This window comes from Aquarana catesbeiana, linkage group LG06 (genome assembly GCF_042186555.1).
Source record: "Aquarana catesbeiana isolate 2022-GZ linkage group LG06, ASM4218655v1, whole genome shotgun sequence".
Lineage (NCBI taxonomy): Eukaryota > Metazoa > Chordata > Amphibia > Anura > Ranidae > Aquarana > Aquarana catesbeiana.
The window spans coordinates 317,051,194-317,175,495 of NC_133329.1; the positions used below are offsets into that span (position 1 = coordinate 317,051,194).

At 41.2% G+C, this 124,302-nt stretch overlaps 1 protein-coding gene and 1 pseudogene across 1 annotated transcript; both read right to left on the bottom strand.

Moving 5' to 3' along the window:
* Positions 1–8,961: 8,961 nt before the first annotated feature.
* COL6A1 (collagen type VI alpha 1 chain) lies at positions 8,962–85,349 on the bottom strand. The gene is made up of 35 exons (XM_073633713.1): positions 85,062–85,349; positions 76,350–76,479; positions 66,147–66,347; positions 65,841–66,000; positions 65,633–65,755; positions 64,873–64,893; positions 64,755–64,775; positions 64,624–64,668; positions 64,488–64,541; positions 63,490–63,534; positions 63,375–63,401; positions 63,152–63,178; positions 60,857–60,901; positions 60,303–60,356; positions 58,894–58,956; positions 58,308–58,370; positions 54,173–54,226; positions 54,050–54,085; positions 49,574–49,636; positions 49,141–49,203; positions 31,787–31,849; positions 25,161–25,223; positions 23,169–23,219; positions 22,793–22,828; positions 22,637–22,699; positions 21,588–21,653; positions 20,700–20,735; positions 20,301–20,337; positions 18,677–18,685; positions 17,703–17,836; positions 17,312–17,421; positions 13,580–13,763; positions 13,326–13,500; positions 13,167–13,196; positions 8,962–11,813 (listed from the first exon to the last, which is right to left on the bottom strand). The coding sequence occupies exons 1-35, from the start codon at positions 85,231–85,233 to the stop codon at positions 11,203–11,205; spliced, it is 3,135 nt and encodes a 1,044-aa protein (XP_073489814.1). The 5' UTR covers positions 85,234–85,349; the 3' UTR covers positions 8,962–11,202.
* LOC141146918 (protein cornichon homolog 1 pseudogene) lies at positions 69,349–69,783 on the bottom strand (annotated as a pseudogene).
* Positions 85,350–124,302: the final 38,953 nt, after the last annotated feature.

Here is a 124,302-nt window from a genome sequence, read left to right on the forward strand (position 1 = left end):
GGGATGGTCACACAGGACGCATCCCTGCGCCTCATGCAAGAGGCCACCCGTTTTTTAAGGAGCCCCCCCGAAGCGGAAGAATCCTATGGCTGCTACTTAGCCAGCAGGCTTCTTCAGATGGATTGGGAGCAGCGCCTCATTTGTGAGCGCCTATTTGGGGAAACAATCCATAAGGGGCTGCAGGGCACGCTAACACAAAACACCCAACTACATGAGGCAGCCCCCCCTCCTCCTCCTCCTCCTCCTCCTCCTCCTGCCACAACTGAAACAACAGCCTCAAAAGAAGGCTACAGGGAAGGCTGCAGGGCAGCGTGGAGGAAAGGCTGCAGGGAAGAGAAGAAAGTGATGACCTGGGTTCAGTCTGGTCTGACAGAAGACGCAGGCTGTTGCAGGACCACAGTCTGGGGACATCTAGATCATCTGCTGGTGCTGTTGATCTCTGGGATTCTTGGACCAGATTGTGCTCCCTCTTATATGGACTCCGCAAGATCCCAATTTTCTGGTACACCTACTTTTTCCAGCGTTGACTTCCTCTTTATTTTATTTTGACCATGAATAAATGGATCTTTTTTGAGTTGAGCAAAAGACTTTATGTGTTTTCTTTGAAATCATTGATTTTACACACAATGTTAAATTAACAAGGGACAACAATCTCATTGAGTTTGGAAAAAACACACCAAAAATACATTACTAATGTTAATAATGTTCAAGTGGTAAGTCTTGAAAATAAAAAAATTTACATAACCAAAAACGGTGCTTTGGGTTAACTTTGTCTAAAAAATAAAAAATAATCACTATAAAAAAAAACAGAATAATGGGTTCTTTGTGGTAACTTTACAAACCTAAAAAAAAAAAAAAAAAAAAGGGGAAAAAGTATTATTAGTATGGAAACATTGTTTTTAAAATGCATACTATATCATTCATGAGATCAAAGAGAAAAAGAATCCAGAAATCAGTTTGGGAGAACTCTGATTATGAACAGCAAAACACCTTCGTTCTTTAGAGCCTTCGTAAAGAAGAAATAAAATGCGCTGCATTCAACGATCACAGATTTTGCAGCGTGATGAATGTGCTACCTACAATACGAACACTAGTTTTACTAGACCGAGTGCTTCCGTTTAGTTTTTGCTTATGAGCATGCGTCGTTTTTTTGTCCGTCGGACTAGCATACAGACGAGCGGACTTCGGGGTCCGTCGTAGTTACGACGTAAAGATTTGAAGCATGCTTCAAATCTAAAGTCCGTCGGATTTGAGGCTAAAAAAGTCCGTTGAAAGTCCGGAGAAGCCCACACACGATCGGATTACCAGCCAGCTTTAGTCCGTCAGCGTCCGTTGGACTTTTGTAGACGAAAAGTCCGACCGTGTGTACGCGGCATTACAGTCACCTGGCAAAAGGCAGCAAATACAAACTGACATTACAGCCATGGCCAAAAGTTTTGACAATGACACAAATATACAATTTTCACAAAGTCTGCTGCCTCAGTTTATATGATGGCAATTTGCATAAACTCCAGAATGTTATGAAGAGTGATCAGATGAATTGCAATTAGTTGCAAAGTCCCTCTTTGCCATGAAAATGAACTTAATCCCATAAAAAAACAATTCCACTGCACTTGTGAAGAAGGCTTCAGGGTGCCCAAGAAAGTCCAGCAAGTGCCAGGGCTGTCTCCTACAGTTGATTCAGCTGCGGGATTGGGGCACCACCAGTGCAGAGCTTGCTCAGGAATGGTAGCAGGCATGCACAGTGAGGCGAAGACTTTTGGAGGATGGCCTGGTGCCAAGAAGGGCAGCATAAAAGCTACTTCTCTCCAGGAAAAACATCAGGGACAGACTGATATTCTGCAAAAGGTACAGGGATTGAACTGCTGAGGACTGGGGCTAAGACATTTTCTCTGATGAATCCTCTTTCCCATTGTTTGTGGCATCCAGAAAAAACCTTGTCCAGAGAAAAAAAAGGTGAGCGCTACCATCAGTCCGGTGTCATGCCAACAGTAAAGCATCCTGAGACCATTCATGTGTGGGATTGCTTCTCAGCCAAGAAGTGGGCTCACTCACAATTTTGCCTAAGAACACAGCCATGACTAAAGAATGGTACAAAAACATCCTCCGAGAGCAACTTCTCTCAACCATCCAAGAAAAGTTTGGTGATGAACAATGCCATTTCTAGCATGATGGAGCACCTTGCCATAAGGTAAAAGTGATAACTAAGTGGCTTGGGGAACAAAACATCATAATTTTGGGTCCATGGCCAGGAAACTCTGCAGACCTTAATCCTATTGAGAACTTATGGTCACTCCTCAAGAGGCGGGTGAACAAAAAACCCCCCACAAATTCGGACAAACTCAAAGCAATGATTATGCAAGAATGGACTGCCAGCAGTCAGGATGTGTACAGAAGTTGATTAACAGCATGCCAGGGCGAATTGCAGAGGTCTTGAAAAAGAAGGGTCAACACTGCAAATATTGACTGTTTGCATAAACTTAATGTAATTGTCAATAAAAGCCTTTGACGCTTATGAAATTCTTGTAATTGTACTTCAGTATACTATAGTAACATCTGGCAAAAATATCCAAAAACACTGAAGCAGCAAACTTTGTGAAAATTATTTGTGTCATTCTCAAAACTTATGGCCACAGCTGTACACACATTTTGCATTCATTACGAGCCTTTTGCAGGATAAATGTAATATTCCCCAATATTCAATCCTAAGCAAAAAAGTCTTAAGAAAATTCAACCAGAGGAGGCAACAATATGGATGAGACCTCTGCACTGTGTACATAAGTTATGGAGGCTTCTGTGCTCACTACCAACAGTGTCATGAATCAGCCACTGCAGAGAATGAACTGCCATACAGAATTGATATAACGTTACAGTGACCGAACTCAGTTGTTTGACAAGTTTACCAGACTTTTTTTCTATTAGTTGATTGTTCCAAGCTTCTGGTCAGGTGTTATTAAGGCTTTTTTCTCTTACGATCAAATGTTGGGAAATTGATTCTATGAAAGCCAACAAATAGTAACTGACATTTTACATATATTTTAAACATTACAGGAATTATTTGTGACCTTTGAGTGATTGCTGAGACATTCACACAGCTTTTTTTATACCTATACCCCAGAGTGTGTTGTACAATGGTATAGGAGATTCAAGAGATATTTTTAGAGTGCTTCCAGGGACAGTTACATGCTATTGTCCAATGTTGAAATTATCCGCTTTTATATTGTTTTTGCACACTTTTTTGTTTGCAGCACAACAACTTCATTTGCTGTGTAGCTGCTGTACTCTCTTGTTTATTTATTTATTTTTTTCCGTGCTTTTTTATTTCATGTTTGCATGTGTTTTAAATAGGTTAAAAAAATAAAAGAAGGGGTGTGAGAGTGTCACTCTCAGCCACTCTCTGCACAGAGATTTTCCACTTTCCCGAACTGCAATCTAAGTGCCAGTCAGCTGAGAGGGACCATCACTTGGGTACTTAACTAACTTGCTTGAACTCACTTAGCAGTTTACAGACACAAAAATGGATGCCAGCACGTTTTATCAGTAGTTAGGGCTCTTTCACACTGACGATCCGTATGTCCATTTTTCATCCTTCCATTTTCGGATGAAAAACGGACATACATGTATTCCTATGGAGCGTCGGATGTCAGCGGTGACATGTCCGCTGACATCCGACCCGCTCCAATCTGAAAAGTGTAACGGAGGAAAACCCTACTTTTCCATCCGTTTTCGGATTGGATCGGGTGACGACGGACTCTACGGTCCGTCATCATCCGATCCCCCATAGGGGAGAGCGGCGCTCTGACAGGTCCGTCGCTGCACAGTGTGCAGCGATGGACCTGTCATCTTTCTGCTCAGCGGGGATTGGCGGAGCGATCCCCGCTGAGCAAGCGGGTGTTCACGGGGCGGATCATCACCGATCTGCCCCATGTGAAAGAGCCCTTAATGATATCTGCTGTAACAATTCTGACCTTGGGAAATATCTGTGATACACAATAAAATTTAGTAGCGTTCTTTAAAGAGATGAAACTTTTTAAGTTCTGGTTTAGAGCATTTAAAGATAAAGTTTAGATATTGTTTAATGAAGCAAAAAGTGCAAGACAAATATTTACAGGGAAAAAAGATATTCCAAAAATAGACAATATCCACAGAAATTAATTGAACAAAATATAAAAGGTATTTAATAAGGTTTTGCCTCGGGTGTGGTTCCAACAGAGTCTAGTGCAAGGTAGCAAAAGGCTGGTTATGGCAGAGTCCCTGGCCCTCTGAGATGACTCAGCATTTGTGCATAGTTTCAATGGAAAATTGAGAGTCCTAGCAGTTGACTGCAGCATCTTTTTGTAGAGAGGGCATCACTGAGTCAGTTCCACCCAACCAAGGAGCTTAGGGTGTGAGATAGGAGCGCTGAAGTATTAATATTTTCAACAGGCCCTTCTTTTAGGCCAAATTTCTAAATTCATCCATATTTTCATATGAATATATGTTACAGTCTGGTAACCAATTTTTGCACACAACAAAATTTCCATTTGATAGAGACTAAACATTTTTTGGATTTGGATGACAATTTTCCTTATGAGATGGAATGTGTCTAATACACTTCATGTGTCATGCAGGGACATTTGATCTTAAAAAAGGTGGTAATTCTCTTATAAATTCAGGTGAACGCTTGATGTTCATATCAGGATTCATGAATTATGTCTAAATATTAGTTCTGCCTGTGCCACAAACACCATACTAAAATTTTTATTCACCTAAAGCATGCTAAACTACATTGTATTTGCAAGCCCCAGTAGGACTGTAGTTTGTTTACAACATACTTAATTGAAGGTCTCTGCTTATTAGTGCTCTGCCTTCTAAATATCCTGCTAGTGACAACCAATTAGTTATTTAGGATAGGCTCATTGAGAGTTGTGTAAATTCTGACTAAGCAGGATTTATGGTCCTGCTGGTAGATTTATTTATTTAACTTAATGGTGTTCTTCACAGGCTGTGCAGGCGCATGCCGTTCTGTAATCTATTTTGTCTATAGCTGTGTTCTGTCAAGGGAAAAATCATATTTCTTTAAAAAAAATCCATCCCTGACTGGGGTACAAACAACAGATTTACATCTAAGGCCGGGTTCATATATGTGCAGCCTGGGGTCCATTCACGTTCACTGGTTCAGGTATGATTCAGGTTTGAATTTTTGCCTGAATTCGCACCTGAACCAGACCCAAAAATGCACAGGACCCTTTTGGAATTTGCACTGTGGCCGCCCCGGACATGTGTGAACCGACTCTATTGAGAGACGATCACACTCGCATTTCGAGCGAATTGGATGCGGTGAAAATTGCATCCAATTCACACATATGTGAACCCGGCCTAAATGATTTATGGAAGGCTGGTGAATTTTAGAAAAAAAAATGAGGATGACACCACGTGGGGGAGGAAACTCTTTGGCGTGTTTTTTTCTGCAAATAAATAACACTCCAATGTTAATTTTTAGATTTAAAAATGGTTGTTGAGGGACCTGTTTAAATTGGGGCCTAGTACAAATAATTTTATTTTGCGCACAATATTTTGGGGGCTTGTTGTTGTTAATAAATGTTGAATTCTAGATTTTAATATGGCTGTGTCAAACCCTGTTCAAAATGGGGCCTAGTAAAAGTGATTGAACACTGTGTATGTACTATGCATGAGGCAGAGGTAATGCATACACAGCTCTTTGGGGCCAAGTAGGCTCTGCATGGGCAAATAAAAAAATGTGCCTAAACCATCTAATTCACTCTTTTAAGTGAGAAATGGACCCCTAGAGCTACCAGGTGTCCAGTATGGACTACAATATGATGTACCTTGTACAAATAAACCTGCCTGGACTCTACCTTTGAAAATACGGCCTACAAAAAATGCTTATAAAGTGTGCAATGCAATGTTGATGTGTAGATTTTAAGGCCTCATTCACACAGGCATACTATAGCATACACCCTTGTGAGGGCTATGTTTGCCCACACGGGGATAAACAGATGTTCTGTGTACCCACACTCACACAGCTGTCAAACTATGAGCAGCAGTTGTGTCTGTGCAGCTGCTGGATCCCAATTGAAATGAATCGGACTGCCTGCATTGGGATGCAGAGAATATTTGTACATCTCCTTGTGGGCATACACTATAGTGCGCCTATTTGAACGAGGCTTTACATGGCTAGTGAGGATCCTGGTGCTAACAACACTGGCTGGGAGGGACACTAAGGCTTCATGTACACTGCTGCTAGTAAACGGACGTTTAGGAGCAGTTGGGCATTTTTTTCAACTGCCCCTGAACTCTCCTCTATGTTATCTTATCAGTACATGTACACAGGGTCGTTTATAGTCATTTCTAGGCAGTTGTGTTTAGAGTAGTGATCAGAAAGAGGGAATGGATAGTTGGAAAGGTTGCACAGAATGCATAGGTGGGAGAAAACAAGGTCAGGGGTATGGCCTTCAGAGTGAGTAGAAGCATGTATCCATTGCTTCAGGTCAAAGAAGGAGATTAGACTGAGAAGTTCTGAAGTGGCAGGCATGTTAGTGTTCATAGGGATGTTGAAGTCACCGAGAATGACTGTGGGGATCTCAGAAGAGAGAAAGTAGGGTAGCATGAGTTTTGGTTGTTAGGGTGCCGGCAGGTGCTGGCTCCTAACAACCAATGCAAAACTGGATGCATTGTCTGTTCACATCCATTTAGGTCTGCTTTTTATTTTCTTCATCTTCTTTCCTCTCTTTCCTTTTTTTCCGTTTCTTTCTTTCGTAACACTATAATTTATATTTCTGGAGATGCAACTGGTACAAAATATACAAGTATTGTTTAAAAGTGATGCAACCCAATGAATAACTCTATGATGCTTAGTTTTTGTGTTATTTTTTTCTTTTGAAATAAGAAATACAAATTTAATAAACCAGGTCTGCTTCTGTTTTTTTAATGGAGCAAAAAAAGAGACTTGTTCAACAAAAATAACCTGAACAGACGTGGATGATTATCTGTTCACATCTGTTTGCCCAAAGGAATGCCTCGCTGGCCATTTTTCATCTGTCAATGGATGGATGAAAAGCAGACAGATGGAATGTCCATGTAAAAAGGACCTTAGCAGTACAGGAGAAGAGCCTATGTAACTGTACAAGACTGAATTTCAGCTTTAAGGTTACCATAAATGAAAAGTCCTTTTTTTACCAGGACAGAGTAAAAAGTTTCCAGTGGAATTAAAAGAGATTGTGACACACAAGCACAGGAGTAGCAAGACTCAATAGTGAAAATTTTTAGTGTTGAGTAAGCCTGCACAGTGAACATCTTAGTGGATTAGGGACAGATAAGTGTGTAGCTTGTCGGGGATCCTGGGGAGGACATTGGAACCCACTAAAGTTAAGAACACCTTCCCTTTACTCTACAGGACTTACGTCAAAATGTATCAGCAATGTTGAAAAAAAGGCATTCGTGTATTTTAATGGATTTTGGACAATGGATATATTAGGCTTACTGGGTAGGCAAAAGGAACTATGCCTTCCCTCCCTATATTCTATATATTCTCAATTATTTTTAGTGTAGCATTTCTTCCATAGTAAGGTTGCCCATTAAAGATACAATTTCCCTACTACCAGGCAAAGGCTCATGACAATGGCAATGCCAGGAGTTAAGCCTACTGAATGAGACATGAGAGGCTAAAATTCAGCACAATTATACCAATATATTCCACAATTCAAGTTCAGCATTATAGTAGTAATAATGGGCAAAACTTAAAAGGATATTAAATCCATTTTTTTTGCTTTTCAAGATACCGAGGGCTTCACTTTTATTGTCTTCTACTATTTCAGAAATGTATGGCTTTCTATCCCCTCCTTTCATGCTCTCCCTGGACTTCAGGCCCCCGATTGCCTTTGTAAGGAGGCTCCTTGGCATGCAGGGTCCTACAATGACCCACTGGAGTCACACTTTCATGCGTGCCCCCACGAATAGGCCTACAGCCCTTTGTGAAGATGCTGCATGTGCAAACACACACAGGCAGCCAGAGAAGACAGCAAACAAAAAGTACGTTTCTCCTACTCCACAAACAGAAGACACACTTCTCTTCATTCTACAAGGGAAAGGATTTACAGTGGCTCCTTAGGCTGTCCTTTTGGACTGCCTATGCATGCCTGACAGCATCCTCATATCAGCTAATTGGGCACACATGAGCAGGAGCACTGATAGCACATGTAGTTCCAAATACAAATATATCACATGACTATGATTTACAGTTTGCCCTCTTCAACCGAAATGTGGGAGAGCAGCACACACGAAACTGATGGATGAGACCGTAAGACTCATATTTTTTTTTTTAGTAGGAATACTGTATTGTACTGTTAGGATGTGTAACTAAAAAAGGAAAGGCCTTAGTACTGCTTTAACAATATACGTGGAGGTATTAATAGGTAAAGAAAGAGGGGTTAAAGTTATCTTTTTAAAATCCCTAAAACCTCCATATAGGTGGGGTTGTCTGCTCTTACCCATTGCTTTGCAGAATATCATTTGTCTGCAAAACTACAGTTGCTTTCTAAAAAAAATTTCGAAAATGGCATTCATAATTATCGATTCTGGTGAAACATAAATGAATCTAATGACCAGAATATGGAGTAAGCTTTGCTAGTTTCACAAAACTTGAAGAATAAAATACTCAAGCCTCACAAATGTTTGTTATAGGACACAATGCTCTCCATGATCTGAGTAAAAGCTTTCTGCATTTTGCCTTAAAGTTTATATTACCAGAGAATTAATTTGTTTAATGACTATTTTTTTAGCAGGATCTACATTATTCCCATTCAGTACTCTATATTGCTAACATATGAGTGTCTGGAGAATCAAAATGAAGATAAAAGGGAATAAGAGGGACCGAAGTAATAAAATCAAGATGGTGTTCAAGCTGCTATTTTAATGAAATCCATGCATATCTGAAATACACACATAAAGAACACAGACTCGTAGGTGGTAAAACCCTTTATTCAGAGACCAGAGTGAGCATTGATTGAAAAAGAGAGGGGCCTTACAACCGTACTGCACAGGAAGTATTGCTGTCACTCCTGTACCAGCTCTGACAGCATTACTGGGTTTCCTGTACACAGAGACAAACTAGGTCATAAGACTCCACACGTGCTTCCTTTCCCTGAATATAGCACCAATAAGAAAACACTAATTAACCCTTGCACTTCCAGCATGCTGTATCAGGCTTGGCAGTCTTTGTGCACACATTTTCAATGGAAGTGCAGAAAAGTGTTTTTTAAGACTGCATCATCTAAATTGTAAATTACACAATTCTCTCAAAGTAAAAAGTAAAAAAAACACAATGGCCCCTGTCAGCGGGCTCTTTTTGTTTCCCCGGAGTCTGATGGAAACTAAGGGGGCGATTTACTAAAACTGGTGTACACAGAAGCTGGTACATCTATGCATAGTAACCATCAGCTTTTACTTTCAGCTTGTTCAATTAGGCATTGACAATAAAACCCAGAAGCTGATTAGTTACCATGCTCTGTTGCAACAGATTCTGTGTGCACCAGTTTTAGTAAATTCCCACCTGAAAGATTAAACTTGTCGTTTATATCTGCATTAGCATTACTTTTTTTCCTGCAGATTCACTTTTTTTTTAGGGTTTAGTTTCTCATAATTCTTGAGTATTAACTTTAGGTCTTCATGAAATAGCTAAACAACTTCTATATTTGGGCAACCTATATTTGGCAAGTGGTGTACCAAGAAGCTCTAGATAAAATGCTAAAGACATTTCATTGTAAGGAGATTTGTAGAAAGGTTTTATTTCTGTAATACTTGAAACTTGAGGAACATTCAACCTGCACAAATTCTCCTTTTATGGAACTATTCCAAATCTGAATATAAAGAGAATATTTACATTTTATTTCTTTTCTCAATTTCATTTCTGATTGATGTTGACTACTATATCTTAATATTTTGTATATAAAGTGCTTCCCAATCTGCCAACTCTTTTCTTCTTATGTGTACCTTCTTAGCACCCTATTGAATTTGCTAATAATCCCCTCACCTACCTAGTCAAACTACAGTGCAGGTTGCCATTTTGTGGACTGAACCAAAATTTTTGAAAGCTGTGATGTGACTGACAAAAGAAAAACAAAGGGATTCATTTACTAAAGGCAAATAGACTGTGCACTTTGAAAGTGTTGTTGCCCCAGAGCTTAGTAAACAGGGGGAAGCTTTGGTGACTTCCATCATCCTATAACGTGCAAGCAAAAATGCATTTTTTAAAAAATTTTCCTTGGATTTCCGTGATTGGGTAGCTTTATCTCATTTACTAAGCTCTGAAGCCTCTGCACTTGAAAAGTGCATAGTCTATATACCATTGGTAAATCAACCCCATACTGTGCAATACCTAGAAATGTTCACTAATTTATTGTAAATTGATGCACATGATAAGTGCACTTTAGTCATACACAACTGTACATACAGTTGCAGATCATAAAATATAAGGTAGCAGTGGTTCTATCTATGTAAGTAGTATATAAACTAGTAATGTTCAAATGTCCTAATGTATTCTTGGGACTGGTCTTAAATGTTTTTTGCAGGATCTAAAGAGAGCAAATGTTTCATATTTCTTATATTTTATTTGATAGACAATGACCCCAGAGTGCCTTTTTAAAGAGTATGTTTCCATCATTTTGATCTAAAGCATATAGGCATATAGAATGTGTAGGCTATCCCTGGATGATTCATTTTAGAATAAAACTTGTGGGGAAATTTACGAGGGCAAAACTCAAGTGCTGGTAAACTTTTCAATAAACTTGATGCTGTGTGTGTATCTGAATTTACAGTATAAATACATGTAACATCATTTATACATACAATTTATTGGCACCTCTCATACCCTTTAAAAGCTGAGTTTGCCAATGGGCAGAATAAACCTGCAGGAACCAATATTCAAATGACACTGTTCTTCAAACATCTAGGGACCCTGAGATATTCAAGACCAGAAGGATAAAAGGTATTAAAAATATAGACATTTCTTATGCAAGGCTGAGTTGAATGTACAAGTTAGGTCATTTTAAAATCCAGTAAAAGGTATGAGAGGGGCTTTGATGGACTAGACAAAATAACAATCTGCAGGGTAAGTCATACCCCTTCATTATATTCTGAGACCACAGTGCATGTGGCTGAGATACAACTCTTGCCTGTTTTGTTAAATACGGGGGTGCTGTTAGTTTACTGGCGTTTGAGAGACACTCGACGGCTCACGGTCTTGAACAAAACACCTCTGAGTAGAGAAGGATAATCAGGAACACGGAATAGGCTCCTCTCATTTATGGCAATCTTGGAATCAGGAGGAGCACCCGTTAGCAGTATTCTTAGATTGTCCTCGTGAGGTCGGTTTCCTATTGCCAGAACTGAAACCTCAAGGCCAGCTGCCCGGGCATCTCTTACAGCCTGTAGAAGTGTTCCTTCTGCTTGTGTGTTTCCATCGGAGAAGACCAACACCTTCTTAGTTGACCCTGGTTCACCAACTTCACGATAAAGTTCTGTGACTGAACGCAATGCTGCTCCCACATCTGTGCCTCCATTTATAAACTTCATACTGTCTATTCCAATCACTGCTTCTGTATAGTTGGAAACAAATTGCAGCTCAACACTCTGATCAGTACGGCCACTATACTGTACCACAGATAGTCTCACAGAGTCAAATGCGGGACTTTTAGCCTCTAGGAAACGCTGTGCCAGTCGCTTCACAAAGCTTTTGCTTATTTCAAAGTTTCGGCTGCCAACACTTGCAGAGCTGTCCACAAGTAGAGTGATGTCAGCAGGAACATCAAATGATACTGAAGAGAAAAAAATGACAGCATGTCATTCATGTGTATAATTTCATCTATTAGTATATTTACAAAAATAAGAAAAGGCTAACTTCTTTTTGGTAGCTGACAATAAAACATATTCCCTGCTAACCACTACCAGTTTTTGAAGACCCAGTTTTCCTGTTTCTTTACTCAGCTGAAGCAGAATTTTTGCCTAACTGCCATCAATTAATGTTAACTAAAAGCCTCAGGAATTCTAATGTTTTATTTGTTCATATTTCCCTAGTTTCAACATTGTACAAACTCTGGTAATAGAGGACCTACAAATAGCAGAAATGCACTGGCTTTAAATGGATACTAAAATCAATAGACTATTTCTGGACCATTTATTAGTCTGGCGTGCCTCTGAATACATTTCCTACAGAAGCCAAAACATGGTCTACACTCATGGAAGAGCTGCCTACTGAATAACTTCTAAAATTAGCCCATACACCGTTTTGGGATATTTGATCCACTTAGGGTAATGTAGCGGCTCACTGATCAACTTCCTTACCTAAGCTTCCATATGTCCTTAATGGTTTTGCTCACTTGTAATAGATATCCCGAGTTTGTATGGGCAATAGGGGTAGAGAAGTATACATATTCAATTAGTCCCAATACCTTTTTGGGCACCCAGTTAGTTACCAGTTATACTCATTTCTAGATTGTAAGCTCTAACGAGCAGGGCCCTCTGATCCCTCCTGTATTGATTTGTATTGTAAGTGTACTGTCTGCCTTCATGTTGTAATGCGCTGCACAAACTGTTGGCGCTATATAAATCCTGTATAATAATAATAATAATAATAATTTGTGGGCAATTTCCTGCTGCCAGATTTTTCATCTATTTTTACATTATGAAGTCTACAGCAGGAGGAGTAAAATACCTCTGCTTTGCAACTTAAAAACTACAGTGTAGTGTAGATGGGGGCAATGCTGATAATTAAGTAGAGGAATTGGAAAATGGGATTTAGAAGACATCCACCTATATACTGTAATTTGGATGAGCTTAGCCTTTAACAAAGATCAGAACATTATTACGGAATTATTCATAGTAATATAGCATGCAAATTTAGTTGTTATGTTTCTTTTTTTTTTTTTTTGTGAAAAGCCCTTTCTAGCACATGTATGTCTCTTATTTTTATGCTGCTGCAAAAAATAGTTTCCAAAAACTATCTGATACCCTGTCTCTGAGACAGGAAGTGATATATTGATTTAACATAGGTATGATAAAGAGGTCCAAACAAAAAGCGGCTTAATTATTTGCAATTATCTGTAAGTGAACAGTATGTATTTACACGCTAAAACATCATGCATAATAGATGGAACAAGCACTATACTTACTGGCACAAGTGTAATCAGGGCACTTCTTATCTGCATGGAAAAAAAATAACTTACATCAGAAGAAGTAAATTTAAAGGGCAAAACAATATATGTATAACTAAAAGTACACTTAGCAACACACATCTTACTAAAATACATTTCTTAGAAAAAGAGTGTTACCTTTACAAATATGAGCAGTCAAATTCTGCAGGAAGCCATCATCAAGCAGTTCCGTATAGCTGGCCTTCTGTAGAGACAGTCCTTGGCTATATGATGCTCCTCCACATGCAATCTCACCCAGCTGATCAGGGTTTGCAGCAGACTGGAAGATATCCCCAACTCCCAAAGACACAACCTACCCAAGAGACAAGAAATGTGAGCTTTAATGTATTATTGTATGGTCAGAAGTGTAATGACCACAGATATCTACTCACCGGAGCAACCTCGCACAATGTGTTCAGTGGTGTCTTGTCCCTCAGGATATCAGAGTGGCCATCTGTCAAAACAAGTGCTACTCTCTTGTCTGATGCAAACTTCTTTAGTAGGTTATCTTTCGTGAAAGCAAGTGCCTCTCCAGTCCAGGTGCCACCGGCTATCCAGCCCAAATTCTTAATAGCCCTGCAAATAGAGATGATACAAAATGTTTGCAATATGAAATATCATTCCTGCTTCCTAGCTGAATAAATGCATGAAAATATTTGGCTTACATTAGAACTGGAATAAAAAAAAATCAGCATTAAAGTGTTTGCTACCCCAACATTTCATATTCATTATATGTGTCTGAAGTACCATGCATGTAAAAAGTATCCTGTTCTCTTTGCATTCCTTCCTTTATGTGAAATACCTGGTGATCCTGCCAGTACCCCTGGTTTACTATTTAAACCTCACAATGCTGGGCATGGAAGCACATCCATTCCAGTGTGGTCAATTTTCTGGCTGTGCTGCATTCCATTGGTCAGACTTGTGCTGACACTCCCCCGTGCATTCTTTTACTGGAAGGATTAGTATGCTGCTGTTTCTCTGCCTCTTGTTGACACACCCCCCATGCAGCCTTCACCCGCACCTTTCTATATGCAGCTGCATACAGAGGTTATATGATATCTTATAAACAAGAAAAGGGTACTTATAATTCTTTTTAAATATAAACACAAATGTTTTGTCTTTCATTTCTATTTTGAACTGAATGGGTTGTTTTACAAGGTAAGGGTTCACATATACTGTATTTAGGTAGAAATGTTCACAAGGATATGCCTGTCATTATCCAGTTTGTAGCCCTGCTACCCTAATGTGCTGTTCTCTCCACATTAATAACATCTTTGCTATTGCTTACTTTGCCAAGGTAATGTTTTTTGCACACATGCTATGTTCTCTGCATTTCTGCATGTGGCATTAGAAACCGGTGGTGGCGTGTTTTTTTTTCTCTTTGGGGGGGACGGCAAACAATCCACCACACGGTCGGTAGGGTCATGGACGGCCGGATCACGGGCCCATCCCCCTTGTCGGTGAGTCGATTACCCCATCTCGCGGACAGCATGGTGGCCGTGGTGGCAGCTTGTCTCCGGGCTGCCGGCTGCTTGCTTGCTGCTCAGTTCCCTTATGTGCGTCTTTTGCCTCCTCGGTGTACCATGCGTCTCCTGCCAGCGAATCAGATCGGCTCTTTTTTTGGCCAATCAGGTCATAGGTCTCATGACCCACTTCCTGATTGGCCGGGAGGAGATTCAGTGTTACAATAGTGATTATTCATTAGTTATTGTAACACAACTGGGTGGGCTCAGAGCGCAGTGCTCTGCGCCACGGGACCACCCTTTTTTTGAAGCCTATTAGAGCTTCTGTCTCTAATGACATGCTTAAAAAAAACACCCCCCATTGGAATCCATATTCCGGCGTCCCTGTATGTAGATCAGGGGGCAGGATGCATGCATGGGGGGGCGGCGCCCGTGTGCCCCTAGTGGATGAACCGCCACTTATAGAAAAGTGACAGCAGAAAAAGGCTGAGTAATCCATTGAGTGTGCCCATTTTTTTTTATTTTTATGCTATCTATGTTTGCATTGCCTACACATAACATAGAGATTTCACTAAAGGTCAGCCCTGTGCCCCTAGTCATCTGACTCTATTAAGTTCTCAGGCGAGGACCCTGGACAAGACTGAACATCTGGCATCTGGTTTCAACTATAGACCTACTCTATGAAGGTTCATTGATTAAAAACTTAAAATAAAAATGCATGCAAACATAGATAGTATCAGCGCAAAATGCAATTTTGCAATTTCAAATTTTTTTTCACTCTCACTGACTTAATGGAATGGTGAGGGGTCAAGGTAAGTATGTGCAATTGGTAGAGATGGTATTAAAGTCATCTTGTTGCTTTATTCTGAATGAGGAAAGCACAAGTTCATTTTAGGGAATACAATTATAATTATATTCATTATATAAATTATTTTTTATTATAGTGACTAGTACAACTTTGAATGTGGAGTTTTATATAGCTCCACAGCTAGCAGATGGACTTGTCATTTTTGAGCTTTGAATTTGGTTTTTATTTTGATGTGCATATTTTTTTTTTAGTGTTAGAAAACCTCCCTATCGTTTTCAGCCAAGGAAGCTGCCATCTTTGCCTTTGTTTAATCTATAACTGCCATGATGCTGCACATGTGATCAGTTATGACACTGGCCATTGGATGGTCTGACAGTTTTGTTTAGAGCCCAACCAATGGGAGTGTTACATTTCCAGAACGTGCCAAAAATTAACTACTTGCTTACTGGGCACTTAAACCCCCCCTCCTGTCCAGACCAATTTTCAACTTTCAGCACGTCTCATTTTGAATGACAATTGCACTGTCATACAACACTGTACCCAAATGAAATTTTTATCATTTTTTTCCCACAAATAGATCTTTCTTTTGGTGGTATTTGATTACCTCTGCGGTTTTTATTCTTAGTTAAAAAAATTTAAAAAGACCAAATTTTTAAAAAATATATATATTTTTTTATATTTTGTTATAAAATTTTGCAAACAGGTAATTTTTCTCCTTCATTGATGTACACTGATGAGGCTGCACCGATGGGCACCGATAGGCTGCACTGATGGGCACTGATGGGCTGTACTGATGGGCACCAATGGGCTGCACTGATGGGCACCAATGGGCTGCACTGATGGGCACCGATAAGGCGGCACTGGTGGGCACTGATAGGTGGCACTGGTGGGCACTGATAGGCGACACCGGTGTGCACTGAGAGGTGACACTGAGAGGTGGCACTGAAGGGCATTGATAGGTGGCACTGGTGGACACTGAGAAGTGGCACTAATAGGTGGCACTGATAGGTGGCAGTGATGGGCACTGATAGATGGCAGTGATGGGCACTGATGAGTGGCAGTGATGGGGACTGATGGGTGGCAATAATGGGCGCTGATCGGCACTGGTAGGTTACATTGATATACAGCACTGCTAGGTGGCACTGATGAGGCACTGATTGGCACCACTGGTGGGCATTGATAGGTGGCACTTGTGGGCATTGATAGGTGGCACTCATGGGCATTGATAACTGGCACTGGTGGGCACTGTGGGCTAGACATGTGCACACTGAAATATTTCGTTTCGGAATTTCGTTTTAATCCGAAAAATAAATTTATTTAGTTACTCCCGAAATTCGTTTTTATTTATTTCGTTTTTTGTTAAAAACTGCATTCGTCCGAAAATCCAATTTAATTAAGGTCGAATCTGTCATTGAAGGCTTATGGTGTCTGTCGAATGTTCAAAAAAGATTCGATGGAGCAGCTAAAAAAAAAAGCAATTACCGAGCTTTTGTTTACACACGTGATCAGCTGTCATTGGCTGATAGCTGATCACGTGGTAAGGGGGCGGGATCAGCCCCTTACTCGGATCTGTGATCACCCAAGTCTCAGTGACTCGGTGATCACAGTGCACGCCGCGCGCACCCTGCAGGGGGCGCGTGGGGAGCATGCAAAGGGGAGGCCGTCATGTGACGGCCTCCCGGAAATTCAGGTCCGCGCTGTAGCCGTCATTCGACTATAGCGCGGACGCCAAGTGGTTAAACTGTTTTATGGATGGGTTTACTTCCGCTTTAAATACTCTTTTGAATATATTGTATGTATGTATGTATGTATATTTGTTCCAAGTTGATTGAATGTGAAAAAATGTCACTTACTCTTTCAGCTGCCCAATAGTCTGGATATTGGCATCTCCCATGGCTACAGATTCCTGGGTGTCTCCATGGCTGTACTGCACCACTCCAACTCGGGATTCTCCAGAGTCAAACTGCAGTCAAAGTCAAACAATATGATAACTCTCTACTAAACTGTGAATATAACTTTACTAAACTAAAATCTATCAACCATACATTACTGTACGTTGTCATATTTAGTAAAGATAATTATAATAAAATGCAATTTAGTAATAGTGATTTTTATTTTGTAAAACTTGTTGCATGCAAATATTATAAGTGTATATTGATGGTATAGGACAAAAAAATGAAAAGACACGTGTAACTTTATGACTTATAAAATATCATCTGAAGTAATATTTGTAATTATTCTCACCTTGACATGTTCGTCCCTGCTCAAACGATCAATAACTTTTATTATAAATTCTTTTGATAGCTGGAAATTGGTGTTACCAATACTTTCAGAACTGTCAACTACGAAAAGTACATCAATAGGACCACATACGCAGTCTATAAAAAAATGAAACATGGCACCATGAATAGTGTTCTGTTGCAGTTAAAAGTCTGTAAAGAGCTATAGAGGGAGATTTACTAAAACTGGCACACACGGAATTTGGTACAGCTGTGTATAGTAACCAATCAGTTTCTAGGTTTTCTTGTTAAAGCTTAATTGAACAAGATGATAGTAGAAGCAAATTGGTTACTATGCACAGCTGCACCAGATTCTGTGTGCACCAGCTTTAGTAAATCTTCCCCATTGTATTTCATGCATCTGCTGCAAGATCAGACAGCAAACAGATAAGCTTTATGTCAGTAAACTATGGTATTCTGAAGAATGAAATCCAATACAACATTATTTATTCTGCATAAATGTAGAAGAAACTTTCATGGGAGAGCTAATTGCTTTGTAATCTAAAATCTAACATGCTGAGTTGACTGGTCAGTGCAGAAGGGGCCCCCTTTGATCTTTAGTTTATTTGAGATAAGGGCTTAGATGTCATATATAGATGACAGCTACACCACTTGAGTAAAGAAGCTAAGGGCTAAAAACATTAACAACTACCCTATTACGGGAAAGAATAACTTATCAATAAAATAACTTATCAAAGAAAACTTATCAATGAGGATAGGTAGTCATAGTTCTGGATACAATCAGGACACCCATCATATGAGAATATATATAAGAAAAGGCAAATTGTATGGATACATAACATTGGCAGTGGTCATGCCTCAACAATCAGGAAATTTATTAGGCCCACCGATAAGGGAGGGATAACAAAAAACATGCATCAGTGCAAGCCAACGAGGAAAAGATAAATGCAGGATTAGAAGAAAACAGCACATACTTACCACAGCAAGCTGAAAAATGAAAACAGACAGTTAAAAGACAATCAAAAACATCATGTCATAAACAAAGCCAACATCAAAGATAGGTTGAGAATGAACAGGGCTGACATCAGACATACAGAGTGCAAACATTACAAAAGAACTCTCTGAAGTGCTGAAGGACAGTTTTTACAGAGCATATAAAACTTCCGAGCCAGAGCAGACACAAGCAGAAAGGTCATCCAATTACAAATAATCCACTATCAGACCTTTCAATCAAATATATCTAATAAGCTCAGAATACACTCCTCAACCAAATACTGTTAAATGTATCCTCTAATTTTTGCTAGACTAACCTTTTTAACTTTCTTCAAAAATGTAATTTACACATATAAATACAGGAGTGGATATCATGTCAATTATCCTTCATATCAAATCTTTAATACTTTTATGAACATTTATTGTTTAACAGCTGGGAATCTGGACATATCATCCAAGATAGAAAGTGGTGTATTTAAAACTAGTTATACAACGTGAATACTCTGCATTATTTTTCTTCCTGCTATCATTGGGAGTCATTTATAAAGCACATTGAGCTTTTTGTTCTCTGTTTTGCAGATCTTACGAGTTCTTAACTTATATAGACACCTACATCTGATTAAAGCTAGCTTGTGCTTTGCCCACACAGGGCATTCAACAGGTTTGCTATAATACACCCCTGCCTGGCAGCACCTATATATCTTTTGGTATGGAGGAGCATTTGTCCCATTCCTTTTCCTGCAATGTGGCAATACTGGTACTTCATGATTGGCCCAATGCTATCACATGGCATGGGCATGGCGAGGCTGCTCCCCTAACTTCAAGGATTAAAAGTTTCCTTATGTCTGGGGGACATGAAAAAATGGTTTGGCTTATTCGATCCTCTGCTACGATCCTCTGCAACTGTGGCAGATGGCGCTCTCTTATGCTCCAGCAGTGGACTGTTCCTCAGTGTTCTCATGTTCAGTGCAGAGGACCTACGACCACAGAAACATGGGGGGTAGAGGCTATGGATGCTGATCTTGTAGCATGAGGGAGCTTGCAGGGGCCGAAGATTGAGTAAGTAAAAGTGCTTTTCCCAGTACCCTAGATGTAAACCATCCACAGGGCGTAGTCATGGAATACATGGATACATGTCTAGAGCGGTAGCTATGCATGGTCACATTAAAGCAAACGCAGTTTTTCCTGCATGGGCATAGCACAGGTTCATTTTAAATTCCCTAGGCTCTACTCTATATTAGGCAAGACAATGATGAAGTATCTATGTTGTTATGCTACTAAGCTGCCAATGTGTCTCTATGCCTGCACCTACTTTCCTCATTTTCCTTGCTACACCTCACAATAATGAAATAATTCTAAACAGTACACTGGCTGTTCCTCTCAGTCTTTTACTATCTGGCATATAGTCTAGCATTTGCCTAGTTCCCATTCACTGGAATATACCCATGGAGTGGAATGACTGACACATTGCTGGTACATGTGCTGATCCTAGTTTTATTGCTTGGATAGGATCTCATGTTTTAGCAACATACTGCACTAATGTAGATGATTTTATTTGCTTGGAACCTCCCTAGAATGAACTTTTAAAGATAATTGGGTTAGTACTTACAGCACATCTTCATGATAATGTCCAGAATTTCACACTCCTGTGAATACACATGAACAAGATTGGTCGACTTTCTAAGTAAATGTGTAAACCAGACCTTAAACGGTAAAACTCTCTAGTAATGGACATCATCCAAGCTCCTCTTTTAGACAAAGAATGAGTCACTTGGAATAAATGTTTCATATTGCCTTGTATTTCTGTGTGGAATCTCATAGTGCCAGTGACTGGCAGACAGGACATCAATATATGAAAAAAGTTGGGTTGCTATGCCTAGTAGTTTAGGGTCTGGCAGTCTCCAATAACTTGTTATCACAACCCCACATTAATGGCTACATCACTGCAATAAAGGGGGCAGAATATTGTTACCAGGCAAAATGCCAGCAATAATAAAACATGACTCACATCTGGGCCTGGTGGGCCTGGAGGTCCTGGAGGTCCCTAGAAGGAAAGATGTTCAAAGAGAAAATGTAGTCAACAAAATTGGAGCACAAACTGTTTCAGCCACAGAGTGCTTAATGATATTACATTGTAAGAGGCAGTAAAACTGCCAGTAATCTCTCATAGGAGAACAGTTAAGGCTATTAGCGCTGCTTTCTGGCATCTGTATACTGAACATTACCATGTTTAGAAGTGCTACAGATGCTCTATTAGAGGGTTGCAAGCAGCAGCTGAACCTGACATCAGGCAGTCTGAATCCATACTTTGTATAAGAATACTGTGTATACTTGATAAATATTGACAGGATACAGTTTTTTTTTATTTTATTAAAAGTCTACAATTGATTGTTTAAGATTATTATATGACAGGCTGCATGATGTTCTTTAAAAATGATATCACTAGAAAACACTAATTCTACATATTCACAAAAGCATGGATACATACAATAAAATGTAAAACATATGATGCCTTACATCAATGCCTAAATGTCAGCAGGTAAATGCTGCTTTCAAGTGCTTCCAGCTTGCATTTAAAATTATTTTGAGATGCTACTGAGATCATTCAGAGAACAATGACAGGTGCACTTGACCTGCCATTGACCTCCTTATTAGCTGCATCAACCTGCATCAAGGTACCTTTGCATTCCAGTTGACTTCTATGGGGAGAGAAGCGGTTCTATCCAAACAAAAAGCCATCAACCCAAACCCTTACAGAGATACAAACTGTATGTGTACTCATCTCAACAGTATTAATGGAAGCAAAAGAGTATTTTGCTCCTAAATTGAATATTATAATAATGAGAGCATGCATTTTTTTTACTTTTATACCTGCTATTTGTGTTATTATACTCACCGATGGTCCTTCTGGTCCTCTGTAACCCTTTGCTCCATTGGGCCCATCAGGACCTTTATCTGGACTCTAAAATATGACACACAGAACAAAAAATATGTATTCAAATGTAATAATTATTGACTTTCAAATATTTTTAAGGAATATATAATAAACATGATGCCTAATATACTGTATGCTTTGCGTAGCTCCCTTGGCTCTTATTCATTATGCTTATTTTTGTGCAGCTTTTTACCTGTTTATTATTCTCCAAGAACAATGTGCAGTGTAGTGGGCAATATAGAGAGAATATAAAGCTCTATAGTTGTTGAAGAACTGAACTCTAATAAAGCATCATGATATCTAATTAAAAAAAAAGGGGGCATGTCTAAGGTAAGGCTTAAAAAAACACACTTTAACAAAAACTATTTGTTTTTTTTATTGATGACAAGCAGTTTTGAACCTCAGTTACTGAACTGCTAGAGTATGAAGGTAAACTTCAAACAGCGTTCAGCAGTCGTTTATTTTCCAAATATCTCATGAATCTGAGATACTTGGTTTTCCATTATTGAGCTGTTGGTGCAAAGGTCTTTCATGGCACCTGTTACTTAAACCAAGTAGTTACAAAGCACCAAAATGCAATTCTATCTTGATGGCTGAACTAGAAGAGTTCCAGCATATCAGATCCCTGGAAAATAAGCTATCTTGTAGATGAGAAATGATTAAAAAGGTTAATAGCTGCAAATTCAGTTTATCAGTCTTATCTTAGGCTGGCCATACAGTATACAATTGTATTGTACACTCTCTGTACAACCACCTTTAGAGACCAAAACTATGTAATATGAGGACAAATCTAAATAATTGAAATAGTATCAAACAAGGCAGGTCCTTGCAAAACAGGAGATTGTACAATCAAATTGTATAGGGTAGGGTCAGCTTTTTTGTTCAGACATTGCTTTCTTTGGAATGACAAAGCCTATTCATAATAAAAATATAGGATTATTGACAGAAATGGTAGAATTTGAGATTTGAAGACAACTCTAGATGTTTCCATAATAAACCATCACACTCACATCATCACCAGGATCTCCAGGCTCTCCTTCATCTCCTTTTGGTCCAGGATATCCCTTTGTTCCCTACAGAAAATTAAATAAATAGCAATTTGCATCTGGTTCAGTATTAAATGTTTTGTGAATAGTTTGTTTCCTTGCTTAAGATTATTGACTTACATTAGTTCCTCGATCACCTCTACCTCCGGGGTACCCCTGAAGTGGACAAAAGTGTCAAATATATATCATACTGAATACATCTTAAAGTTTTTTCTTGCCCAACCCACAGCCCTGTGTGTACTACAACCTGGTCTGTTAGTCAGTAAGTCAAAATCCAAAGTATATACCTGCTATATCATTTTTTGGGCCTGTATCTCATCACTCTCACTCACTTTATAATTTTGGTAAACTCAAAGTTATGGGTAACGTCAATTATTATCCATCAAATATAAAGTAGTAGCTATAATGAAGATTTTGTTGTAAGATCCTTACTTTGATGTAAATCCTTAACTATTGTCTCTGGTAATGTTTACCTTGTCGGGTTCTAAAAACTTACTTGGAATCCTTGGAATCCATCAGTACCATTTCCTGGAGGGCCATCATCTCCCTAATAATAGAATTGTGATGTTAGACAATGATGTACATTTACAATAACATTTTCAACACTTTATATATCATAATGATCACCTTAAAATCCCTGAAACTTAGAAAAAGAACGTATGCTCCAAGTTAATAAATTGATAACACCTAGAGATAAACAAGCCTAAAGTTGGTACATTCATTGAATCTCTCCCCCGAAAACAGGGCAAAAAAGGGTTTGTAGTGTTAAATGGTTTTCTTTTTTTTGGGAAATAATGCTGGCTAGGCCTGAGAGGTAAGAAAAAATAAATTAACTGGACCAGTTCAGGACATTGGTTCAGTCTGCATACCAACTATCCATGGGATAATAGATATCAAGCATGATGTAGATGAGTTAAGGGGTGACCATCATCTCCAACAACTATAAAGAACTTGCACTTTTCCATTGGACTTTACAAAGTGGGTTATGACAAAATGGAGCAGCAAGTCAGGAATCTAGTGCAAAAATAAGATACCTAACAAATAAGCAGAGAGCAGCAAGTCAGGTTTCAAAACCAAATTAAGTTAAGCCTTCTTATAAAAACAAAAAACAGATTTGCTAATCATTGTGATAGGGCAGCACCTGTTACAAAGTTAAAAGTCATCCCTCTACAAGGGCATAGCTATAAATTATAGGATTCCATACAATATTTTGTTTGGACTTCTTATTCCTCTCAGTGATATTTACTTTAGTACCCAGCACTCTGCTTTGGTGACCAACAGGCTATGCTACACTTCTAATACATTTACATTGGTGGTCAGTAGTGTCCTTCTACCCTTCCCTAATAGCCCTTATCATGATGCTGGTCAGTGGTAGTCTTTTTCCACTGATAAAAGACCACTTTGTATGTTGCTGGTCATTTTTATACCATGGCATTCTGATAAAAACATCTTTAAATGACATACGTGGTAATGGATCCCCCCATGCATACCGCTGTTTTGGTATGTTTCACACAAAGACACATTTTTTTAATGAGCCAGGAGAGGCCGCTATAAAAGATAGTCTACGGAATCACATGTGTAGCCCTGTAGTCCAAAAAGAAGACAGGCCAAGGTTGCAGGGTACAAGTGAGTATGCCTATAGGAAGGCCTATGGTGAGGGCGAGGATAGGTTACTTTAGTGCTAACATAAAGAATAAGTGCCTTTTCCTATAAAGCGGAGTATATTTATTATTACAACAGATGCACAATTTCAACATTTAGTTTGTATTTCTATAGTGTTTTTCTCCTAGGGACTCAAAGCACTTAGCAGGTTAGGTAGTCTTTTTAGGCACACTGACTTTAGCCACATAACATGCCATAATGTATTTGGAGTGTGGGAAGAAATCCACACAAGCACAGGAATAATATGCATATTTCTTGTAGACAGTGTCCTGGTCAAGATTCGAACCTAAGATCTGAGGTGCTAACCACTAGCTAAAGAACGTATGGGTCAGCTGGTAGCTTTTTGGTGACATCTGGGAAGGTGACTGTGTCATGCAGTCAACATTCTGAGACAAATTATTTTGAGAAATGATCCTAATGAAAGTTTGTGAAAATAGTGGGAATGCTTTTCTTTTTCCAGTATGGCTGATGCTGCTGTGCTTGCAGCACGAATGCCAGGCTCAATTGGTCTTAAGAAACAAACAGCTAGTGCATATGTAATGTCTTCAAAAGACCATTAAGGGAATTTATAAAGAGTGTCTAAGACACTTCATGGATTTTAAAAAGTTGGGTCTTTCCCACCAAACCTGCACTCACTACTCATCTACTTTGTCTATTTATGTGTGCAATTGCAGCAGTATATAAGAGCACACTGAACTGTCCCTATCTAATTGTAGACAGGATTCCATGCTATATATGTACATTGTAACCATGATAACAAGCACTAAACACTGCTGCATTCCAAGATTTTCAACATTTATCATTCTTCTCTATATAACGCACTTACCCTCTCGCCTGCTAGTCCTTGCTCTCCGGGTAGTCCTTTAGCTCCTCTTAGTCCTTTCGTTCCCTAAGCAATAAAATAATAAGGCCAAAAATAAGAAGAAATGAAAGAAAAAAAAAGGATTTATTGCTAATGGGAAACAGAGGAGACACAGGAAACAGCTGCAGATGATTCCTGTTTAATACACATGCTGGAGTCCAGCGGGAATCAAAAGCAGCTCATCAAGTTTCACTTTGGACATTTGTCCCTTGAAATATGGCATCAATCAGAGTACACTGTACTAAGGCACAACATGTGACACAGCATGGAACCCATCATGAAAGATGGCATGGAGAATGAATTTCTTGCTTCAAAATCAGGTGGTAATTTTCTAAAGTATAGTACATGAAGCACATTTCGTATAACATTCTCTTTGTATGTTACATGTAAACTTTGTTCAGGATGCAACATTGTCAACTACCACCTTTTTATGGCTATGTAAAGAAAACAGGGACATTCTGAATTTAAAGATCCAGTGGAATAGTTGCAGTGAGATAAAACTGAACTATCAGCAATGTTCATCTTCCAACACTTGAAATCTGAAATGTGTTTAAAACAACTCCTGCACGTGACCATAGTCATATCATGCTGAAATATGACAAACCCACACTCACTTCTAACCACCGCCCTACCCTCTTATAGGCTCATAAAAGGGGCAGTCTCTCAGTTTTGGAGGGCTGTCCTTCTTTAGCTTAAACTGAATTTTCTCATGTCATACCTCACTCCATACCTCCAATCTTTACATGTCATGGTGTCAGTCAGCATTTATTCTGTCCCATATTATGATGTCCTGCATTGTTCACAGTGTCTTGCATTTACACTGTCCCATGTAATTGTGTCAATGTGCATTTACTCTGTACATGTCATAGGGATTGATTTACCAAATCGACTCTGCACTTTGCAGGTAGAATTTGCTCTAGAGCTTAGTAAATGAGGTGAGAATCACTTTGCAAAGAATACCCAATCACATGTTAGGAAAATAAAAATACAGCATTTTTGCTTGCACATGATTGCCTGCATGCCATATGTCATGGTGTCCCATGTCATTCATTCATTTAGTCATCCTGCATTTATTCTGTACATGTCATGGGGTCAGGCATGTATTCTTCCCCATGCCATAGTGTCCTGCATTTATTTTGTACCATGTCATTGTGTCCTCCTGCATTTAGTCTTTCCCATCCAATGTCATGGTGTCCTACTATATATATTCTGTCCCATGTTATAGTATTCAGCATTTGTTCTGGACCATTTTCTGTCCTTTGTTCTAGTCTAGGTCACTGTGTCCTCCTGCATTTACTCTGTCCCATGTCATGGTGTCCTCGTGCATTTATTCTGTCCCATCCAATGTCATGGTGTCCTACTATATTTATTCTGTTCCATGTCAAGGTGTCCTGTATTTATTCCGTACCATGTCATAGTATCCTGCATTTATTCTGTACCATGTCATTGTGTCCTTCTGCATTTATTCTGTCCCATATCATTGTATCCTCCTGCATTTATTCTGCCCCATCCCATGTCATGGTGTCCTGCTATATTTATTCCGTCCCATGTCATGGTGTCCTGCATTTATTCTGTCAAATGCCATTGTGTTCTCCTCCAGTTGTTCTGTTTTGTGTCATGCTGTCATCTTGAATGTATTCCCTCCAATGGCATGCTGTGTATTAGTCCATGTTATATCATGTTGTGCATTTATTCTGTATCGTGACTTACTACTACTACTACACTAATTCTCCATCATGTCATGCTGTCCTCCAGAATTTGTTCTCTCTGGTGTAATTATATCTTTATTTGTTATGATGTAAATCTTTATTTTTCTACACCATATAAAGCTGTGATACAGCAATTATTTTTCCAGTATTGTCTTGCTGCATTTATATTTTCCCAGGACAACTTGTCATCCTGCTTTTATACAGCTTTTATCTTGTATCTCAGTGGATGGCTGCATTAAATACTTTTAGGTTTCTACAATTTCAGGCTACTATCCCATTTACATCTGCCTAATGTTATGCTGTCCTCCTGAGTTCATTTCTCTCCTGTAAAGCTAAATAAATGTCAAACAACTCCATGATATATAGCTTGGATGCAATGTGGGTCTCCTACTAGACTATGTCCCCCTGCAGCTCCCACACAACTACTTTTTTGATGGCAGGAGGGCAGAACGTATGTAAAGAATGTACTAACAGCACTGCTTTCAATTTAGAAGAATTTATAGATGTTGGTGCAATACTCATTCAAACATAGAAAGAGACAAGGGGCTGAGTTTGTAAATTCAATTGCCATAATATGTAAAATGATTTTTTTCCCATTGAGGAAATATAAATATCAGAAGGACACAGTTCCCGTTTGTTAGGATGATTGCAAATTGGGAAACACCAAAGCAAGCAGTGAACTTTAAAGGAAATTTTACAATTGTGCACATAAGATTAAATTACAGTTACCAATAAAATAAAGTAACACTTTTATATAGTTAAGCTGGCCATACACAGAGTTAATTTATGCAGGGTCCTTATGAAACAGATGAAATTTAGTCAATGGGCAGTCCTGTTAGCCGCCTCCCAACCAACATCCCTCAAATAAAAATTCAAAGGAGGTTGGCTGTAAAAATTGCAATAGCAATATTCATCCATCCGTGCTGTGTAGCATGGATGGAGGAATCTGTTTTTTTCCACTCAGCCTACAGGTTTAGCCAACTTTAGTTATAGGTAAACTAATCTAATCTAATCTGATTTCTATTCTATTTCTAACTGGCTGCCTTGTGTGAAAGGAGGCTGGCTGGCTGTAAAAATAAAGGAGTCTGGCTGTAAAAATACAATAGCCGCAGAAGGATATTCAACCATCCGTGCTGTGCAGTGTGGATGGAGAAATCTGTTTGATTTTTTCGATTCAGCCTGCAGGTTTAGCCAACTTTAGTTATAGGTAAGCTAATCTAATCTGATTTCTAATTGGTTGCCTTGTGTTACAGCATACTGCTCTTCAGGTGGCCCAAAATATGAAAATGTATGTTTATAGAAATGTATTTAATCCCAGAGCCTATGTCACCTAAAACTTTAGATGTGAATATGTGAATTTTTTTTCTCATTTTCACTCAATATTTAACTTCAAATCTAAACATGCTTAATAAAAACATCTTTCCTTGCAAATTGTTAGAAGATAACATCACACACTGTACAATTGTATTTTTAGCAGTATGGCAAATGCAACAGCACACAGCTGTCCCTGTTTGTGGGAAAATCCTACTTTTGGAACCAAATGCCTTCTGTCTCTCTTTCCTCTTCAGTTGTCCCTATTTTTTGCAAAATCTTTTTATTAAGTTTTATATTGTCACACAAAAAGTACCCACACAGGGGCCAAACATTGCCCACGCAGGGGCATATCCTCTGATGCGGCTATAGACCGCACCAGGGCACATTGTTCAACATAAACAAACTTACTTAACTATACCCCAATGGGGGGAGAGGTTTAATTCAGGAAGATCCATGCTCTGCATTGAACTGACAGGATATTTGAATGAGAGATTTTGGGTCAATTTTCTAACATATTATAACCATAATGTTAATTTAGGAATTGGTTACTGTATCAGTTGCCGTGGTATTATCATCTAACCAACAGGTCCATACCTTTTCAAATTTTGGGGGACAACCCCTGCCCGAGTAGGTGGCTTTATAGAGGGGCAGACTGGCATTCACTAGGCTCTTCCAAAATCTAACAGAGGGGGGAGATGACTGTTTCCAGGTCATCGTGATGGCCTATAGTACTAGTATAGTAGTATAGTAACAGAGATATTAGTATTTTCCTAGCTCTGAGTATTGGCATTTGGTCCACTAGTCCCAGTAGGCAATGTTTAGGATCATAAGGGATACTAATCTTAGTGATCCTAAAGATCACTTGGAGTACTTCTTTCCAATACTGTACAATTGCTGTGCAAACCCAGAAAATGTGAAAGAAGTCCTCCGGCTGGTAGGAGCAGCGTCAGCACGCCGGAGAATACGCCGGCGACATCTGGTGCAGCCTGTGGGGCGTGTAATGAACTCTGTGTACTATTTTGTATTGGACCAGTTTGTCTCTGGCTGAGACCAGAGGGGAGAATGGAAAATTCCAAATCTCCCTCCAGTCATCTTCATCCATTTCCGGTATGTCCCCCACCCATTTCCTGCGGAGGGAGGACAGCTCAGGAACGGCAGCGACCAGCAGGGACCCATAGATCTGAGACGTGGGTTTCTCGAGATCCTTCACCCGAAGGGTGGATTCGAGTTCTGAATATTCCAATACAATCGGTTGGCCTAAGAACTGACACCTATAGGCATGAGCGACTTGAAGATACCGAAAGTGGGCCTTTGCAGGTACATTAAATTTGGTACGCAATACGTGAAAGGGAATGAGCTCCCCATTGGTGATTACATGTTCAAGGGTCAATATTTTATATTTGGCCCAGGCCTGTGGATCCGGGATAGTATTAAACTCTGATAGGTTAGGGTTCAGCCACAGGGGGGTGTGAGTAGACCAGGAGTTCGGCTGGGGTGCCCTCAGCACCTCTCCCACCCTCCACGCCTGCACAGTGGTGCGCATAGAAGGGGTGAGGGAGTGAGGTGTTTTTGGTCCCCTGAATAGTAGCCCCTTCAAGGCCTCCAGAGACCCCACTATAGCCGCCTCCAGCACTGTCGCAGAATTGGTCAGGTCCGGCTGCAACCACCAATGGGCGGTCACAAGCTGAGTGGCCAAGAAATACTTGTGACAATCAGGTAGAGCCAAGCCCCCACTGTCCACAAGCCTGGTCAGAGCGGTATATCTAAATCTAGGTGGCTTTGATCCCCAAGTGAAGGAGAGGAAGAGTTGCTTAAGAGAATTAAAGAAGGTTTTGGTCAACCATTGTGGGGAATTTCTAAAAATGTACGTAAGTTTGGGGAGGACTTTCATTTTAAGAAGGTTGATACGCCTAATGAGGGAAAGAGGAAGTTTGCTCCATGCCTTCAGTTTGGATCTAATAACCGCCAGGTCAGGGTCAAGATTGAGCCGGGCAAAGTCCCCGCTCTCCCTTGAGATGATGATACCTAAATAGGTAAATTTATCCACCCACTGGAGCGGGGTTGAGGAGGATGAGGAGGACCTGGCCCCCTCATCCACCAGAAAGAGCTGAGACTTGTAGTTGTCCCTATTTTTGGTCTAATGTGTAGAGATCTATACAAAAATATACTATTTAACTACAAAAGTTTACATTATATTAAAGCCCACCCTATGCTAGCAGCACGCTGGTGGAGAGCCAGACCTCTGATCGACACCAGGAGCAGTAATCCATTGGTCTGACATGTACCCCTGCACATTGCTCCACTCATTGGTAATCATGCTCCGTGTGCATCATTGTTGATTGGAGCAGTGTGTGGGGGTATGCATTGGACCGCTGGAAAGCCACACCATTGTGCTCTTGGCTTTACTAAAGGGTGCAGAAATAGTGAAGAACATCCAACATGTTTTCTATAGCTTTAAGTTTAACACGATAAAATACATTTTTTAACAAAACACCCACGGTATGCAAACAAACCTTATGAGTTCTTTAACAGGTAAGGCCATAAGCTTGACAATGTTTAGACAGCGTAAGGGTGCTTTCACATGGGAGTTCAGTTGTTTAGTTCAGTTCAGTCACGTTTTTTTTGTAAAAAAACAGATCAAAAATGGATATGGATGTCAATTTTTACATCCATTTTCATTACTGCTAAAATCTGTTTTTTTTCCTTTAAAAAAAACTTGAACTGAAAAAAAAAATGACTGAACTGAACTAAAAAACTTATCGCCTCTGTTTTGGGGTTAAAAACGTATGTAAGCAGATGTCATTCGCTAACATCCATTTTTCATCCGTTCCATTTTATAATGTTTTCTTCCGTCTCAAAAAACGGAACTTAACGGAGGCGGATGTCAATGGATGATAATCCGCTAACGTCCGCTAGCCCAAAGACATACATGTATGTCCATTTTTCATCCGCCAATGGATGGAGGAAAAACGGACGTACGGAAAGCCCGTGTGAAGGACCCTAATCCATTTGAAACAGAATCAGATGGTAAGACTGTAGGTAGGCTGTAGGTAGCTTGCTAGCAACATACCACCTTACCTTAGGTAATGTCCTGCAATGGCTCTCATATGCATCCCTTGCCCATACCCCATGATGTTGATACCCCATGATTGATGATAAATACAGAGCTGCATTAATTACTTTTTGTGTGTTTATTTGGTTTTTAATTGTATGGCCATGACATTTTGATTAAATAAAATTCTCTTCTGGAATCCCAGTATGGTAACTTTTTTTTTTAAATTTGAGCCCTTGGAATAAAATGTTTAAGAACTCTTGGTTTAAATGAGAAATATTTGGCATTAACTCTTTGTGGTCATTGTAATTGGGGGTATGAAAGGGAAGGGTTATGGCAGCTTACGTCATTTGTGGTAAAAGATGTCTCTCTTTCTCAACTCTGAAACTTGGGTGGTATGGAACGTTGAGCAGTTCAGCATTGACATGCCAATGTACCTGTTCTATGTGTGTATTATATATTAAAATAATTGAGTCTGGTGCATTTTTAAAATTGCAGCTCTTCTAATTACCTACCTCAGGGCCACTGGGTCCTTCATCTCCTCTGTAGCCTTTGGCTCCTTGTGGCCCTGGTTCCCCCTAAAAAAAAAAAGAGTAAAGCATTAGGTTGCATCCAAGGCAATATCAAGCAACATAAGAAACATAAAACTAAGAGAGTTAAAAAAAGACCCTGAGAACTGGGTCTCCCAGGAAAACCACAAGTTTTACTGATAAGGTTGAAAAAGAAAACATTCTACTGATTCACTTAGGTTATCTTCAGTTCAACAGAACTATAACTCAGTGTTGGCTAAGAGGAGTGTAGTGAGCAAGAGGTGAGAGGAAAATGTCATCAGAAAAATTCATAGTAGGGATTTGAAGAGAAGTATGAGAGCGAAAAAAATGTACCGAATTAAAATGCCTATATAACAAAACAGTACTTTTTTTTCCCCTTTTGCTCTAGACATTGTGAACAAGCAAAGGGTGGTGGGAAAGAATTCATTCTTAATTGCACACAGAATTTTTTTGGCCCAGTCCTAAAACAAATACACATTCTTTATTTAATGAAACAATGCATAGTGTGATGACTGTTTTAAGTGCAGTAACGCATAGCAATAAGAAATCAGGCCCCATCAATGCTTACTTGGAGTTTTTAATGGGTTTACTTACAATTTGTTTGGTAATAAACCGAACTGAAATTACCTTAAATATATATTTTAATTTTCTGCATGTATATCTGAAACTACCTTAAAATATAAATTAAGTTTTGGATAGCGTGGGAAATAGTTAAAATCCATGAGCAAGTAGATTAAAAGCGCTGGAATCCTTTTTGTCTTTATTTTATATTATAGTCATCCAAAAGTATCGTGGTACATTACACATACAGAATTAGAATATGGGGCTGGCAGCTGGTACATAGTACAACTGGTATATAGTACCCCATACCCATTCAGCCCCTTGCCCGCAGACCCCCACAACCACAGCCCAGGGTTGTGGGGAAGAGGTCCTTGGAAGAGCCCCCCTACCCCAAAGCACCTCCCCATATTGAGGGTATGTGGCCTGGTATAGTTCAGGGGGGGGGGGGCGCCCGCTCGTCTCCCACCTTTCCTGATGTGCCGGGCTGCATGGTCGGAAAAAGGTATGGTATGGATTTTAGGGGGGACCCCACGCCGTTTTTTTGTTAAATTTTGGCATGGGGTTCTCCTTAAAATCCATACCAGACCCAAAGGGCATAGTATGGATTGGGGGGGACCCCATGCTGCTTTTGTATGACTTTTCTATTGCCAGCATTCTTTTGTTTACATTTCAGCTTTCAGCGGGGAAGCTGACTCTTCGAGTGTTAAGGACGCAGCCCACTGCTTAACAACCAGTAATTCTTCACACAGAATTTGAATCAGTCAATCATTCTTTAACCGATCCAAATTCGAATCATTCCGAAAAATTGGCATTCGTTGGAAAATGAAACAAATTTTAATGAAATTCTTCAATATTTCATTCGGAGATTTGGAAACACCCGAATCTCCGAATAACTAAAAAGTTGTCCGGATTTGTATTCAGACCGAAACGAATTGCACATGTCTACTGGAATATCCATCTATCCATCTTGTCCCGCAAAGTAGTTTATTTACTAAGGGAAAATACACTGTTCACTTTGCAAGTGAAGTTGCACTCTCCAAGGAAATTTTCCCCATAGCTTAGTAAATGTGGTAAAACATCATTTTGCAAAATATACCCAATCATGTGCAAGGAAAATTTTAACAAAACCCTATTTTTGATAGCACGTGATTGAATGTTGGAAGTCAGTAGAGCTTCACCTAATTCACGAAGTTTTTCACATTTCCTTGCAAAGTGTAACAGCCTATTTTCCAGTAGTAAATCAACTCAAAATGTTTGATTTCCCATCCTGAAAACAATGCTTACCAGGACAAATAGAGTAGATGAATCTCCCCAGCAACGATCCAGTAATAAATATACAAAAGAGGTTCTAGCCCTTTCCTGCCCTATCCAAGATTATAAAAACAATTTTACTTTAGATACTCTTTCAATTTTTTTCTTTAAAAACTCCCATAATCAGGGCAGCCATTGTACCTCTCTTTGCTGTTGGTCTAGGGGGGTGGGGAGTAGTATATTATGTTGACTGTCTGCACCATTTTGGAAGTCACTGGTTGGTAGTTATAGCAGTGGTAGAAACTGGACTTTTTTTTCTTTAAGACCCCTTTCACACTGGAGCATTTTTCAGGCATTTTTCAGGCGCTTTAGCGTTAAAAAAAGCGCCTGTAAAGCGCCTGAAAGAAGTCTCATCTGCAATCCCAATGTGAAAGCCCGAGCCCTTTCAAACTGCCAGCGCCCGAAAAACACTGGTAAAGCGCCGCTTAAGACCCTTTTCACATTGGGGCGTTTTTCAGGTGTTTTTCGGGCGCTGGCAGTGTGAAAGGGCTCGGGCCATCGGCGCACCCAGCCCGGTGGCAAAAACACGAAATCGCGGCAAAGAAGCTTCTTGCAGGACTTTTTTTGACGCCCTGCCAGCGCAGCGCCCCAATGTGAAAGCACTCGGGCTTTCACATTAGGATTGCAGATGAGGCTTCTTTCAGGCGCTTTAGGCCTCATGCACACGGGACGCTGTTAAACGCACAGCGTTTGGCAGTTGGACACTTTTTTCAACTGCCCCTGAACTCATTTAATGGTATCCTATGTGTCCATGTACACAGTCTCGTTTTTTGGTGTTTTTAGGCAGTTGTGTTTAACCTCGTTTTTCCAGAAGCAAAAAAAATGGGTTCAGACGCAAACGTTTTCCACGTTTCAGACGCCAAACGCGTTTGCGTTTATAAGTGTTCTTAAAGGAACCCTATTTTTTGGACCAGAAAACACAGAAATATGATGGTAAACTGCTGTAGAGAATGACATTTTGCCGCAAAGTCGGGTCACAAAATGTCAAGCACTTTTCTGCAGCAGAGAATGACATTTTGCGACCCAACTTTGGGGCCCCATATCTCGATGGGGCCACTTGGTGCTAGGAACCCCAAATATGGTGTGCAAACAGTGGAAGTAGCACTACAACATATCCAAATTTAGGGTTCCTAGCACCAAGTAGCCCCAAGATATGGGGCCCCAAAGTTGGGTCGCAAAAATGTCATTCTCTGCTCTGCAGACACTTCTAGGTGCAAAACGCTAAACGCGGCATGCAAACGCGGCAAAACGAATGTTTCTAAACGCCAGTTTCAGCTTTTAAAAACATGTGTTCAGCAGAGTTTGCACCTGCATCTCGTGTGCATGAAGCCTTACAGGTGCTTTTTTTAACGCTAAAGCGCCTGAAAAACGCCCCAGTGTGAAAGGGGTCTCAGTGTGAAAGCACTCGGGCTTTCACATTGGGATTGCAGATGAGGCTTCTTTCAGGCGCTTTCCAGGTGCTTTTTTTAACGCTAAAGTGTCTGAATAATGCCTGAAAAACGCCCCAGTGTGAAAGGGGTCTAAAGAATAACAATATATTTCATTACATTGGTGCCAACTGATCTCTTATTCCACCTCCTATATATACTCCCACTATTGACAGGCATGACCTATGATGGCTGGGGTAGATATTCTCTCCTTATCTCTGAGCTGCCTCAGCGATCTGCATAGGCACACCCATTTCTCCATGCCATTTGAGTCTATGGAGAAACAAGCACATATGCACACTGTAGCACACCACCTCATTGAGGTGAACTGCAGAATCCATAGATTCGGTATAGCCTGCAACAGGATAAGAAGGTCAGTAGAGGGGATTGTATATGTGATGTGCAAGGTGAGAAGCAAGCCAACTGGCCAAAAATCTAAATAATATATCGCTATCCTGTCAAGCAAATAGCTTATAGCAGCTGGTAATACAACATATTTTACATTATATTTGCTCTCCAAAAAAAGTATGTGCTTCAGCTCTACTAAACTGGCCATTGTAAATTGAAATTGGCATAGGTACGTTCTTGTTTAAGGGGACAAAGAACAATACGTATCAAGTCATATCAATTGTAATTGTTATTGCTTGCACTGGTTAATTGAATAGACTAGAAAAGGAAATAATAATTACCCAGCAGTTCAAGATGGAACAGAATATATCACTGCTAAACCAGAAACTACTAAAAGTTGTTGTATATGAAGCATAAAAGCATTCAGTTTACTTTCAGTTTTAATTAAAGTAGAACTACAGGCAAAACTTTTTTTTTCTTTTTGGATAGCGTATGGGAGGGTTATTAGCCCTGTCCATTTCTTGTCCCATAGCTAAAAAGTGACAGGAAATCCCAGAAAACTAGGGGAATCCATTGGGGCCTCCCAGATCACCAGAGCTAGTGTCCCCATTGGAAGATTTTGCCTCAAATACTATTCTGGGGACAACCCAAAATTTGTGATTTTCTTTTACTTTCACTTTCAAAGATAATGGTAAACAGGACAAATAGAGAGGATGAATCTCTCTAACAAGGGCACAGGCAGCAATACAAATATATCCACTCTATCCAAAACTAAAAACAATTTTGCTTTTAGTTACACTTTCTAATATAAGGTGTGTTTTATAAAAAGAAAAAAGTTTGCAATCCAGGCAGTAGATTTAGGTGAGTCAATACCAGGATTTGATGAGAGCACTGCAAATATTGAACCATTGATGAACCTCCTGTGAGCAGGCATATTTAAGTGCTAATCCTTGATATCATCTTTCTCTAATTCCCTGAAAAAGGAGAACCTAGAGAGGAAAAGGATGGAAGCCAGAGGCTCTGTTGTAGCACCAATGTGAGAGAGCAGAGTGATGGTGAATTATCATTGATTGTGCTGCTCCTTCATGGTCCAATCAGCAGGATGGGGGTCTGTTCTTGGCAGCTGGTGTTTTGGATCTGGCTATGCTGTCTGGCATGGGGGTCTGGATCACAGGATTGGCTGTACGGAATTACAAATATTTTTTTCAGATAAAACTGCACCTATATAAGTATTTTAACTCTGTATTCAGTTGTTTGCCTGTTTTTGAGCTTCTTTCTACCACTGTCTACCTTGGAAAATAAACACAGGTCCACAATCTGTGATACTTGTGCCTACAGAAACATAGTTGACTGCAGTAATTTGAGACTTCTATGCAAAGATATCAGCAACAAAAATCTGCTAGAAAATCATCAGTGTTGGATGCTGAGATTTCTGGCCCCCACCCACACCTATATAATAAAGTGTCACCTATATTAAAGCTAAAACCCGCTATCATTGTTTACTAAACAGTAGCTTGATGCCAATTTTGGGAATTTATTTGTACTTCCATGAAAAACACATTGATAACGTGGGGGCCAGAGGTGGTAAACGTCAGAGACTGCTGTAAACACACGTAATACAGATTGTCATTCTGTGATTAATTGTAAGGGCGTGGTGACAGTGTAAAGTAAGATTAGCAAGGAAAATATTAAGTCTCAATGTTGTCCAGCATATCCTATTAAGCCCACTAGGCACAAATGATGGGGAAATTCATGTAGCGCCATTGCACTCAGAAACACTTTGTGTTACTTTAATACCTGGATTGATACGTTCTTGATGTGCCTGCTTTGCATTCATAAGATGTCCCCCTCAGCGATTTACTCTCTTATCCCATCAGAGAAATTTCTGTGCCAAAATGTTTTAACCAAACAATTCTTTAAAGAAATGGATAGGTTGATGGAAACTAGATTTAAGGAAAGTTTGGCTGTTTAAAGTGGCAACCAGATTTCATGTTGCATTTCCAATATATGCTAGGGCAGTGATGGCGAACCTTGGCACCCCAGATGTTTTGGAACTACATATCCCATGATGCTCATGAACTCTGCAATGTGGTTCAGCATCATTGGAAATGTAGTTCCAAAACATCTGGGGTGCCAAGGTTCGCCATCACTGTGCTAGGGAATGAAAGCTAAAATTTGATTGGTTGATATAGAATTTCTTTATCACCCTTTTTCATACAGGCATGTTCAGAAACCAGTCCCATAAGTTATTCCTGTTAAAATGTATCCATAGCCACAATGTTTTAATGTTGTTTTTAATAGAGTTGTTGTTCGGTTCTTTAGTCATGTCTGACTCTTCGTGACCTCATGGACCATAGAGTGCCAGGCTTTTCTGTCCTCCACTACCTCCTAGGCCTTGCTTATTTTCATGTCAATTTTTTTGATGATGCTATCTATCCATCTTGTTTTCTGTCGTCCTCTTTTCCTTTTTCCTTCCATGTTTCCCAGCATCAGGGTCTTTTCCAATGAGTCTTCTCTTTGCATTAGGTGGCCAAAGTATTCGAGTTTCAGCTTCAGGATCTGTCCTTCCAGTGAATATTCAGGGTTGATTCCCTTCAGGATTGACTGGTTTGATCCTCTTGCCATTCAAGGAACTTTCAAGAGTCTTCTCCAACACCATAGTTGAAAAGCACCAATTCGTCGGCGTTCAGCCTTCCTTAAAGCAGAGTTCCACCCAAAAGTGGAACTTCCGCTCATTGTACTCCCCCCCTCCAGTACCACATTTGGTACCTTTCCGGGGGGGGCAGCATACCTGTCTTTCACAGGTATGCTTTCCCCACTTCCAGGAGCCTCAGCCACGGGTATTGGCATCATGGCTGGGGCTCCCTCCTCCTCCCTCCACCTCCCTCCTCCCCCTGTAACCGGCCCAGTAGGACAGAGGAGCGGAGCTACGAGCATGCGTAGTAGGGTTCCCAGCGTGAAGCTGAAAGGCTACACTGCCGGGTTCCCTTACTCGCAATGGAGGCAGCATGCACCCGACAGCTGATGGAAACATCAGCTGTGGTCCTGACATCACTGGACTCCAGGATAGGTAAGGGTCCAATTATTAAATGTCAGCAGTATGTGCAGCTGCTTGCTTTAAATTTTTGCAGCGGTGGGCGCACCTCCGCTTTAAGGTCCAACTTTCACAGCCATAGGTTACTACTGGGAATACCATAGCTTTGACTATATGGCATTTTGTCGGCAGGGTGATGCTCTGCTTTTTATAATGTTGTCTAGGTTTGCAATTGCTTTCCTCCCAAGAAGCAAGGGTCTCTCATCTTCATGGCTACAGTCATCGTCTGCCATTATTTTGGAGCCTAGGAAGATAAAATCTGTCACTGTTTGCATTCCTTCTCCTTCTATTTGCCAAGGAGTGATGGAACCTGTTGCCATTATCTTAGTTTTCTTAATGTTCAATTTCAGGCCAGCTTTTGCGCTCTCCTCTTTCACCTTCATTAAGAGACTCTTTAGTTCTTTTTCACTTTCTGCCATTAGTGTAGTATCATCTGCATATCTCAGGTTGTTCATATTTCTCCCTGCGATCCGTTTTCCAGTTTGTGATTCATCGATCCTGCATTTCGCATGATGTACGCTGCATATAAGTAGGGTGACAATATACATCCTTTTGATAGAGTTGGGAAGAGATAAAAACCCATGTTTATTTTTTGTTGTCTGTGTCCCATTGGGTAGATTTCCCTTTGCATCCTGTCTCCAAAGTGGAGGAAATTCCCCTCTAATGCCCCGTACACACGGTCGGACTTTGTTCGGACATTCCGACAACAAAATCCTAGGATTTTTTCCGACGGATGTTGGCTCAAGCTTGTCTTGCATACACACGGTCACACCAAGTTGTCGGAAAATCCGATCGTTCTATACGCGGTGACGTAAAACACGTACGTCGGGACTATAAACGGGGCAGTGGCCAATAGCTTTCATCTCTTTATTTATTCTGAGCATGCGTGGCACTTTGTCCGTCGGATTTGTGTACACACGATCGGAATTTCCGACAACGGATTTTGTTGTCGGAAAATTTTATCTCCTGCTCTCCAACTTTGTGTGTCGGAAAATCCGATGGAAAATGTCCGATGGAGCCTACACACGGTCGGAATTTCCGACAACACGCTCCGATCGGACATTTTCCATCGGAAAATCCGACCGTGTGTACGGGGCATTAGACAGGTGTCACCAGAATAAGTGTTCCTTCTTGAATATTTCACCTCAACTCCTGTTCCTGTGACAGCTTAAAAATGTTGGATTTCTCATCCCTTTCTGTAATGGGGACATTGACCACCGGGGCAAAAAGAGAAGGTGAATATTCCCAGTAGACATTTGCAATCCGTTTAGTTACGAATCGGAATTCGGACAAAATTTTCATTGTTTGGAAATTCGGATGTATTCGAATTTCTGAATCACAATAGTACTGAATTTCAAGGAATCCAAAATAAATTATAAAAAAAAGAATTACTCAAATTTGAAAATGAATTCAAAGTCTAATTTGAAAAATGAATTTGAATTTGAAAACAAATTAGAATTTGAAAATGAATTTCAATTCGAAATGGAAACAAATTGCAATAGATACAGTAGTTAGGCTGCTTCATAAAAAAGGATAGAATAGATCAGAATAAAACAGAAGATAATAGACTAAAAAAAATAAAAGAATAGAACAGAATGGAATAGAATAGAAAAGAACAGAGTAGAATATAAAAGGATAGAATAGAAAATAATAGAAAACAATAGAATATAATAGAAAAACATAGAACAGAATAAAATAGAAAGGATTTACCGTATTTATCGGCATATAACACGCACTTTTTTCCCCTGAAAATCAGGGGAAAATCGTGGGTGCGTGTTACAGGCCAATCCCCCCCCAATTGTGTGTGATCGGAGCGATCGCGGCGATTGCTGCAATCGCGGGCCGACATACACAGTAGTGTGTAAATTCAAATACGCTGCCGAGACTGCAGGGACTCGGCGGAGCCGAGATACACATACCCGAGAGTCCTCGGCTTTTCTCGGCGCCGCTTACAGTCCCGCCCATAGGGCGGGACTGGGCGGGACTGTAAGCGGCGCCGAGAAAAGCCGAGGACTCTCGGGTATGTGTATCTCGGCTCCGCCGAGTCACTGCGGTCTCGGCGCCATATTTAAATTTACACATACGCTGTGTATGTCGGCAGGGAACAAGGCTGAACGGGAGCAAGGCTGAACGGGAGCAAGGCTGAACGGGGGCAAGGCTGAACGGGGGCAAGGCTGAACGGGGGCAAGGCTGAACGGGGCAAGGCTGCACGGGGGCAAGGCTGCACGGGGGCAAGGCTGCACTGACAAGGCGGCACTGACAAGGCTGCACTGACATGGCTTCACTGACATGGCTGCACTGACAAGGCTGCACTGACATGGCTGCACTGACATGGCTGCACTGGGGCAAAGCTGCACTGACAAGGCTGCACTGACAATTCTGCACTGGGGCAAAGCTGCACTGACAAGGCTGCAATGGACACTGGGGCAAGGCTGCACTGACACTGACAAGGCTGCAGATGGACACCGATAACGCTGCTTTGATGGGCATTTAAATGTAAGTTTTTCTTCCTTAAACTTTACTCCTAGAAGTTATTTTCCTTAAAATTCCCTCCTTAACTTGGGGTGCGTGTTATACGCCAGTGCGTTTTATACGCCGATAAATACGGTACATACAGCTTAATTTTGTAATCCAGCCATTTCATTTGAACTTTCATATCAATTTCAAATCAACTCTCTAGGACCCCTGCAAACTTCACAGGTTTAGAATATATATATATATATATATATATATATATATATATATATATATATATATATATATATATATTTTTTTTTTTTTTTTTTACAAAGTATACATTTCTATTACAGTAGAGCAAAAGATTGCCTGAGTAGAATAACAGATTTTCTTAGTATTTATATAGGTCATTAATGTATCACCATGACATGTGAATTCTGGAGTCATTTAGCATGATATTTTCTATTTTCCACTGAAAATAACAAACATATAGTAAAAAAACGTATTATAGGATTTTCTGTTGTGACAGCGCTAGGAGTTAGAAGAGGTAAATGGCACATAGGGGTTGATCTACTAAAACTGGAGCATGCAAAATCTGGTGCAGCTGTGCATGGTAGCCAATCAGCTTCTAACTTCAGCTTGTTCAATTTAGCTTTAGAAAACAAAGCCTGGGAGCTAATTGGTTTCTATGCAGAGCTGCACCAGATTTTGCACTCTCCAGCTTTAGTAAATCAACTCCAAATGGTTCTCACGGATGCTGTTGAGGGGCTCCAGAATGTCTGTTTTGAGCACTTTTCAGTTTTCTCTGGGTTTTATAACACCCAGATTGGGGTCTGGTATAAGGAAGCTTTGTAGAGTTTTGGGAGGGAAGAAGCCTACAGAGGACTGGTCATAGTTCAGGGCTCCACCAAAGAGACAGGAGTTCCCCTGCCCAGGCCAGGGCATGGGCCAATGCAGCAAAGATTGCAAGAGTGAGCCCAATGAGAGCAGAAGGAAGCTGCGAGAGGTACAGAGGTGTACATGAGCACAGCAGTGCTTTGTAACGATTGGTAGGAGCAACCAAAGTTCTAAGCTTGAGGAGCTGTGAAGGAAAGCCAGAAGGCTAAAGGACATTTTTCTTTTGTGTTCTGAAGTGATGGTGGAAACCCTTGCAAGGGCGACTGTTTTGTGGAACTTTTGCTTTTTTTTTTCAAATAAAGTGGGCCAACAAGCTCTAAAACAGGACTACCTTGCTGGACTGAACTCATTGGAAAGCAGTACTCTTCAGCCAAAACCAATAGAACATCACACTGTGTACCCAGTGCAAACTCTTCTTGCTGCTACCTTTTAAACACACCATTAGAGCCCAGCCAGAGGCAGGAAAGGTGCCCAACTTGGGTTCAACAGTCGGGCGCAGGGAAGAGAAGGCACCAAGGGTCACATAAAACGTATGTCAAGGGCGCTCAGAATATCAGGACCAGGCAGATAGTGTCTTTATTGGATGGATGAAGTGGCCTTCAAACACTTATGGCTGCACTCAAAGAGGGAAGCAATCTCTAATAGAAAACAAATAAAAGAAAAAAGGCGCCTCTAAGTGCAGAATTAAAACTTTTAATAGCTCCACGCTGACTCAGATGACGTGATTGCTTCACCAGTGTTCCCAGAGCCTGGGGTGTTCACCTGCTGGTTATCCTGGGACCTTCTGCTCCCTGGAAAGCTGTGATAAACTGGGACCTCCTGATGCCGGATCACCTGCTTCATACATCCATGTTATGCCTCTTCTTATCCTTGATTCTGTAAGTGTGTTTAATCTTGTTTGGGGATATTAAAAGTTTTAATTCTGCACTTAGAGGCACCTTTTTTTCTTTTATTTGTTTTACCAAGGGTCACATGCCTCTGCCTCTGATTACACCAGTGGGGTGGCTCTCTTAGGGTAGTCTGCACAGCTTGAGTGTCAGTTATACAGCTGTGCCTGCTTGGTGTATTAGGAGTGTTGACACTGGTTTTGGCGTGAATGGATCTCACATTTAAAAATTCCCATCCTGCTTGGCTTTTCAAGAACCAAAATGTGGTGGCCCTAGGACTGGTAGGCAGCATTTTTCTTTTTTCTTTTTTACCTACTGTGTGAATATTCAAACATAATAAGCCTTGGGGGCACATTTTGGCATCTTCACCTTAAATACCAGTTTACCTTGACCTGTCACTGCACAATTTAATGTTTTTTATTGATTAATGTCTAGATATATGTAGGCTATAACTGTTGATCTACTTTTGAAAAACCTAGTTGCCCAGCTGTATCTGTAATATACAAGTCACTGACCTTTAACTGGTATACAGCAAAGATGGTCTGTATAAAGTCAAAACTCATAGTTTGTAGGCTTGTCCTGTGTCAGTGACTCAGAAATTGAAAGTCAGTACAGCAGCTAGAAAGCTGGCCATTTTAGAAAGAAAGGTATCAATAAAGGATATATATTTCATATATTTAAAGGAGTTGTAAAGGCACAAGTTTTTTTACCTTCATGCATTCTATGCATGAAGGCAAAAACCCTTCAATGTGCAGCAGTCCACCCCCCTCTAATACTTACCTAAGCCCCCTCTAGATCCAGTGATGTCCACAAGTGCCTTGCCTCACCAGGGACTCGCACTCCTAATTGGCTTTTGGCAACAGCGGGAGCCATTGGCTCCCTCTCCTGTCAATCACAGCCAGTGAGTGAAACAGGAGATGGAGGGGGCAGGTCCAAGCCGTGGCTCCATGTGTGAATGGGTCGGGAGCACCTGTGCTTGGGTGTCCTTACAGCAAGCTGCTTACTGTGGGGGTACCTGGCAGTAGGGAGGAGCCAGTAGCGCTGGCGTTGGACCCGAGAAAAGTAGGATCCGGGCTGCTCTGTGCAAAACCACTGTAAGTATAACATGTTTGTTATTTTAAAAAAGCAAAAAGCAAAGCTTTAATATTGCTTTAAGTACAGGCTTTACCTTTCTGACAACCACTTTAGTCAAACTGATTGAATCTGCATCCAAGAACAGCTTGCAGAAGAGATGGCAAAAAAAAAAAAAAAAAAGCAAAACGTTTTTAGCATTAACCCCTTGCCGACCGGCTCATGCCAATATACGTCGGCAGAAGGGCATATACAGGCATATTAACGTACCTGTACGTTGCCCTTTAAGACGCTGCATTGTGGGCCCGCGCTATGAGCTCCGTGAGTGTGATCCCGGGTCCCACGGACTCGATGTCCGCGGGGTTACCTGCGATCGTCTCACAGAGAGGAAGATTGGGGAAATGCTAATGTAAACAAGCATTTCCCCATTCTGCCTAGTGACACTGACGCTGATCACTGCTTCCTGTGATCGAGAGCGGTGATCAGTGTCATGTCACATGTAGCCCAGCCCCCCCACAGTTAGAATCACTCCCTAGGACACACTTAACCCCTGCAGCGCCCCCTAGTGGTCAACCCCTTCACTGCCAGTAATATTTACACAGTAAATGGTGCATTTTTAATTGCACTGATCGCTGTATAAATGTGAATGGTCCCAAAATAGCGCCAAAAGTGTCTGATCTGTCCGCTATAATGTCGCAGTCACAATAAAAATCGCAGATCGCCGCCATTACTAGTAAAAAAATAAAAATTAATAAAAATGCCATAAAACTATCCCCTATTTTGTAGACACTATAACTTTTGCGCAAACCAATCAATAAACGCTTATTGCGATTTTTTTTACCAAAAATATGTAGAAGAATACGTATCGGCCTAAACTGATGAAAAAAATGTTTTTTTATATATTTTATGGGGGATATTTATTATAACAAAAAATAAAAAATATTGGGTTTTTTTCAAAAATGTCGCTCTTTTTTTGTTTATCCCCTTCCCCCCGACCGTACGCAGATATGCGTACTCGGCTTTCCGGGGTTATACCGGGATGATGCCTGCAGCCGCAGGCATCATCCTGGTACTGTTGTTTCGAGCGGGCGATGGGCTATCCGTATATAACAACCGATGCGGCTAAAAGCCACTCGGCTGTTATACCGGAGGAGCGGGAGGGGACATCCCCCCCTCCCGCCGCCTCCCGCCGCTCTTACCGGGCCTCCCGTGCGATCGGGAGGCCCGGTGTCCAATTGGGTGCCTCCGGCGGCTGTGGGCGGGCTGGAACGAAACTGTCGACAGCTGTCGGCTGTCCAGCCTTCTCAATGTAAATGACGTCACTTCCCGTTTACTCGGCTGCCAGTGGCGCCAAATTTAAAAAAATACACAGTATTCAGAATCACCGTTTTCAGCGATCTGAATACTTTGAAGTGTAAAGGAGGGATCGGGGGTCTTTTAGACCCCCGATCCCTCCATAAAGAGTACCTGTCACCACCTATTACTGTCACAAGGGATGTTTACATTCCTTGTGACAGCAATAAAAGTAAAAAAAAAAATTTTTTTTTAAACACAATTTATAAGTATAAAAATAAATAAAATAAATAAAAAAAAAAAATTTTTTTTTTTTTAAATCGCCCCCGTCCCTGCGAGCTCGCGCAGCAAAGAAAACGCATACGGAAGTCGCACACGCATATGTAAACGGTGTTCAAATCACACATGTGAGGTATTGCCGCGATCATCAGAGCGAGAGCAGTAATTCTAGCCCTAGACCTCCTCTGTAACTGTAACCTGGTAACCGTAAAAAAAATTTAAAGCGTCGCCTATGGAAATTCATAGCTACCATAGTTTGTCGCCATTCCACGAGTGCGTGCAATTATAAAGCGTGACATGTTTGGTATCTATTTACTCGGCATAACATCATCTTTCACATTATACAAAAAAATTGGGGTAACTTTACTGTTTGGATTTTTTAAAATTCATGGAAGTGTCCCTTTTCCAAAAATTTGCGTTTAAAACACCGCTGCACAAATACCGTGTGATATAAAATGTTGCAACAATCTCCATTTTATTCTCTAGATTCTCTGCTAAAAATATATATATATATATAATATTTGGGGGTTCTAAGTAATTTTCTAGCAAAAAATATGGATTTTAACTTGTAAACACCAAATTTCAAAAATAGGCTTAGTCATGAAAGGGTTATAGTGCAAAAAATAATAACTGCAGAGGTGATCAAATACCATAAAAAGAAAGCTCTATTCATGGGCAAAAAAGGACGTCAATTTTGTTTGGGAGCCACGTTGCACGACCGCGCAATTGTCAGTTAAAGCGACGCAGTGCCGAATTGCAAAAAACGCTCTGGTCTTTGGGCAACCAAATGGTCCGGGGCTGAAGTGGTTAACCGCCAGGCAAACAGGGAAGTGTAGCTCTGAAATATAGCATGTATATTGGGTCAGGAACCCATTCAGCCTGCTGATTAGACAGGGGCAGAAGAACCCTTATCAGGTCATCTTGGACCTTCTGCTCTTCTTCACTCTTCTTGTCAGCACATCAGATTGCACAGCAGCGGAACCTAGTTGGCTACTGGTGATGGCCCCTACTTCTTCTAGTATATGCCTAATATATAGGACAAGCAACAAAGGTTTGCTTTCCCTTTACTCCTACATTGCTAATTTCAGCCTCCTGGAGGAAAGAAAGATATCAGTACTTTTGGACATAAGGTATGGTGACTCTGCTCCCTTTCTTCCATAATGCGGCAATCCATGTCTAAGTGGCAATTTGCCAGGGTCCAGCATAGCCAAGTGGGGGAGTCTTAAATCCTGTGTATGCTCTGAGCAGAACAACTTGGGGCTATTCTTCTACCTTCTGGCAAGCAGCCAGGAATCAGTGACATGGCAATGTTTCCACACACAAGCCACTGTGCAGCCACCTACCTAAATAATTTGCAGGCTGGGCATTATTTGATTTTTGAACCTGTAGTGACAGGTTCACTTTAAGATGTGCACCTGCCCTCTAGTCTCTACATTTCTCCATAAATGGACAAAATATTTCAAAGACTCATTTCCTTAAAATAACTCTATCTTTGCTATATAAAAGCAACCCAACACAAAAAAAAATCAAAAACACGCCAAATTGGTCTTTATGCCTCCTAACATGGTACCAATTTATTATCTGCAGCTTCAGAGTCATGTATAAACAGTATATAACTGCATTTCCAGTTGGACAGACTCTGAGATTTTCTGTTATTGCAATGATATACACAGATTCCCATTGTTATTATAATGGAGGAACGCCAACATCTGTCCTGCAGCCACGTCTGACTTATTTTCTGGTTAATTTCTCTTACATCTTTGCTACTGCATCTTCTTATTTGAAGTTCTGAGAAGACAGCTGCCAGTGTTTATATAAAATAATGTTCAGATTGAAAAGTATTCATCAGGAGGAAATAAGGTCAAAGTGAAAGAATTTCTGAAGTAGACTAAAAGGAATAACAATGAGATAAAACCTAAAAAAGAAGTATGTACTTTTTTATCAGAAGGAGAAATCCAGACACACTGGTTAATGAATGACTTATGATTGTTTCTGATAAATTAGCATATTTGTAAAATCAATGCCCAACATCTACACTCTAGTTTAATAAAAAAAACTATATATTGTTTAAGAGTTGTTGCATACAATTCACCATTTGGGTCTGAGTGGGAAGGTTCAGTATTTAGTGGTTATCTTATCATTATCTGAATTTTACCTTGCTGGACTACTCTGCCAAGATGCACAATTTTCCATCATCCATTTATCCTGTGCCTGGAGACTCTTATATTAAATCTAACTACAGGCAGTCCCTGAGTTACATATGACTCATACTTTCAAACGGAGGGAGGAAATCTACCCCTAGGAAGGGAAATTAACTTCTGTATGAGATATCATAAGAAAAAAGTGTTTCCACTGAAGCTTTATCACCAATTCTTGTTTCCATGACAACCCAAAATTTTCAAAATCCAATTGTTACAGGGACAGAAAGTGAGGTGAAATCTTCTGAACAGGGGCACAGACAGCAAAACAAAAATGTAGCTGTTCCAACTTACATACAAATTCAATTTAAGAACAAACCTAGAAAACCTATCTTGTTTGTAAACCAGGAACTACCTGTACATGGGTCAAACTCACATGACTGCCTCTCTTGTGCCATTTTCCTATTGCAGCCATTTATATCATGTTTCGTTATGGACAGATCATACTTTATACTTGGCGGACAGATCATATTTGGTGGACAACACAGGGATGGAATATGATATATACGACTTATTTTAAAATCCAAATTGTTTTCAATAGGGTGAGGGTGTTCTGTATGACACCAACTGAAAAAAAAAAACAGAAACTGAGCGGAATATTCCAAAATAGGAGCCAGGACAGGAAATTCCAGTGTAGGTAAAGCGCAAGAGTTTAATAGGCCCCCTTGTTATTGTTTATTAACTGAATAAGACCTGCCTTTCAATTGTTACCATTTTGAATTTTGGGCCTTTATTTTAACTAATAGGTGACCTTTTAAATGTCCTTTAGATCTGCTGTTTTACTTAATTCTGTGATTATCAGTGGACTTTATGTCTATAATCTGTGGTAAGCTCATGAAGTGTGGTACTTGCTGTTGTTGTTAGAATTTGTAACAAAATGACGACCTATACATTTTGTTTTGGGATGGCAGTATTCTAAAGGATAGATTTGTGGTTCCCTTACATTGAACATATTGGTGTATATAATCTGTTATAGATGACTAGTACTAGTGGTTTGGGATATAGCGGTAGTGATGAATGATATGGTATGGCTATGTCCATTGTCCATAAATGAGGAATAAATCATTTTTCTGGGTTATGGTGGAAGATGTTAATACTTTCTGTTTTAGGAAGGCAATGCTATGCTTTTTTCACTATATGGTTAGAGTCCTAAGGTTCTTGTTTGAATATCCTTCTATCAACCCCATATGAATGTATCTAGGATAGGAGAGATAGTTATAAGCACATGTGCCATCACCTAGGTCCTTTTTTCTTAAAACATAATTCCCAGCACTTTTGCCAATCCTTAAGCTGTAGGGTGCTCCTGCTGTGCTGTATTATATGAGGAAGTGATGGTGATAAAGAAATGGAAGCACTAACATTATGCCTGGGCCCACCTAGAAGACTGGGCTGAGGATCATTACATAACATTAATTTAGCACAGTACTGATTGTTATCTTGGTTCACAATAAAACAAAAAGAAGCCCAAGTATTGTCACAAAGATTTGCCTCTTACTGGATCTCCAATGGGACCAACAGGCCCATCTCGTCCTTGATCTCCTGCCTGTCCAGGATCACCCTTTAGAAGAAGAAAAAAAAAATTGTGAGAAATCAAAATACTCTCAATACACTAATAAATACCTGCAATATTCATATTAGAAATTATTCATGAGCGTATAGAGTTTTTTATTTTATTTTATGAATAATGATAGAATAAATAGCATAAATTATGTAAATGACACTTTCCAAAGGAAATAACTTCTGGTGCAATGTAGACTTCATACATCTGTTTAGAAGGGCCTCGAGCTGTGTCCCCAACCACTGACCATTACGCTACCATTTATCATGAAAGATATATGTGGGCTAACATTACTGACCACTCTGAGAATGCTTGTGTTGCTTAGTACTGTTAGGAAATTACAAGTTTTAATAATTCACATGATAAATACCTTGTCTCCTCTAAGTCCTCGGACTCCAGACACCCCTGGTGGACCCCGCTCTCCTGCACCTCCCTGTGGAAAGTTAGAGATTAGATTTAAGTAACAAATCAGATACATTGGCACTTGCACAGAGGAGGTATACAGGTAGTTGTCATACTTTACAATTTCTGTTGTTATGCTCCCACACCTATCCCAACCTATCTTGACCTGTACACTTAACAAAAAATGTATCTATCTGATACTATAGGGAAAGTGTGTTCAGGTAAAGTCCTTGGGATTATTATGTATGTATTTTATTATGTTTGTCAACATTGGCCTTCAATGATGATTGATTTAATGATTGATTTAAAGTATATGTGAACCCTTACCTTGTGAAACAACACATTCAGTTTAAAATAGAAATGAAAGGCAAAACATGTGTGTACATATATTTTTAGAAAAAAACATTATGTAGCACCCTACTAGTTAGGCTACTAGGTAAATTTAGTTTTTTTGCTCCTTCTGTAATTAAGGGAACAGAGATTGTTTGGCCTGGTCTGTTCAGGGTTTAACAGGCTTGCAGTTTCATTGCTTCCCTTTGCCTTTAGAAGAAGTTTCTAGAGCTTAGGGAGGGAGAATTCAAATAACCAACATGAATATTTATCGGGGCCTAGCCAATCCCTGGTGAGGTGTACCCAGACAGTGGCCGTGAAAGCTGTTAAATAGTCTGAAGCCCTGGACAGATTGTCTTTCCCCAGGAAGGAGAGTTCCTAGCCTTAGAGGGGGCTATTGCCCCTCTGAGGCAAGCCTTAAATTGTGTTGCTGTTCTCTGAGGTCTCAGGCCCGGTGACCAGGAAGGGACCTTGAACTGGCTGCAGGACTTCACCAAAGGGATCTAGTCTTGAGAAAGATTTTTTTCACTCACTGGGAAGTTTCCGAAGGAAGCTGGAAGAGAGTAACTGTCCTGGAGATTTGTAAATAAAGACCCTGATCTGATTCCTGGTGACTGTGTGATTTTGGCATATGAGCAATAGACATTGCTCTGACTGAGACAGCTTAGGGTCTCAAATACTGACCCATTTCCCTGCCCTTTGCAGGATTCTGAACTGTGAGCTATGTGAAGAGTGCTTTCCTGAACTGTGCAGTGTTTCTGAAGTTGAGCTAGTTACCTACAGCTGTGCAGTTGTGCAGGGTAACCAGGTGCCAAGGAGAAATGCCTCATGGTTCCCATCTGTAAGGATTTAAGACTGTTCGGATGATTTGGACTGTTTGGATAAATTGGACCAGTGCACAAACAAGGTCCATAAAGACACGGATGAGCGAGTTTGGGGTGGAGGAACTTTACTGGCCTGCACAGAGTCCTGACTTAAACCCGATAGAACGCATTTGGGATGAATAAGAGCATAGACTGCGAGCCAGGCCTTCTCGTCCAACATCAGTGCTTGACCTCACAAATTTGCTTCTGGAAGAATGGTCAAACATTCCCATAGACACACTCCTAAACCTTGTGGACAGCTTTCCCAGAAGAGTTGAAGCTGTTATAGCTACAAAGGGTGGGCCAACTCAATATTGAACCCTACGAACTAGGACTGGGATGCCATTAAAGTTCATGTGTGTATAAAGGTAGGTGTTCCAATACTTTTGGTAATATAGTGTATATGTGAGGGAAAGAACCTTCTGTTGCAAGGAATCTGGCCCCCTGTTTTAAAGGAGATCCCAAACCTTGCTTTGTCCAAATGCAAGCAAAAAAAAAATCCTGCTCACTGCTTTACAGAAGGTTTACAGTACAAACAGAAACACAGTGTAAACAGATATCAGGATGAAAAGTCTTGATGCATTTTTCACATAAACTGCGTATTTGTAATGGATCCTATGATTAAGCACTTTGAGTGTGAAATGTGTCTGTTTGCATTGTGCAGCTGTAAACCTTTAGCCAAGCAGTGAGCAGCATGCACACAGTTTTTGATTTTCATTGCACATTCCATTAGGCTGAGCAAACTCTATAGAGACACTAAATCCCCTTAGTAATACAGTACTGGTAGGACCACCAGCAACTTGGTTAATATTTTTTCAGCAGACAAAAGGAAAACAGTGCATATTTTAGTTTCTTCCAAGATAATTCACAGTAAATTGTTGGCTTATATGAGGGGTGTTCAAGTCAAACCGGAACTTTTAATTTTACATGTATAAAAAGGGATGCTAGCGTGGCAGTACTACATGCAGTGGTAAGTGGGAAGTATGTCCTATTACTGATATGTGGCACACATATCGCGGGCCAGTCCAGAGACCGTTAATCAAAATGGCAGACAGCAGTGTTAGTGCGTGCATGGAACAGAGTGCAATGATGAAGTTCCTTGTGAATGAAGGCGAAAAAACCTGCGGATATCTACAGAAGACTTCAAGCACAGTACAGTGATGAGACACTCGGTTACATAGTTACATAGTTAGTAAGGTTGAATAAAGACACCAGTCCATCCAGTTCAACCTGAGTGACTGTGGGTCTACAACCCTGACCCTTGTCCCTAACCCTGAACATCGCACACTCACATCAATCCCTACCCACAATCCAAGGTCCCCATTCATATACTAGGGCCAATTTTGGACAGAAGCCAATTAACCTACCAGCATGTCTTTGGAGTAGTGGTTGCAGTAGGACACTTGAATGGAGTAAACATTTCAAAGATGGCCGTACATCCATCAGTGACAATCCAGGCCGTGGTGGTTCCCAACCCACAGAGCTATTACCTTATCCCCCTTACAGCTCGGACCTCGCTCCGAGTGGTTTCCACCTGTTTGGACCCTTAAAAGAGTTCCCTAAAAAAGTTCCTTGGAGGTCAGCATTTCAGCACTGATGTCGAAGTTAAGCAGGCTGTCCTAGGATGGTTCAGGCGTACTGACAAATCTTTCTATGCCAAAGCTTTCCACGCATTAGTTAAATTCGGAATAAGTGTATAAATGTAGCAGGGGAGTATGTAGAAAAATAAATGTAGTTTCCACTCCTTGAAATTTGTTCTTTTATATAAATTCAAAAGTCCCAGTTTGACTTGAACGCCCCTCGTACAAAAGAAGCAAAAATATGTTCTGTCTGTTGGTGCCGATGAAACTGATAAACCTGCGTAACTGTTTTTTCACAACTTCCAGTCTCATTTACTATGGCTACAGCTATAATAATTTTATTTGAATTTTGTCTGTAACCCAAACTGATGAGATGGATTAGGAGGAAGAGCTCAGGAACTATTGACCACTCTGGTTCTTCTATCAATGGGTGATCTTTCATATTTCATATTTATGATAACTCAAGTGGTAATGACTGGATGGATGACCATTCCTTCTCCTTTGCCTATATATATTACACACAGCTATGGATATGTTGTCTGATGATAAAGAGAAAAACTACAAGACCGGGGATCCCCACACTCCGCTACTGCTCCTTGAACATGTCCTAGTCTGGCAGCCTTAGGGCAAGACACTAGAACACAATTACAGGCTCTCGAACTGCCTATTTTATGCAGCCATGGCCTCTTATGTTCATTTTATTAAATTAACTATAATTAATTATAATGTATCCTGCTAACAAACCCAAGGTGAACAAAATAAATCAATGCATGTATGGTTTAAGCACAATGTGCACCAACAAACTAGCCAAATCTGCATCCCTGCTATGCTCTAATAATAAGTCTGTGTCTTATAACAGAATTCCTCCCAAATTATTTAGCAACAGGGCCTGCACGGTAAAGTGAGGGAATTCGTAGGATATCTCCCAAATGTTGAATTTGCATGGGACCAGAGGCAAAACTGCTACTCAAACTGACAAGCGTTCATAACTCTGTGCACTGGCCCTATCCAGGTTGAATATAATCAGTTAACTGATATCCAGTGCTAATTTTTCATCATTGCAATCATGGCTAGTAACAATTCAGCTCATATCAAAGGAGTACCCCTTACATAATTAACTGTATTACTAGGCATTTCCTTGTACTAATAATAGCAAACAATGTGGAATAGCCAACTTGTCAGATGTACTGTATGTACTGTATTTAGTTTGAACTATGGCAAAGATATCCCGATTATGCTTATCCAATTTGCACAATAGTTGCTCAATGCGCATATTAATAACTATAATTTGAAATGTGATCTCCAAATTAAATGAACTCAAGACACTAATCTTAAGGTAACCCTGCTCTCTGTTGGAGCCACAGAAAAATCATTCCCTATTTAAACAAGGTATCGACACAAAATAGTAAACAATTGATCTGTTGCTAGAACTAGTACCAGAGATTATGGGCAGAAACACTTTACCATATGTCCAGTTTTGCTAAGTTTTGGAGGTCAAAGCTGGCTCAACAATCACATAAAGACTGGATGTTTTAGTATAGTTACCAGATAACCACAAATGTAAACCTAGAATGGTTGCTTGCTAACATACTACTCTTGAAGTGAATGTATTGATTTATATAAATCAGATCTCTGAATCAGAAACCAAAAAGTATATTTGATGCACCTTACCCTTTCGCCTGCAGGTCCATCTTGTCCAGCATCACCCTTAAAAAGACCAAATACATGTTTATTGGTTGTGGAGATACTGGTAATTCTGTTTCCACTCAGTCTTATTTAGTTTCAGACACTCACATCATCACCCGACTCTCCTTTTTCTCCTGGTGGGCCATTTGGTCCAGGATCTCCCTGTAATAATAATAAAAAAAGATGAATGTACTTTATTCAAACTAAAAGGTGAAATTTTGTATCTAGGACTTTTTTCAGCTATTACATTATAGAATTCTTATGACCTAATAATATTGAAGAATTCTTTCAAATTATTTTGAATTTCCAGCAGGACCTGACTCCTATTATGATTTAATTATACTTGAATTTGTATAACTATAAAACATTTATCATCTTGATTCTCATGGTATCTCCATTGGTAGTTATTTGTTTACTTTTGCTGATTACTCATTTATCGTAATAAACCATTTTAATGTTAGATATGGGTTTCCCACTGAAAGTTAAAGTCACTAAACCCACATCATAAAAAACTATCAATCAATGCCGTATTACATTTTTTCATACTCAGTCACTATGAGATTCGTCTTCTGTATTCTGCAAAAAAACTGGTTGATACTGCTGCTCCCTATCTCCACCTTGTGTCCATGTCTCCAATTCAGCTACTGGCGACTCTGCACATGCTCATTTTTCAGTGAGTTTTTATGCTGAGCATTTCCTCCCTAACATATTTGAGCAGCCCATGTGACTATAGAGTCACGCATGTGAGTGTATACACAGTGGTAAATGACAGCCCACTCCCTCCCTCCTCCTCCATGGCCACTAACCAGCAAACACAATAGGGTGGGATAGTACATGTAGATTAATGGTGGCTTCACCTCCCTCTTACTCTAAGACACAGGCTGGAGGGGCATGACACAGCCTGTGACTGGCAAAAATCCACTCACACCATGTTATTTACACAAAATAAAAAAGATTGGATTTCAAATATATATTTTTATAACAATTTAAAACAGTTTATTGATATAATTTATTTATTTTTACTCTGTATTCCAAAAGCTGTTTTTTTGTTTTTTTTTTTTTATTTTGAACATGTGACCAGCAGCAGAGGACTAGAAACTCCCCCTGCTTATGGATCCCTGCAGACAGGCTGGGAAAGAGCTGGGTCATGCGACAGCTGTAAATTAATTAGGAAAAAGGTACTTAGATTTTTTTTTTTTTTTCAAATGAAATAATTACAGTGTCATCATCCACATACAAAAATTTAAGGGACAATGGGGTTGATTTACTAAAGACAAATCCACTCTGCACTACAAGTGCACTTGAAAGGGCACTTGGAAGTGCAGTCGCTGTAGATCTGAGGGGAAGATCTGAAATGAGGGGAAGCTCTGCTGATGTTATCATCCAATCATATACAAGCAAAAATGATGCTTTTTATTTTCCCTGCATTTCCCCCTTTAGATCTGCAGCGACTACACTTCTAAGTGCACTTGCAGTGCACATGTAATGCAAAGTAGATTTGCCTTTAGTAAATAAACCCCAATGCATATCAAATTGTGTGTGTTTAGTATCACTTTAATGGTTTTTCACTAATGATTACAGCTTTATTATTAGTAATTGATTTGTCATTGGTCATTATACCGTCATGATAGTCATGAGTCTATCAATAGGATTCATGGATTAACATAATTAATATTGTTAGTCATTGACTCATCATTGGTAAGTAAGGGTTTGTCCTTAATAATACTTGAACATGGACTTCTCATTGGTGATTACAGATTTGCCGGTGATTAGTAATCATGCATTTATCTATGGTAAATAGGAATTTATTATTAGCAGGAAAATTTGTGTTATTTGTGGGCAGTGGGCTAAATTTGTCATGTGCTTACAGTCATCTTTAGCAGGCATGAGTTTACCAAAAGTGTTGCTTGTTTTTTTCAAGCCTTTATGATTAGTAATCATAAATTTTTCATCGGCGGTCACAGATTTTTCATTAGTATAGCTTGATATACAGTATATGGAATATGTAATCCATATGATTTATAATTACTAGTGATAAATGTACCATTTTAATTGGATTTATTTTAAAACCAAAACTCTAGCACAGAGTCTGTTGTACTTTCCAAAACCCAATCTAAGGTTTATATTGGGGGAACAAAATTCAGCTATGTCTTTACTCTGATGTTTATCACAATACAACAGAAATATGCTCGTAATAGAGAATAATTATAAAAACTTGAGAATTGTATTCTGGAGGATTGCCATATGGTGATCAGAGATGGGTAACCTTCAATGGAGTTCGCTGTTCAGGGAGGAACTTTTAGCCTGTTTGCGAGTTCTGCTGCGAACCGAACAGGGGAAAAGTTCTGCCCTAAACAGTGAAATCCATTGAAGTCTATGGGAGCCGAACACGAGAAATCGTGCCCATTTTGAAGGCTTATATGTAAGTAGTTGGCCATAAAAGGGGTATGGGGGTCCGGGTACTGCCCTGAGGGACATGTATCAATGCAAAAAATATTTCTAAAAACGCAAATTTTTTCAGGAGCAGTGATTTTAATGATGTTTAAAGTGCAACAATAAAAATGAAAAATTCCTTTAAATATAGTGCCTGGGGGGGTCCCCTTAGTCTGCCTATAAAGTGGCACATCTGTAGCATGTATAGAACATGCTGCAGCAAAAATGAAAAAAAAAAAGTCAAATCACAGGTGGCACTTTGCAATGTCACCAACCCAGCATGTAGCGGTTGGTGATGTCCTGGGGGGGCAGTGCCACCAGGTAATTTTGCCAGGCAGCCCTGCCCTTACCTATATGAGAACCATTAAATGGCAAGCCAGCCATTTGGTGGTTTACCTTCATGGCGGGAGGAGTGATATATATTTTTTGGGGGGGGTTTGTGGTGCGGTGGCAACATGATTGAGGATGGATTTACATCGAGGGACACTGTATTTTATTTTATTTTTTTAATTAAGGAATTGTCAAAAACTATCTCTGTGTTTATATTACTTTTTAAAACATTTTACTATGTACCCCATACTCATTCTCATGGGGGCCAGGATCTGGGGGCCCCCTTGTTAAAGGGGGCTTCAAGATTACAATAAGTCTCCTGGCTGCAGACCCCCACAACCACAGCCCAAGGTTTTGGGGAAGAGACCCTTGTCCCCATTAACATGGGGACAAGGTGCTTTGGGGTGGGGGGCAGAGCCCCCCACCCTAAAGCACCCACCCCCCGTGTTGAGGGCATGTGGCCTGGTATGGTTCAGGAGAGTGGCCGTTCACTCATCCCCCCTTACCTGGCCTGCCGGCTGCATACTTGGATAAGGGTCTGGTATGGAATTTGGAGGAGACCCTATGCCGTCTTTTTTTAAAATCATTTTGGAGGGGGGGTTCCGCTTAAAATCCATACCAGACCAGAAGGGTCTGGTATGGATTGGGAGGGGACCCCACGCCATTTGTTTTTACTAATTTTACAAGAAAATGTTTTCTTTTTATATTCAGCTGTCAGCTGATGACTCATCTGTTGTTAAGGACGCCATGGCCGGCTTCCTGGCCCCACTCCTTAACAACCAGCTTTTACTGGGCCCTGAATGGCAAAGCTTTGCCCAATCAGGGTGCAGAATGCACTGTGCAGTGCATTGCAGTGCATTAAGTCGGGTGAACACCCTGCAAATTCAGGTGTTCCCCGAATTTGGCAAGCAGCCAATGTTCGTCCCGAACTCATGCTCGGCCCCAACCATTCGCCCAACACTAGTGATGGTTAGTTTAAAAACGCCATGGCCGGCTTCCTGGCCCCACTCCTTAACAGCCAGCTTTTACTGGGCCCTGAATGGCAAAGCTTTGCCCAATCAGGGTGCAGAATGCACTGTGCAGTGCATTGCAGTGCATTAAGTCGGGTGAACACCCTGCAAATTCAGGTGTTCCCCGAATGGGGCAAGCAGCCAATGTTCATCCCGAACTCATACTCGGCCCCAACCATTCGCCCAACACTAGTGATGGTTAGTTTACTCAGTAATTTTCAGGAAAGAAGGTAAGATGGTCAAATCTCATCCACTCTTTTTCTTACAGCTTGTTTTTTGGGAAGCTAGATGAGCAGAGTATCTGGTTTTCAAGGTATATGTTAGATGAAGAACACACCTCAAGTAGCCAGTTCCTCTGTTAGCACACTTTCAAAACTATGCATCACTTTGTCTAATCTCTGACTTGTTAAATCTTTAGGGATCCCGTGACACATGCACAAGCACCTTAAAATCATATGATGAAGTCATACCTTTTCACCTATATTTCCCGTGCTACCAGGTTTTCCTGCACCACCAGATAATCCAGGCTCTCCCTGTAAAGAATATATATATTAGCCAACAATGTATGAGTATTTGTTCCATGTGACCTATTGCTTTTCCATGCATCCAAGTATTACTTAATGTGAGTACTTCATACAACTACAATCTTTTTTTTTTATATTTTTGACTGACTCTACATATAAGTTGCTCAGTATTTAGCTAGATTAATTTATTATATATATACACATGATATACTTATAAATGTGCCGCAGCAATCACTCAACAAGTAGAGAAGGAAGGACAAGGATTAGAGACCTGGCATTTGTACCTTCAAGACCAAGTCTGCAGTGGCAGCTCACATTTTTTGTATCTTGAGAGGTTCCTTTAAAGCACTTGATTTTGACATACAGTCAGATTTTGCATCTCAATTTTGTAAGGATGTGATAAAACAATCAAAGTAAATTTCTAATCAATTTCTACAGGCAATAATATGTGTTTATCTGTGTATTATGTCCTGGCTTCTCCTTGTACAGTTATTGTGTTTTTTCTCTATCCCCCTAATTGATCAACACTTACTTTTCCTCCTTTTGCTCCATATGATCCAGGATCTCCTTTTGGACCAGGGGGTCCAGACTCCCCCTGAAAAATAAAACAGATACATAATTAATGATAGGAGCATTATTTCAGAATGGATCTGAAATTATAAATTGTTTACCAAAGCTTAGTTACAAATTCAAACGTTTTTTGTCCCAAGAATATGTTGTTATGGCAACTGATTCAAATGTTACAAATACAACAAAAGTAATCCTGGGATCTGGGAAACTTACTTCATAATATGGTTACCTGATTCAAGGTGAAACTTGACAATTCTAAGTGCAGCAAGGTTTTGCCCTGCTTTTTGACTTCTGTGTAGCCTTGTGTCTTTTCCAAGTGCTTAGGTGTTTGTTTTTTTGTGTTTTGGAAGAGAGAGAAAGCAAACATATTTTTTCCACCAACACACATTGTGCTGGGCTTTCATGCAGGTACGGCCATATTACCATGTACACCTTAGCCTGTGCCTAGACTACTCAAGTAAGAGGGTGCAGCACTAAAATACAACATTTCCCCTTTTCTTTGTCTGTGACTTCTGGACAATTATGGATACTATAAAAAGAAGAATTAATGAATGTGGGGGGGATCGGGATGCACTGCACTCTCTATAGATCGAGTGACTTCCAGCCACCCCTGCTTTTGTTGATGGCTGTATATAAAGCCTCTGATTGCAAATGGCATCTTAAGACTTTGATTTTTACATTAAAGGGCAAGTAACATGATTGGTGAACAACCAATTGAAAACTGTATAAAATGATCTATTAATAATAACGTGCCTAGAGCAGTAGGAAGGCTAAAGGAAACTTGTTCTGAGACAAATGCAGAGGCTGTTTTTGCTGTCCTTCTTCTGAAAATGCTAGTTGCCTAGTTTTCTCTGGCTTCTGTACTTTGTGAGACACCTACCCAAAATAGGCTTGCAAATAAGAAAAGTCAAAGTGAAGGTAGACCTCCTAAACTGCATACTTGCTTTAGGTTAGTGGCTCAGAAAGTTGGATCAGCATGAAACTCAAGGAACCAATATTTTCCGAAGCGTAGGAAAGCATTGGCAATCTACATTATTCTACACTACAGGTTTACTTTAAATGCAGTACTTATTCAAAAGTTGCTGCCAAGAAAAAATACAAAGGCGTGCACTGGCTTCTAAGGCTGTATAATCTTGCACCTACACTTACAACCACACAAAACCTACAATCTATGTACCAACTCCAGATGGTGGAACAAAAACCTCACCATTTGCATAGTTGGTATCTTCAAGTGCTTGCATTATAGTTTAATCAGTTGCCATAGATAAATTGAATTTACAGCTGGAGACTTTCTCAGCTTCAGAAATTATGAAGATACATTTGCTTCAAATATATTAAATAGACAAATCACAGCTTCATTTTAACATTTACCTCAAAACCCGGTGATCCTTTGCAGCCCGGAAAACCAGGTTCTCCATCTTCTCCCTATAAAAAACACATCAAATGAAATATAAGTCAACGTACCAAAAGTAAGTACTCAGTCTATGCTGATATGCATTTACCCATTTACATCTCAATATCGCAAGTACTAATTGTTACTAAATTTTTAGACAGAAAGCTGCCAAATTACCATTTTTTTCTTTGTGCAGCTGTTGCAGATTTTATTTTTGGAGAAGTGATTAAAATATATTGCAATTTTAAAGTGCTAAAGATTCATCAAATTTATTTTGCTCCTAAATGGAAAAATTTAGAGCAATATATTATCAATGCTAGCAGATATAGCTATGAGAACACGTGGAAAGATAAGTAACATTTGCAATAACTAACTACTAATAATGCTAAGGAAAATGTGTTTATTACAAAAGATACTGTGTTTTCTATATATGTAACTGTATGGATAGCATCTATATCACTTTTCAGTTATGCAACCATCCTTCAAATGTTATAAAAAACCCTAATGGTCTAAACATATGATTGATACCGACCTTCTGTCCATCAATGCCATCAATTCCTCTTTTGCCTTTATCACCCTGTAAGATTAGAAGAAACCAATATTAGAATAATACAAATTTACAGGTGGAAATTCACAAACTGAGAGTGAATAAAATGACATAGAGGTGCAGACATTCAACTGTTAAAGAATTAACAAGCAAACAAAAGTTAGATGAATTAATTAAAAAGAACATTTAGGTACAAAAATGGTAAAATGTCAGACTAAAATTCAGCATTCAAAGAGCACTCACATTGTGTAACAGGCATACTGCTTTGAAAGAAAAGATAGAAAAGGTAGACAGTTTTCTTTCAGTAATTGAAATTTTAGGGTGTTTTAGAAATATAACTAAGGCCTACACCAAAACCATGTTCTTCCATATTGTTTGGTTGTCAACAGACCAACTCAACTGACATTGAACTTGAGAACATCAGTGTGACAACAGACTGTTCTGAGTGGGTCCTCAAATATGAGTCAGATTCAACCTCTTACTAGCTATAGTAAACCCGTGTTGACAATAAAGCTTACATTTCAAGACAAAGGAAAGCATGAAAAGATGTCAGGGCATATGTTATATTTTACATATGGCCCCAAAGTGCCAGTGCAAATACTGCCTTTCTGTAAGACAAGTTCCACCTCTTACATGGCATGTCAATAGCTTGCCAAGTACCAATTGTGCCTTGTGGAATACAAACTTAACTATGCTTTAACTTTTAGAAAGTTGGTATTTAGGGACTCACATACATGTATTTAAAATATATATTTAGCTATTTTCCTGGTGTTCAGCTTTAAGGTGATTAGGATTCACCAGAGAGGTTGGTGAATATTATAAATACTATTAGACTTCAGCCTCAAAAAGTAACTCATAGTAGTGATTTTTTGTTGTTTCAGCTTGCAGTGAAAGGTTGCTTTTTGGAATTTTATCATGGGTCTTGTTAGGTGGCCATTGTAATGGATTGCTGTGATTGTTCATATAAGAGAAACAAAAGTGTTAACTGAATAGAAATAAATACAGGCACATAGTTAGTTAAAACATATATAGAATATAGTATTAAATAAAAATTATCATCAGAGGGTAAGCATCCTTGTAGAATCCCCAGGGGACCATATGTCTGTAGCACTTAATCCTGTTAAGACCCATGTGGGACTTTAAAATTCAATGACTTTTGTATATTTGTGCTGTGCTGTAGCTCTGCCTCAGGCTAAACCTCAATTTATGGGTGTTCCTATTGTGGATCTATGGCACAGCCCCTCTCTAAACTAACTGATCTTTTACTATTATGAATTAACAATCAGTGCTGTGAGGCTGTTTGATAGAACTGCTGGTTGATAGTAAACATACACAGCACCGCAGATACATCACACAATCATGACAGCCCTGTTTCCTTACAATAAGCTCTGGTGAGCTGTTCAATACAACTGCTGGTGCAGTGTATGTTTACCATCATCTAGTAGATCTATCACACAGCCCCACAGTGCTGACTGATGGTTTACTATTGTGAATGAACAGTGAGAGCTGTTTGGGCTGTGTTAACAATGGCCTGTATTATGTATGCTTACTAGCAGTAGCCAGATACTATATCAAACACTGACCACTCATTCTAAAGAAAAAGGATCAGTCATTGGTGCAGGGCTGTGTGATAAATCTGCCAGGTGGCAGTTACTATCCACTTCGTTGACAGATATCTCACACAGCCCTGCACCGTTGACTGATCTTTTACTTTAGTGAATGAACAGTCAGTGCTTGTGTCAGTATCTGTAACGGAACCAAGGACCTCTGCGGTGTCTGGCTGTAGCTTTTCTTCCTTATACAGTATCTTGTTTCCGATGAACCTTGAACTGTTTGATTCTCACACAAACTTCCTGATTTAAGTCATGTCTCTGCACTTCCTGTTTGCCAGATTATTGTGCCCCTCCAGCTGATATTATGCTCCTTGCATATCTGCTGCTATCCTTAAAGTGGATGTAAACCTGATTCATGAAATTTAACCTAAGCACATATATCTGTAGTGTTTTCTTATCTCTCTCCAAAGTACTATGCCCCGTGTCTTTCTGCTGTTTCGTTGCTCGGTTATCAACATGATAACTTCTGACAAGTTCTCCAACAACCAAGATAAAACCAGCCTGAAATTTGTGTCGTGGGAGGTTGCTATAAATAGATTTGAGAGAGCTTGTTTATCACAGCACAGCTCTGCACATTCCTTCCTTCCTTTGTCTATGTGGAGTAGGGGTGGGGGGAGAAATTTAAGGCAAAATACCATTTAAATAGTGTGTTGATGAAAATGCTTACCTTTGCTCCTTTTGCTCCTCTTGCACCCTAATGAGACAGATCAAAAAGAAAAAAAAAAGCTTAAATATAAAGATATCAGTACATAACTTTGTTGGACTGTTCTATCGCATGGTAAGTTTATAAGAGTCTTCTGTGAAAGCATACATAAACTGTGTACATATTAGCGATACTATTTCAGGATCATTATCTATTTTTTATGTTCATATGGGGGTATCCACATTACCTTTTCTCCTTTGACACCCAAGTCACCCTATAGGAAAAGAAAATAAAGTTTAAAGTTGTGATCAACGTGAAAAAAATGGGTAAAATATTATAGACAACTAGAATGGCACACTTACCTTCATTCCCTGATAACCTACAGGACCAATGTCTCCAGTACGACCCTATAGAACGAAAATTATATATAATTAGAAAATCACAGAAATATTTAAACAAAAAATAAAAATGAAGTATGTAAAAACTGTTGACTAATAATAATATATGTTTTGTATATCTTGTATGTTTCATGTATTTAATTCTTTGACTTACGTTGACAGAAAAGATTCACAAAAGAAAAAAAGAGACACAGTTGGGTTCCTAGCAATGTCTTGTCAGGTTACTGAGTTTCATCGCTACTACAGAACTAACTGCAGGAAGTATTTATGTTTTTTTAAGCTTGTGCAAAAATATAAGAACTTAACTTGCCACTCTACTGTTGTTCTAAAAGTTCTGCTATGTCAAAAGGCTTCCAGCCAATCAGATTCCGGAGTATGTGTTTGGCTGTCTGGTGGTATCATTAATGGTATCAATTGAACATATGCAGATTTTTTTTTTCCTTCTGCAGTGAATATTCTGAAACAAGTGTTATGTTTGAGGTTCTTTAATATAATATGGTTTAAGTAATAAAATAGTACAAAAACAAAAAGACACAGTCACCTATAGCTCTCAATAAAATGTCTGCTTTCTTCATCATGAGATATTACACTTTACATCTTGCCTTATTAAATATAGAGCAGTGCTCTGTACACTTCATACATCACAACAGTATGAAAGCCCGCCTTACTGGACATAAATATCATTTTAGGGTCGTCCTTATATTATATCGTTTTGGTAAATGTAAGGGAGATTTACAGAAATAGAATAATCCAATTGTAATGATACAGTGGATGGCCATCTTTAGAGTAACTAAATGTAAGCGCTTCATAAGAGAGTGGTGGAGTCAGGGATGTCAATAGCAAAACTGGTGCAGCAAGGTTGTACCCTGGTGGCACCAACTTCATGCAAACTGAGTTCTTAATATGTGTGAAAATAAATACCTAACTAGTGTGCTTATGTTACAAACCAATATTCTACTTACAGGGTCACCAGGGGGTCCACGATCACCAGGAAGTCCTGTTTTTCCAGTCTCTCCCTACAAGGATAATAGAACATTAGCATTGCCGGTCTGTATTTTTCTCCAAAACTGCGAACCTTATATCATAAGGATCCCTTACCTCATAGCCTGCTGGACCAGGTGGCCCAGGTTCCCCACGACGAGGCTGCAAGAAGACAACAAAATATTAATCACTAAGAGTTAAAGTTGTATAAGGGACATACATTCCATAAAGTTAAATAATTTACTTACCTGACACTCATAAGAGCAGCACTGCAATGTACAAAGATGAAAGAAAAAGAAAGAATCAATAACGGTAGAATCCAGTGTTTGGTGTATTTAAATAATTTGAAATCTTAGCAGTACTTACCCCATGTTCACCATTAGCTTTCTAAAGGAAAAAAAGAAAAGAAAATGTAATTAATATGGACAATTTGATACAACACAGTTCTATTGTAATGTCATTCGACATTAATATATACGATATAAAAGCAAAAATGTTAAACCTCATTATAGACTATATCTATAAACTAGGCTACACTACTATAAGATGCAACTGTGGAATCTGCTACAATCACTCTTTGATTACTAGCTGTATGTTCACTTTGCATTCTTTACATAATAATAATACTGTCAGTTCAGTTGATTGAAAGCATGGTTATGACCATATACGTCAGTGCTATGCAGCAAGCACTTTACTGGACTACTGTATCTAGAACTATGTTTTACCATTCCCCATGCATTTTTTACCATTCTCTGTGCATCTTTTGCAGAGTCATCCACAAGCTTAAGTTGGGAGCTTAGAACCCCCAAAAAAAGTGCAAGGGAGGGGGGGAGGCAGCTACAGTCCAGATATTTCTGCAGTAAACCAGGTGGTTTACTGCAAACTGGTCAGAGCTGTGCAATTGCCTATAACTTCATAAGGGAGGATGCACTTGTAGGCATGTGGTGTCTGATAGGGACATGTCAGTACAGTTAATGCAAATTAGTCACTTCTCTGTAGTTATTTTAGTCAAATTGAAGGGTTGCAGGGGAGGAAATCTGCTACATTGCTTAGAGTCCCATTCTGCCTCTAACTATGTCAAATTCTTGCATTTTGTGCTGTGAAATGTGATTAACTAGTTACTTACAATAGTGTCAATAATAGTATCAATTGTGTTATCGATCTCATCACTGGACAGACCAATGGCACTGGTGGCTGTGAAGTTTCTACGGTAATTTGGATCCGAAGCAATAACACTGAGACGTGGTTCCTGAAAAATAAAACAAAGATTGTTACCCTTACTTATTTTGAAGACTGATATTATGCAATCTTTAAAAATGCCAATTAGATGCTACCAGGTGATTTGGTGAAATGGCAACAGAGAAGACTTTGATGCCCAAGTGTCTTGCTTCATTTGCTGCATCTTCTAGACCTCCACATGGCTCTTTATACCCTTCCAATGGATGACCATCTGTTACCACAATCAGATACTTGTTCTCTCTCTGGTGGGATCCTCTGTAAAAGGAAATACATGTTACATGTCCATATATTAAAGCCAAACCTCTCCATGCTTATCATATTATCATATTAGGTTTAGAAAAAACAAGACTAATAAACAAAGCACACTGAGCATTTAGTCTAACAGAACTAAATATACCAACCCAATTAAGATCTCTTCAATGCCTCTTTTGATGGCGCAGTCAGTATGGGTTCCTTTACCAATGTACTCAACTTGATCCACTCTGTTTTTCAGCTCATCACGGTCCTTGGGCAGACTGGTTAGACCCTTAATTAGAATGATGTCATCACTGTAGTGGAGAGCTCCAGCATTCCATACAAGGTGACGGTCACAGCGATAATACCTACAATAACAGAAATGTTATGAGATCTTAAAACTTGCAAACTACCACCCTAAATAAATTTTATGAATGTGAAGTAGTATATTGCTCATGCTCTTTACTGAAGCAAGGACAATGGGATGGCTAAAATGATACATGTCTTTCTTAACACTGGATTTGTATGTATATACTGTATACTTATAATGGTGTAATTACAGAGTTATAACTTTTGATTAAACACAGGCAACTTAAAGTATGTAGTCAGTCTATGATGAACAATGGTCAGTTTAAGGAGGTAAGTAATTTTACATTGGTGACAACAAAGTTGTGGAATTTAAATCATTTTAAAAAGTAATATAGAGCGCTAGGGGTTTCTGACTCCATGCAGCTTTCTGTACTTGTGTCAGAGATTTAAACAAAAGGTGCTAAATACCCTAATTTTTCACTATTTTTGAACACTTTGATCTTGTTACATATATGACAGAAACTATAATGGAAAAAATTAGAAGCTCTGAAGCCCTAGAACATAGAATAAAGCATATGCTCACAAATTCTTGGGTCATTATAGATACACAAGAAATGCATTTTGTGTTAAATTGTTCCCAGTATTTATTGATATGACACATATTTAAAAACAGTTTGATTGGCATTCATTAGATATTTTCCTTTGATTCTGATTTGGATAATGATATGTATTTTTGAGCAGGGTACCTTAAACTCACAGTAACACAGCAATTTTTAAATAATTTTTGTTTATAGTTAAAAACGCTATCTTGTCTTGCCATACCTTAAAAATAAATTCTAGATATGGAAAGTAAAAACTCACTATAACTCGCCTGGTGACTGTCAGATATAATAACAGATATGGCAGATAACTTCGAATTTTATCTATAAGCAATAAAAGTACGTAAATATGCTTTCATCAAATCCTAAGGCCTAATTTTTTGTTGTGACAGACCCAAATAGGACAGGGGCTTTTGGAGGGGACTGCAGGGTGACCTCTTGCCTACTGACTATGGGCTCTGGGTTTTAGGGGAGCACTACTCTTTAGGAGGTGTGTTCCTGGGGGACCCTTTGAGTGGTCTTGCTTCAGATTCAAGTCCATGTCTCCCCAAAACACACAGACTTTTGGAGGACATATTTGGGGCCTCTATGCCCAAACCAGCAATGACTGCTTTAGACAGTGATACCCAGAGCAGGTGTTAATATGATCAGCTCAAACCAACCTGATACTGGGGTCTCAAGACTATACTCTATTTATTAAGGTGTTAAGTGTCTTTCTGTAATTACGTCTCTTCCAGTGTGTGCCTCCTAGGTGTGCATTCTCATTGTTAATTGAGTCATTTATTGTTTCTGTCTGTCTCATCATCTCTTGGAGATGTGATTAATATCGTGACCACTTTACCTTGTTATCAAACCATTGTGGGATGTCATGTGTTTATGCTTATGATAATGTGTAATGTACTTTGTATCCAGGGTTGTGGCCTTGGTGCCGAATGGTCTAGGTGGGCAAGGAGTCACCTAGGTGGCTAGTTGTTTAATTACCTTAATGATTATGTGTATGTTGGCTGTTCCTTAGCTATGTTAATTATTTTGCTGTTACAGTTTGTATTGTTAGAGTAAAATAAACAGGCCCTACCTGAAGTTGTGTGGTATATAAATTCTGCGTGTTCCAGTTTGCATCTAATCTATTGTTGGCTAGTTTTGGATGCTCAGCTATAATACCTGGTTCCTGGGTCCAGACTGGAGGAAGCTATATCTTGATGGAAGCACCCAAGCTGGGTGCTGGACGGTTCCATCACAATTTTTAACTTTAAAGACTGGATTTCCACAAAGGAAACCTTTGCTCAACTCTAGTTTCCTAAAAAAAACTTTATTGATGAAGGTCACAAACAGTCAGTTTAAGCTTCTTCTTCATCCAGTTCTTCACCTGTTTCCTTCATGTACTTGTTGCAAGATAGTGGTAGTGCCGGGGTGGGTGGGTGTGCTAAAGCACTAACAAAATGTATTCAAACATGCCTAGAGCACCCCAGGTGCTCCGATCAGACCTTGGTCAGTGCAAACCTTCACATAACACAGCAGCTCAACACTCACTGCTGTAACTTGTTAGCAGGGCCAGCAGAGGAAGTCTTTCACTACTCACTTCCAGCAGAGGCAAGTCTTTCACTACTCACTTTCTCTGCTTAGATTTGTATTAGATCATGTCATCTGTTAGAACCCAGCCGAGAAAGCGAGTAATTGAAGACCTTAAAATAAATAGTTTAGTCTGGTTGATTGCAGTGCCTCATCCATGCATATACCAACAAAACCATAATTTTCTTGGTTGGGGTTTTTCAGGCACAGAATACAACAATGTCAGACCTTTTTTTGTATTAAAAAATATAAATAACATTTATTACATCCTTGTTAAAATCATGATATAAAAAAACAACATTGACTAGTTAATGACATTCACAGGAAGATCACCATGCTATAACATATTGGCAATTGTAGTTCCCCAAAATAGTCATTAAAATATAGGCATGATGATTTTAACAAGGATGTAATAAACATTGTTTATATTTGTTACTACAAAAAAAAAAGTTCTAAAATTGTTGTACTCTGTGCCTAAAAATCCCAACCAAGAAAAATTAGGTTTTGTTATGCTGCTGGGCTGTCAGTTACTGGCAGTCTGCATCAAGTACCACACTTAATCGGTGTGCCTGCTCTGGAACAGAGGTGAGCAGCGAGGGTAGATGAGCAAAAAAGGGGTGTGCAAATGTAAGCGGGGGTAAAAAAGTTAATTTGCAGGAAAAGACAACTTTCCAAAGAATGATAAATATACATAAATTTCTCAGTCTTCATAAAACAAAAAAAATTCACATCTTCACAAAGCTGGATCTGTTAGAACCTGGGAAGTGGTGTATTTCCCCACTTGAAGTCTTCCAGGGACTCGTTGGCCATTGTAGTGGGATCTTGTCAGATCAATTGCTTATAATATTTATAATTTGCATGCAAATAGCTGGAGCCAGCGTCTTCAGCATCCTTATGAGCTCACCAAGATGTAAATCATGCCATAAAGATAGTAGGAAAACAAGAGCAGGTAAAAAGCTAGTCTACACCATTCTTCCTTCTGACAGTATGCCAGAATATCTGCATTCATTATAGTGGTGGGATCATATAGGCCGGGTCCACTCATCTCCAGTCTGCTCATATACCTCCAGATATGGTACGCCAGCAGTGGCATGTTTAAACTGAGAGTGAGCCATTCTGTGGCACATAAACACAAGACACAAAAGAACACATGGATGAGATACTCTAGAAGCACAAGCGGATTGAGTGTGTTACACTGGTCTATAGGATTCTTGTAGTCTGTTTACAATTTATCAAATGCGATTATATGCCAGGTGGCAAAGAAGATGAGGGCGGCGGTGAGGAGCAGAGCCAGCATATAAAAGAAAGCTGCGAATGTGAATGGCATGTTCAGTTCGGGGAGCGAGGAGGAGGCGGATGGCGCGGGTGCTATTGGGAAAAATCATTCACCGGCCGCCGCTGGACCTCAGGAGATGTCAGGAATCCCCCATTATATTGATGGGCAGTGTAAATACCATTGCTATATTGGTGGTCAAGGTAAAGGTCCCATTACATTGATGGTCAGTGTGAATGTTTCTGTAAAATTGGTGGTCAGTGTAGAGTCATCTATTACATTAGTGGTCAGTGTAGGATCCACCTTACATTTATGGTCAGTGTAGAATCGCCCTTATATTGGTGGTCTGTGTAGAATTTTCCTTACATTTGTGGTTAATGTACTATCTCCTCAACAGTGATTTTCCATGTAGAATCACACTTAAATTTGCGGTCAGTTTATAATCACCCATCAATCAGGGGTCGTTGCAAATCCCTTTTGGTGGTCACTGGTCAGTGATCAATTGTCCTGACATTGGTGGTCAGTGTAGAAATCCCCCTTTACATTGGTGGTCAGTGTGAAATTGACCACCAATGTAACAGAGAGGATATGCAGATTTTTTAGTTTGTAAAAAATAACTGATTAAATCATGTTCATCAGGGCAATCTTCCTCCCACTGACCACCAGAGCAAGAATCAAACAACTCAGTAGTATAAGGATCTGAAATATTTTACTTGAACCCAAATTGGAAAAAGTTATTTCACAAAAGGGAGGAATAAATACAATGAGCTGGGATAACAGCACCAACTCAGCAAACAGATTCCTCTCGGTGACACAACAATGGTTAAACGATGGATAATGTTATACACACAAGTGTACACTATATTCAGAACCAAAGTCACCTCCTAGTGGATATTTCAGTTAACTACATAAGTGGCCACATTGCAATAGATGTAATCTAGACAGCCTATGCTATTCTAAGAGAGCTTGTTAACTGTAATCCATTTGGTTGTAGATGTAACAATAGGTTCAAGGTGGTGAAGGCCTAAAGCATCTGAGCACAGTGTTCCAGCAATGCAGTAAAGTTTTTTTGGGTAGAGATGTGTGTGCATGGTGTTCTGTACTGGTGATAGTGAATAGATAAAGATTGAGCAGCTTGCTGTCTCCCCAACGACCCAAAATGATCCGAGGTCTTCTAGACAGGAACACAGATGGCAACACTCTGGCAACGGATCCTCTGTCTCAGCCTTCTGTAGTGACTTTCCCCACATGTTTGCACTGATGGTTAGGCACTGTAAGTGATGCTAGTAACAGGATGTCCGACAGCGGGTAACAGAATTAGGCCTCTTAAGCCTCATGGTGGGAGTAACATTTCGCGTGGTAGGCCGCGACCTCTCTCTCTCTGTCATACCGAGAGGTCCGTCTTGCGTCAGGCCCAGGAGGAAGAGAGCATGTGCGGACTTCTTAGCTCCTTTTATGATCCCTCCCAGCAACCTTCAGGCCACTGCAAGGGTCCCTGGGATTTGTAGTCTTAGGATACATGGATGCATAGTAGCAGATTCAAAGAGGACTATACGCCTTATAACTCATTCCATTGGCACACAGATATGAGGTCACTGGCTGCACGTATAATCACGGGGACAAACAATGTTTAGAACACTGAAAGGTATGAAGCTTTCTGGTAACAGTCCATAGTGCTACATCTATCTGTGAGACTCTCATTTATGGCACAATAATTAAAGGGTATTATGTGGATATAAAGACTGTGGACTGTATACAGTTTATCCTTCAATTAGGCTCAGACTCTTCTTTAAGCCAGGGCCAATATTTAATGCAATGTAGCCATGGTCCTTCATTGCTGCGGGGTGCAAAACGCACTGCATCCTTTTTCTTTATTCTCCACCTGTCTCTCTTTCCCAAGTTCTGATGTGTTCAAAACACCTAATTACACATTTAGCTGCTCTCATTTTTACTGTTTGATTTTCTAACTGTACTTGTTGTGGGTATTGTTAACATCTACATATTGTTTAGATCAGGGGTCTCCAAACTTTCTAAACAAAGGGCAAGTGTATTGTCCTTCATATTTTAGGGGGCAAGACTGTGGCCAATAGGAATAGAAAAAAAAATTACATAGCGCCTGTGGTGAGTAGTAGGATTTGAGCCCCATCATTGGTTTTACTGGGAAAAATAGTGCACCTTCATTAGTATCAGTGGGAAGAATAGTGCCCCATCATCGATGCCAATAGGAGGAATAGTGCCCCATCATAAGTGTCAGTTGGAGGACTAGTGCCCCATTATTGGTATCAAAGGGAGGAATAGTTCCCCATCATTGGTGTCATTGGGAGAAATGATACCCCATTGTTGGTGCCAGTGAAAGGAATAGTGCCCCACCATTGAATAGAGGGAGTAGGAAGAATTATGCCCTACTGTTGGCGTCAGTGGAATAAATGGTGCCTCATCATTGGTGTCAGTAGGAGAAATAGTTACTCGTAGCAGTGGGAGTAATGGTGCCCCAAGGGCCAGATAAAGGCAAGCGAAGGGCTAAAGTTTGAATACCACTGGTTTGAACTAATAAAATATTGTTTGAGTTTTTAATATAGGCTTCTGTCATATTTCATGCTGTCAGTAACAAAAATTTGTTCTGTGCTCTGTCTGTACATTTTTTCAGTAAAAAAAAAATATGGAGGAGGTTGGCAGCCTTTACATTGAGGATTATAGAATTTAAATTGTAAGATGACATCAGGTGATTAAAATTCTGCTTTAAAGTCATAGGGGCAAAGCTCTTTTGGCCCTACTTCTCCTGTAGATCACAGGAGCGCACTTCATTTTGCATTCTTGTGACCCGTATTTAACTTAGTAGTCACTCAGCCAATCCAGACTCTGGAGAGATCCTGACTTTAATGATGGGATCCTCCCAGTCAACTGACCAGCAGCTGAATCAGCTTCTCAGCACACTGCTAAGAGCCTGAGCCAGCCACTCCTACCCCCTCCACAGCCCAGTGCTCCATTGAGTAGTCACCAGCTCTCTGCTCACTGAAGACTGAGAACTGAGCCATCAGCGGTCTTTGATTGTTCTGTTCTTAGGGTAGAGGTGGCAGGGGACAGATACAGCATCGGATCAATGCTGCATCCACCCAAGGCTGCTGTTAGACATCACAGGACCCCATACAGCCTACCCGACAGGGTCCCCCATTCCCGGCCAAAAGTAACAGAGGACATAGATTTATCAGTCTCTTTATTTGCAGCCTCAGCAGCACAGATTTATGAATAGGAAACACGCTGAAGCTTCCTGCTCATTCACAAACTGAAGCATAGTAAACACGGTTTACTATGCTTCAGCGATGAATGGACACATGAGTGATTGGAACCAATCGCTCTGTGTTCTTTCAGGAAAGGAAGGGGCCAGTAAATGACATATTTACTGGCCCCTTCCTTCGCTCTCTATCCTGAAACATCTCCCTTTGTTCCATGCAGTAACTGCCGGCGGGAGATGAGAGAAGAGAAGCTGGAAGTGCTGCGGGGAAAAGGGGAGAGCAGGGGACACAGAGAGCAGATGTAAGGGGCGCATGTGCTAAGACCACTCCCTCTGCAGTGTAGCCGGAGGGAGAAAGAGGAAGAGAAGCTGGCAGCGCTGCAGGGGGAGGCAGAAGAGGATCAGTGGTGCAATAAAACAGTACCGCTGGCCCTCTTGCTCTGCAGGTGCCTGGGCCCCCATTTTGAACTGATGGTGCCCAGGCCCAGCACAGGTGGACTGGCTGTACTGCCTTATCAGCGGCCCTGCATCCACCTAGGTGAGTACGAACAGTATGTTTGCATTTTCAAAACCCACCCTCCTCTTTTAATCTTTAGAATATGTACTAATCATTTTCTGACTAAGCGATTCTTTATATGGCGTGTCTGCTGTAACATAACTTAAGTTTGAGGATTCGGGACTTTGCTCCTCCTCTTATAGCACCAGCACAGCACCTGCAAAAAAAATGCCTGGAGCTGCCCATTTCGCAAAAGCATTCAACGTCCCCATGGTAAACCACTGTTTGTCTTACATATTCATGCAGGTTGAAGTGCTGCCAAGCCATATTGTAGTCTTATGGCCCGAAGTCACACGTTGGGCAAGATACTGTCATGTATTAAGCAAACTGCACACTAAGTATCCCACTGCCTTGTGGCCTTGGTGAGTGATAAAAGCCAGAACTTGGGCAAAATCATACATTGTCCCTGCCTAGTTTGTTTTATTAACTTTTGGTGCAGAGATTCTTAAAAAATACATATTCAAGGTCTTGTAATTGTAATATTGAGCTTGGTAACTCAAGGTATACTCTGGGTATAACTTCATGCAGATTTTTATGTAGATTACTGTTTTCGATTATAGTATTATTTGTCTTATGGTTTTGGCCCGGAAATATTGCATTTTCAAGTGATTCTTCTTGTTTTTCAAAAACATTATATCAAAGAAAAGGGTCAAGAACATGTGTATCCCTTTTGCTGCTAAAAATATTCTCCTTGCTTTTCAAAAACAGTAGAGTTTTTAATATCCAAATGTATCTGCACCATTTTCATTGAAATGAACTTCTCCCTTAAAGTGCTCAGTTGTCTCTAGGACCAATGAAAAGCCACTAACTTCAATATGCAACACAGCAAGGAGGAAACCCTTAACCAGTGGTAGCTGATGAAGGTTAGCTAGGCTGTTTAAATAACTGAAAAGGTTTGTCAGTACAGACAAATAAAACCAGAATGCCCACTCATCTTTATATTATAGAATATGCTGATATCAAAGAGAAAGTATAACACATTTTCTGCAACATTTAATTTAATCCACTGCAATTCATCAGTCCTTGCATGTGGTACCTAAATTAATTCACTTTGTTGAGCATTTTTTTTTTCATTTATTTGACAGGTAATCCTTCCAGTAAAAGACTTCGTGTCGTAGGGTGACAATGCTCACCTACTATACTGTATCTATGAAGAGAAGTGTTGTTAATCCTACTGCTGAGATCTGATCTGGATTACAGACCATCCCCACTCCATATTGCCATAACATTTGGGGTGTGATGTTCTGTACTTCAGAAGGTAAACTGGGCAGGACTAAAAACATTGCCTGGGATTTCAATGCAGCAAAGGAATTGGGGTTTATTTACTAAAACTGGAGCGTGCACAATCTGGTGCAGCTGTGCATGGTAGCCAATCAGCTTCCAGGTCTTTTTGTCAAAGTTTAACTGAACAAGCCAAAGTTAGAAGCTGATTGGCTAACATGTACAGCTGCACCAGATTTTGTGCTCTGCAGCTTTATGGCCCGTACACACGATCCGAATATCGTACAAAAACTGTCGTCCGAGGAAGAATTGTGCGATTTTCGGATTGTGTGTACACTACTTTTGAGAGCCGATCATGACAGTTCACCTGATATTATTCGATCGGACAAGCGGGAACATTTTCCTCGTACGACACCAGATCGTACGATTTTCATTTTGTCAGTATAGTTGTCGTCCGAAAATACAATACAAATACATTACAACACATGACATAACTTTCGATTTTTTTTCTGTTGTACAACAATTTTTGTGACTTTAATTACCTATTCAATTTCTACTTGCGACTTTTAAGCGAAAAAAGTTGTACGATCTGTCGTACGACATTCGGATCGTGTGTACGGGCCATTAGTGGATCAACCTTATAGTTTAGCACTGTAAAGAAGGAAGCAGAGTCTGCATACCTAACATGCAAAAATGGCTTTTCCCTTGAAGATATACAATTACACACTGTACACAAAAACAACACTTTCAAAATGCTCATGTACATTGATAACATTATATATATCAAGCTGATCTTTTTACATGTACAGCTAAAAAAAAATATTTAAAAGACTGAACTTTCCATTTATTGCTAAGAGAGGAGGAAGGCCAAGGTCAGTGTCTAAAGCGGACTAGGAAGCAGCTGAGGTTCGAACCATGTATGGGCAGGCTGAATGTACCGAGTTGATTGATTGATCGACTTGGGTACAACCAACCTGCCAGACCTTACATGCGAGTATCGCTAGCGGCTGGTACAGTATAATACAATGACTCGGCAGGACGGATTCCCTTGTCAACACTGTCTGTGTTGATGGGGGAATCAAGCCAATTTCAAAAGAAATTTGCACCGTGTATGGCCTGCTTATCTCTTTGCAGTGTTCCTGTTGGGAACCTGTATGATGGTGGGATGTACCACAAAAAAGAAGTGAAATCAAGGGGGTTCATTTTTTTAATGTAAAGGAAAAGTAAAAGCCCCTACATTTTAAAGATAAAACCGAGCATCTTTCAAATTGAAGTAGTAGCCATGAGGATGATGATGACATTGACAATGTCTGGCCTCTTTTTAGCTTTGCTGTAAAGCCAAACCTGATTTTTAATTGCTGTGTTGAAGGGGACCTGTCATAACCAAACACTCAGCAGTGTCAGCGGTGGAAACAGCTAATCCCTGACTTATCTACAGCATAGTATTCCCAGGCTAGTGAAGCTGCCCTAGAATTATTATATTATGTGTCTTTTGCTTCATGACTGATTCTATTAGATTTCCTTGTGAATAAAACAACTCACTAATAACATTTGGGGGTACAGGATATGTAGTCACAGAGATGTATACCAATTCAGACTTGACGTCTTTACCTTGTTGTGAGTTTATCTATGAATCTTTTGGTAAAATCCTTGACTTGGGTTACGAGAGTCTTGAATGGTTTCACACGGAGAGCAACACTTTCAGATGTATCCAAAACAAAGAAGATATCCACTGGACAGTCTAAAAAAGAAAAATGTACCCATGTTATATGCTTATGGCAATGTATGAATCTTACCATGAGCCTTCAAAGAGGATAGCTATGGCTGTATCTACCATTAGACTCTCATAGGCCATATTTCCATGTATTGTTTTCCTCACATGGCCACCTCTGGACATTTCTGGCTTGAATAAGCAAAATAACTATAGGGGGGGAGTGTTTGTATATTGGGAAGACTCACTATAGTTAAAAACAATTCATTAACTCACAGTGTGCTATAGAAACCTTCTCCATATTATGTTATACTTAGGAAGAGCAAGGAATCAGTCAAGAATACCCTGAAAGGGGGCAAGAGTTGAACACAATTGGATGTTGGGTGGGTACTGATTGGTGAAGTAAAGACTGTAATGTTTCCTGCTGCACTTGAGTAAAGAAAAGCAAGGAAAAGGAAGACTAGGAAGACTTGGACTTGACTGTTCTTATTCACTTTGTCTGTGGCCTATACCTGGTGGAGCTAGTATGCATTTGGGGGGAGGGGCTGGAACATGTGGGGAATAATTTCCTATACTTAAGACCCCACAGGTGTTTAACATAACTGTTTGTGTCATTGCTTCTTATAGTGTGGGTCCATGCTAGACTGATGGAGGCCTGATGCCTGCTAGCAGTGTCTGAAGCAACGTACCATATTCTTGCATACAGTTGACATCTCCTATGGGGTTAATATTAGGGGTGCAACGGATCGTCATCAGTGGCGTCTCCAGCTTTCATATTTAGGGGGGGCACATGGGGGGACAGGGACAAAAATAGGGGGGCAATATAAAATGCAAATATATATATATATATATATATATATATATATATATATATATATTATCTATCCTGGGGCCCTTTACCCCTTTACTACGATCCCACAACGGCCCTTTCACATGTTCTGCAGTGAGCTCCCTTCCTACTGGGGCCCCCCCAGGGTGACAGAGAACAAGATAGTGACAGAGAACAAGAACAAGATACCAAGAAAATATAAGGGTCCAAAGCAGTGGGAGAACTATCAGGGTTGCAAAGGTTGTCTTGCCACCGGGCCCTGGTGTTCTGCCACTGTGGGGTTCCCCAGCCTCCTCTTGCTGTCCTGCCCCTGCTATTGACAGCGCTGGTCTGGCATTTCTTGGAATTTACAGGCTCGTTCTCCTGTCCTAAGGACGGAGAAATCAGTCTGTTTTTTCAGTAACTGAGAGTCCTGGTGGAGTCCTTCCTGCAACTCGCTCTTCTCCCTGCCAATGAGGATGCAGGGGAAGGAGCAGATCGGGCGGCCGTGGTTGTGTGAGCGCTTGCATTATGCAGTGTCAGCGAGCAGAGGGAGGGGGGAGGAATCACCCGCAGGAGCTGACTGGGGACGCTCTCCCTCTCAATAGAGACTGTGTTACCCCAGAGGTGGCCCGAGTAAGATGCGGCACATCCGATATGAATACAAACAAAAAGAAATTGCCTTTTTGTAAAAAAATAAAAATAAAAAAAAATTAAAAAAAAAAAATTTTTTTTTTTTTTTTTTGGGGGGGGCACATGGTGGGGCCCAGCATAATGTTGGGGGGGTCAGGGCCCCCTCTGGCCCCCCCTAGGGTCGCCATTGATCGTCATCGATCCGTGATCCGATCCGCGGAGGTTGATCCGATCCGCGGAGGTTGATCCGTACGGGACACCCGCGATCCGCGGAGCGCTCTGTGGCCTCGGCCATAGGAAAGGCCACAGCTTCGGCCTAGCTCCAGAGCGGCGGCCATCTTGGTACACCCGGCGGCCGTTTAGCACGTGATCGCTCTGTCAAATGACGGAGCGATCACTTGTAACAAACTGGCGTCATGTCATGATGCCGGTTCCTCTCTCCCCTCTGTGTACTGATCTGTACAGTGGAGGGGAAAGATCGGATGGCAGCAGCGCCAATACTCTGCAATGCCCTGCCAATACTCTGCCAATACCCTGCCAATACCCTGCCAATAGGGAGATTGTAGATATTACAGTGGGGGAGATTTTTTTTTTGTTGATCCGAAAATGATCTGAACCGTGACTCCTGATCCGAGGAACGATCCGAACCTTGAGTTTTTTGATCTGTTGCACCCCTAGTTAATATATATGATACTTTCATAAAAAGTCCAGTTTCAGCCAAAACTTTAGTATAGTTTTTAACAGAGTGAGCAACGGTTAGAGACTCTTTCTTTCAGATTTTTACTAACGTTTGTTTCCCCCTTGCAAAGGTTTACCCTTGCTTCCTGTCTGGACAAGAAGTGATAAAAATCTTTTCAGTGGGGACACAGACTGCAACAAATAAAATTTGGTACAAAAGGGAAGATCAAGAACTACTTTCAGATTAATACTACTTGATAAGAATTCAAAGTGTGACATTTTTCACATAGCCACATTGGTCCAGCTTGGGCCAATGTAACTATGCACATACCAAACCTGTGGGATCATTCTAGATGCTGGAAATTACTGCAGTAGACCCTGATACTCCAGTAATCTTCATTAGCTTCCTAGTCCCATGCTGAGCAGCTGCCCTGCTGTATTATGAACACTGCCCCACCTCTCCACCTTATCCAAGCAGAGAAAGCTTTACATTCATTGAGAAAATGCTAAGCATTCTCTGAATGGTGCCCATGTCAAATGGCTGGCCTCCTGTGTTCATAATGCAGTGGGGCAGCCACTCAGCACAGAACCTGGAAGCCAGTGAAGATCACTGGAGTAGGAATGCCTACTTCAGTGATTTGCAGTTTCTAGAGGGATCCCACAGGTATGGTATATGCATAGTTACATTGGTCCAAGCTGGACAAATTAAACTATGTAAAAAATGCCATACCTGGAATTGTTTAATAAAAACACTGATTTTTTTCTCCAACAGTGTTCATCCAATACATTTTTTCAGATTCCCTTCATCTTAATAATTGACATATACCTGCAGCATTATACTCTTATTCCCTTTTATTGGGGCACAGATTACAATAACATATTTTTTTTACTGTAACAGGGAGTAGTTAGAACAGGAAGTGATGTGAAATCTCCCCAATGGGTTACAGACAACAATACAAACTTAACAGACATTTTGGAAGTTGGTCTTTAATGTATTTACATTACAGTATTACAAGATAGGTACTGTCTGGTTGGGTACCAAGCTCTACATAATGGAAACCAGGGTTTGCATATGTTGTACATTGATGGCCAGAAAGCCTGAAACAGCTGTATGCAGTTTGAATTAAATGGCTCTATAATATAAGACTATATTTGCACTATAACCAGCAGTTCTGTGTGTGCATCTGGATTACGGGGCATAAAGGAATAATTTACAGTCCAGAAGTGAGGAATATTCCTAACATGTTTAGGACATGTTTAGCACAGAAAAGTTCTAAGAAGACTTTTTTGTGCTAAACATGTATTTGCACAGGCACATACTAGGCCTGAATTTATGGAATGGTTGCATAGATCCTGATTTAAAATTGCAAAAAATAAGGAAGATAATAAAGGGCTTGTGTGACCATAACATATATTTTTTGTGCAACAAAACAACATCAAATACTGTACTTCTTTATATGAGGTATAATGGGAGTGGTGTACCTAAAAACATATGCAACTATTAAGAAAGGCGTTATAAATGTGTCATGTGTATTTGGGAAGTAGGGTGGGGCACAAGTGAAATCTGGCCCTGTTTTCTCCATAAGTCTTATATCTTTAGTGACAAATATCACATTTTATACTGATACTTAATTTTCTTAATGGCTTTACAATACATTTAGCCCATTTCCTTGCCAATATTGGCAGATATATTGTTACATATATATATTTACATCTGCATTGAATTACATAAGTAGAATTATAGAAACTCTACTGAGATTTACAATTTGCAAAGAGGCTATAAAGGGAACCAGTTTTAAGAAAAATTAGAAATTGAAATCTGAAATTGCTTGTTATTTGACCAGGGTCGTATGCTGCCTGAGGAGGCCTCCCCACAACGGACTATGATGGCCACTTCAAGCAGTTACGCTGAGCCTGGACTGTTAATACTAGTTCCCGTATCACTGAAGACCCTCAGCCACTGTGTCTGCCTGTGTGAAAAGCTTAGACCTGAAGATGGATTGCCAGTATGGTGATTGCTGCTTCACTGCTGCCCCCAAATGTGCCTCTATGAGTGCCACCTAAGGCAGCTGCATCAATTGGTCTCATTGGTGGCACAGACCTGAACAGTACCTGGCAGATATCTTGATCCTCTGGTTTCAATACTTTTTGGGACAGTGACATGGAACTTGCATGTAGTGAGGTCAGAACAAACTCAGAGCTTCTCTCTTTATTTTAATAAGGACATTTTGACATGGTTGAGGTTGAAACTAGAGTGAGCCAGAAGAGATTGCTTCCCACCGACCAGGACAGCAGGAGATCAGTCATTGGCCATAGAACGGCTGGGCAAAGCCCACCCATGGAGTGGGGGAAAGACAGCTGAGAGCCACCTGGAACTATGGGGAATGTAGTCCCTAGAATACAAGTATTGGATGGGACAACAAGTCCAAGGATGATGGGGTGTGGCAGAAAGAGGAAAAAGAAAGAGAAGCCCAGGGCTTAGGGCAGCCTCATGTGTGAAGTGAGAGGTGATGAGGGAAGAGGGGTGCTTGTTGGCAGGTGCAGTCTACTTTCTCCACTGCAGAAAAAAGCAGCATTGCAGAGGGAGAGGAAATCAAGAGGAACATGGTTCTTCCATGGTTTTCTAGGTCACTGGGAGAGCTATCCGATTGGATGCTGGTACCCCAGGTGACTATGGTGGCCATCTTGGGTCAGGCAGAGTCTATTTAAGACCCTTGCTCCCAGACTTGGCATACATTTCACGTGTAGGAAGTGTAGGGATGGTCACCCGTCTGTCAAGTACAGTAATTAGCAGCAGGGAGAGATTCCAGATGAGTAGGGAATGAGCAGGGACACGTCATCTTTCCTGGAAGCCTCCCTGTTGAGGTACAGACCGGCCAGGCCACATTCTGCCCCTTAAGACAGATGCTGTTGATGTACCTGAGACCTACATTCTGTGAGTGCGCCCGGTTGGGTTGACTTCCTGCCAGGTATTTGTGCTTTATTGAGCATTAAATTCAATACAGTTCTGTTACTTAAGCTGGACTCTGAGTGTTTACTACAGTTGGAGATGCTGCCTGTCATAAGAGCTTGCCACAGTGTCAGGGAGAGAAATGGAGAACAGAGAAATCCAGTAGTCCAGAAGAAAGGGACATCACAAAGATCAACACTACAGTCCCTGGAGTAGCCACTGTTGTTCCAGATACCAGAGAGCGGAAGGAGGGTTAGTAACAAAATGCTTAGTGCATAGTGGCAGGAGACCGCTGGCCTCAACTTCCTTACGCACCTCCTGAAGGACACGGTCACCCTAACCTGAGACACAGTTTGGGAACTTGAGTGCTGCAATGCAGAACTCTGGGCCCTAACACTGGCCAGTGTGAGGGGTTTGGAAAGACTCAAGACATTTTAGCTTCCAGTACTGCCTCTTTAGTTAGGATCACCTAGACTTGGGGTTCAGGTGCAGAGACACTTGGTACTTTCATTGTTTGTGGTGTTATACAAATTTGTTCATTTTTGTTTCTGTGGCTGTTCTGTTATTGTTGGCTTGTTGGTAGCATTTCCCATAAAAAACCTCCTTCTTCATCCTTGGCGTGTCAGAGGGTGTGGCATTGCCGGAAGGATTGTTTTCATCCAGGATCAGGGGACCCATACATCAGTGGCTCATTTGGGGGTAAATGCTACACAAAGATACTGTTTCATTTATAGAATCTGTAATGCAACCTTCATGAATGGAGGAGCTAGACAGAAAGGACAGGAATAGTCAGGCACTCTTGATAGCTCCCTCAGATCTATTAACCCCTGCTGCACCAGAAGATTAGAAAAAGAAGTATGGGTTTATAAAAAACAAACAAAACATCCATGCTCACTTCTATGCTGCAGCATCGGTGTGATGCTGCAGCTGTTCCATGCTCTAAGAGCAAGAACTGAGTGATCACATGACCGCTGATCGCTCAGTTCTAGGTCTGTTCTAAGTAGAGAGCAACTTTGGATGGTAAAGCATTTTTTTTCTGCCAGTAAATACCTTATAGAGCCCACTTCCTGTTTCTTGTCTAGAAAAAAGCCTAGGTTTATGACATCATGCACAGCTCTCGCTCTCGTGAGAGTTTGCCAGGAAGGGGGGTGGGTGAGTCCTAAGAGAGCCAATGAGAGCTGAAGAGCTGGAAGTGTGCCTCTGTGTGTCTGTGTAAATCCAGGAAGTGAACAGGCAGCAGCTTCACCTGCCCACAGTTAAAATGGATGCAGCCAGACTCAGTGGAGGGAGATTTCTGCAGCATATTTGGCAAGTACAGAATCACAGTAGTTATAAAATAATATGAAAAGTGGTTGGAGGGAAGATTCAGAATGGCAAAGATGTTTTCATTACAAATTATGTGAGCAGACTGCAGTTCCTCTTTAACTAAATTGGATAAAAGTGAGGTTGAGGACCTGAATGTGCTCTTTGGCAGGAGTAAATGAAACCCTGGGGCTGAAGAGAATGATAAGTCCACTCACAGAATGAATCCTTATTCTGGCCAATGCTGATTTAAACAAGTCTAGTGCCTAAAAAAAAAACAATTTTGCCCCAGAGATGGGCATTTAATTATAATAACCCATCCAGATATCAGGTTTTAGCAGTGCACTGTAGTCATTGCAAATTAATAATATTTAGGAATTATTGTTTTTGGGTATTGGACTTTAATAAATGAATGGCTTTTGTATCAAATAAACAGTGAAGTTAAAAGCTAAACATTATTAAACTAAACACAATGATATACAATACATATTTTCCCTGTACTTCAAGTTATATACTCTAAGTGACCCTTTATTGCTGTGTGTGTATCAACTGGGTGAATGTCTCTTACTTCCTGTCTCAAGTGACACCCTGTGTGACAGGGAATGACAGGGTGTCACTGCAATTGGACAAGAGGAGAAATCTTTCCAATGGAACAGCAATATAAACTTTCTATTTTTATCCAAAACAAGAAGTTGATCCAAGAAAACACAAAATATGGAAAGCAAGCCCAAACTGTGACATTGCGAGACACTGGAATTTGAAGCATTGCATATAACAGTGCAAAACTCATTGCCTTCTTCAATAGGATAAAGGGTAACATACAACTTACAGCAATCCACAGCAAAAACAGAAGTAAGCTATCTATCGATCAACTGTCCTTAGTTATAATAAATCGGATTGGCCTTCTAATATTAACTGATAACCTGATGGGAATAGAAATGTGGCCCTGCAGATCCTACGGAATTGCAAGTCTCAGTATACCCAGCCTGATAGAACTTCTCAGAAAGTGGAGGCCCACTGGCGGCTGAGATTATATGAATTTTTTTTTAATTAGATTTGAATATTTTCTGGTGGTTACAAATCATATTATGAATATTTATTGTGTATTTAAATGCGGATGTAACCATACATCATGCATCCAACTGATAAGACAAAACACCTATTAAACATATGAGTACAATAAAAAAACAGGCTGATGTCTTCAAATGCTTCCTTTTGCAACAATAAAAACATCCAGTTAAATGCTACATTATTATTGATTACAGTTTATACAGTTCATTGTCGAAACATAGACAAGTTACTGGATTGCTGATGTTAACAATGAGATAGAATAGTACATTTTGTCAAATCAATATAAATATCAGGAATAGCAGAATTTTTGACTGTTGCAAAATACCAACCTCTAATTACAAAAATTACTACAAAAATTAATTTTTTATTGATATATAAATATAACTATATAAAAATAATATAATATAATATAATATAATATAATATAATAATATATGAACTTTTATTTTAGTGTGTGCTTTATTGTGATAGTAATATTTATCATTGCATATATTTATATCATTTTTTTTTAAATAATGAGTTATATATATAGCTCCACCTACTTACCGGAAAACCTTTGAACACCACTTGTATGGCTCCTCCCACTGTCCTGGCAAAGCCCATTTTCCCATTGCCCCTCCCACTATCACCTTTCTAGTCTGAATTGTAATCCGTCATATTACGGAGGTAGGTGTATTGCATGATATAACCTATCAATAAAATGTCAGACTGCTCTGTGCTTGTCATTTCTGGGTATAAAGTTACATTATTGCTCTCAACAAAGGTTTGATTGCCGTCAAATTCTGCTATAAAGTTTGTTTTTTTTTTGTTTTTTTTTAAGCAATAAAAGTAAACCTAAAAAATATAAAAGTTATTTAAGCCAGATAACCAATTTTCAAATGTGAGATCAGGCTAGAAATGTAACCTTGCTTAGTGGGTACTGGTAAATAATTGGTTAGTGGCTAAAGGCTACATCTGCTGTAGAACTACAAGGTACAGCATGCACTGAAGCCTGGGACCTGTAGAAAGGCAAAGATGAACTAAAAACTCCTTGCACGCCTGTACTGGCAGTAAGAAAGTAAGGCAGGATCATTAGGTGATCACAGCCTGGAGATACAATCTGTTCTATGAAAAAAGTTACTTTCAGATGAAGCTGTTAAAGTGACAGCATTGTCCTTTCCCTGTTATTACCTTGGTAAGATGAAGTCTTCTCAGGCTCGGGGAAGATGATCTCGGTATCAGATCCAGTGCCGGGTTCTGGGACTTTGATGGGCCCTTGCCCCTGCTGTTGCGCTGTGCCACCCCCTAGAAGAAGAAAGAGGTGCAGCAGGGTGAGCGGGAGGTCTCCCCGCGCCATCTTCATAGTTCTCCCCTGTATCCCAAGCAGGAGGGGAGGCAAGGTTTCAGTGAGTGCCTAAGAAGCGAATGCTGAGCTAGAAGGGAGAGAGAACTCACAGACAAGTTCCAGGGAGGGGGGAGTGCTGCTGATTCTGATGAAGGGGAGTGCTGGGATGAAAAGGGTGGAGTGACATAAATGGAGGGGATGATATTAGTGGAAAGGAGGGCTTTCCTAGGAAGTTGTGTTCCTATGTCCCTGGTTCTGACAAAGAAGTTTTAAGGCCAAAATTTAAGGAGAGGAAAAAGAACTCTAGAACTATACTTGAAGTGACGCTGACGATGCATTCCTCATACATCGTGTGGGTTGGTTACTAAAGGCAAATCCACTGTGCAAACTACTGCAAAGTGGACTTGAAATTGCACTGCAAGTACACTTGGAAGTGCAGTCGCTGTAGATCTGAGGGGGACATGCAAGGAAAATAAAAAACAGCATTTTAGCTTGCACATGATTGGATGATAAAATGAGCAGAGCTTCCCCTCATTTCAGATCTACCCCTCAGATTTACAGCGACTGCCTTTCCAAGTGTAGTTTCAGTGCAATTTCAAGTGCACTTTGCACTTGTAGTGCAAAGTGGATTTGCCTTTTGTAAATAACCCCCAATGTGTCCTGCAAAAAGGGGAATTTATCACAACTGGAGCAGCTGTGCATAGGAACCAATCAGCTTGTAACTTCAGCTTGTTCTGTCATAACGGTATGAAATCCAAAAAAACAAAAATGTAATCTATTGCAGCTTGTGGCCACATTAGTTTTCTATATATTTTTTTTTTCCTTTGTATTTTCAGCTGGTGATCCGGCCAGTAAGTTTGTTATTTTTCAACTTTCTTTAACAGACCAATTTGTCCAGAGAAGGTTGAGACAAATTGTTCAACCCTGACAGGTGTGCATACAATGGTCAGTTTTTATTAATTCATGTACAATCTTTATCCCCAAAGGAAAAACAACCGCTGCTGTAACTGCTTAACAAGTGTTAACTGGAGTTTGGCTTTAATTTATTAGTCAAGTCCATCTAAATCTGCTAGTGTACCTAACACTGTCCTCTCCCCACACTGACAGTACTGACAGCGCTGCTCTCCAAAGGTGTCTCATTGCTCCTCCATCCAGAGTGGAGACACCCTAAAACAGGAAATATGCTACTGGCAGGATCACCAGGTGAAAATAAAGGAAAATAGCCTAAAAAAGGAAACAAATGCAGACACCGCATTCAAGGATTGGCAAGCTGCAATATAACACATCTCTGTTTTTTGGGTTTGATACACCCTTCCATGTTTTGAAAAAGAAAGCAAGAAGCTGATTGGTTGCCATTCACAAGTGCTCCAGACTCAAATTTGATACATTTCCCTCTGAATGATTATCTGCTGATGTCTGAATTGAGCCTACCAAAATTATAATAACAATATTAAAAATATATTGTAATACCCAGAGAGTGAAACATAAGTGCTTATCCAGAGCATTTATAACACATGTGCATTCACAATACAAATGATTGTCAACACTAGACTGCAGTCTTTGCCTTAAGGGCCATTCCTGTGCTGGAAGAACACCAGCCACACGCAGAAAACAATCGTTTTTTTATCTGTCCTATTCACGCTACAACGCACCCCAGAGCTGTGCCGTAGTGATCTGCGATGAAATGGCATTCTGCATTTTATTGCAGCACACTGGACAAGATCGCACATCACTGTACAACAGCGCAATGCACCACGTTGCTGTACAGTGACATGAATGACGTGTCACTTTTGTGCACATCAAATAAAAACGCACTAAAATGCACATCACACCACCCCCTACCACGGGCTCACTGCAGCCAGAACGGACAACTGCCACACGCTAAACTGCTGTGGAGTTTGGTAGATATTTGTTTAAAAAGCACAATTTAAAAAGTATTTGAATGTATTTATAACTGAATATGTCGTTATACCAGCCACAGTAAAAGAATTAGTAATTCCCAGCTCAGCGTTACTCTCAGCCAATCAGGGCTTTGTTTCATTGCACAGCTTAAAGCCGGAGCTCCACCCATTTAAAAATCAGCAGCTACAAAAAGTGTAGCTGCTGTCTTTTAATAATTGGACCAGGGGCGGACTGATAACTCATGGGGCCCCCAGGCAATCAGAGATTTTGGGGCCACACAGTATACAATCACACAGTATACACATACATGTACACACAGTATACAATCACACAGTATACACATACATGTACACACAGTATACACAGACAGATGTAAAAAAAACACAGATTTATACATACTGTCCCTGGTTTTCTGAGGCTGGCAACCCTGATGGGGCCCCCTAGTGGCCCAGGGCCCTCGGGCAGTGCCCGAGTGGCTCAATGGTCAGTCCGCCCCTGAATCGGACACTCACCTGTCCCACGGTCCAGCAATGCGGGCGAACAAAGCCCTGCTCCTCTTCTCCTCCTCTCCGCGGCACCGGCATTCTAACTGAGGGTGCCCGGCTGTGGCTTCACAACCGGGCGCACACTGCGCGTGCGCGAGCCACGCTGCTCACTGTGAATGGCCGGGCAATCAAAAACAGATTGGTTAAACCCACAAGTGCTAAATGCCTAAATGTCAGCTTTATTATACTGCTTCTCCTTCAATGTCTAATGAGCTGGTGGGGAAATGGTGACTGTAGGAAGAAGAATGTCCGCAGCCATTTTTTTCCTATAGTCCCCCATCAGGTGGTTGAGTGCGGTTACCTTTACACTTTAAAGATGTTTACTATAAAGTCTTGTTCACATGGAGCGTATTTAAAGCGTATGCCCGTGTTCAGGTATTTCATACATACTCGTGCAGGCAGGCCCATTGATGTGAGTTGGGATAAAGCAGCTGCATGGACACAGTCGCTGCTCCCAATCTGACATCCATGCGGGTGCACGGCCCTAAAAGCAGACAGTATGCGTTCAGGGCCAGATTGTAAGCGGCATCTGTGTCCATGTAGCCAGGGCATCACATCGACATCAATGGGAATGCCTGCACAGGGATGCATGGAACACCTGTGCATCCCCCTGCACATAAGCATGGCCTCCATGAATGTACACTTTAGTATACCCCATGGGAACCAGGTCTAAGACTAGGGTTGCCACTTTTTCTTCAAGACAAACCCGAACACTTTAGTGGCACACAGTACATTTTTTTTGTTTTAGCATACACTATAAGATTGTAACAAACCTGGGATACCTTTGGGCACTCCAAAAGAATAGCGCACATAGCATCTTCTCACCCTCCCGTCAGGCTCTGTTCCAAGCCACATTCCTAGCTGAATAATGTGTCCGGGTTTCAGGTGGACTGAAACCCGGACACATGATTCAAAACCCAGACTGTCTGGGTGAATCCTGGACAGGTGGCAACCCTATCTAAGACATGCATAGTTGAGATCCAGACATTGTATATTTTATTGATGCCTAGAGTGACACTTTATTGTTTGTGTGTAACTGATTTAAAAATAAATGTCAGATCTCTTCTATAAATGATTTAAATTAGAGATCTAGACACAACCTGTGCACTTTTCTACAGGTTTTTTATCATGTGTGGCAGCTGATATGAGCATCTACCAGCCATAAAAAACAGGTGAGTGACAAAATACATTCTTCCATTAATAAAATACCCAGCAGAAACATGTTCTGCTACTCCTACGTTGGCAGACGAAGATTTGGAACATCATGATGGCAAATCAGATAAGACTGATTTTTGTTCCACAGCTACTAGAAACCAGAGATTAGCAGATCACTCCCCAAACTCAAAAAGTGTATTCTCTGCTAAATCACAGAAACATCAAGACCAGCTACAATTGACAAAATGGCCCACCTGTAGCAGAAGAATCACTACATATTCTATGGAGAAAAGAGAATGTTTGCTGATCTGACATTGATAAAGTCCAAAAAAGGTGCTGCACTCTGTTAAAGTGTTACTAAATCCACAACAGTAAAATCAGTCAGTCTGTATATGCAATAAAGAATGCTTGTTATACTCACTGTGGAACCTAAGGGGTTAATCATCCGCATTGTTCTCTTCTGTGATCCTCCCCTTCTTCCACTGTCCCCAATCCATCTCCTGATAAGACAGCACTTTTGGAGTCACTCTGCACATGCTCAGTTTGATGTGTATTGCTAGAGAGGTTTTCTTTTCTTGGGCGGGTGCATTTAACTGGCAAAGAACCAATCAGCACTGTCTAGACAGAGGATCAGGGGTCCTGAGGCCTCATAGGACAGTCAGAGTAGAATGAAAACTCCTCCTACACGCTTTAACCAGACACTGATAGACGTCATAAGACTACTATATACTGCTGATGAGAAAAAAGTATTTAACAGTTTATATTTATGAAAACTATTGCATTTCCATGCTCTGTGTAGTGTGGAGCACCAGATATAGTGATTGCAGGGTCCTGGGTTTAGAAACACTTTTAATGATGAATAGAAGTTTATTTCCAAAGGCAACAGTACATACGTTTGTACAGTAACAATGGTTTTGAGTGTCCATGCCCTTCCTCAAGTTCAAGGTGAAAAAGAATGGGGACACCCAAAACCATTGTTCCTGTACATGCTCATGTACCATTGCCTATAGAAATAAACTTCTATTCAGCATTTGATGTAGTGCAGTACTTTCTTTGACTTTGTAAGATTAGTGGCACCTGCTAGTGGATTGCACCCCACTGTCTACAACTTTAAAACCCCAACCACAAACATTCAAATACACTGATCATATTGTAAATGTGGTACATGCCATATGGCTTATGTTAACATGTTGTACATAGTAAAGAGCCTCATAACTGGATGTCAGCTTTCAGTTAGCAAGTCAGAATGATGAAATAGAGGTTTCTATTGGTTGCTATCATATGGACTGCTGAACTTTTCTCTAAGGGTTTGACACATTATTTTAGCAATTCTCTCCTTTATACTAGCTCAATTAAAATGTATCAACTGACAACGCAACTATTTTCTTCAAGGGTAATACTCTTCATTCTCTGCCATCCTATGAAAATTAAAGGGAATCTACAATACCTTCAGATGTGTGTTTTGATGCTAAAGTAACATTAAAGGTTCATTAAAAAAATAGAAAAAAATAAACATGTTATACTTACCTGCTCTGTGCAATGGCTTCTCCTCCTCAGGCAGTGCCCCCAATAGCAAGCCGCTTGCTCTGGGGGCACTGGTGCATGCTCACTCCCCACTCTATGCGTCCATAAGACATACAGAGCTGCTGCTCAGCCCCACCCACCGCTTTCTCCTTATTGGCTCACTGGGTCTGGTTGATAGTAGCTGGAGCCAATGGCTCCTGCTGCTGTATCAGCCAATGAGGAATGAGAGACTCAGGAGAAGCTCAACTCTCGTGCACAATACTGGATCGAGAAGGAGCTCAGGTGAGTATTAGGGGGGCTGGGGGGGCCTCTGCACACAGAAGGTTTTTTTACCTTTATGCATAGAATGCAATAGATAAAAAAAAACCTTGAGCCTTTAAAACCACTTTAAGTGGCTCAAATAATTAATACCACTTAAAGGTATTTGTTGCTTCTCATTGGCTTTTCCCTCCAGAAAGATGGCACCATCTTTGTTCAGGTATTATCTAAGGTCAGCATCTACTTCCTGCATTTAAATGCTATCTCAGAAATGACCCAATCATATTAAAGTGAAATTAAACCCTGCTATATTTTTTAAAGAAATAGGCCACATGAGCTTTTTGCCATATTGTGTAAGTGTGCACCACATGATAGCACATCATGGCAGACTTACCTCTCAAGAAGCAATGGGGGTTACTTATTAAAGGCAATCCACTTTGCACTACAAGTGCACTTGGAAGTGCAGTCGCTGTAGATCTGAGGGGAAGATCTGAAATGAGGGGAAGCTCTGCTGATTTTATCATCCAATCATGTACAAGCTAAAATGCTGTTTTTTCTATTTTCCTTGCATGTCCCCCTCGGATCTACAGCGACTGCACTTCCAGGTGCACTTGTAGTGCAAAGTGGATTTGCCTTTAGTAAATAACCCCCAATGTCCTCCAGTCAGTGCTCTTTTTGGTCAAGGGGGCTTCTGTTCTCTCCCAGGTTCCTTCTGGGTTTGCTTTGTCCAGTCGCTTGACTGGCCTGGCTGCAATGACGTCACTCCTGCAGCACAGCGGTTTTTACATTTTTTAGTTCAATCCACTTTTAGGCTAGGTTCAAATCTGTGTGGGTTAGGAACCTGTGCATAATTGTACATGCTTCCAACCCGCAGGCAAAATGTGCTGCTCTTTAGCAAATGCGCAACTGGCAGATGTCACAATTATTGGCATGCATCGAATGGGGCTCGTTTTCGAGTGTGCAAAACCGAATGGTGTCACAGCACCATGTGGTTCCGTGTTGCCACTTTTTTAAAAGGGTCATTGACTTTTTCCCCGTGTTTCCCGCAGGTACAGCAGCCTATTCAAATGAATGGACTGCTGTGCTTGTGCAAAAGCAGCACACAGAACCTGCACAAGTGTAAAACCTAGACTAATTCTGGTGCTTATGCAGTTTTTGACTGTGTTCACAAACATCTGACACAGATTAGCCCTAGCTACAGCCCCCTCCTTGTGATTTGCTATAAAGTTACAACGTTACAATCTGATCAATGGGGTAACAAAGACTGAGAAAAAGCTTCATTTTGCCTGCAGCACACTAATGATATCATCCTGGGCTACAGAAACCAAGTGACTAAAGCTCAAGGAAGACTATAATGATAAAATATTTTTTAAAGCATGCCTACTTATTCTGTATGGTATGCTTTATTTATAATATTGCATAACTACTGCTTTCTGCAATGGACACATGTATTCAGATGTATTTGGATGGCCATCACAATACATCTATAAAACTTTGTATGTATATAAATAATGAATCTATCATATTGGATTTCAGTTATATATGTATAGGTTTTTTTATGATGTGGTTCCACTTCCTAGGGTCACTGATATGTGTGGTTGAGCAGTTCCCTGCATTTATATAGGAGATTATGTTTTATTGAGATATTTCATGTAACAATAACCAAGTTAATAAATTCTGGGTGTCACTTGATGTAGAACATTCTAATTCTTTATCTGTAAATATCCAATAACACATAACACAAAAAAGCCCAAAAGTGCTGAAAACTGGTACAACATCTCAGATGGTAGCATCGTGGCTGGAAAAGTGTTCTTCATGCAAATAATTGATTTACTAAAGGCAAATAAGCAGTTTACTTTGAAAGGAAATTTTCCCTTAGCTTGGTGAATGTGGCAAAAATTCACTTTGTACAAAATACCCAACTACGTGCAAGAAGGGGAAAAAAAAGGTATTTTTGCTTGCATATAGTTTGATGATGAAAGTCAGCAGAGCTTCATCTCATTCATTAATCTAAGGGAAAATTCCCTTGCAAAGAGAACAGCCTATTTGCCTCAAGTAAATCAACCACATTGCCTGTCTTGGCAATCACATTAAGCTTTTATTTCCTTTATCTACTCTTTGCTATCGTATCTTCATAGTTTAGCGTTTTAATCTAATATTGTTTTTATAACTTTTGCTGCGAAACACTTTCCATAAATTAAATAAATGACTAGCTTATGTTGGTATGTTTAGAAAGCCATGCATGATCTATCCTTTTATCCCCAGAAATGTTGTTCTTACACTCTCATTTCCAGTGATTATTTGTAGATGAACCGATCAATCTGTCCTGGAAAGTACAGTGGCGCTAAATATTTTCTCACATTATAGTAGTATTTTAGCTATACAGCTATACATACTGTACAGTATATGATTATTTTACCTGTGCAGTGCCTAAGTCACTGGTGTTATCCAATCATGAGTGACAAATTATTATTATATTATTATTATACAGGATTTATATAGCGCCAACAGTTTGCGCAGCGCTTTATAACATGAGTACAGACAGTACACTTACAATACAAATCAATACAGGAGGGATCAGAGGGCCCTGCTCTTTAGAGCTTATAATCTAGAACGGAGGGTCAAGTGGAAACAAAAGGTAATAACTGGGGGGGATGAGCTGATGGAAAAAATGAAAATACATTTGTTGTTAGGTGTGGGTAGGGTAGGCTTCTCTGAAGAGAAGGGTTTTCAGGGATTGTCTAAAAGCTAATAAAGTAGGAGATAAGCGGACAGATTGGGGTAGGGCATTCCATAGGATTGGAGAGACTTTGGAAAAGTCCTGGAGGCGAGCATGGGAGGAGGTGACGAGGGAGCTAGAGAGCAGGAGGTCTTGAGAAGAACGAAGAGAACGAGTAGGTTGGTATTTAGAGACTAAGCTAGTGATGTAGCTGGGGGCAAAATTGTGGATGGCTTTGTACGTAGTTGTTAGAATTTTTCATTTAATTCTTTGGCCGAGCTGAAGCCAGTGGAGGGCAAATATCCATACATCTCTGCAAACTATAAACCGTGGAGTAAGAATTCACTAAGGTGCTGGTAGGCCCTATGCAAAGAACCAATATTACTTACCAATAATACCAATCCTATATAGCTATCCACAGGGGTGTAAGTATTGCCAGAAAAGACTATGCAACCAATATAAGGTGTAAAACGTACAGAAGAAGAATACACAGGGATTTTATGCAGGTCGCAATAGCAATTGTCAAACATTTGTGAATGCAATGGGGTTGATTTAGTAAAGGGGTAAAGCATATTCACTTTGCAAAGGAATTTTCACTTAGCTTAGTGAATGTAGTGGAGAACTTAAAAAAAATGGTTATATGCTTACACATGATTGGATGATCACAAACTAAGGAAAAATTCCCTTGCAAAGTAATAATTCACTCTGCCAAGTGAGCAGCCCATGAGTCCCCTGGCTTCATTCACGCCAGTCTGCAGCATTTTCTTGTACAGTTTTATGTACCGGCAGCGAGTGGTGGTGTTGTGCAGTTTTAGTGTATCACACTGTTTGCATTTTTTTTTGTTTAACTTTATTGAAGTGTCACAGAATGACACTTCATTAAAGTTTATGTGCTGCAGCTGAGCTGCCGTGTGTTAACAAGCCGCAACACACAGTGGAGCCAGGTGCGCTGCAGAAAAATACAGCATTTCTGCAAATTTCTGCACATCACCCACACATCACCACTTCACTGTGGAGTGAACAAGGCACATAGAAAACAACAACCCAGCGGTGACCTGCACTGTTCTTGTGCAGGAAATGCAGATTGCTGCATATGGTGTGAAAGAACCTTTAATAAATGTAAATATAGTTTGTGATCTTCTATAAAACTGTTGTGCAATTAGTACTCCGTATCACTAGACTATTTGCCTTTGAGAATGAAATTAGACAGCCGGGGGGGGGGGGGCTTCAAGGTTTTGCTATGGGACTCCATAGCCAGGGCTGCCGTTAGAAATCACAGAACCTCGTACAGGCTACTTGACAAAACGAGGGGGCCCTGGCTCTTGGCACTGGTGTCTCCAAGAAGTAAAAGAAACTGGAAGAAGATGTAATCTAACTGTGTAGGAGTTAGCCTTTAAATTTCCTACATTTGCATTACAATGCATTATTTATCTGGCTAGGGACAACCATCAAAGTTAACTAATCTATAAGAACAAATCAGAACTGATCTTTTATTGTTCTAACTGAGCTTAGGCTGACATCTAACTGGTTATCTTTGAGTTACTGCACATCACTGCTATTTTTTTACGAATCTCTGCCATGGTTTGTAAAAGACATTAAACTACCATAAGTACAAACTATATATATTCATTGCAGTGAATACTTCTACACTTTGCCTCAGAATTCTAATGACATAACCATTGCTCACACCTTTATGATATGTGACCACGCCCCATGTCTACTCCTTCTGCAGATGGTCATAAAACTAAGAGTGCATGCACACTCTCTACACGGGATGTGTTTTTCTTTTGCTTGTGCCTCTGATCAGGAGTTTGCACACATATGCAGATATCTAGCCTACATTCATTAAATGACATATTATCCCAGGGGAGACCTTGTCCTTGGTACAGATGGAATACATGAACAGCAATCTTCTGCACCTCACATTTTTACTTTGAAGAATCAACTGCTGCAATCACTCCAGGAAAGAGCATCTGACACTGGTAGTGTCTGCAGTCAATCCCTCTCCATATATGGCTGTTCTGCCACATCTGGGAATGATCAGAGACACATGCTTTAAACAGCCAAGCACATCTGTGCCAAATCTTAGCACATTTAACTAACAGACAACTGAGACAGAAGAACCACACTGCCACCTGGAGTACTTTTGTAGTGCTGCAGCCAGAAAGAAGAAGTCGAAGCATTGCACACATTTCTATAGGGAAAAAATGAAGTATATAATGTCAGAATTGACTTCCTCCACCCACACTGTACAATGTGCTCCCCTCCCTAACTGTAAGGCCCCATCTCCCACTTCTCTGTTGTTTAATTTTGGCTCTGCATTTCCTACACACCCATTCCCCATGGATAGTCCTACAGCTGCCCCCATTCCCATTCACTGTTACAGTACAGAAGCTAACAGTACATTACAAATTTGTAAACACATATAGGGCACACATATGTTAGATTATGATATATCATATACATAAGTCACATTCAAACACATCGAGCAATCATCTTTAGAAATTTTAGTACTGGATGCGTACTGTACAGTAACAGTACTTAATACACACTAACCCTCAGCGGTTTGTTGGTGGTGCTGAAGGGGTGTATGTTCCATTCTTGCTGCAACTGTACACATCTGCTTACAATATTTCTTTAATAACTGAGGCCTTGGGACACATTTGGCCAGCGTTCACAAAAAAGAAAAAGGGGGCAAATATGGTCTTATGAATACATATGGGGAGTAGGATGGGAGAGGAGGATGAACAAGAGGAAGAGCGCTAGTACTGAAAACTCAGGCAAAGGATTTGTTTGTGAAGTCATGGTCGGAAGGGGATACTGGGGTTTAGCATCTGTTTCCCAGCAGACTGGACCATTTCACATCTGTCTGGATAAAAAAAAAACATTAGATCTATGACACTGGTGGTTTGGAACAAAAATGATTGGCTAGCCTGCAAACAAAGCATGAATGAGCATTAATCGCTAGGCAATGAAGTCTGCTTAAGTTTAATTATAGTGAAGATGCAATGCATTATGTTTGTGTTTGATTAGAGAGAATAATATCCCAAGGATGAGGGACTAGGAAACTTTCTTTGGCTGTTCCAGAAAGTACAATGTTTTTACATTAATTAATCACAGCCTACTCAGTCACTAACATTACCAAAGACTACTAAGCACATGATTCCTGATATGTAGTTAATGATTTTGGAATAATGATCTGTATTATATCAACATCTGGTTATTGCATTAAATTCCAGCAGGCAAGATGATCTTTTTTCATTTTGGCTTCGGTTCCATTGTGTTGGCGTGTGTAAGACAGAACCTTAGGTACACACATTTTCCTCTAGTCAGTTCACAGACAAAAAATGATCAGTGTGTTCTTTTTTCATTTAACTAGCATTGGCCCAATGTCAAAATTTCCAAGCTGTCACTACAGCCAGATTTAGCATGCATCATGTATCATTAAGACAATTGGCTTTTAGATTTGAAACTAAGGTCATCTACCTCTGCTTGTCATGGGTTGATCTTGTGACCATGATAGGTCTCTTTTAAGGTTTTAAGTTCAGCTTCCACCATATGGTGTACCATCTTATTATCTTAGAGAGACTTCTCTTGTGCTTTCCTTGAGTCCAGTGAAAAGCAATATTGGTGATTGAGTTGGTGTTTCATCTTAACTTATGTGCAATTCTTCTCCATTAGGTTAGCATTAGGCCCAATAAAACTCTTTCCTAAGGGCTAAAATAGTTATAGGCCGAACATAATATTAAGGAGACTTTTTCATGAAAATTAAATTGCCCATAAAGTGTTGAATTCTGGTTCCCCACTTCGCTGATTGGTTCTTCCTGCCATCCTCCACATCATTACTGTTTCATGTTGTGACATGGGGGGGGGCATCAGGAGGAACTATTGAGAATGTTTTACAATGATAGGTAAAACGTTCAGTTTATATGGTAATTTCGAGGTCTTGAGATCCATATAGCTAAACTTAAAAGAGAAGTGTGGGGAAAAAAAAAGAACATTCATACATACCCATATGGCTGCAGCCTTGGTCTAAAGTCCCTCACTGACTCTTATGCCCCGTACACACGGTCGGATTTTCCGATGGATAATGTCCGATCGGAACGTGTTGTCGGAAATTCCGACCGTGTGTGGGCTCCATCGGACATTTTCCATCGGATTTTCCGACACACAAAGTTGGAGAGCAGGAGATAAAATTTTCCGACAACAAAATCCGATCGCGTCAATTCCAACCGTGTGTGGCCTGTTCCGACGCACAAAGTGCCACGCATGCTCAGAAGAAATTCCGACACGGAACAGCTCGTTCTGGTAAACTTAGCGTTCGCAATGGATACAGCACTTTCGTCACGCTGCAATGTTAAAAATGGTTTAATACAGCGCAATCTCTTCTTTACAATGTGACAAGAATATAGTAGTTTTGCTGCTCATATTCACACAGACTTCTCACAAAACTACTATTTATCAGGATTCCCTCAATATATTTTGATTTCTCACATCTAACAACATATTTTTTTTGTATTTTTTTTTTGGCTTTAATGTAGATTCTTTTTTTGTGTTTGTATTTTTTTGAAGGGTGTTATTTTTTTGGGGGGATTTTGATTTGTACTCCCGAAAATGTTTGTGTGTGTTTTTTGTGACAAGTTCCCACAACACCATTGATATGTTGTTCTATTTAATCTGTAGGAGATTGTTTGGTGTTGTTGTCCCTTGTTAATTTCACATTTTATGTTAGAAATGTACCTGAATCGTCACCAACAAACTGTCCTTTTTGGATGAAAACACACACAGGAGAGTATAATTTCCATAAAAAATTTTTATTAAGGGCTCACAACTAAACAAAGAGGGAGGCAACGCTGGAGAAACAGCAGAAGTGGGTGAAGCCTTGGACCCCCAGGGCACACATCAACTATTTCAAAGCAAAATTGGTGGCCTGAGGAGTCCTTATCTAAGGGAGGGCAGTCTGGTCCAGAAGTCCCACAGATCCGGAAAGCAGCAGATGACATCTGTGTCCCCAGGCTGTGGTCATACGAGAGACTGCATCTTTTGTCAGACCAGACTGAGCCCAGGGTCATCACTCTCAGGTCTTCCTTCCACGCTTCCTTCCACGCGGTGGCTCTGGTGGTGGAGTTGTGGCAGCAGGAGGAGGAGGAGGAAGAGGATGGTCCAACTCAACCACGTCGGTCTTGGGTGTTAGTTCCCCACTCACCCCCTTACGTAGGACTTTATACAGAAGGTCCTCACATAGCTTGCGTTGACCTTCCTGCATGCCTTGCAGTTTGGTGGCAGCCATGCAGGCAAAGGCCTCTTCAGGAGTGGGTAAGGCTTGTAGGGACGCAGAAGCCTCCTGAATCAGCCTGAACGCAGAATCCTGCATGGGACTCGGAGTCGTCTTCCTGGCTCTTTTGTATGGAAGGCGGAGGGGAGGAACCTGAGATTCAGTCAGGCTGCGACTGGTCCCAGGCTTCTCTTGGCTGACACTTAGCCCCGCCTCCTCCTGGCTGCCACTAATCCCTGCCTCCTCCTGACTGCCACATTCCACAACCTCCTCCTGGCTGAGGTCTTCCTGTGTATGAAAAAGGGACATAGTTTTAGTATTTTAGTCATCAATCACACACAATTTTCACCTTCTGACTGTTGCAAATTGAATGTTAACAAATATAACAGACTATCCTTCTGAGCCCAGCAGTTTTCATTCTTGTCCCAAATTTGGGTGCCCACTACTGTCTATTGTTATGTAAAACACTTTTTTCAATCAGCAATTAGTGATCAATAATAACATCTAGTAAAGATCATTTCTTTATTGACTTGAAATCTGTAGAGGAATGCTATACCTGACTCCAGCTGGGCTCCTCCACTTCTTCCTGGCTGGAAGGCCCAGGTTGGACATCGGAAGCCTCAGCTGGGGTGGAAGGAAGAGTGGAAGGAAGAGTGGAGAGGGATTCCCTGACTTCAGTGTGGCCTGACAGAAATCGCAGTCTCTCATAGTACCACAGCCTGGGGACATAAACCTCATCTGCTGCAGCTCCGGACCTCTGGGAATCCGTGACCTTCTTGCGCTCCCTAAGATAAGTGCTCCTCAGGCCACCAATTTTGGCTTTTAAATAGGGGATGGTTGCTGTGGGGACCACCGGCTTCACCAACTCCAGCAGTTTCTCCAGCGCTGCCTGCCTCTTTTGTTTATGGTTATAGTGGGGGTGTCTCACTTGCCACAGACATGGCAGCTCCCTTTATTTGTCAATGAACAGGGGGAGGAAATTGTGGTCGTTGAACCCATCCATTTTCTCTGCAAGACACAACACAAGACAAACCCTAAGGTCAGGCCAAACTCCCCTAATCTTGTTACAATATAGGCTTCCATTTCGAAGCAGTATAGGCCCAAGTTTAGATCCTACCTTCGTTATCACATTCGGCGCCTCCGATGCTCCTTCCTCCGCTCACAGATCGTATGTAAGACGCACGCGTGTTACGCTTTATACACACTGCGCATGCGTGTAACTCCGCCCGCCCCTGACGTTCTTTCTAGTCTATTCCCCGCCCCTTTTCGTTCGGCGCAGTGGGGGAAGAGCACATGGCGGATAGACAGCAGGATCGTGCTAATTGTAGCAACGATGAGGAGGAGGAGGAAAGGCCGGATCCGGACACGTCCCGATCCAGAAGGAGATTTAAGGACTCAAATATGTCCTTTGGGGAGATGTTGGAGATGGTGGACATGCTGAAGAAGGCCGACTATGACAGGAAGTATGGGCCTTACCCCAACCCCAATATCAGAAAGGCCAAGATCATGGCGAAAGTGGTCAGGAGTCTGCACCGGAATTTCGGGGTACGACGATCGAAAGATCAGCTCAGGAACCGGTGGTCGGACCTCAAATTACGAGAACATGAGCAGTACAGAAAGATCCGGAGAGTGCTGCAAAAAAGTAAGTAGTTGTGTTCCTATTCTTTATGTTTATTACGTTCGTGCTGCTCCATGTGCTTTTAGGAACTGTTGTACAGTTTAAAATGGCAACTTTCATGTTCATGGGCACATTATTCGTTCGTATCAAACATTTTTCTTTCGGACTCAAAAATACCATTGTTTAGGCCATATGCATTTGGCCACCATTTTTACGCCCTATACTTGTCTTAAAAAAATTGGGTTGTGTAGATGGTTGTTACTAGAATGAAATGCTAACTAGATTTTGTGTAAGGAGAGGACACTCAGCAGCTGTTTTCACATCTGGACACTGGAGCACTAGTGTGGGACCCCAGAACACTATTTTTATTAGGGGACCCACACAGGTGCTCCAGTGTATACTATAGGGGGGGGGGCTACATCTGTGAAGCTTGTACCAAACAGGTAAAGTATTGAAGCTTGACAAAGGACACTGAAAATGCTACATTTTGGAACTCTGCTAAAATTGACAATTGTACCTCATTTCCAAGCAATGTTTCCTATTTCTAGTTCTGCCATCAAATATCTGTGTGCTAATTATACTATTGACATATGGGATAAAAGACTCGGAGGGCACCCCTCATCCGAGGAGACCAGAGCCCCCCCCCTCTGGAAGAAGGGGAAATCCCCCCAACCCAAGAAGAGCAGTAGGAGGAAGAAGACGTGGTGGAACTAGTCACCACAACAGGTGAGTGTCTGCGACCACAGGCTCAGGTAAGAGATGGATGGCGGCATATTTTTGACACCTATTTTTTTTTGGGGTTCCTCTCTTTTTAGGTGATCGTGATGTTGTGGATCCAGATCCTTTCACATCCGAAAGTGCCCAGATCCTGATCGGGGAGATCATGGGGTGTAATTTACAATTGGAAAACATCAAGAAAAACATCAATGATGTTATTCCAAAAAATAAAAACATCATTGATGTTTTGGGGCGAGTTTAAAGCCCCTCCAAATCACTTTCTTCTTTTGTGTGCTACAATGTGCAAAATGTTTTTGTGATTTTTCACAAAGCCAAATTTGGAGGATGCACACAGTGTGTCAACATGTGCTATCTGCCATCACGGGAAATCAATGGACGTGTTTTGGGGGTGCAACCCCTTCCTCAATAATAAAGTAGCGGTGAGGAAGGGCTTGCTCCCCCAAAACACGTCCCTTGATTCCCCCGTGATGGCAGGTCGCACATGATGACATTGGTAAATTGCTGTGCATCTTCCAAATTTGGCTTTTCCTGGGGTGACTTCACCCCATCTGAATGCAATATCAAACACAGTTCATAAATACTCATGTCTGATATTGCCTTCAAGTTCTACAAAATGTGACGTTTGTAAGTTCAAGATTTGTGTCTTTCTTGTTGGTTTTACACATGCCTGTTTTATCTAAAATGGACATTTCTATTTTTGATAATGCTACCCCAAAAATTGTTATACAACAAACATGTTGGTTTGTTTGAAAAACCTTTGGTAAATGCACATGTGATTGTGCAGGTATAAAAAAGTTTCTTAAGCAAGAATGTGTGGATTATTGTCTCAACGCTACAACACTTTTGGGGTGATGTCAGTGGTGTTTTCAGAGAAAATGGGGGTTATTTACTAAGGGCAAATCCTCTTGGCACTACAAATGCAATTTCAGTGCAGTTGCAACAGCACTTGTAGTGAAATGTGTTTTTGCATTTAGTAAATAACAGCCAACAGTGCTTTTTATAATAAGGTTACACAATCACAATGGACTCAACACATTTCTGTCAGGGTCAGCTAAAACAAACACAAGCAGTAAATGTCCACAAAGAATTTCTTTTTTTTTTTTATTATCAAAAGGCTTCACAGATTTGCTGGCATATTGATAGCCCCCCTACCCACAAAGAACTCCAGGTAGCGTAACCGGACATCACGGGCACTCAGGGAGGGCAAGCCAGGACGGCCGCTTTCAAGCGCCGTCAGTGTGGTTTCATGTATCATTCCGGCCTCAGGCCCAACTGAGCTAGCATAGCATGTTTCCTTAAAAAGTTATGGAGAATACAGCACGCCAGTATAATATGGTTCAGTTTATACTCCGCCATATGGATGGGTGTCATAAATAGGCGGAACCGGCTGGCTAGGATTCCAAATGTGTTCTCCACCACTCTTCGGGCTCTGGCCAGCCGGTAATTAAAAACCCTCTGTTCCGGGGTGAGGGTCCTCATCGGGAATGGCCGCATCAGGTGGTCCCCCAGCGCAAACGCTTCATCAGCCACGAACACAAATGGGAGTCCTTCCGCATTGTCCTCTGGAGCTGGCAAGTCCAAGCTGCCATTCTGGAGACGCCTGTAGAACTCCATCTGGGCGATGACTCCACCATCGGACATCCGGCCATTCTTCCCCACGTCCACATACAAGAAGTCGTAATTAGCCGACACCACCGCCAACATCACTATACTATTGAACCCCTTATAGTTGAAATAGTAAGACCCCGAGTTGGGTGGTGGGACGATGTGGACGTGTTTCCCATCAATTGCCCCTCCGCAGTTAGGAAAGTCCCACCGCTGGGCAAAGTGGGAGGCCACAGTCTGCCATTCCTGTGGCGTGGAAGGAAACTGTTGAGGGAAAAAATAAAACATTACTATTTTTGCTCAGAAACATGGCAAGCAGATTAGGCACAAACATTATGGGTCAACCTCCAGATAGCATTTATTAAGGGGAATTTAACAACGCCAAAGTATAAGGTACACCTATCATATTCCCCCTCCCCCCCTCTCATGGGCCATTTCTAACATTATGGGGTGTGTGGAAATGTTGGACAGGTAACCCTCTTCACTTCATTGAGAGATGAATTCCTAAATAATGGGTATTACTTGGAACAGCCCCTCCTTAGTTACACTATTGGCAGCCCACTGGACAGGTAAGAAGTGTCATAATACCAAGATATAAATACACATTGTACACATTTGAGGACATTTGGACATTCTGCTATTACCTATCAAGATAATAATAGAATACAAAAACTTTAAACAGTACCATTTGAAAGTATACAGGCAGGCCCATGCACTACATGCTTTGGGGAATTCATCCATAAATCTGAGCACAAAAGAGATGGGTATAGTGTGTATTATGGGTTTTGCAAAGTCAGCAGATAGAGGATTGAGGATAGATAGAGAATTGGGATCAGCTGAGTTAGCAGTTGGGGGAAAAAATAACATTTCAAAACATTTTAGGGGGTGTTTGGGGTAAAGCACTACTATGGAGCTGATAAAATACATTGTTAAGTGACTACATGAGGTGAATATAGGGCAAGGAGACACCATGCTGGGGAGGTTATTGAAGGGCAAATATGTATGAAGGACCTAAAATAATAATTACATAAAAATCCAGCATGCATGAGGACAAAGGGGACATAATTAGGGAATGAGGAAAGAAATACAATATATTAGCAAACATTCAATACAATAAAATGTGATATAAAAGGATAAAAATCTTACCTTCATATACTCCTTCTGTAGGACCTGGATGATGGCAGAACAGGTCTCTGGGATAATGATCCCCAGAGCCTGGGGGGAGATGCCTGTCGAGAACTTCAAGTCCTGCAGGCTTCTCCCTGTGGCCAAATACCGCAGGGTAGCGACGAGCCTCTGCTCCGGAGTGATGGCTTGCCTCATGCAGGTATCCTGCCTGCTAATATAAGGGGTCAGCGAAGCCAACAGACGGTGAAACACGGGGTCCGTCATCCTGAGAAAGTTCCTGAAATCATCAGGATTATTCTCACGGATCTCACGGAGCAAAGGCATATGAGAGAACTGGTCACGCTGAAGCAACCAATTCTTGGTCCATGAACTCCTCCCCACCCTGTTCATAGACTGTACTTGTGTCAAGGTCAGGACCCCAACACCAAGCCCCCGCACAGCACGAACTCTACGAGGAGTACGCATACGCAACATGGCTAGAAAACGGTCGGCTGCTCAGAACGAAGTAACAGAACGCACTGAAGAACAGCAAGGCCTGTGAAGAGCGACCTGAAAAACAGTAACGAAAGAACAAGAATACAATGACTAATTAAAGTCACGCGGAACTTGCTGCACGCACTGAAGAGCAGATACAAACCCACAAGCACAAACTGAACGGCAGAAAACGATCTGAAAGCCACGCGTCTGAAAAAGCGCGAATCGTCTCTCACCAAACTTTTACTAACACGAGATTAGCAAAAGGAGCCCAAAGGGTGCCGCGCTTGGTTCTGAACCAGCCTTTTCTAGTCTCGTCGTACGTGGTGTACGTGACTGTGTGGTTGGCGATCGGAAATTCCGACAACTTTGTGCGACCGTGTGTACGCAAAACAAGTTTGAGCCAACATCCGTCGGAAAAAATCCTAGGATTTTGTTGTCGGAATGTCCGAACAAAGTCCGACCGTGTGTACGGGGCATTAGAGTGAGAGCTGAGAGATCACATGACCACTGATTGCTCAGTACACAGACCGCTCTGAGCATAGAGCATTGATTGTCAGTCACCACTCTCTGTTCTGCCCCTCCAGTGCTCGCTAGACTGTGGAGAGGGTGGAAGTGGCTGGCTCAGGCTCTCAGCGGCATGATGAGAAGCTGAGCCAGCTTCCGGACAGGCATTTGGGTGGATCCTGATGTCAAAGTTGGAATCCTTCAAGAGCCTGGAATAGCTTTGTGACATCAGCAGGCTTCAACCCATTGTGGGTGGCTGAATTTGGGTCAGAGGAGTGCAGAAATATCTGCACTCCTCTGACCCAGAAGAGAAGTATGGCTAAAAAGCTTTCGTTTTCTTCTCTTTAAGTGTCAGGGTTGCATTGTAAATGGATAGCTTTGTTTCCCTATGCATTTTGTGAACTTAAAGTGGAGTTCCACCCAAAAGTGGAACTTCCACTCATCGGATTCCTCCCCCCCTCTGGTGTCACAGTTGGCACCTTTCAGGGGGGAGGGGGTGCAGATACCTGTATATTACAGGTATCTGTACCCACTTCCGGCGTAGATAGCCGCAGAATCTGCGGTTATTTATGCCACATCCTGTTCCCCCCCCGCTGTCTGCTGGGAAACACACGGGTCCCAGAGACAGCAGGGACCAGCCGTATTGCGCTGCGCGACCCGCGCATGCGCAGTAGGGAACCGGGAAGTTGAGCCGCACGGCTTCACCTCCTGATTCCCTTCCCGAAGATGGAGGCGGCAGCACCCGAGGACCGAGAGACGGTTCGGCCTCGGGTGCCGACATCGCGGGCGCCCTGGACAGGTAAGTGTCCATGTTTTAAAAGTCAGCAGCTGCAGTATTTGTAGCTGCTGACTTTTAAAAAAAAACATTTTGGTGGAGCTCCGCTTTAAATTTTTCCGTCTCTGTCATTCACCGTCATTCATTTAAATAGTGTAATAAAATGTGCAATGACAGTTCTAGGCAACAATCATTGAGCTACAGGAAATAGACTAATACTATTCCCCCCAATAACTCTGATTTTGCCATTGGTGACATGGCACTGAATTTGCATCTGCAAGATTTAAATAAATTGCTAGACAGTAAACAGACAACATTTCTATAAACAGATGATGAACAATGTTTTGTACATTTGTACCAGATATTATTATTATTTTTTTTTTTTTTTACAAATAAGTCGGTTTTATTGAGAAGAGTGCACATTTACAGGTCAAGAAAAGCAATAACACATATTTGAGAATGACATAAGAGAGAAGAAAAAAAATTATTGTTCAGAACGGTAATATATATTTTAAAAAAAAATCGTATCACACTGTTTGATGTACATCACACGGGGGACATTAACAGTCAGTTATTAGCCCTTTCATACTCATTGGTGCATAGTCATGTTATAATGCCTGCAAAAATATCACTCATTGTTCACCAGATATTATTTTTAGTTAGTTGCCACTAACAACCAAATCAGATCTCTAAATATTTACTGGTGGAGCCATTGTCTTTGAGCGCTCAGGGCAAATGTCCCCTTTTTCAACTGACTGCAGATGTCTCTGAGTTTTCACCAAATTCAACAAATATGTCACATTTCAGCTCTTCATTATGCAAGACATAAGCAAAGTGGAATTTCATTCTGTGTTGACCTGGGCCAGATTTCCATATTTTTCATAAGCCAGGACACATCTTCACTCAAGTCTCCTCTAATGCAATACATGACTATCCTGAAAACCTAATAGATTAGCATAACATGTGTGCACTCAAATATTGTTGCTAGGAGAATTGGAAAGTTATGCACTGCTTAGAAAAGGTAAATCAAATAATATTGTAATATTAAAGCATTTATTGGAATTTTCACGATGCAAAATGACGTCACACTTGTGGAAACTGAATATCTCAATCAACTGTTCCCATGGTGTATAAAGTGATGGAATTGGAAATGGAAGTTGTTATATGAAATCCATTGTATAGGACTGTACTAAATTGCAGATTCTTAATGCAACTTTTCAGGAAGGAGCATCGTTAGATTATGTTTTTAATCAATTGAATTCCAGCATGCTTTTGAAGAACAAATAAGCAGCACTATCAGAAGTCCTAGAAGTAGGGATGAGTGAACCAAGCAAATTTTAGTTTGCCTGAGGCTCGGTGTACTAAGCAGCATGCCCACTACCCCCGAACATAGCGGCGAATCCTATTGAAGCCTATTTTCAAGCTGTTGTAGCTATTGTCTTTTTAAAGATGAAATCCAGGTATGGATTTTTTTTATATAGTTAGATTGGTCCAGCTTGGACCAATGTAACTATGCATATACTATAACTATGTAACTATGCATATACCATACCCAGCCGATTCCCCTGGAAGCTGAAAACCACTGAAGTAGACACTGCTACTACAGTCATCTCCTCTTTCTTCCTTGTCCCACGCCCAGTGGTTGCCCTGCTGCATTCAGAACACCAAAGATCAGCCAGAAGTGTTCTCTGATTGAACAAGGTAGAAAACGTGATGTCACCTCCCTGCCTCCGCACCATGTCCAGTTAGGGAAGAATTTGTATTCATTCAGAAAATGCATTCTCTGAATGGCGCCCATGCCATGCAACCAACCTGCTAAATTCAGAAAGCAGCAGGGCAAATGTTCAGCACAGGACCTGGAAACAAGTGGAGATCACTGGAGTAGCATTGTCTGCCAGAAATGGAGTATGCATAGTTACAGTGGTCCTAGCTGAAGCAATGAAGCTATTAAACAATCCTTACCCGGAATTCTTCTTTAAAAAAAGTATGGGGAGCTGGGCAATGCCATTAAGGAGGGAGAGGGCCTTTTCATGTGGCTTAAAGGGCAACATTGAAAGTACACAAATTCTTCCTTGCCTTTACAAGCATCTTGTCCCAGTGTTGAAGGGATAAGAGCCTCGTCCCTACATTCAGTCCCCAGCAAACCAGTCCAGGGATGCCTAGGGATGCTGGGTGAACATAATTGCCCAAGCATGGTCACGGCCATATTTGGTTAATGATTTTACCCTGTATTCTTGGCTGGTTTGTTTACAACAGTTGGGATCCCTGCAGGCAAACTGGCCAAATATGGACAGTTGTTTGGCAGTTCGCCAAACTGCATATAGGTTAGGGCTGGGTCGAACATAAAGCTCAGCTCTACTCAGCAGTGGATGACAGATTGTAGACAGCACCTCTGCAAAAAAAACAGTGACCCCAGTGTAGCCACCACCATGTCCTAAACAAAGGCTACTAATTCAATTTAGTTTTTTGGCTGGGTGGTAGTTAGCCAAGTTTGATTGTATATTTGCTCACATGGTCTTTCCATAAGCTCAGTTGCTGCCAGTAGATTTTACTAGTGGCATTAGCATGCAATTTCATAACAAGAGTTATGAATATATATATTTCTTCCAGCCATCCCAGTAGGAGGTTCAGGCCACTGGTGCATGCTGGGGGAGGATATAAATATTTGGGACAGGCCTGGTGATCGCTCTCTTTACACAGGCTGAGGCCTGGGGAGGTTCTGCTGAATCGAGCTCTGCTATTAGGCCCCATAGCCTGTGTGGAGCCTAACGTGTTGAATGTGGACTTGAATGAGGCCTGAAGTGGTCCTGCGGCTGTCCTGCCTGGTGATGGAGAAATCTGTGGCAAGGAGGAGACCCAGGGTAGGACCCTTTCTGGAGAAAGCCAGGAGCAAGGCTTGTTTCTCAGAAGGGCCGGAGACTCGCTTGGGGGACACAGCCTAGGAAATGGAGAAGGCATAGTGTGTGAACCAATTACTGCCTACAGTTTTGTCAGGTCAGCTTAAAGGTTCTTGCACTGTGAAACTGGATATAGATCTGGATCTGGAGAGTCTGTAATTGATGTGCTTGGTATCTCGGACCCCCTAACCCTCACTGCTTCGATTGTTCTGCAACAAATCCTTAAGAAGGCAAAATTGACTGGCTCCCAATGTACTTTTCTGTCCCCCATATTAGCCATGGACTCAGCCCTTGGGAGACATGCTGGCCTGCCCCTGCCTTTAGGGGGGTGCTGCACCATAAATACTCATCATTGTTGCACAAAGTGTGTACATACCCTTTTACCATGGTGTCACCTGGACAGAGTCTGACAACAACTTGAAGGACTCCAGAAGATTGGTGTGTTTTCATTTGTACTGTTCATGCTCAATACTACATCCTCCTATCTAATGTCCCATTTGCCCCAGCTGCATTTTTTATGTCATCACCAGTAACAATGGAATGCCTTTCTGCAATATTATTACCACTAGTGATACCAGTGGACTAACTACAGACCACAAAACAGCAAACATTATCTATGCTGTGGGTATAGAGCCTAGTCTCTCCATCTCTACAGTAGCACTGAGCTCCTTCTAGGTTTAATGATGTTGAAAGCTTTCAGCAAAGCCTATGTCTGTAACGAGAACAAAGCTCTTGGGTAGTACATGCTAAAAGTTGGAGGAAGTGAAACAACCAATTGCTATGCTAACCTGACATCTCAAGACAAATATCTGCTCTTAAAAGGCTATGTACACTTTCAAATACTTTTGTTGTTTTAATTTGGTATTAGTGTATTTATATTCCCTGTGTCCTTTGTTTGCCTCACCTTGTAATGATGGGTTTGCTGTAAGTGCAGTTTGTAGTGCCATGGCTGATGAATTCCCCTATGTATATGTATTCATTCACCTACAGTAGCTTGTCCCTTCTTGTTCCAGGTCAAACAGAATCCAAAGAATGATTCATCATTTCCTTTGTGTTGCATCAAAAATGTTGGAATGCAAATGACACTACATTACATGCTGAGCTGTCTGTTAATTGCTCTGCTTGTTGTGTCTGTTTCAGATATAATTACTGTTTAGCTCTTACCCGCAGAGCACTAGACTGAGAGACCCAGGGATTGTGGGGTATGTAGCCATATCACAGGAAATGTTAGTTCTCAGACTACAGACAAAGGACAAGCTTAACCTGTAGATTTCCATGTGTTTTGCTTGCGCCACATACCTCATGTCTTAATACAAACAGAAACTTCTGACACCAGAAAGCTATAAACTGCGCACATAGGGCAACAATTGACACCATGAAACTACATGACCAATGCACATTGTATGCAGATGGAAAACACAAGGTACGGAGGAAGGTTTCTAATGCCTTTAAGAAAGCATTTGTGCTTAATTTCTTAGGCTTTACAAAGCAGACAGCATAATAGAAGCAGATAGCAAACTCCTCTCCTGCTGCTGTGTGTGTTTAGCATGAGAACATCGGCATATAGATGTCCTTGTCTTGTTTGGCACTCTTCTGATATGCAGAGTTCGGCCAGGAAGATGGGCAGATGCAGACAGTAGTGCTGTGGCTGGGGAAGCTGAACCGCGTGCAACATGGTAAAGCGGTGGCTTCTCTGTGTCCTCGGCTGGCTTGGGAATCTCAGCTGGGATAAGGTGATGTCAAAAAAGGGAGAGAAGAGTGCCTCTAAGTGCAATATTTATTTGATGCAGTAAACACATGGGTGAGGGGTCACTCACATGTTGGAGAAGGGGTACAGGCTCATCTCGGAAAGACATCAGCTGCTCGATGTGTACAGCTGCAACGCCACTGCCGAGAAGGGCGGTGTCACCTACCAGGCTGGAGGCTGAGGTGACGTGAGGGCTCCCTCCTCTTGTGGCTGAGTGCAGAGTACACCTGGAGTTGGAGACAGAGGGTGCTATGCCCAGAGATGTACGGGTTGCCTGCCGGTGAAGTTGTCTGACGATTCCAGAAGCGAACACCCAGGAGCAGAGAAGGTGGTCACAGCCAATGATTCCCTGGAGGTATTGGCGGATCTTAACAGGTGGAAAAGCAGAGACATCGTCAGAAGCCAGGCCGGGGGTCAAACACAGGAAGGTAATCAGAAGCAGGGGCAGGAGGTGTAGTTGTGATCAAGCCGGGGTCAAACACAGGAAATCAATCTGGAACAGACAAGAGCAGGTCCGTGAAACAAGCTGGGTTCAGAGCTGGGAGAGAAGCCAGAGCAGGTCAGGGTAAGCCGGGTCAGTAACAGGTAATCAAACAGGAGCAAGAAACACAGGAACACAGGATACAGAGCTGACGATAATCCAGCGATTTATGAGAGCAATTGGAGTCCTTATATAGGCCAGCAAAACACTGGTAATTAGCACGTTTTGCATATACACGTTAGCCGTCGTTAACGGGCCTTCACTGCTACGCAGCGATTGCTAATAATGCGGATTCGCGCGACCATAATGGATATTGGCATATCTGCCAGTTCTTCTCCGGTTACTTCCCTGACAGATGGTCCGCACTGGGGGAGCCGAAATGGAGCGCAGGGTGGATCATGGCGTTTGTGTTAGCGGGTGATGTCAGCCGGACGGGAAAGGAACAACGCATTTCAGAGCATGTGCAAAGTGACAACAAGCCATGCGTGCTCCTTTCTCAAGTTGCCTTGAGAAAAGTGATGATGTCACTCCGTAAGGGGGCGTGGTTACGCATTTCAGGTATCTGTTCCTTCGTAAGACCATAAGAAATAGGGGAGTGCTCTAGTGCCTGATTTTATAGGGAAGATGGGCGAGTGTGGGGCGGTGGCTGCTCCCTCATAGTCAAATTAGCTGATATGTCTTGGAATCAAGCTAAATGAGAACTGTGAAATGTGAGAAGCAGCTTCCCGGCTGATCTCTGCACAATACCAGCCGCTTGCCTGCCAATCTCTGCTAGGGATGTACAGACCTCCACAGATGACAAGCTGACATTTCCTCCATTACATGTGAGTGCAATACCTAATTCATTACCTAATAGCGGTTTCCAACACTCTACACTCAGATAGAGGTGCCCTCAGTTTTTTTTCATATATTAGGTTAACTCTGGACCTATATAGGAGAGCTGCCTCTTCCCTCTAAATGTTGATCTTGTGAACTGTTTATTCCCCTTTCATCCCTCACATCCACCCCACTGTATTTCTGCTCTGGCTACAGCAGCGCCATAGTTTTTTCCTACTGGATCCACATTTTACAGTTCTTCCCAGAAAAAGAGGCAAGGGGAAATCTAATCAGGACAAATGCTCTGGGGACTACTGTCTAAGGGAATTTCCCTTACTTTGCAGAGATTTTCTCTCGCTGCCTCTAGGACAGAAAGAGAAATCTGTCCAGTGGGACATAGACAGTAAAAAATAAACAGACTGCATTTTAACCCTCATATTCTATCCAAAATGAAAAAATTGTTACATATATACTGTATATACTGTTTAGGCTACTTTCACACTTGCAAATGTGCCTAACAGCCCAGTCATTCTCTTCCCACAGGCTGAGGCAAAACTATTACTGCACTGGGGCTTGTTTTTGTTTAGGAAGTCTTAAAAAGCAGTTTTGCTTACCTTATCACTTACTACCCCAACATCCAGCACTTTCTACTTTATTTTAATGTCTTAGGTCAGTGATGGCATACCTTGGCACCCCAGATTTTTTGGAACTACATTTCCCATGATGCTCAACTACACTGCAGAGTGCATGAGCATCATGGGAAATGTAGTTCCAAAACATCTTGGGTGCCAAGGTTCGCCATCACTGCCTTAGGTTGTGGGTGGGCTTTTGGAGTTCTGACTTACAATGCAGGACTGTTGGTCCTACATAACATGTGACCAATCGACTGAGCGATGAAGAGAAACAGCTTCAGGAGGCCAGCCACATAGAGGGGAGAAGCCTGTGGAAGCGAGGGATAAGGTAAGTAAAACTGCTTTTTTAAGGTGCTCCAGAAAAACATGAGCATCTAGCCCTTGCAGTATAGGGCAAGGGTAGTTGGTTAATTTCCCTGGAGTTTAGCCTCAAGAATTAAGGGCTAGGGATAAAGCGAGAGTAAATGTTTAGAGAAAAGCCGATTCCCCCTGGTCCTCAGAGATAGGGGTGCCAGCATGTATATTTGCTCATCCTCCAGTGACAGATGCATTGCATACTAAAAAAGCCAAACTTCCAGCCTGAAGGCAGAACAGAAGTTAACATGAGACAGCCTCAGACAGCTCTCCTTCACAGGCCACGCCCCCTGATGCATTTTGGCCTGCCCAACGGGGGCCTAGTGATTGAGGTGTATGACTGAGCTCTGGTGGGCAGGGTGAAACGCGTTAGAGTGTGGCCTACAAAGGAGACCTGACTGAGGCCGTCTCATATTAACAACTACACACGGGCTGGGAGTGTGGCATTTTCAGTACCGAATGTTTATGGGGTTAAGTGTTAGATTTTGTTTAAGGGTTATAATTAAAAGTTATTGTTAATTTTGTGTGTTAGGTTAAGCATTTAAGTTGGGTGAGCCTCTATAAAGTCATAGGCCCCTTTCACACGATCGAACCGTTCAGGGCCGCCTGTCAGTTTTGACGGCGGACCTGAAGGGGCGCTCCATGTTAGACTATGGAGCGACGAATGTCAGCGGAGACATGTCCGCTGACATCCGACCCGGTCCGATCCGCTAAAAGCAGACGGATGGCCCTACGTTCAGATCCGTTGCTGGCGGATTGGATCGGGTGAGAGCTGATGAAAACGGACATGCTTCAGGCCCCAGGCTTAGGCCTCTTTATAGCACAACGCATGCTCCCCAAGCAGAAGGCCTGGGAGGAAGACAACCCAAAATATTTATATATAGTCCCAGTATGCACCACTGGCAATAAACGTCCTAGTGGTTGGTCAAGGAGACATACATAGGCAGGGCCGTCCCTACCATGGGTCCCAGTGGGTCCATTAGACCCAGGCACCACTTTGAGAGGGGCAGCAAATTAAACCTCGGCCGCCTCTCCTTCTCTTCTATTTACCCAGCAAACTGACGACCAAAGTTTTTTTTCCAGCAGTTTTGCATGTCATGATGGCAACTGCCTCCCGGGTCGCTCAGCCTGCCTCTTTACTACTCTAGCCCACCCCTATACTACCCTAGCCTGTCTATATACTACCCCAGCCTGCCCCTATACTACCCTGGCCTGTCTATATACTTCCCCAGTCTGCCCCTATACTACCCTAGCCTGTTTATATACTACCCCAGCCTGCCCCTATACTGCCCTGGCCTGTCCATATACCACCCTAGCGTGCCGTTTTATTACCCTAGCCTGCCCCTGTATTACCCTAGCCTGTCTTTATACTACGCTAGTCTGTCTAAATACTGCCCAAGCCCGCCCCTATACTGCCCTAGCCTGCCCCTTGGAATTGAACATAATGGTATTTCATATAATTTTGCATATAGACAAGGTACTTTTGCATTTAAATCTGACTCCCTGATCAATTTAATTTTAGTTTTAATTATGATATAAAATAATGGATGTGGGGGCCCTTTGGTGGGCATACTTTTTTTGGGGGGGTGGGGGCAGCATTTTATTATTGAACCCAGGCAGCACAATGTCTTGGGCGAGCTCTGTACATATGCATTACCCAGGTTATTGTACCTTTTTACGCTGTTGCCACGGACATTTCTCAACAGCAGACAGAAGCAAACAATAACACTGAGCTTAGGGAAAACTTGAATAAAGCAGAAATATCAATCCATGCTCAGGCTGATTACATTCTAGCAACACCAAATTTAGGCTAGGGACACTAATACATTGAACAGGGTCTTTATGCAAAATTTTAGGGGTTAGGGTTGAGCAGAGAGGTGGATTAAGTGCCAGTGTTAAGCATCTCATAGGTTATGCTATTTTCTTTCCTTCCACCATGGGTGGAAAATTTTTTGATTCCCCCATCAACACATTTGGTGTTGATGGGGAAACCCTCTTGCAGTGCTATTTTGTTCTGCCGACGGAGAGCCTTCCCTGCTATAGCTGCCGGCAGTGAACGCATTAAAAAAAAATCTGACAGGCTGGTTGTGCTGAAGTTAGTTGATGGGTCCACTTCAGTACAATCAGCCTGTCCATAAGTAAATCGAATCTCGGCCTGTCCCTGCTGAACCAGCCAACATTCGATCCACCTATGGCCAGCTTTAGGTTAAAGGTTAGCGTAAGGTTACAGGTCAGGACTGAGTTCTATGCGCTTAAAACAAAGCTTCTGAATTTTCAGTTGGATTCTTACTGGCTTAAAGTTACAGTGCAATGCTAAATTTCTATATAAAACAACCATTTTCAATCATAATCCAGATCCAAACACAGAACAGTGTTGAAATCCCCCAACTCTGCTATGGAGTTAGACATTTAAATGAAATGCTGCTAAACCCCACTCGAAATATTTCTACTGCTGATTACTTGGCAATAGTATCATGACTTAAAAAAAAAAATGCAAGCAATGTTTTCATTATGTCAGTCTGCTCTCTAATACTGGCTTTACATGGGATGGATGTGCGTGAACACACCACTCCGTGATCTTAAATCTGTCATATACTTATTAGAAACACTACCACCCAGTTATGCATCTCTTCTAGTCCTTCAAAGTAAGGCTGTTTTTAAAAAAGCAAAAAAGAAATGTTCCAAACGTAGTACACTTTATCAACCAATCAGTAATAATGCCTTGCTGTCCCTCCAAAATGGAATGAAAGTTTCTATCATCCTCATCTTCCCTTCTTCCTCTATCTTATACTTTTTGTTGGTATCCACTTTCCACAACTTTCTCATTCCTGTTCTCAAAGATGACATCACGTCGGCCACCCCCACAAGCCCCCACCCAAAGTCACATACGATAATGTCATAGGTGCTATGAATGTCTAATGCCCCGTACACACGGTCGGATTTTCCGATGGACAATGTCCGATCGGAGCGTGTTGTCGGAAATTCCGACCGTGTGTGGGCGCCATCGGCCATTTTCCATCGGATTTTCCGACACACAAAGTTGGACAGCAGGAGATAAAATTTTCCGACAACAAAATCCGATCGCGTCAATTCCGACCGTGTGTGGCCTGTTCCGACGCACAAAGTGCCACGCATGCTCAGAAGAAATTCCGACACGGGACAGCTCGTTCTAGTAAACGTAGCGTTCGGAATGGATACAGCACTTTCGTCACGCTGCAATGTTCAAAATGGTTTAATCCAGCGCACTCTCTTCTTCTTTATAATGTGACAAGAATTAAGTAGTTTTGATGCTCATATTCACACACACTTCTCACAAACTTATTTCGTTACTATTTATCGGGATTCCCTCAATATATTTTGATTTCTCACATCTGACAACAAAATTTTTTGTTTTTTTTGGACTTTAATGTAGATTCTTTTTTTGTGTTTCTCTTTTTTTTTTTTTTTTTTGGTGATTTTGATTTGTATTCCCAAAAATGTTTGTGTGTGTTTTTGGTGACAAGTTCCCACAACACCACTAATATGTTGTTCTATTTAATCTGTAGGAGATTGTTTGGTGTTGTTGTCCCTTATTGTACTTTAGAAATGTACCTGAATCGTCACCAACAAACTGTCCTTTTTGGATGAAAACACACACAGGAGAGTAGAATTTACCCAAAAAATGTATTAAGGGCTCACAACTATAAACAAAGAGGGAGGCAACGCTGGAGAAACTGCAGAAGTGGGCGAAGCCTCGGACCCCCAGGGCAGACATCAATTATTTAAAAGCAAAATTGGTGGCCTGAGGAGTCCTTATCTAAGGGAGGGCAGTCTGGTCCCGAAGTCCCAGAGATCATGAACAGCAGCAGATGACATCTGTGTCCCCAGGCTGTGGTCATACGAGAGACTGCAGCTTTTGTCAGACCAGACTGAACCCAGGGCCATCACTCTTTGGTCTTCTTTCCACGCTTCCTTACAGCCTTTGGCTGTGGTGGTGGAGTTGTGGCAGCAGGAGGAGGAGGAGGAGGAGGATCGTCCCTCTCCATGACATCCGTCTTGTGTGTTAGTTCCCCACTCTCCCCCTTACGAAGGACTTTATAAATCAGGTCCTCAGAGATCTTGCGTTGACCCTCCTGCATGCCCTGCAATTTTGTGGCAGCCATGCAGGCAAAGGCCTCTTCAGGACTGGGGAAGGCTCGGAGGGACGCCGAAGCCTCCTGGATCAGCCTGTACGCTGAATCCTACACGGGACTCGGAGTGGCCTTCCTGGCTCGTTTATATGGCAGGCGGAGGGGAGGGACCTGAGACTCAGTCAGGCTGCGACTTGTCCCAGGCTTCTCTTGGCTGCCACTTAGCCCCGCCTCCTCCTGGCTGCCACTAATCCCCGCCTCCTCCTGGCTGACACTAATAATCCCCGCCTCCTCCTGACTGCCACATTCCACAGCCTCCTCCTGGCTGAGGTCTTCCTGTGTATGAAAAAGGGACATAGTTTTAGTTTTTTAGTCATCAATCACACACAATTTTCACCTCCTGACTGCTGCAAATTGAATGTTAACAAATATAACAGACTATGCTTCTGAGCCCAGCAGTTTTCATTCTTTTCCCAATTTTGGGTGCCCACTACTGTCTATTGATATGTAAAGCACTTTTTTTAATCAGCAATTAGTGATCAATAATAACATCTAATAAACATCATTTATTTATTGACCAGAAATCTGTAGAAGAATGCTATACCTGACTCCAGCTGGGCTCCTCCACTTCTTCCTGGCTGGAAAGCCCAGGTTGGACATCGGAAGCCTCAGCTGGGGTGGAAGGAAGAGTGGAAGGAAGAGTGGAGAGGGATTCCCTGACTTCAGTGTGGTCTGACAGAAATCGCAGTCTCTCGTAGTACCACAGCCTGGGGACATAAACGTCATCTGCTGCAGCTCCGGACCTCTGGGAATCTGTGACCTTCTTGCGCTCCCTAAGATATGTGCTCCTCAGGCCACCAATTTTGGCTTTCAAATAAGGGATGGTTGCTGTGGGGACCACCGGCTTCACTAACTCCAGCAGTTTCTCCAGCGCTGCCTGCCTCTTCTGTTTGTGATTATAGTGGGGGTGTCTCACTTGCCACAGACAGGGCAGCTCCCTGTACTTGTCTATGAACAGGGGCAGGAAATTGTGGTCGTTGAACCCATCCATTTTCTCTGTAAGACACAACACAAGACAAACCCTAATGTCAGGCCAAACTCCCCTAATCTTGTTACAATATAGGCTTCCATTTCGAAGCAGTATAGGCCCAAGTTTAGATCCTACCTTCGTTAGCACGATCGGTGTCTCCGATGCTCCTTCCTCCGCTCACAGATCGTACGTAAGACGCGCGCGTTACGATTTATACACACTGCGCATGCGTATAACTCCGCCCGCCCCTGACGTTCTTTCTAGTCTTTTCCCCGCCCCTTTTCGTTCGGCGCAGTGGGGGAAGAGCACATGGCGGATAGACAGCAGGATCGTGCTAATTGTAGCAACGAGGAGGAGGAGGAGGAAAGGCTGGAGCCTGAAACGTCCCGATCCAGAAGGAGATTAAAGGACTCAAATATGTCCTTTGGGGAGATGTTGGAGATGGTGGACATCCTGAAGAAGGCCGACTATGATGGAAAGTATGGGCCTTACCCCAACCCCAATGTCCGCAAGGCCAAGATCATGGCGAAAGTGGTCAGGAGTCTGCACCGGAATTTCGGGGTACGACGATCGAAAGATCAGCTCAGGAAGCGGTGGTCGGACCTGAAATTACGAGAACACGAGCAGTACAGAAAGATCCGGAGAGTGCTGCAAAAAAGTAAGTAGTTGTGCTGTGTTCCTATTCTTTATGTTTATGACATTCGTGCTGCTCCATGTGCTTTTAGGAACTGTTGTACAGTTTAAAATGGCAACTTTCATGTTCATGGGCACATTATTCGTTCGGATCAAACATTTTTATTTCGGACGATAAAATACCATTGTTTAGGCCATATGCATTTGGCCACCATTTTGACGCCCTATACTTGTCTTCAAAGAATTGGGTTGTGTAGATGGCTTTGTTACTAGAATGAAATGCAAACTAGATTCTGTGTAAGGAGAGGACACTGAGCAGCTGTTTTCACATCTGGACACTGGAGCACTAGTGTGGAACACAAGAACACCATTTTTATTAGGGGGCCACACAGGTGTCCAGTGTATACTATAGGGGGGGCTACATCTGTGAAGCTTTTACCAAACAGGTAAAGTATTGCAGCTTGACAAAGGACACTAAAAAAGCTACATGTTGGAACTCTGCTAAAATAGACAATTTTACCCCACTTCCAAGCAATGTTTCATCTTTATAGTTCTGACATTAAATATCTGTGTGCTAATTATACCATTTTTGTTTTACATAGGGGAGAAAAGACTCGGAGGACACCCCTCATCCGAGGAGACCAGAGCCCCCCCCCCTCTGGAAGAAGGGGAAATCCCCCCAACACAAGATGAGCAGGAGGAAGAAGATGTGGTGGAACTAGTCACCACAACAGGTGAGTGTCTGCAACCACAGGCTCAGATAAGAGATGGATTGCGGCATTTTTTTGAAACCTAATTTATTTTGGGGTTCCTTTCTTTTGAGGTGATCGTGATGGATGAAGATCCTTTCACATCCGAAAGTGCCCAGATCCTGATCGGGGAGATCATGGGGTGTAATTTACAATTGGAAAACATCAAGCAAAACATCAATGATGTTATTCCAAAATATAAAAACATCATTGATGTTTTGGGGCGAGTTTAAAACCCCTCCAAATCACTTTCTTCTTTTGTGTGCTACAATGTGCGAAATGTTTTAGTGATTTTTCCCAAAGCCAAATTTGGAGGATGCACACAGTGTGCCAACATGTGCTATCTGCCATCACGGGAGATCAATGGACGCGTTTTGGGGGTGCAACCCCTTCCTCAATAATAAAGTAGCGGTGAAGAAGGGCTTTCTCCCCCAAAACACGTCCCTTGATCCCCCCTGATGGCAGATAGCACATGTTGACATTGTGAAATTTGTGTGCATCTTCCAAATTTGGCTTTTCCTGGGGTGATTTCCCCCCATCTGAACGCAATATCAAACACAGTTCCTAAATACTCATGTCTGATATTGCCTTCCAGTTCTACCAAATGTGAACTTTGTAAGATCAAGATTTGTGTCTTTCTTGTTGGTTTTACACAGGCCTGTTTTCTATAAAATGCACATTTTGATTTTGGATAATGACACCACAAAAATTGTTATACAACAAACATGTTGGTTTGTTAGAAAAACCTTTGGTAAATGCACATGTGAGTGTGCAGGTATTAAAAAGATTGTTCATCAAGAATGTGTGGATTATTGTCTCACGCTACAACACTTTTGGGGTGATGTAATTGTTGTTTTATGAGAAAATGGGGGTAATTTCCTAAGGGCAAATCCACTTTGCACTACAAGTGCAGTTTCAGTGCAGTTGCAAGTGCACTTGTAGTGAAAAGTGTCTTTGCATTTAGTAAATAACAGCCAACAGTGCTTTGTAAAAGGTTACACAATCACGACATTTTCTGCACTCCACACATTTCTGTCAGGGTCAGCTCAAACAAACACAAGCAGTAAATGTCCACAAAGAAGAGCCTGGGGGGAGATGCCTGTCGAGAACTTGAGGTCCTGCAGGCTTCTCCCTGTGGCCAAATACCGCAGGTTAGCGACCAACCTCTGCTCCGGAGTGATGGCTTGCCTCATGCAGGTATCCTGCCTGCTAATATAAGGGGTCAGCAAAGCCAACAAACGGTGAAACACGGGGTCCGTCATCCGGAGAAAGTTCCTGAAATCATCAGGATTATTCTCACGGATCTCACGGAGCAAAGGCATATGAGAGAACTGGTGACGCTGAAGCAACCAATTCTTGGTCCATGAACTCCTCCCCACCCTGTTCATGGACTGGACTTGTGTCAAGGTCAGGACCCCAACACCAAGCCCCTGCACAGCACGAACTGTACGAGGAGTACACATACAAAACATGGCTAGAAAACAGTCGGCTGCTCAGAACGAAGTAACAGAACGCACTGAAGAACAGCAAGGCCTGTGAAGAGCGACCTGAAAAACAGCAACGAGCGGGCAAGATCACACAGAAAACTCTGATACGAACTGACTGCACGCACTGAAGAGCAGATACAAACCCACAAGCACAAACTGAACGGCAGAAAACGATCTGAAAGCCACGAGTCTGAAAAAGCGTGAATCGTCTCTCACCAAACTTTTACTAACACGAGATTAGCAAAAGGAGCCCAAAGGGTGCCGCGCTTGGTTCTGAACCGGCCTTTTCTAGTCTCGTCGTACGTGGTGTACGTGACCGCGTTGTTGTCGATCGGAAATTCCGACAACTTTGTGCGACCGTGTGTAGGCAAAACAAGTTTGAGCCAACATCCGTCGGAAAAAATCCTAGGATTTTGTTGTCGGAATGTCCGAACAAAGTCCGACCGTGTGTACGGGGCATAACTGTGCTGCCTGATCTTGCACATATGCAGTAGAGAGCTGGCTGTGATTTATCAAGAAGTCAGAGCCAGCTCCCAAATCCAAGATGGCGGTTCAGTTGATCCGCAGCAGTGAGAAGAATCAGCTGTGAGTAAGCTAGCGGTGACCTCCATTGGCTGGTGTGTATCTTAAAAGTCAGTAGCTACACTATTTGTAGCTGCTTACTTTTAATTTTTTCATAGCCGAGTGATGTTTCTCTTTAGGTATTTATTACTCTAAATTGGTAAAAGATGAACTTGAGTTGGTTGTGCTAAGGTACAGCACTCTATTTTTCTGTGCACTGTGCATAAGGATTCCAGAATGTATCTGCGATGATGTACTGACATTTTCCATTCTACATACTTGCTTTATGAGTTGAATTTCCTGAAAGCACATAATCTTTGGAGTATTCCCCTAGAAAAAAGCATAAATTAAACTGCCTATAAAGATAAGCCTCATTAAATGCTGTGCACATCTTCTTGCATAAATGTTGCTGGAAGCATGTGTGAGTTTTTCTGTTTTTCCATTTTAATCGCAAGCTCTAAACAATGTCCGGGACACTTACCATTAACAAAGCAGAACTTTGGACTGATCCCAAACATATCTTATTTCTCAGGAAAAGGAGATAAAGGAGGTTACTCCAGTAGTTATAGAGAACAGTTTGCATTTCCTGAGATACTTACAGTACCTATAGAAGAGGTCTGAAACTTTTTTTAGCTTATAATCAAGGTATTCACTGGGTAGGACAGCATGTCAACTCCACACAGGTTGCAGAGAAGACATGGGACATGGGAGAATATTTGTTTTGGTGTATTGTAACATTTTCTGTGCTTGGCATCTAAAGGCAGGAGACATGATCTTGAGCCAAAATGTATATTCAATATTTAACAGGCATAAGACACCTTAAAAGTGTAACTGTACTCTCAACAGATAGAAAAATATATTATATTTATTTGTTTTAAACCCCTTTTTTTTATTTTTCTCAGTTGCTTCCTGGTTTCTGGCCTAGGCCAAAATTATGTCATATACACTATATTGGCAAAATAATTGGGACCCCTACCGTTATATGCACATTAACTTTAATGGCATCCCTGTCTTAGTCCATAGGGTCCAATATTGAGTTGGCCCACCCTTTGCAGCAGGTTTAGGAGCGTGTCCATGGGAATGTTTGACCATTCTTCCAGAAGCACATTTGTGAGATCAGGCACAGTCTCCGCTCAAATTTATCCCAAAGGTGTTCTATCGGGCAGAGGTCAGGATTCTGTACAGGCCAGTTCCTCCACCCCAAACCCGCTCATCCACACTATATTGCCAAAAGTATTGGGCCACCACTCCAAATCATTTGGTGGAGGGGGATTATGGTGTGGGGTTGTTTTTCAGGGGTTGGGCTTGGTCCTTTGGTTCCAGTGAAGGGAACTCTTAAGGAGTCAATATACCAAGACATTTTGGACAATTTCATGCTCCCAACTCTGTGAGAACAGTTGGAACAGTTTAGGGATGGCCCCTTCCTGTTCCAACATGACTGCGCACCAGTGCACAAAGCAAGATCCATGAAGACATGGATGATTGAGTTTGGGGTGGAAGAACTTGACTGGCCTGCACAAAGTAGAGAATATAATAACATTTTCAGGTTCTGGTGCTTAGATACAGTTGAGTCCTGCTTTAAACCCCATCTGGAAAATAATATAACACTTTGACAAATGCAGTGCCACCTAGTGTTCATATAGTATGTGACACCTATGATGCCTTTTTGTGACCCAGCTGCTAAATAACAACACTCAAACTTTAAAAGGAACCTAGGTCATAAATATAGAAGCTGCAGACACTTTTTTTTTAGTGTAAGATTTATGCTGTTGTCCTTATCCTTCCTTCATTATGCGAATAACTAGGAACAGGTGCCCCAAAATTCTCTGTAATGCTTGTTTTGAGTTAGTGACGCACCCATTCACTTGAATAGGTTACACATGGATGCCTTTTCCCCTTATCTCTATGCTGTTACACAGAATAATTGCACAATAATTACAAGCAGTCATGCACACACAAAATGACTGAGATTACCATCATGTAAAGGAAACATAGCCAATTCTAAGGACTTCATACGTTAATGTATCATTGTTAAGAACTGTTGCTATTCCTCAAACACCACAAATCAGACCCAGCCCTCCCCCCAAAAAATGACTAATGTCTACAATTTTGAATCTGATTTGTGGTTCTAGGGCAATAAATGCAGTTTTCAGTAGAGCTCTGTTCTAATAAAATATTTTGTTGCAAATTTTAAACCGCTTTCCCATGGCATAGTAAGCCCCCAGAAAAGTGTGCATATTCAATGATGTCATGCTAATTTTTTTTTTTTCCGATGTCAAAGAAGCAAACAATGATTTCTGATTCTCTGTTATAGGCACTGCACTTTGCATATTGCTGTTTCTTTATGCACTGTCCTGCTAAAGGTTTTACTGTGACCATATCTCTGAAATATATAACCATCTACCATGGACAAGAGTGTTACCACTTGTAATCTGCCATGTCAGATTTTGCTTTACGATTAACAAGGGAATCAAACACATGATCGTTTTTACTGGTGCCTGCCTATGGGTTAAAAAAACACACAGCTGTTAAAATAAATAATGACTTCTCGCAATTTCCTAGAAGCAATTTTCTTGGGCAGGGGTATGATTTTAAAGCTCTCCTAACAAGAGAAAGGGCTATCACTGCCTAAGGGGTCTACAAACGCCATATGTAAGTATACTGTTTTAAAGGTATACAAACTTTTACATACATATGATCAGTACAAGATTCTCATGCAGACAGTTTTAACTGCTGTCTCTGTGATAATAATATATTAAAACCATATGAGCCATAGATAAGTGCTATACTGCAATACGTCACACATCAAAGTCTCATCAAGGGAATTTATGTTAACAATATGGACGTTTTTTTTTCTTTGCCAAACATTAAATGACTTCATCTCTTTCCTCTACACATCTGTTGGCCAGGTTTTCTCATTTTAAGAACAGTGTCACTGTCACAGGCTGGGCTTGTTAGATCACAAAGCAAAAATAACTCAGCACAGAAGTCCTTTTTTAATGATTCTTACAGTTTGGGTGGGAGGTGTAAACGGAAAGTAAATGTGGGATTGTATATTTTGGCCTAGAATTACTAGCAGTCAGGAGTCTTCTCTGCCGTTACTCTTTGTGTTTCCAAAACTTTCCGTCCTTAAAAGCTATGAGACTCCTTAGCAGCGGCACAAGACAGATGAGATTGGTTTAAAAATAGAATATAGTATAATAAGCATCTTGCATTAAGCAAAAAACACAATGGTAGCCATGGACATGATCTTGCTATCCGAAAAAAGCTTAGTCTGCTAGACTGAGTTATGTTACAGTTTAAAAACATATGTGCGCAATTAAAGGCGATGGTAAATCTTCTAGTTAGAATATGTAACAAGCTTATTT

What these genes read in the sequence shown, in the direction of transcription:
- COL6A1 (XM_073633713.1), bottom strand. Translation starts at nt 85,233, where the DNA reads ATGAAGATGGCGCGGGGAGACCTCCCGCTCACCCTGCTGCACCTCTTT. An exon ending in ATAGATAAACTCACAACAAG is followed by an intron (nt 66,348 to 76,349) that starts GTAAAGACGTCA and finishes CTGTTATTGTAG; the next exon opens with GTATTATCGCTGTGACCGTC. An exon ending in AAGGACCCAGTGGCCCTGAG is followed by an intron (nt 25,224 to 31,786) that starts GTAGGTAATTAG and finishes TTTATTGCTTAG; the next exon opens with GGAACGAAAGGACTAAGAGG.